General features: G+C 42.3%; 7 protein-coding genes across 12 annotated transcripts; 2 read left to right on the forward strand and 5 right to left on the reverse strand.

The window, feature by feature from the left end:
- The first annotated feature begins 10,743 nt into the window (after window positions 1-10,743).
- Window positions 10,744-21,436, forward strand: ACTA2 (actin alpha 2, smooth muscle). Its single transcript, XM_085065299.1, has 9 exons — window positions 10,744-10,869; window positions 13,426-13,597; window positions 15,276-15,404; window positions 16,748-16,858; window positions 17,341-17,425; window positions 17,509-17,670; window positions 17,915-18,106; window positions 19,025-19,206; window positions 19,997-21,436. The coding sequence occupies exons 2-9, from the start codon at window positions 13,469-13,471 to the stop codon at window positions 20,138-20,140; spliced, it is 1,134 nt and encodes a 377-aa protein (XP_084921425.1). The 5' UTR covers window positions 10,744-10,869; window positions 13,426-13,468; the 3' UTR covers window positions 20,141-21,436.
- Window positions 21,437-21,903: 467 nt separating this feature from the next.
- STAMBPL1 (STAM binding protein like 1) lies at window positions 21,904-42,639 on the reverse strand. 4 transcript variants are annotated; one of them, XM_085065296.1, is made up of 12 exons: window positions 42,497-42,634; window positions 34,759-34,853; window positions 32,337-32,531; window positions 31,229-31,446; window positions 29,753-29,828; window positions 28,230-28,325; window positions 27,250-27,604; window positions 26,558-26,682; window positions 25,533-25,670; window positions 24,804-24,916; window positions 23,168-23,267; window positions 21,904-22,210 (listed from the first exon to the last, which is right to left on the reverse strand). In XM_085065296.1, exons 3-12 carry the CDS (start codon window positions 32,418-32,420, stop codon window positions 22,154-22,156), a joined length of 1,362 nt encoding a protein of 453 aa, XP_084921422.1. In that variant the 5' UTR covers window positions 32,421-32,531; window positions 34,759-34,853; window positions 42,497-42,634; the 3' UTR covers window positions 21,904-22,153. The 4 variants fall into 4 exon arrangements, with proteins under 4 accessions (XP_084921422.1, XP_084921424.1, XP_084921421.1 ...); XM_085065298.1 differs by lacking the exon at window positions 34,759-34,853 and having other exon boundaries at window positions 26,600-26,682; window positions 42,497-42,639; XM_085065295.1 differs by lacking the exon at window positions 34,759-34,853 and having other exon boundaries at window positions 42,497-42,639.
- A 3,324-nt stretch (window positions 42,640-45,963) lies between these two features.
- Window positions 45,964-55,465, reverse strand: LOC146435349 (lysosomal acid lipase/cholesteryl ester hydrolase-like). Its single transcript, XM_085064520.1, has 9 exons — window positions 55,328-55,465; window positions 53,049-53,163; window positions 52,598-52,796; window positions 51,826-51,935; window positions 50,599-50,735; window positions 49,488-49,628; window positions 48,686-48,757; window positions 47,349-47,417; window positions 45,964-46,197 (listed from the first exon to the last, which is right to left on the reverse strand). The coding sequence occupies exons 1-9, from the start codon at window positions 55,457-55,459 to the stop codon at window positions 45,964-45,966; spliced, it is 1,209 nt and encodes a 402-aa protein (XP_084920646.1). The 5' UTR covers window positions 55,460-55,465.
- A 5,421-nt stretch (window positions 55,466-60,886) lies between these two features.
- Window positions 60,887-71,445, forward strand: ANKRD22 (ankyrin repeat domain 22). 3 transcript variants are annotated; one of them, XM_085065303.1, is made up of 6 exons: window positions 60,887-61,125; window positions 67,182-67,373; window positions 68,167-68,274; window positions 68,589-68,666; window positions 69,503-69,601; window positions 70,347-71,445. In XM_085065303.1, exons 1-6 carry the CDS (start codon window positions 61,105-61,107, stop codon window positions 70,422-70,424), a joined length of 576 nt encoding a protein of 191 aa, XP_084921429.1. In that variant the 5' UTR covers window positions 60,887-61,104; the 3' UTR covers window positions 70,425-71,445. The 3 variants fall into 3 exon arrangements, with proteins under 3 accessions (XP_084921429.1, XP_084921430.1, XP_084921428.1); XM_085065304.1 differs by having other exon boundaries at window positions 68,170-68,274; XM_085065302.1 differs by lacking the exon at window positions 60,887-61,125 and having other exon boundaries at window positions 66,867-67,373.
- A 596-nt stretch (window positions 71,446-72,041) lies between these two features.
- LOC146435351 (lysosomal acid lipase/cholesteryl ester hydrolase-like) lies at window positions 72,042-85,305 on the reverse strand. The gene is made up of 10 exons (XM_085065301.1): window positions 85,198-85,305; window positions 81,579-81,717; window positions 80,192-80,306; window positions 78,948-79,146; window positions 78,230-78,339; window positions 76,588-76,724; window positions 75,869-76,009; window positions 74,659-74,730; window positions 73,703-73,771; window positions 72,042-72,727 (listed from the first exon to the last, which is right to left on the reverse strand). Exons 2-10 carry the CDS (start codon window positions 81,708-81,710, stop codon window positions 72,494-72,496), a joined length of 1,209 nt encoding a protein of 402 aa, XP_084921427.1. The 5' UTR covers window positions 81,711-81,717; window positions 85,198-85,305; the 3' UTR covers window positions 72,042-72,493.
- Window positions 85,306-90,281: 4,976 nt separating this feature from the next.
- Window positions 90,282-100,823, reverse strand: LOC146435352 (lipase member M-like). Its single transcript, XM_085065305.1, has 10 exons — window positions 100,612-100,823; window positions 99,064-99,175; window positions 97,837-97,954; window positions 96,931-97,129; window positions 96,247-96,356; window positions 95,378-95,514; window positions 94,725-94,871; window positions 93,920-93,991; window positions 92,471-92,539; window positions 90,282-91,328 (listed from the first exon to the last, which is right to left on the reverse strand). Exons 1-10 carry the CDS (start codon window positions 100,626-100,628, stop codon window positions 91,095-91,097), a joined length of 1,215 nt encoding a protein of 404 aa, XP_084921431.1. The 5' UTR covers window positions 100,629-100,823; the 3' UTR covers window positions 90,282-91,094.
- A 14,933-nt stretch (window positions 100,824-115,756) lies between these two features.
- TMEM72 (transmembrane protein 72) lies at window positions 115,757-122,944 on the reverse strand. Its single transcript, XM_085065306.1, has 5 exons — window positions 122,465-122,944; window positions 118,547-118,613; window positions 118,061-118,132; window positions 117,233-117,372; window positions 115,757-117,048 (listed from the first exon to the last, which is right to left on the reverse strand). Exons 1-5 carry the CDS (start codon window positions 122,532-122,534, stop codon window positions 116,588-116,590), a joined length of 810 nt encoding a protein of 269 aa, XP_084921432.1. The 5' UTR covers window positions 122,535-122,944; the 3' UTR covers window positions 115,757-116,587.
- Between the last annotated feature and the right edge of the window lie 18,040 nt (window positions 122,945-140,984).

Raw genomic sequence — 140,984 nt, forward strand, 5'->3', positions numbered from 1 at the left:
TATTTTGCCCATTACATGGGGTCACTTAAAATTTGATTTTGTGACTTGATAGATTGTAAATGCGTCTGTTTTAGTTGTTTTGCATAGTTCTGCCTCCATCAAGATCTTGCAGCAGGCAGCTTTTCTTCAGAGGTTGTCTTGTGACCTTTTCTCTTTTTTTCAAGCTAATTGGTCTTAGCTGTTTTTTGAAGATGCTATTACTAAGATTATGCTTTATACTTTCAAAGCTTGGTTTACAGCAAATGCTAACTGTCAAATGTGTAACAGATCAACTGTAAAAGCTTTTAAGATAATGTGCTAGGGATGCTAGGTGTTCTCCAGACCTGAGTGAGAAAGTGTTCAAATGTTTTCCCTTCAGGTACTGCCTGGACAGAGCACTGCTGATTAATTTATGAAGCTCTTGCATTTGTGAGATAAATCCAAGGCTGAATCCTTGTACTAAGGATGAGAGAGGAAAGATCTGTAGAGAAATGACTGGATTTAAAAGGAAGATGTGAGTAAAAGAAGATCTTTAGTTTTGCTTTTAATGTTTAATCTGAAGATGGCCGTAAAAGGTACACCAGATGACTTCATTTCCCACAGTGAGAATGTGATGATCAAAGAGCCACCCTGCAAGGAAAACAGCTTTCATTTTAATTTTAAAGTGAACTAAGACAAACATTATTAAACGTGGTGGTGAGGAGGAGAAGCTAAAGGAAACATTTTAAAGGATCTTAGCATTCTGTAGTTTCCAATATTGTAAGAAATACTACATCTTTGGAATTCAGTTCCACTGTTTTGCTTTGCTCTGTCATGCTTCTCTTTCTGGGGTATCATCTGACAAATGAGTGTAGCTTGCTTAGATAAAAGCAGTGCCTTGTGGCTGAGACTCCAAACGCTCTTGTTTTGGTTTCTTTTGATATCATTTAACCTTTGAAATTCTTTGGGGGTGGGGAAGACATGACAGTGATGTGAAGTCTTATCTCTCCCACTAACATCTCAGATACAGTTTGGCATCCGCTGTGACATCAAACACTCTTCAGAGCCAAAACAGGATGCAGTCATCTTGCTCTGAATGTTTGTCTCCTGGGCACTGCTGTGTGCTTGTAAGCAGCATTTGTGCTTCAGGTAGATGTTCAGCAGCTAAACCCTGGTAGAGAGGGGCTGTTGTGGTAGGAACAAAATTTTCAGGTCAGGGAGCTATAACTCTTCCCTACCTTCACCTACTCCCCCACTTCTACCACACATATGCACAAGCAGAAGGGAGGCCTGGGTAGCTCATGAAGCTACAGGAGTGAGTCATATTTTCTCTATTCAGCTGCACAGCCCACTGCATAGTAAGGTTTTATGAGCTGTAGCAAATGAATTGAATATGTAGTACAGACTGATTTATATTTCTGTCAATATGCAGTTGATTGTTTTCTGTCGGTGGTTCTCATCAGCAATTAAATGGTGTGCTTAGACAGCTGTGCATCTCTAAAAGTGGTTATAACAAGAAGGGATACAGTGATGTTAGCTGTCTGAAGCAGTTTGTTAAATTCTCAGATAAGATATCAGTCTTATTTTTCAGCTGAATAATTTCTCAAGTACTCAGTGGAAGCCATTATTTTGAAAGAGGCTTTCCACACTGCACAGTAACTACCTCTTCTGCTGTCAGCCAGCTCAAATGCAGGAATGGGAGACTGGATGAGGGACTGAAGAGGGATGGACAGCAGAACATGCATTTCTGGTTCCCTGGGATGGGCAGGAGAGTCTAGTGCTAATGCAGACCATGGCTTTAAAAGCCAGGTTTCCTGTTCATTTCTCCCAGCCTGGGGATGCGCAGAAACCTCCCAGCCTCAAGATAGCCACCTGAGAGAGCAGTTTCTCAGTTTTGTGTGAGAAATGAAGAGGAACTCACATGACTTTGCCGTAAGTGTAGGGAAATAGGCTTACCTTCTGGAAGTAGGGGTTTTGGACTGAATTCTCACCTTTCATTTATGCACTTCAGTGAGCCGTGATTTTACTTGAGACCAATGGTAGTTTTGATATTGCTATTGGTAGTTTTGATTGAAGCTAAGATTTCACTGCATATGCCTAAAGCATATATAAAGATATGTCAATATCTAGGGACTTCCCTCTCTCTGGGAGGCAGGGCTGGCCACCAACCCCTTTTCCATCAGCTCCCTGAAGGGACAGCCTGGGCTGCCCTGCACTAGGCACATGGCAGAGACTGGATTGTCACAGCTTGGTGCTGTGAACGGCTTTTGATCCATGGAGCTTATTCCTTGCCCTACCAGCCATTCCTGAGTGACCTGGTACAAACCCCACATTTTCTTCTCAGGAGCCCACCTGAAAGACAGGATCTGACAAAAAAAAAGGTTACAAAAGAATAACTATGAATTATTGAAAGCAAGGTGATAGGGAAGGTTTAGGCCTCATGAAAACAGTAGCTTGTATTGTGTATGCAGAGTAAAAGAACACAGATGTTAGCCCTTTTTCCCAAGTGTAGGTGTCCCCTGTTTCTTCCAGCCCCTTTTCCTGAGAAGGCCAGGCCATTTGCAGTGTGAGTGGTGTTCAGTTTCTAATGCCATAAAATACTATGGCAACACTGTTTTATTTAAATGTGATTCAGAAAGGGGGATGTGTTTGTGCTGAAGATCTGCTAATTGCATCATTTTCTCCTTGTATTAAACCATGTGTTCATGCTGTGCAGTGCAGAGTAATCAGTGTGCAGGGAAATGATTTATATTGTATTGAAGAGGTCTGAGCATTTGACCTTGTAAATGAATTCCCAGACACAGCTAAATACAATGCAGTAAGTAACAGGCTCTAATTAGGAAGCTGGAAGAGTTGAGCATAGTTCTGGTATCCTGGTGTGGAAACCATCCAGGCATTCTCAGGATCCTTGTACAGCAGTGTTCTGCAGCAGTGAAAGGATTTACTGTGTCTTCAACAAGTTACTAGCAAGGAACTGATAGAAAGAGAAACTCGGGAAGTACTTACAGGACTGACTACGACTATAGAAAACTATAGAAACTGTAATTCTGAGACTTGGTCTTTTTTTTTAGTGCTGTTACTGGCTTGCAAGAAGAATAGAAAAGGATCAAAAAGTAGTGGTGTTTGCAGAAGTCACCCACTGGTAGGTTAAACCTGAGTCCCAACTGTTTTCATCCCCCATGAGACCACTGGTACAATAATTGGTTCTGAAATGGGCTGGAATGAGGGAAAACTTTACAGAATTCTGCAGTATTTGATCTTTAAGGAAGATGGTTATGTCAGTTTCAGAATTATGTATCTAAGTCTTCCTTACGGTCATAATAGGAAAATAACAAAACTTTGGCCTGAAAGAGAATTTGAGCAATCAGTTAAAGCTGGGTGTGTAAAACAGATATAGTGGAAGAGGAAAAGAAAACCCTAAGTTTGATTGGAAAATGCTTTTACACTTTCAGAAAACCATCCACATTTTTTTTAAAAATAGCATGTTTTCTGTACTTTTCCATAGTTCTCATGACTGCCTGAAAGAAAGAGGAAGAAGAAACTACCTTATGTAACTAAGATGTGTCTGCAAAGCAAGGACCAAAAGCCTGACTGTTTCATTTGTCTTATGAGGCTTTAGCATCGTTTGGGGAGCAGTTTATAAATGGAATATGCTAGAGCATGAGAAATGACCAACCATCATCAGCTGTCAGTCTCCTGGGGCACCTCACAGATAACAGGAGGATCTTCCAGGCACAAGCAGCAGCCAGAATGAGTGCAAGAAGGTGTGGCAGAGCAGGCTGATGCTGCACATGGGACAGAGAGCACCAGTGAGGTTCTGTCCTTCCTGCAAGCTGCAGTGAGTTAGGCACCGCCTAACTAAGGTTTGTCTGTACCTTGTTTTCATCAACCAAAATGGCATTCAGCATAAGTGCTATGGATGGATGGGGTAGGAATCCTTTTGCACAGGTCACTGATGCAAAGAGCTTTCTCAAAGCTTTGTATTATGAACAGGATTCTGTTGGAGAGGACTCTGCTTTATCTTAGATCTATACTGTAGGTTGTAACAAGTTATAAAAATACATACACGCTCACACACATTTCATCTGTGACATTTTTCTGTAACTTATGTTATTGTTCAGATCACTGATAAAGGCATTAAGGTGTTTAGCTGGTGGTGGGTCCCCCGGAATCCCACCCACTCAGCAGTGATTTCCCTGCCCTGCTGTGCCATAAGGCTTCAGCTTCAGAGGTAGTTCTCATGCTGCTCTGCATATGTCAGATCTGCATTTACTTTTTTTCATATTTTTGAATGTAAAAGGGCTTTTACAACTATGTTTTTATATCTCAAAAAAATTACAAGCCATTTTTATACACCCTTATTCTCAATGTTTATTATATTATCTCCTTTTATTTTTTATTATTGGCAGCTGTGATGGGTGGACTTAGAGCAGTGTGTTCATCTGGCAAGTTTGTAATTAACTACTTCTTGTCATTGCATGCTTGAAATTTTTGTTAAACTGCCTTTCTTCCTGGGGAAAACCCCTCAAGCATTTTTAAGGGCTAATGAAAGTAAGTGTTGATTTTTCTGGAGGCACTTTGGAACACCTGTGTGGATGCAGGCTATTCTTGCCTGCTGCAATGTCCATGCCCAACTTTATTGATGGCTCTTTTAGCATCTTATTGCAGTGGAGTTGAAATCAAAAAAGACCCAAACAGTTTTGCAAACTTTTGAATTGACTTCTGACTTTTTTCTGGTACAGAAAATGCACAAAATGCATGGTACAGAAACGTTTTAAATATGTTTGCATTTGCCACATTATTTTTTACTTTTGTGTATAACAGCATACATTTCATATAAGGACATGCCAATTCCAAAAGGATATTTCCTTTTTATCCTAAGGTATTTTTAAAAGTATGTGCTCACTTTGGTCACAAAGGTGGTAGAATTTCCCCTTGTGTATTTTGTACATTCTTTGGTTTGTTGCCATGTAACACTCATTCCTTCACTGTTATTCAGTGGTTCTTGTATAGATTAAAAAAAAAAAAAAAGTTCAGCTGTGCTCTCAGCTGTTTGTAGGTTGTGCTGAGTGACTCATACAAAAGACAAGGAAGTTGCAGTGGGGCCACATCTCCTTGTCCTGCCCAGCAGTGACACTTAAACTCTGAGTGCACCAAGCTCAGGAAAAAGGTCCTGGAGACCAGAGCTGGGACCTTGGCAGAGGCAGGCACTGGCTTGGTGACATTTGTGGTGAGAGTGATTCCATAGGTTGCCACCATCCAGAGCCGGTGGGCAAAAAAGCTCTGTTGATCACAAAAAGTTAAACTCTGGCACTATAGCAAATTATTGAATTTGCTGGTGAAAGAAATTACCTTGTAGAAGTCCTTTTCCTCATGATTTGCTGGAGAGCAAATTGGCTCATACAGGTGTTGAGCTGTGATATATCCAGGCATTCAGAGTCCTCAGGTTTAATCTGTAGGTAATAGCTCCATGGAACTCACTTCCAGAAGTTTCTCTCACGGGAACTGTCTGATTTCCTGTAATGTGCAAACTCACCTTGAAATCTTGCTCTTGGTGAGATAATAACAGGACAACCACTTGCAAAAGTGTGGTGGGAACTGGTGTTCTTGTTGCCGTCAGTCTGGGAATGTGTTGGCTGGGGAGCTCGGCAGTTGTTGTGGAGGAAGGACCCCTGTGCTCTGCACATCCCACACACATGCTGTGCAGGTCTGACTCCCTTACAGGACTTCATTTTCCACAGCGCTGTGGTGGGAAGATGGCATTTGCATTCTGACAAGTTTGGATAGCATGTTACTGCGGAGGTTCTAATCGTCCAGGGGAATCTGGCTCTGCAGAGAAGTTCCAATGTAACATTATTGTGAAACCTTATCTACAATGTAATTTTGGACAGGTAAGTCAGCAGGAGCTGTGCACAAGCTACTGAGGTGCTGCTGTGGGTTTGCACACAGTGGGTCAGAGCTCGGCCCTGGCCTGAGGGCTTATTCAGGATCTCTGCTGGATTTGCAGCTCTTGGTATGGACAGTGTTCCTTTGACTGTGCTCCTGATATAGTTGATGTTTTCTTTGTAACATTAGGCGTGTCTACACCAGCTGAAGTGTGAGCTACGGGTGATGCCTTGCAGACAAAATGTAGAGCTTATTTCTACAAAAAACAAAAAAACCATTGTGCTGGGCATTCAAAACTAGGTGTTTAAAATATTTTAACTATTAAGGAAAATTTATGGAGGAAAAATATGAAATATATCTGCATCTATTATGCATGAGGATATGGGTACATACTCCTGTCTCAAGACATCTTTCTCCTGCATGAAAGGATATAGGAAGAAAATTACCACTATAGGCATCCTGTTTCATTCCAAGCATCTGCTATCAGGAAATCTGAGAGACAGGATGCTAAGCTATATGGATATCAGCCTGACCCAGCAGGACTTGTGTTTATGTTCTGTTTATTTATCTAAGAAGGATGATGAGGGAAACATTATCTCATTTTTATTTTGAATGTGTTCCTTTGATTTTAAATGAAGGATAATTTTACTGCATTACCATGGAGGAAGATACCTTGTTAAGAAGATGGAGGAAGGTTGTGAATTAATATTCTTCATCAGCCTGCTTAAATGGTACAGATGGCAAACACTGTCTCCTCTAGTTCTTGCAAAGCACTGGCAAAACTATTTTCCAAACTTTTTAGGTTGAAAATTGACATAGTTGAAGATGATTAGAGCAATTTTGCCTTAGTTGTTAGAGAGAGACCAGTGCGAGAGCCTGACAATCACAGAGAAAGCTAATCTATGGGTCTGACAGTTTATGGTTAATCTGACACTTTACAGATGCTTACTGTGTGACAGCTGCAATGAATCAGGTTATTAGAGTGACTTTCTGCTCCCTAAAGCTTATTTATTCCTGTCTTTCTCAAAATAGGGGGTGGGGATGTGTAAAGCCTATCAATGAGATAGAGGAGAGGGCCTGAAGCCAGACAAACCAAAACATTTAGAGATTCTGCTAATGTTACGAAGATGAAAGGAATCCCCAAATAAAAATGAGCCAGAGACATATTTAGCAGAGCCTCATTCCTAAACAGCCAATTGGAGGGAGGCAGGAAGGTCTCCACACACATCTCAGAAGTTGTTTTCCCTTATAAAGTAAAGCAAAGGGGTTACTTTATTCACAGTCTTCTATAGACTGGGATAAGCCTGCAGCTTCTGTCCCCCTTTACCAAAAAAGTATGGCATCAACATGTTGGTGCTGGGCCTCTGAGCTGGCATTCTTCAGGCCAGCTGGAGCCCATTTCCTGGGCATGGCTGGCTCTACAGCTCCTGCTGCTGTGGAGTCCCAGGCACATTTTGTGTCCACATGGCAATCACAAGTTACTGAAAAAAAAATAGAACTTAAGGAAGGTGTAGCTAAGAATTTCCACTGATATACTGAAAGATGCTTGAAGTCAATAGGAGTTTCCAATGTGCATGGAGCTTTGCTAGTATCTCTATTAAGAGATCAGGGGGAAAGATACTAAAGTGAGAGACAAAATTAATTTTTCCTCTTCTTTTTCTTTCTGTGATTGTACTCCAGACATACTCCTGTGAGGCAGACTGCAAAAGGGTTTAGCATGGAAAACCAAAGAGGTTCTCAGGAGAAGTTAAATGAAAACTATAGGTTTTGGCTATAGATACAAAGAAAGAACAAGAACCTTGGGGTACAGACACACCAGACAAATTGTGCTGTTGTTTCTGTACAAATGAGTGGGATAAGGACTGAAAGATAGGCAGCAGAAACTGGTGATGGAAATTTTGGAAATGGACTCCAGAGGGAAAGCTAAACTACTTTCAGGAATGGTGTTGCATTCTTTTTCTTGAAAAAGAAACACACAAAAAAACCCAAAGAGAAAACCCAAAGCCCCTCATCATATATATGTGTGTGTATATATATGTGTATTTATATACACATACATATTAGGTTTAAGCTCTAATTTGTCCATAGCTGCAGAGGAGGGTTCAGAGATTTGAACCCCAGCATTTAGGCTTGATTATCAGTAGACCTTTTCTATTCAGTTCTCTTTATGTTCTCATTCTGTCACATGCCAAGTACATTCTCCCCTCACCCCCTGCCCCTCTGGCAATGACCTCAGTTGCTGAGAAGAAAGGTATAAACTTCCAATGCCATTTTTTTCACATGAACATTTATGTATAGAAATATCTGTGTGATCATGACTTCCGCATGGAGTCGCTAAATAGAAAAGAAATTCTTTTATTCTGTAATGTCCCTCAAGCTGGACTGACCTAATTTCCTTGCATAGTTTCACCTGTTTGCCTTCCTTCCTTCCTGCCCTGGCACTTTCCATAAGGTCCCACTGCAGAGATGAGCTGCCTGCTGAGCACTGCTCTGGAGCTGTGGTTGGGCAGCACCTCTGCATTTTCCCTGTGCTGTTTCTGAGTATCCATTCCCTACTGCTCAGTCAACCTCTGGGCTTACCTCTTCCTTCTAGTCTGCCTATTCCTGTCTGTAACAAATATCCTTCATACAGCTGGTCCTTCCAAAAAGCCAGTGCTTACTCTGCATCACTGTATCATCAACTGCCTTCTCTGAGTGAGACATTATTTGTTTCACTTTCAGATTGTTTTCATGAGCACCCTGAATTCTTGGGTGCCCATGACAGGGAAGGTGATGTGTGATCCCCACCCAAATGGCCATTCCTCAGAGCAGGTTTCCTTTTCCCAAGAGGCTGCTGCTGCCATCATTGCTACCAGCAGGAATTGTGGTATGCACCAGGATAAGGTTACAGGTATCACAATGAAGCTTAACAGAGGTGCAAGTCTCTTGTGTCAGTGTGGCCACTGTCTCTGTAATGTTCACAGAGGCCTCTTGTAGAAAATGGCATTGCCTATATTTCTAGCTATGCTGAGGAGCAGTGTGGATAAAGTTCTGCTGAAGGGTTGCTTACTTGGCTCTGCAATCCAACTTGTGCTGTACCTGCCACAGCACAAACAGCATTAAGTTTTTTTGGGAGTGTGAACTTCTGCTCAGTAAGGCAGAAAGTTTGGATTTTTTTGAATCTTTGTCCCAGTCTTGGTATTTTCCAGGTATTTCAAGGATGATGCTTCTGAAAACCTTGGATTGTGTTACTTCTGATCTAGAAAGTAATTGATGTTTGTATCAAAATCAGACATGAGACTGCATTGAAGGGTTCTGCTGTGTGAAATTCTTCTTCCCCTTGACCAAGGGTCCCTGATCTGATACCATATGTTCTACATGAGATATGCAAGTTTTCTCAGCTATGTTATTGAGTGTTGTTTGAAAACAAAGAATTTGGCTTTGGCTATCCTTTGAATGTTAGTTGGAGATATGTAAAAAGGTGCCTGTTTAGATCCTCAGCTTTAGGTTGCTTACCTTGGTGGGTTTTTTCTTTTTTCCCCCTTTTTCTTTTCCTTTTTAAAAAAATATCTCTGTCTTTCACCCTGATGATGGAAGTAGAATAATAAATAGCTTTTGCATAGCTCATGTTCCAACACTTGTTAGCTTCTGTTTCTGACTCTCCAAAGCAGTTACATTCCTTAAAAGTTCCTTTCCTTAAAAGTTAAATTCCTTCTAGTGTTCCATCCATAATTCTGCCTATTTGCTATCTCCTCTAGTAGCTTATTCCTTAAATTTTCACATCAGAAAAACTTCCACTGTGGTTTTATGGGAGGTTTTCTTGTACCAAAGCTACTCAATTAGGCAGGAAGCACTCCATAAACAAATGCACAATGCCTCTCCCTTGTAACAAAACTCACAAAGCAAGGATCTCACTTGGATTCCCACATCTCTCTGGTCTTGTGTGCTTGGAGAACTTTTGAATTTGTAAGGTTTAGTACTGGAGTTAAGACATGATGTTTCTGGTCTTTTGTACAAACTTAATGACACAATACTGTTGGCTATGAAAGAGCTGCTTCACTAGAATTTGTCTGTTCAGAGAACAGTTGGCTACAGCTGTAGAAATCCAGGCCTGTGCTGAAAATAACTTGTACAGTGAGAACTGTTCCTTTATTTTCTAAAAATGTGTTCAGTGGAAAAGCTAGCTGGGGTTATAAAATACAACAACTTTATTATGAAAACTTTGAGTTTATGACAGTCCAGAGTTGTGGCCATCAGTGGAGAAGCACTAGGACAAAAGTGGCCTGCAGGTAGTAGGGCTGGAAAACAAGCTTTCAGAGAAAAAAATGGATTCTAACCCATCACAGTACAAAGGGGATCATAACGATCTTTTAACTGAACATTTTCACAACCTTCAAAGACTTCTCTGTGAACCTTATACAACTGCAGGTACCTTTTTTACTACCCTTAAGCCTGTGGGCAACACTTACTATACAAGCAAAATGACAAGCTATTAAAGAGACTTTGTAGAAAAGCTGAGCAGCTGTTTAGCTAGCCAGAAATATTTATTCATTGTTTTTATCAAAATCTTTAATGACAGCAAAGTGTTTCTTTAAAAACACTTTCCCTGTTATAAATGACTGCTCTTCCAATTTCTCATTCTGCTTCTTGGATGTTACTGTGAAGTCCTGGACCTCTCCTGTTTGAACACATTATCATCCTGCCAGAGGATGTCTATTGTGGGCACACTCTCTCTGTGTTTTAGCAACTCTCCTGAAGTTTTAAAGTGTTTATCTTACACAGCTGAAAGCCTCCTCCTGTTTCATGAGCTCTACGCTGGAATGCAGTGGAAGAGACCCAGGGCCTGTGGCCACCCAGATTAGAGTTTTTTGTATTAAGGTCCCTATATGGTTCTGTTAGAGACTTCGGGTCTGTCTCTGTCTGTCTTTGCTCCTTGTTTGGGAGGCTAGTGGGAGGAGAAGAGCTGAAGGGGCTATATAACCTCTGAGGTTTCAGATACAGAGTGTACCACCCCAGAGCAGCCATCCCCAGCCAAGCGCTGTCAGGGTAAGTGGCACGGAACCAATGGCATGATTTACACATTGCTGGAGGACTTCAATTAAATAATGTCACATGGAAGCTATTCAGGAAGATGTACTGCTGTGCTCTAGTTTGCTTAAGAAACTTACTTATTAGAATTGAGTTGATAAAATACTTGTAGTATCTATACTGAATATTTGTTTTATATTCTGAAAGGGAAAGTTCTACCCTAATAATTTTGCTGATTCTACCAGCAGTTCAGCAATTGTATAAAGAAATGGTTTGTGTAATGCCACTGTTGGAATTACAGCTATATTCTAGTTTAAATGAGCCTGTGTGACATTGGGGTGTTAGTTTGGGACAGAATGAAGTTCCTGATGGGGGATGTAGCAGTGTTTCTTAGCAGATTTGTTTCAGTGCTTTTAATCCAGTGTAAGGTGAAAGAGTGTTTCGGGGAATGTGACTGCAAGAAGAGCTAGAAATATGCAAATTAGCAGTGTCTAATAGGATAAAATGAGGATGCATGTCTATTCATCCTTGTCTCTATGTATATGAAACTACTGTTCTGTAAAATGCCACACATTTCATTAAGGAAGAGGCTACACACAGTACTTCTTGTGGAGCTGGAGTTCTCTCAGTAATTTGTTGTGGAGATTGGTGAGGTGATTGATTATATTTACATGTAAAGCAGGGAGAAGAAAGAGGTTAAAGACTGTACTGTTTACTTGGAAGAAAAATTTCCTTTCTTCCACAGTACTCAGTGGCATTTGCTGCTCTAAGATCTTGCTACTGCCTGCCATGGCAGTCCTGAGCTGTAACTCATTGGTTGGTAGCAGAGCCCTCTGTCTGATTTTTCAACTTTTTGTGCTTTATTACTAAATATGGTTTTCATTTAGAATCCACTAAGCTCAGAAATGTAGCCTTTCCTGCCCCCTTCTTTCCCCTCCCCCAAGTGATTTTTGGCATTGCATTAGCTGCATTGGTTTGAGCAACCCCCCTGACCTCGAACGCTGTTCGAAAAACAGACGGCTGAAAAGCCTATTTCCTAATTAGGAAATGGTTTGTCCAAACCAGTCTGTTCATTCATGTTAGATAATAGTTGTACTCCATTCAGTAAATATTTTAATATAAAGAGCCTTTTTCCCCTGGAGTTTAAAAAATGAAAAAATTGCAACCTACTTTCTGTCCCCAATTATAATGATAAAATATCTGGAATACAAAGTTAGGATTTCCCTACCCTTGTCTTCTCCTGGGAGCTCTGCCCACGCAGCCTGCAGGAGCAGGGATGCAGCCATGTCTCGTGGCTGCCTGGCTGGGGAGAGACAGAGGATCTCAAATGAAGGATTTGGGAGAACTCCCCATGCTTGTTCCACCCATTGCAGAGACTAAACAGATTGTGGCCTCCCTTGCTCACTGGCCATGGCTCTTGCTGACCCCATTCTCATTTCTGCCTGCACTTCCAATACTCCTGCAGCAGAAGGTTTTGGAGGCTGCATGCGGAGCCAGCTGGTCCATGGATGACAGCTGTCTCCTTTAGCTGTTAACACACTGCAATTTGTTGAACTCTGCATGGAAGCCCAAGCTTGGAGAGGGCCAAGTGATTCCCTACCACGCTATAAATTGTGAGCAAATAGTTCTTCTTGAGTCCTGGTATTCAGTGCTTGTTTCTGTAATTGACTTTAATACAAAGCCTTCAAAGCATTTTTATTACCCATATTATCTTCCTGTTGCCAGAGGAAGAAAACAGTTTCTTTTTACTGTCCAAGGAGCCAACATAAATTGTTCTGTCACTCTACAAATGTAGTTTATTAGCTACTTTGGAATGATGATAAAGCAGACATTATGGCCTGTTTTAAAGCACATACTGTCTCTGGCTTAATTTTAAAGGTGGGTTTATTTTTCTGAATGATTAGGGGAGAACTGGAAAAGGCTTGCTCTTTTATTTTTTCCCTTTTTAATTGGGAAAAATTCTACTTTTATAAAAGTTTAAATGCAAACTTAATTGGCCCTCTTCACCCCATAGGTTAATATCAGCATTAGGAAAACACCCCTGGTACATGCATAGCATTTCATGTAGTTAAGTTTTGGGAAGCCCAAGAATAGAAGGGGAAGTTGAAGTGCTCTTACCTTTACCAGCTATCCACATGTGACAAGATTTTGTCAGGTTGATAGAAAAGCAGGAGAACTTGTGCTGAATTCAATTCAAATGGATCTTTGTTTTTGCAGCTGTCAGTCCAGAGTTCTCTTTTATTTCCCTCCCCCAGCCGTGGATTTCTGTGACCAAATTTAGATAAACATTTGCTGCTCCCTGATCTCTCAGCCCGTGCCGCAGGGCTGGAAGTCTCCTCTGGAATTCCCTGGATAATCTCTAGTGCACACAGCCCTTTGGCAGACATGGTTGAAACCTCTCAGGCTTTCAGAAGGAAGCCCTTTCCCTCCCAAAATCCTGCAGTTTTCACCAATTCCTGGTGATTCCCAGACTGGGGCCATACCTTGCAGGTTCTGGTTGCTTCCATAGAGCCAGGGTGGCTCTGCTCCTGGAGTGTGATTTTTGGTTTTAATTCTTCCCTGCTGTTTTCACAGGGCTGTTTTCTGTCTGGAAGGCCAGCAGACGCTGAGGTAGAAGATGTGTGAGGAAGAGGACAGCACTGCCCTTGTTTGTGACAATGGGTCAGGGCTCTGTAAAGCCGGCTTCGCTGGAGATGATGCTCCAAGAGCAGTTTTCCCATCCATTGTGGGTCGTCCCAGGCACCAGGTGATGAACCACTTCAGTTATTCCTTACTGGGCTAGAAGTCTTTGCTGCCCTGTCCCCAGCTCTTCACCCCAGGGCTGTCTGTGTCTGGGGCTAGTCCAGCCTGGGGTGATCTGCGTAACACAGTATTTCCAGGCAAAATGAATTCAACAGTGCACTCACCTTTGTCAAAGGAGGGCTCTTGCCTTGTGAGAGGAATCCTTTTAAAATTTTTCACTCCCTTCTATGCCATCTTTTCCCTACCCTTTAATTTTGAATCACCCAGAGAACCTGGTGAGTAAAACCAGTTTAAAGAAACCTAACCCAAAACCCAAATAAGCCCAACACAGGAACATCTGGAAATCCTGACTGCCCTTAAAGATCATAATAGGTAATGTGTGGAACACTAAAGGAGGAAATAGAAGTTTTCCATCGGCTTGCTCCTAACCTTTCTGACTTTATTAATTTAGCTGTATCAGAAATAGGCACCTGTTTAGGGTTGAGCTTCTTTAGCTTCAAGGTTTACATTTGAGTATATGATGCATTCCATTATATTTTAATAGTTTGTAAAATACATTTGTTCAAGCTTTTAAATAAAGAGAGTTTATGAGAGAGATCATCATTAACATGAACTAGACTAGCTTGTCTAAGTCACAACAAATGAGTCAAAGTAATTAGCAGATCCACCGAATTGCTTCTATGTCAGAGGCAAGCTCTTTGTAAGATGTGGTGCTTTATACGCCCAGCAAATGCAGTTTAAGCTCTCCAAGACTGGAGAAATAACTGCCTTTCAGTATAGAAACTAGGACTGGAGGGCTAATTGAGGCCTCTGGGAATTACCATAATTTAAAAGATGTATTTAAATACTATAATCTGTTGCTAGTGTGAATGATACTAATTGCTCAAAACCAAGCCATCTAGTTACAGCAGAAACAAATACAGATTTCAAGAACCTTTCTTTCCTGATCATGTAGGACAGAGCATCCCATCAAAAATTGCAGATCTGTTTTTAAGACATAGAATTAGAGATGCCAAGGTTTGGAGTCTGTAATGACTAAGTTCTGACAGGAGTATTATGCACTCAAAGGATCGTATTATATGCTATTTTTTTCATTATTTCTGACTTTAACATAGAGACTAGTGTACATCCAGAGTAGTTTCCAGCTTCTGGTCCTTTATCCATTTCTACAGCATCCATGAAAATACCTGTAAAGAAGCCCATACCAGTAGATTTAAATTGTCCACCCCTAATTACAATATTATAGCATTCAAAAAGAGGATTAAAAAATGTTGAAACTTAAGCTTTGGGAAATGTAAAGTGTGTATCACTCTCTCTTGACCCTTAGATGGCACAATATCACTTTCTGCTTTTACTCCCCTTTATTATACTTTAGCAGACAGTTCATCCCTAAACAATAACAAAAATTAAAACAACTCAATTTTTCCACTTTGTCTTGATGCATTTAGTATTGTACTTGTTATGTTTACTTAAAATCTAGTGGAAACATGAACTCCAGAAATTTAATAACCAAACATTTAATGCTGACAATTTAAGAGCAACACATAATTCTCCATTTGTTAGCATTGATAAACAATGTTGTAATTAGTATAACACAACTGGATTTATTTCACAGCTAATGTTTTGTCTACTTTGTGTCTACTTCTCCCTGGGAGACTAACACAGTTTGTATTATTTTATAGGGTGTGATGGTTGGTATGGGTCAGAAAGACAGCTATGTGGGTGACGAGGCTCAAAGCAAAAGAGGAATCCTGACCCTGAAATACCCCATAGAGCACGGCATCATTACAAACTGGGATGACATGGAGAAGGTATTCCAGCTTTGCAAAGTTGATGTGTATCATTGTAAAACAGAGCTGCTTGAACCAAATGCTTACAGAATATCCACTAAATTTAAGATGAAAGTGTTGTGCTATCCAGTCTGGTTCAATGAGAAGTTTGTTAACAGCCAAGGTTAACATGCACTTAAAACTTGAGTATCACTAGGAGCACATCAAAATTATGATTGGGAGCTCTTTTACTTCACCCAGATCTTTGCCATTTACTAAGAAAGGGGTGGGGGGAGAGAGAGGGGAAGAAAGAAAGAAAAGGAATATATCAATTTGCTAGTAAAAAAATGGAACTTAAGAAGGTATCTGTTTCTGCAAAAATGCAAAGCATGTATGTGATTCTGATGTGAAGGGCACTGTTTATACACATACTTTTTAATGCTTGAAGGATTATCAATATTGCAGTGCTACGCATCCATTTCAGAGCCAGTCTTTGGATGAAAGGCTTCCAGAACCATGTTTATAGTCATAATCTGTACAGATGATACAATTTCTAAGATTCTAAAATGGTATCTTCATTTAATGTTGTTCTGTGAAAATAGGGCTATTTGGGACAGTCAGGACGTCACAACACACCATAAGTGTGTGAAGTCACACAGTACTGAATGACTCTGTATTGTAGATTTTACCTGAAAGCAAAATCTATTATATGCCAAACATATTAACCAGTCCCTAATCACCACCAGCTTGAAAACAAGCTTAGCAAAAACTTCTTGGCCTTCAGACTAAAGTCTCTGGTTGTTTCACTTATCAGTAATTTTCTCCTATTAATAATTTCCTCCCTGCAGTGCACTTGGCCTCAGATTTTTACAGCTTGTAGGAACAAGTCATGTGGAGGTGATAAACACAAGTTGACTTTCAACCTCCCAAACCATTTATCTTCATTTCTTTTTAAGAATTCTTGGGCTGGCCTGTACAAACCAAAAGATGAAGCTGTCAAGAGACCCATTATCTGTTGAACTGTGTGTATGTACTCTGAGTTGTTCTGGAACTGTTTCACTTTCAGTCAATATTGAAACAGCATTGCCAGAACTGAGTGTGTCCTGTTCTGTCTCTTCTACTGTAATAACATATTCATTTTCATTAACTTACGTGTCCTTAAAGTAAGTCATATATTACTGGTAGTAAAATCTGAGGATAGTGCTTTTCTTTCACAGTTATTCTGGTAGGGTCTTTGAAGGCTGTAAGAACAACTGCATGAGAAACATCACCAGCCTCTATCCTGAGTTGTAAGCAGAGTGCTGGAGATCAATATGTGTTTGGAAGTGATGCTGAGCTGCTGATTGATGGTGTTTCTTTCCCTTGGCTTCTCTCATTATCCTCAGATCTGGCATCATTCTTTCTATAATGAGCTCCGGGTTGCACCTGAAGAACACCCGACTCTGCTGACTGAAGCACCACTGAATCCCAAAGCCAACCGCGAGAAAATGACCCAGGTAAGCTCACACAAAAGCTATGGAATAATCCAGCCTTGTCATTCAACAGGACGTGAACATCATCATTTCAGTCAGTCATGCTGCCCAGCAGTCTGTCTCTCTCAGTTATGGAAGATGGAAAGTACACAGTGACCACCTGTCATATTTACATATTATTACATATAGTTTAGAAAATCATTGTATCTACTTTGAATGTGAGTACTTCAGTCTGTCCAAACTTTATGTCGTCTTAATCTGTTTTTCTGCCCAGGCTCACCACAAAATTATCTTTAATACTTGCATGTGGCTATATTAATATGATAAAGATATAAACCAAGTACAGGGAGATACAGGACAAATATTTTTGGATTTAGATTTTGTATTTTCTTGTTTTTACCAATGATTGAGAAATATGGAAATCTTGTATTCTACCTCTCTTCCAGTAAATTGCTTCAACTAAGCTAAACCCCCATGTTAAGACAATTATTTTAATTGCATTTCAGATTATGTTTGAGACATTCAATGTGCCAGCCATGTATGTAGCTATCCAAGCCGTTCTGTCCCTCTATGCCTCTGGACGCACCACAGGTAAGCCTCAGGGGAACATGGCATGGATGTGTGAAATAATTTCATGGGTATGAGGGGATGAATTTTCTGTTATCTCCTCAAAGGGATCGTGCTTGACTCGGGGGATGGTGTCACCCACAACGTGCCCATCTACGAAGGCTACGCCCTGCCTCATGCCATCATGCGCCTGGACCTGGCTGGCCGCGACCTCACCGACTACCTCATGAAAATCCTGACAGAGCGCGGATACTCCTTCGTGACCACTGGTAAGGACATGCTGCTGGCCAAGAGGGAGAGCTGCTCATGTGCAGAGTCCCTACTGCCTTAGGACCATCTGTGGCTCTGCAGTAGAATAGGCACGAGAAGGTCTCCAGCATGGAAATCCCTTGAAAGAATAGCAGAGGATTTATTTAAAATATGGTGAGGGAGTTGCAGGATGAAAGGGAACAACCAGTCAGCGTGTCTGGGTCCTTCCTGAGTGCCATTCTAAAGATTGAATCTCCTTTACAGCGGAGCGTGAAATTGTCCGTGACATCAAGGAAAAGCTGTGTTACGTGGCCCTGGACTTTGAAAATGAGATGGCCACTGCAGCATCTTCTTCCTCTCTGGAAAAAAGCTATGAGCTGCCTGATGGTCAGGTGATCACCATTGGAAACGAACGCTTTCGGTGCCCGGAGACTCTCTTCCAGCCATCTTTCATTGGTAGGTTCAGCGGCTGTTCTGCCTTGGTAAACTGCACTTAAATGCCAAGTCCCTATTTCCCTTTGCTTGTGCTCCATTACTAACTGACCCAGACCAACACACAAGTGCGTCCTAGCACCCATTATAAAATAATCTTTCAGAACAGGACTATTAATATGGTGTGAAGAACTTCATGTTAAACAATTAGGCAAAGTGCTTTCCCAAAATAAACCCTCAATGTTTATTCCTGCCTTCTGGCATTGGACCTGTGCCATTTTTTATGTTTGAACTTGCTTGCCAGGAGTGGGAAGAGCTGGGAGGGGCAGGCAGGCAGCAAGACCTACTTTTATTTTTCCAAAAGACTGCTCCAAATCCTGAATCCACGGTTCATCGCATTTTCAGAGCAAAGCCAAGACGGTGCCATGCTAATCAACATCTATGAAGGCAGATTTGCAACTAGGTCACACAGAAATCCAGTGTCAGTTCTGCCAATAGGCAGAATTACAGCTCAGAAATAAAGTACTTGCATACCTAGAGGTATTAGGCCATATTTTGACTGTTCTGTCTCTGAGTTGACTTCATTTAAAAAGAAAAAAAAAAAGAAAAAAGAAAAAAGAAAACAAATTATTTCAAGACCATATAAGGAATTCTTAGGACAACTGAGATTGCCTGCAAAAACCTAGCGGAAACTTTACTGTTCTACACCTTAAATTTCTTTTTAAGGAGGAGGTGTGTATGTAAGAGGGAGAGGAGGGCTGTACACCAAGGAACTCTTAAGCAAATAATTTAGGCAACTGCAGAATGACTTCCCAGATTTTCAAAGCTCTGAGACTGATGTCTTCCAAAGAGTCACTAAACTTCATGTCACCAGTTCTGTGTTAACAATATTAATTCTTTGTATGGAGTTGCTTCCTCAGTGTTCTTTTGCATCTTCCCCAGGCATGGAGTCTGCTGGCATTCATGAAACTACTTATAACAGCATCATGAAATGTGACATAGACATCAGAAAGGATCTTTATGCCAACAATGTGCTGTCTGGAGGCACCACAATGTACCCGGGTATTGCAGACAGGATGCAGAAGGAAATAACTGCTCTTGCTCCTAGCACCATGAAGATCAAGGTATGTATGGTGCAATCATTTGTAGACTATATGAATTGGCATTTACAAAGTCCTCAAAGATCTAGTGAAACATGCAACACTTTACAAAGTAAGTGCTTTTAACCTATTTTGAACCATGTCTGGATTATCTAACAATCACCACCTGGTAACTTTGGTGCTGGAACATGAGACCTTCTCTTCTTTCCTTGTTCCTGTTGAATTTTGTCAAATGCCCTAATGTGCCCAAAGAACAAGCAGCATAAACGGACCCAGAAGCATAAATTTTCCTCTGGGGCTGTATGTGAGCTTCTTCAGCCCTTCTAGTCTGATGGACATGGGAGAGAGGAAATGCTGGTTTTGTCTTCAGATTACAAGTTCAAAAAAGAAAGAGAGAGACAAACCAGTCTTTATTCTGCCGCTTCAAATCTTCCATTCTTTGCTTTACAAACATTTTATCAGCTATACCAATAGGAGCACTCCATAGGTCACTCATTTTTCAAGACATTGTGGACTGTCATTATATGTTTCCAGAACAATTATCTCACCTTTTCTCATATGTAGCCGTGAGTACATGAATGCACCAGGGATAGGGGTCATTGAGAAGGCTGACTCAGGCAGACAATTTGAGGGTATAGATTAATATAACAAATTGTAAACTTTCCTTCTTGCAGCAAGGGATAGCTGTAATAGCACTAGCACATCTATGCAGTGTCTTTGTTAATATCACATATCACTGCTTTAGTATTTTTGTATAAAAATCTATTTTATTCACAGTAGACAGTTGTACTTAATGCTTTTATTTCTTAAACAGATCATTGCTCCTCCTGAGCGCAAGTACTCGGTCTGGATTGGAGGTTCTATTCTTGCCTCCCTCTCTACTTTCCAGCAGATGTGGATCAGCAAACAGGAATATGATGAAGCTGGCCCATCCATTGTTCACCGCAAATGCTTTTAAATTGCTTTATCTTTATGTCTCCTCAGTGCGAATGTATTCAGGGAAATACATTCTTACAATTTCATTCCGTAAATTCTTCATCGTAATTAATCTAATTAATTGGATACTGTGTATTTCTTAAAATAAATTTTAACTATGCTATGAAATTGCTGCTCCTATTTAAAACAAAAACAAAAGCCAAGCTGTTCATGTGTGGAGATGCCATCACAGCTGGCTTGAAGCTCCATCTTGTGACATGAATTTATTATTACACTGTACTGGCCTTAACAGAAACAGTGGTACCTTCAGCTCAATGATAGCAATGACAGAGAATGCTCACCTATCAGGCTGCATGTTCTTGATGTTTAGCCTCAGAAAACATTTTAATCTGCAAACAGAACCAGCTGTGATTTTTACAAAGTTCTGGGCAGTACCAAAAGAGCACAGCATCTGTTCAATATCAGGATGAGCATAGGCATGCTGCTTTGCATCTGCTCTATCTGGAAGTATTATCTATCCACATCACTCCTTACTTCACAGCTGTCATGCTGGAAAAGCTAATTTCTTACAGTGCATGGCCCAGAGGTGGACAATGTGTACCACAACATTTCTCTGTTTGTTTAGATATGCTTCCTTTGGGAGCATATCTAAACACTAATGATAGGTCAAACATATGACTTCCCTATTGTATGCCCTCAGGATGAGTGTGGACTATTATTTTTATTTTGTGATTTCTAGCAAGATCTAAAGGGTAATTAAGCTGGCTTAATACACTTTCTCTTCAGAACTTTTTTTTTTAGGGGGGGAGTTATGTATTCAAAGTAGCTAAAATAACTTAGACAATTTTCTTTTTCTGTGACTTTCTGATTCCATTTATAATCTTAAATACATCAAAACTGATACTCAGCTAGACATATATGCACAGAAGCTGAAGCCAGTAATACTGTCTTAGAACTATATATATATGAATAAAGAATTCACTGAGACAGACCTGGAAAGGTCACTTCTAAGGAACTTGCTGCAATCTGTATTCATTAGAGTTCAGGACAAAGCATGCTATTTATTTTTGTTAAGCTATTTTCCTCTCTAAACTCCATAGTTTACCTGACTTGCCTGTTACTTGTTATCTTTCAAACTGTAAGCTCTTTGCAACAGCACCTGTTATTTACCATGTCTGCATAACCCCAGGGCTCCAGACCTTGTCCAGCTTCTGACTGTTAGCACATGTTGCAGACCTCTTTGTACTAACCTTATTATTTAAAGTATAGGTCATCTGGGTTCTTGGAACAGTTACTAAATAAACTCTTGTAAAATCAAGTAACTTTGTATGGTTCTTCCTTCTAACTCTGTCTAGATCTTTTTATCTAACTCTAGATAGATCCAGGGAATCCTTTCCAGGATACGAAGGGTCTTTCAATTTAAAGTTTCTACTGGTGGGTTGCTGGAGGAGACATTTCTCCAAGGGACTCTGATGCGTCTCTGCTATCCCAGATTGGTGAGGGTCAGCTCTCAGGTAAAGGACTTGTGTTTTCCTAAGTATTTGCTGCTTAATAGCTTAGCTGAAACTTGAGCTAAAGAAGTTAGAATGGAGAAAAGGATGAAAAAAACCACCTAAACTGATGGATTTGCTTCTACCACATCTAACCTAAATTTAGTGAAGCTGTAAGAGATGTACGTAGCTGGAAATCACAAAAAGCCAACAACTGTTAAAAATTTCCAATTCTTGGAAGGCAATGAATGCCAACAAATGACAAAAGAAACATTACTTACTTCAACACAGTTACTGCAGTTTGAAGTTAATTTTATTGTTGTGTTTTATAGGTGAGATTTGTTTACAGATTCAGGGGTAATGCCACTGAACTCCATCTTGACAGAGCAACAAAATAACTCCAAAACAGGCTAGAGCAATAAATATCAAACCATTCAATCTAAAATGTATAAATATAAAAGTAATTTCTGAAAATGTAGGAAAAACAGGAATCCATTTTTCTGTTTTGGCCTTTTGTAGAGTAACATCGATATGGTCCATCCGTATCACCTCAGATCCAGCACAATTATCTTTATGTCTTTCCCAACCACATGGGTACATGGCTGCAGAAGAAGTCAACCCATTACTCTCAGAAACTCCCAGAAACTCTCAGTATCAGTAAAATAGCCAGTAACTTCATCCACGAACTAAGTCTGGAAATGACCACTGAAAAGAGCCTACCTGGAACAAAAAATCTTAACTTTTTTCAGAGTTGGACTACCTTCTCATTATCCCTACACTCAACAATGAAAGAACAGAACAAAACAAAAACTCTGACCTCTCCTTCTTTTGAGGACTAATACAGACAATTCAGAGAGTCTGACAACACAGTAATTTCTAGTGTCTCTCAGCAGTGCTTCTCTGTATTGGATCATTTTATTTTAAGCTATATGAGATGCTTCTGTATTTGAAGTGAACCCCATTGAAAAAACCCAAACCCTTAATTATTCAAAGGTGAAGGCTCTTATCAGAAATGTCACTGCTAGCTGGAAACAGAAGACAATTCTCACTGACTGTACTGCTCAGCCATACACACACCATTAGGCTATTAAAATATCAAAAGATATGGTAGTTACAGAGAAATGCTTAGAGAAGCCAGGGCAAAATTATGGGCAATGAAGGAAATAGGGCTTAACCTACCTATAGCTGCACTTTTTAGCAGCTGGCATGTTCTGTTGGGACACTACAACTGGAGATAAGAACTGATTCATTGCTTAAAAACTGAAGAGCTCAGGAGTAACTCCCATTTGAAAATGTGGCTTTTGCTCCTTCTGAAAGCAGGTAAAAGGGGTGACCGATGGTAACTACCTCTGGTTAACCACCATTTGAATGGCAGCTTGTAACACTCACCTCATGGCTGCTTAAGCTGTCTCCTGATGTCTACCTTGGTCAGTAAACTAAGGGTAATGAATTTGTAAAATGGGGAAAATTATTAAGAAATCTAATCTCAAGTTTCTGTTTGCAGCAGAACCAGAGTCAAGAATTTGAAGAGTCAAAATTGTGTTGAGTTATATACTTACATTAAATAACCTAGGGTCCTTTGTATGTGGATGGAATCCCTTCTTCTTACAGGCAGAAACCTCTAGCATGCCAGCATTAGTAAGTCTGAAGATGCCAGTGCTGAAAAGCAAAACATGAAATTCCTGTTACCCACTGCTCCCATAATAAATACCTAGGGTTTCACAAACAAATTGCTTAGCCTAAAAGAAGGACAACAGAAAGGTGCTTGGTGACCTTTGACACACAGGAGCCCAGGCTGAGTTGGATTTTTAAAGGTATTTTAAATCAAGGGAGTTGTAATCCTGCAAAGGAATAGATGATGAGAGCAAGGGGACAAAAAGGATCAGAGTACTGGTGCTGCTCCCATGAGGCAGGTTAGGGCACTGAGGGATAAGGCTGGTTCACACAGGAACAGATGCAAACCAGAAACTTACGTGTTCTGGGTTGCATTTCACCCAGGGCAACTTGAAGAGAACAGCCTTTAAAACCAACTGTGTAAATGACTAGTAGGAGTACATCCTCCCCCCTCTTTCAGGTAATCAGAAAACGCAAAGCATTAGAAAATGCACTGCTGCAACACTTTGGGTATTGACTGAAACCTTACAAAGCCATCCTTCTGTTAAGAATATTGATACATAATAATCAATAGGTTGTCAGGTGCTGAAAATATAAATGTGACAGGATAGAGTTGGTTACAGGGCATCAGCGTAAACTGTGAGAGAAGTTTGTATGATCAGAAGCTTGGAAAGGCATACAGGCATGTTCATGGTTAGAAAGCCTGGTGCTTGTGCCCTTGCCACTGAGTATGTGCTCACAGCTCTGACACCCAGATGGCCCATTTAGGAAGTTAGGCAAACAGGACAGGATTCATAGAAGCCATCTACAGAGGCAGAAGGCCAGAAAGGAAAGCTTAAGAAATGCACAGTGTAAACAGTGGAGTTAGTCCTGGCACCCTGAAATGCTAGGCACACCAAAGGAGAATCACAAATTTGTTGAGGTTGGAAAGAATCTGTGAATCTGGTCCAATCCCCCTGCTCTGGCAGCATCACCTTGAGCAGGTTGCCAGGACCATGTCCAGTCAGGTTTTGCACCTCTCCAAGGATGAAGACTTCACAACCTCTCTGGGAAATATGTCCCATTACAAACCTTCACGTTAATATTTACACTGTTCCAGTCTTTTTCCAGATACATAGCTTGTATTTAATGAAATATGAAAATAGATCATTATTAGCAAAAAAAGTGATTTTTATCCTTCTGCTTCACAAACTGCAATTTTGATATCATTCTAGAAAAATATGCCTAACCTCCCTGTGTCTCCTTAAGCAGACAGAACGAAGACACATTTGTAGTAGGGCATTGGCAATGAATACTTCAGAAGAATAGCTCCTGTAATTACTGCTTTGTTGAACAGAATATTAAAAAAAAAAATAAAACCTGGGTCTGCAAAGGGAGGGGGAGAGAGAAGCCAGAAACAATACTGTGGATAGAGACTCACTGAAATGAAAGTCTAGGCAACTTAGAAAACAAAGTCACAACACAATGTTCATGCCCTTTGTCAGAGGTAACATGTACCCTTTGCATTTGATCAAATTTTATGAAAAGAAGCAGGGAAAAAGATTATCTAAGTATTTCTTAAAAAAAATAATCAGAACTCACTCATTATGCTTTGGTGAACAAACAATTGCAATGGCCTCTGGCAACATTAGCTGATAAGAACAATGAGTATGAAGATCAACACTGGATAAAAATGCAGTTTGTGTTGGATGTGTCTACAAAAAGAAAGGGAAAATACAACATCATGAAATATTTCTTAAAGATCAAGGTCAACATACATTCAAGAAGAAAAAAAAATTGTTACAAGAGAAAGCATCAGTATTTCCCCAGGTTGGTTTCTTAAGTTCTTACTAACCCATATTCTATAATGTTAGGGTGACTTTTCAGGATGATATTCATGGAGGTACATTCCCAATCATATATACAAGCATTTTTTGAGCATGGGGGGAAAAGGTGGAATGAAGAAGCACAAGACAAATGGAAATGACTTAATTGTCCAAAATCTCTAAGAGTGAAATTAATATAAAGTGTAAACAACACAATACTCCCCTTCCCGACTTTTTAATATGGCATTAGAAAGTAATAAAATACCCCTAAATCAACATACACAAAAGTTGCACCAGCAAAAGAAGGCCCATTGTGTCAACAGGATGCCTCAATTGCATTAAGGAGTTCTCTGTGGAGAACAAGTATTTATTTAGATCACTACAACTTGAATTAAGTAAGCAAATCAATTTGTATTTCTCCAGTTGCTTCCTTAGTTTATTTCTTTTTTTTTCTACGTAGTATGTAGAGCCAATATAGAAGAGCCAGATTCTGAGTCATACGTACATGGATCCAACCCAAAGTGAGGAGATCATACTGATCCTGAATACCAAATAACTCTTCCACGTTCTCCATGTCACAGTAGTCTGGTCCCGCAGTTTGCTTTGGCACTATTACATGTGTAATAGTAAATTCGTTATGTGTCTGCAAAACAAACATTGACTTAGGCTGGAAGAGGCTAAGGAATAAATGCCTAATCAAAATCTGAAAGACGTCAGCCTATCAGCTAAAACAAAACAGTACAGCTCCACTGATTCCAGTGCAGCTCTACTGACATACTGCACCTAAAAATATGCTTTAGCATTTTATCATGGAAACATACAGGGTAGTATTAGTCACAACCAAAGATTGCTGTATTGAAATGTTTTCAGAAACCAGTGTGAAAAGACTGTCCTTTAAAATAATTAAAAACATTTTTATAAAAGAGCTTTGAGAAAACTATAATGATTTTCTGTGAAACTTGGAATATGACTATTCCTGCTATTCTTCCTCTTCATGCAATTCAAATACACTTGGCATCATCTTTAAAATTCTTTGTATGCCAGCATCAGCCACGACATCTTTCCCTGCTCTCAAAGGACATTAATTGTTATCTAGGTCAAAGGAAAAAAACAGCCTGAAAATCATATGTTCTACAGCTTGATGGGGGGAATTTTCTTCTTCTGTTTTGTCGTGCCATTATTAATTTGATGACTCCAGTGGATTCCAGCAGTCTCTATATCTCATTGTCCTGTAACTAAACCTCACTTACCTTAGATGAATGCCAGAGAAAGTACTCGAAAAAGCCTGTATTGTACAGCATGCTGAAAAACTTGCTAGGCTTTATAACAACAGCAGAGTACTTTGAGCAGATGTTTCCCTAGTAAAGCAAACCCACAATGCTGAAGTGACCACTCAGGTTATAACATGAAGTTCATTACATGAAAGACTAACCATTTATATCTGCTTTTGCTCTGAAATCAATACATCACAGGACAATACAGCACTATCAAATATGTCTTCCCCATACAAATGTGAGGGTTAAACTGTACCAGTTTTCCACAGAGAATTCCACATGTCTCTATTCCTCTTACTGTATTTGCCTCTGCCAGCAGCAGAAATTTGTGACAGAGATCCCTGGGCAAAATGACACCTCTGAGTGCTTCGGCCAATTGAGCTAACCAAGAATAAAAAAAAAAAAAGAAAAAAAAGAGAGAAAGAGAGATAAAAAGGCATTTACAGCTAAAACAATGAAGATCCCTAAAATGAGGAAATATACACAGTATATTATCCTATATTACTAAAAGTGAAAGAATTATACTTACCACATCATAGACTTCTAATGAGAATAAATCTAAAGCACAAGCCTTTCATCTAAATCAAAGTCACCAGCCCATCTCTAGCCTGTCTCTGAGGTGACAGTGAACTGGTACTATCTGCCAGGCCAAGGCTTTCCAGGGTGAACCTCTGCAGGTTCTGTTTCTGTTCCCTTGAAGTCCATGGCAAGATTCAGACCTCATTCCACAGGATCACTAAATCTCAACCTCTACATCCCTCCATTGGTACTCAACCAGACAATGTGAAACTGTGCAACTCTCCCTCTTAAAATGAAAGAGCCATAAGGAATAGCTGTGTTTGCACAAACCTGCTTATGGTTATTTCAGTATGAACATCCTCCCAGAGTATAAAGACATATGCAGGTAGATTAAATAAAGCAGAGAAAGAAAGAAATCTCTGCACTTACTCTGAACAGCACCTAGAGTTGCTGCTGGCTTTAAGACTTGATCTACTGCTGGTGAATGTCCAGCACAGCCAGATGTGCTGCTCCTCTCCTTTTTCTCCAGCAGCGCCGCAGATAACGAGCTGTTCTCTGGTACAGAAATACAAGACAGCATACTTCCATCTATCTGTTCAGACATAACCACACTCTCTTTGATTTTCTGATCTCGAGCTAGTTCTTGCTTCTTAAGTTGATCCTCAAAGAATTGAAACTGCTCTGATTCGAGCTGCTGCTGCCGCATATGTGCGATTCGTTTCTTCTCTGCCTCTATTAGCTTTTGATGCTCTAATTTCTTCAGAAATTCAGTTTTACATTTGTTCTGAAACATACACAACACAGTGACATTCTCAGAACACCAAAAATGCTACAAAAAAGGGAAAGAAAGGAGCAATCTAACAGTTCAATAAAGCTGTAAAATCCTGTCATTAAAAATGAAGTCTTTTGGAACCTGGTTACTGAGCTGGAAAATACAATTATACGCCCAAAGGTAGTATGGAAAACATAGTATTTATGGAGGGAACTCAAAAAGATGTTTCTCAGATACTTTTTCCAAGATAAGTTTTTAAACCATAATCCTGTTTTCAGTGACTTCAATCTCAATTCAAATCGGAGCACATTTGCAGCCAAGGAATCTTTTCCACAGATTGATACAAATATCAATTGCATTGTCTTTATAAGGCAGAATCAGATCATATAAAAAACCTATCTGGATCCTTGTAGACAGTTATTAAGTAAATATGGCAGCACATGTATTTCCTAGCACACACATGCACTATTTGTTTTTAAATGATCACCTGATTCTAAAGACAAAGTGAAAAGTCATTCCTAAGCAGCTCAGGAAATTATTAGGTTCTTGTAGAACTGGCATTTTACTGCTTAATTTTAAAGTTTTATATGACAGAAAAAATATTCATGTCAACATTCAATAATCATATAAAACTTACTTTGTGTTGCATGTATTCTTGATATTCTAAGTTATACTTTTTTAAAAGATCTCTTTTCAGTTCGTCTGTCCGTGGAAATGCAACCTCCTTCAATTTCTTTGAGGTGAGATGGGGGAAAAAAGAGAGGTAAGTTTAGTTTTCACTTTCTAAAAAAGCCACCTGGAAAACGAACTCAGCTGTAACACAGATTTTTAAAAAATACAAAATAGAAATAAAACCTGCTCTTCTCCCAGGGGGAAAAAAGCAAACAAAAGAGGAAACACACACTAAATCATTAGCTTGTGAAACTTCTATAGTACATTGGTTTCAATAAAGATATATTTATTTATATTAGTGAAGGGTGTGACATGGCTACTTCTTATCTCAAGTAAATATTAGTCCTTTTACTAGCAGGCTGTTATCTCTGTTTTGTTTAATAGGTGTATGATGACTAACGTTTTTGTTGTAGGTGTAATTCATTAAAAAATACTAAGGCAAACTTATAGTTTCAGGTAGGACCATTGCATTTTTTCCTCTGGAACTTCCCAGTCAGAAATATGTCTGAATATGCCTATTTCCAAGTGGGAAAAAAAGAAGTTTCTTTGAAGAGATAGCTATACATGTAACTTTCTGTCACAGACCTGGCAAAACAACACTGTTTGTAAAACAAGCCCAATGCCCAGTATTTTTTATTGATGTGTAGGCTACAACAAAATAATTCAGAGGCTGCAGGCAAGGGAGGGAACGAGATTACGTGCTTAATCCTCCTGAGTGTCATAGGAGGAAGCAATGTTAGATGCCCTTTCCCAACAGGGACATTGTCCTACACTGTGGACCACAGCTGGAACTTTGGCATGAAGTGTTTTGGTTTTGCCTAAAACATTCAGGTTAACAGCAGAGAAAGCATGCAGATATGGGAGCATGGAGCAAGAGACACTCATGGGCCTACTAACAATTCTCACTGGGCAATTCCAGATGTTTTAAGTTCAGTATAAAGTTATATTTAAAATTTATTTTACATTTATTTTCTAGAGGGGAAAAAAACCAGGTAAAATTACTTTTTATAGAAGTGGAGGAAAAGAATCTGGTAAACACTAAGTAAATACATATTTTGTAATAAAGAAAGCAAAAATATACTTTACTTATTTAGCAGAGTAAGCAATGCTGCACAGACATCAGTAATGCCACACATTTCTCTTTCTGTTTGGACTTGGCTTGGACCATTATTCATTCACATAATTGGGACCAAAATCAAACTAAGTATTTGTAACATAGTGCATTTTTAATATGTAAATTTTCAGAAATAGATGTACCTGAGCTTCCAACAACCTACCAACTGACTCAGAGACCATTCTCATTCACCTTTTAGACTGATAATTTAATTTCCAAAATAAAACATGAATGAGTGCTGGAGAAAGGTATCAGAAATTCACGCTGTGGTGGCTTTTATGGGCTATGTGTGCTCTGGGGAAAAAGAAATGCTGGGCAAAATGGAGAGATTCTGTGAAAATTATTTCCTAAAGACCAGGAAACCATAACCCTACCTTAATAATATCTTGTTTTTCTGGTACTGCACATTGGTGATAGTCTCGGTGACTGGGCAGCTTTTCCACAAATAATCTAGAAAATTAAACACACATGTGTTTGCCTTAGTAGTCAGAGGAATATCTATAATAGCTTTTATGTTGGCAGAAAAAATCTGTTGGCAGAGAATAACTGTTAAATGCTGAATTCCAGATGACTTGGACCAGGGTTCTACACACGTTTAAACTAACACATTATGGTATGGACCTGTATGGGACACAGAGAACAAGGACAGGAAAGTATTTTCCACATCTGATATATTTTGATTTTTATTAGTACTGGGTTAGGTTAAAAAAAAAGGACTAATTAGCAGCCAGCATCTAAAAATATTCCTCAGAAACACCCTCCACTCTAGTCAGTGTTAATAAATCCTATTTCTGTTCTCTTTATCTGTCCTTAGCCAAAATGCTGACTCTCAAATTGAAGACAAGAATGCAGCACTGACTATCATTAAAGCAGGTATTTTTACTAGACCAAGCTGCACAGCTAACTGCAGTATTATTAACCTAGCCAACAGATAAATTACAGCACCACTCAGCTGCAAAGAGTTTGGAATATACACCTGCTGCATTTCTGTCAGCAATTTGCACAATATTCACCTCCAGACCCTCTTTTTATAGAGAGAGATACATTTAAAATCAAGCCTGCTAAGAAAGGTTTGGTCTAGTTTTCAGAGTATGAGGAAAATAAGGGAGGAAGGATGTCTCCTTTTATAAAAATTTTGAAATATGCATGTTAAAAAAAACTCTTCCAGAAGTAATAAAACAAACAAATCAATCCTACAGCAAAACTAGCTAGGTTAAATCTGCCAATTATATATTTTTCCAGCTGTCTATTTTGAGAGTTGTAAGGAAACCTGGCCAGATCTGGTTTTTTGGGGTAAGGAGAATAATCACACAACGAACATACATAGTAGATTTTGCATTTATTCCTGTAAGAAACAATAAATTATACTTGATCCTTCTGGGGAAAAGTAAAAGGAAGCAAGAAAACATTTTTCTCATGCTTTTAAGTGCTGTGCAATACTACCATCTTAAGGAGCTGCATATGCTCATAGGGCATAACTGCTAAAGGCTCAAAAATCTTATTTAAACATTGCTTTTAAGTCAGATACTGTATTTAACCATCATGCTGACATATACAGAATAATCTGTGGGCTACAGTGCTCATGGTGTGGCCTGGCAGAATAAACTCAAATCTCTGTATATTAGGTTAACTCACACCTGGCAGCTCATACATAGATAAGATACCATATGAAAAGGGGAGATGAAATTTTAACAAAGCCCACGCTTAGCATAAAGGATCTCCAGAGAACAAAGCTGTTCTGCAAGGACACACTAAACAATTCTCTCCTTATCTAAAGGCTTTCTCACTGCAGCTCTCCATGTCAGTTTGCTCAGAATTATAAGCTGTAATGACTGCAGCTGGTTTCTTACGTTATGAACTTATTGTAGAACACGAAAGCGTTCTCCAGGTTGCCCTCCTCCATGTACACCGAGGCCATGCGCTCCATCTCCACCCCTGACCTGAAGTAGCGCCGGGGAGTGATGTCCTCATTGATGGTGATATTGCTGCCAAGCTTGCTTAAGGCACGTACTCTCTCTTCTGGGGTCACAGAGATGTCTGTGTGGTCAGGGATTGCTACCAGCTTTTTCTGAAGAAGAACAGACTGATCAGCAAAGAGAAGAGTCCGTTTCACTTTCAGTAAGTGGTCTCAGTCAAGAAGCTCAAGGGAAATCTTCAGCTTGTTTTTTTCTCAAAATAGGCATTGGTTTCCCCACCTCTAGCCACAGCTGAGACATTCCAACGTGTTTCTCAATTGCAAGCAAATTGCGATCAAAAAGAAAAAGTGATCTTATTTCCCCTCAGCTACAACAACAAGATAAAATTAGGAAAATCCCTGTGAGGGGGAAAAATTAAGTAAATCACTGTAGAAATTAGCAAAGGCAATATAAAGTGTGTCCTCTTTAGAAGCCCACACACATGAATTTTACAAGGTTCTGCCTTAAGTTACTGAAACAATTTGATGGATGTTCTGAATACTCAGACTCCTACTACATGATGTACAGCCTTTGACTGCTAGGAAAAGTTCACATAACAAAGAGCAATAAGTTCCTCTGGTCAGTAAACAGCTAATTTCAAAACTTCATTTCCAGTTTTAAATGAGGCAGTTAAAGTTCGAGAAGTTCAAACTAATTACAGAAGAACCATAGCTGCTAATTATAGTCATTACCTTCCTGTTAAGTAATAAATAAATAAATAGCTACTGCAAGTTGTTTCCTCTTACTTTGAGGAAACTTTTTACTCTTTCTATTCAAAAGGCTCATTTCAACATCTCAAAAACCTGATTGCTGAGACCACATAAATCCCATATATAGAAACATAATAAATTCCAACAAAACTATCCAGCAGAACATGGGAGGAAAGTGGCACAGGCAGGAAGAGAGCCATGGAGCTGAGAGCCAACACTGCTCAACAGCTCTCCTGAACTGTTTCCTAACTGAGAGTTGCTCAGCCACCAAAGGATTCCTTTGCCATACATACCAACGAGCTGACAGTGAATGGTTGCTCCATGTTGTTGTCTGCCTGCAAACCCAGGAGATTGCTCTTTTCCTCCAAAGTCTCCATCTGACTGAAAAGGGCAGTATCAATCCAGAGCTCAATGTTTGCCACCAGATGTCTCAGGGTTTAGTAGACCAAGGGAAACTGGAATATAGATATGTTGATCGTGGTCGTGTGCTGGAAAAAATAAGTCATTCAGATTAGAAATATATTCAAATGTCATGTAACTTTGCATGTCAGCACCCACTCATTACTTTGGTGGCACAGTACTTACATATTTAATAATAATTTAAAATTTACCAGGTGTCTAGAATTTAAATTGGGAATGCATGAGGGCTTATGGTGCAGTTGTGGACTAGCTGACCTGTACTAATATCATTACAGTGGATTTGAACACAATAAATTACTTTTACAATTCTTACAGCAACTTAAAAACACCTAACTTTCAAGCATTAAGTGAAAAACTCAGAAGTTTGAGGACTAATCATAGAATCTGTGCTTCCTTGAACATATGTTTTGACAAACATATTTATAAACAGTATGAGTCTGGTATCTTCATTTCCTGCTAAGCCTATAATTAAAAATAAAACTGTACAGACAAACTTGTATCAGTAATATTGTGGCAGGAAAAATCCTTCAAACACCATGTGTTCCACCTGCACAGCTTGCTGACTTCAACACCCAAAATACAATGAACTCTGATGAGTCAACTGATAAAAATTCCTCCTTGCACAGCGTTGAGCAAGTAAAGACAAAAATGAAGATGTTGTGGTCATAAAAAAACCCCAAATGAAAATTAAACCAAAACAAGAAAACCCAACTCTGAGAGAGGAATGAAATATTTAAACTACACAGGAAATGTGAAAATTAAGTTTCTAATGTGTTTTTTCACTTTGGTTCACTCAATCTAAACAGATTTGATCCTGCATGTCAAAGGCACTTTATATGTTGCAATAAACATGCTTATGCTTTTGTAAAAGCATGGAGAGGGTTCAGCACAGATAATCTCTCAGCACACCTCTCTCTAGAGGCCAGAGGACTCTGGGTTAGAGAAAACAACCCTCATGCATTTTTAGCTGGCTGTATTTCTCATGTATTGATTTTTGTCTTTGTGTCTTCCTCATTTTTCTTCCAAAAAACAACACTATCTATTAGGTCAGTGCTTAATTTTAACCATTAGTGCAATTCAATTTCAAGACCTGCTTTTTGCAAATTAAGGTATTCGAGCTGCTTTCACTATTTGTAACCAAAAAAATGAGTGTAGCTTATACATCCAAGAAATCAACCTTAGTTGTGGTTCCAGTGCTAATGAAAACAGTTCTCTAAACAATTTAATTTTATGTATATGGAGCTCTGGTGTAAATGATCAGCTTGGCAGGAGAGCCTATTCCTTGCCTATTCACAAACTGTAGAAAGGCCCCATGGGACAACAATAATGAAGTATTTCTGCTTTAGCCTACTCCAAGAAACATTCTGCTTTAGAGCTAGTTCCACCTGAAAAACCCTTCTTCAGCTGAAGTATTGTGCATGTGGGAGACTGTGAAAGGAGGAGCTACAAGCTTGGCCAGTGCACAGCTTGTGTCAGCCTGGTGCCCATGCAGCTCAGATTCTAAGCAGAAATAAAATCTTCAATGACAGACTCTGCATTCATACACTTTGTGGAACTCAGGAACAAAAAAAGAAACCCCAAACCAAACGACCAAAATAAAATAAAAAAAAAAGGAGCTAAAAAGCGTGTATCCATCACATGTGAATTCTTTTTATTTCCCCTAGAAGCATCTGGGACATCTACAATACCTGAATGGAAGAATGGATTTGGTTTAAAGTATGCATCCAAGCATAACAAACTGCAAAATTTTCTACTCACTCAGTGTACATAAAAAAAATTTGTTCAAAAGTAAAGGTGCAGAAATGTATTTCCCTTCAATTCCTTATTTCAGTTACCAGCTTCTGGCAAAGAAAACTGCTTTTCAAGGCTTTCTTCCTCAACAGACCTTCTCCAAAGCCTAGAGAGTAAATGGACATTTAGAAGAATGCTCCTTGAAGACCTTTCAACCTGGCTGGTTCCCAAGCACAAAAAAGTTAAAGCAGCAAGTGGCAAATACAAGAGCCACAAGTTAGTGGTTTGGTTTTGTTTGGGTTTTTGGGGCCAGTATTCCCAAAGAGGTCTTTGTTAATGAAGCCTGTGGTATTCCCCAGTAAAAATCCCTTTGGAAATGGCACAGGAAGATGTCATGGGATCCTTTACTTGCAAATATTTCTCAACTGGATTTGCTTTAAGAATAAAGTTATAAACATAAGTTAATTCAGTGAACTTTTAACCTAAAGAAGCATTGGTAATAATTTTTAAAAGCCTAATACCAGGTGTTTAAAGCTGAGACATCTGGTAATAGCAGAAACTCACACTTCCTCAAAATTGTGTCAGAGCCTGGAAAGGATGAAGAAGCTCTGCAGAGAACTCAAGGCATGTCACAGTGCAAGAGTTCAGCAGAAGAATGCCTGCAAATAGAAGAAGAAACTGACTTTTTAAATTTAGATTCAGGAACACACTAAAAACGAGCCACTGTAAATCAAGAAGAAAGACTAAGATGAATTTGTATCCCTTTTACAAAAATGTCAAATAAGATTCAAATATATTCACTATTACAGGTGAATTCTATAAAGAACATGGGCTGTCTTATGACTGCAGTCCAATATATTATCCTTAACACGTGGGCACCCTGGCAGAATTATGAATGATTAAAATGCAGAAAGTTAAGCTTTACTAAAAACACCACCAGAGGCATTTCTGCCAGCTGCCTGGAATGCCTCTGTGCATAATGTTCCTCATGGCACAGCTTCAGTCACCTTCAGCTGCTCGAAGGGCACCACTCTGCCCAGGGCTCTCCTCACCCTCGCCAGCCTTCCCTGTACTCTCACTTTGCTGGCTCTGCTGACTGCAAGGTGAGCTGGTGCTGATCCAAATTAAAATTAAATGGACTTTTAAAATTAAATACTTCCTTCTCAAAATCAAAATGCAAAGGAGCAGGCAGAATGATGAAGCTAGCAATACAGATTTGTCCCTTTCTGAGGCAGCACTGTCCTAGATTTATATGAGATGGCTTTCAAAAGGCAACCTAAGAGCTTGCATAGTGCCTACAAAAATTGCCCAGTTCTGTCAAGTGACTCTGATTTCTGGAAATAAACTTATATTTCACTTTACATGAGCAAAGATAAACTCAAATATCAAGTCTCTCTGTATAGCTGAAACTAATTATACTTAAATTTACGAAACAGTTATGCTAATACAATGAACTACCCTCCAACCTCAACCAAAAGGGATAAATAGCAATGTCAGCTTGGAGCTGTCTTATTCTATTAGACTGTAAAGTGGTCTAAATTCTAAGAGTAAAGATGCATTTTTCTACTTTACTATTTCAGGCATTCCAATTAAATTAGATGGACTTAGGTGATATTTGTTTGAGAAGAAATGTTAAGACATTCAGCATTCAACTCAAGTTTCTTTTCTAATTATGAGTTTTCTGATAGTTATTACCAGAATATAATAATCAAACATCTATTCAACAGTGAAGAAACTTCTCTTGATTTCATTGGGAATAGCACTCCTCACCAAATCCCATTTCCTCTTCAAAAAGCATTTGTTTTCCTATATGTTCCATCTTATTATGCTATGTGTTAATCCTTGAAAAATCCAGGTTTATTAAATCAAAACCCTTCAGCCACAGGAAACAGAGCAAACAGGGAAAATCAGCATTTTAAATGGCACTGAAAATCATTCTTTCTGTTCAGGCTAACAAGCATGGTACCAAGTACCAGGAAAGTGAAAAGCAGAGAGAGCTGCTCCAACCCTCTGGAGAGGACAGAGACACAAAGAGGAGCTCAGGATGTCAGGGTCTCCCAGAAACTGACTGCAGAGCATGAGGACTGAATTTCAACTCCTTATCATCTGGAGGCTGCTTTTCCCTCTTCAGTCCTTCACAAAGGTTTTTAAATGCTGAATGAGCTTTTTAGATTTTTAAATAAGTAGTTAAATTCAATAAATATTAGTTAAATATATAGTTTTCACTTTGTAGCATTAGTTACTTTGAAACACATTTTTAAATTCCAAGGGAATTAATCATAACACTGACTTCACTGCTGTCAGCAACATTTATCAATATTTTGACTATTGGTCTTACTAAAAAAGCTTAATTCAATAAATGCCTGGTAAAATTTTCCAAGGCACTTTTTTATTCAAAGATTAGGTTCTGTTAAGATTAATTTATGCAATGATTCATTCTCTGCATATTTTTAATAGTGGATTATTTCAGAAATACTCATCCTTTTGCTTGATATTTTCATGGAATGTAAAGCCCAGATGAGGTTCCTCCCAAAATCATTCCCTTCAGCCCATTGGGATCAGGATTCTTATGATATATCTAGAAATATTTGCTAATACAGAAGTTAAACGTGGCACAGTTCTATTTTTTGCAAAATGCTCTTGAGAGAACTATTCTGCAACCATCCCATGGCAAGAAAAAGCTTACTTTAATATTGCCATGAGAAGTTAGCAGTCATGCTTCATGTTACTATACTAGGAAGTGTGATGATTACAGAATCCTAGAATAAAGATGCATCTCAAACCATAAGGAGGTCAGTTCTCATTAAAATAGCCAAATTAGCAAGTGCAAATAACACCTTTCAATTACCCACAATGGAACTAAGTTGTCTCAGCAAACTTTAAATAGGGCACACCAGGGATTGCCAGATGAAGGTAAAGGACTGTTTCATGCCAGTAAGTCAGCCATGGAGCAGATACCAAAAATTCTGCACTTGGAAGTGGATATTCAAGTGAGTTTGATGAAAAATAGGTTAGAAATACAGGGACCTATCCCATTCAGCTCTTTTTGAAATGCCAGGCCATGTATTGGCACAGCATATAATCATTTATACACACACACCACTTGGATTTGATATACAAATATGCTAAATACCAGCCTAAATAGCAAACTGCCTTCTGTTGGTTCTTTCCAAAAACAAACAGCATGTTCATCTGTCAACATGCTTTTTGTAACAAGCATTCATCATCACAGCAAGGGATTCAGCTGGTATAGTAAGTAGTCTCTTCTTGAAAAAAAACGGCAACAACAAAGCACTGAATGTCATGGCAAGATCATTCTCTTGTGCAGAGGAAATACCCCACCAACAAAACCCCCCAGAATGGCCTTTCAATGAAAGGAGGCACTGCCAGGAGCCAGTTCCTGAAAACCCTGTGTCTTTCAAAGGAGTTGCTCTTTACAGTAGGAGCTACTGAGCTCAGCTCTAGAAAAGCCCATCTCAGTAACAGCTCATAATTTATTATCACTCCTCCTCAGCTCCATGGCTCCATTTATACAGCACTGCCAAGACCTCCTCCCAAGCTCCACTCACTCCCAGAAGCAGCTGCTGAGCTATACAATCCTCTCTCCAAGAACTGGGTCAAGAACATTTCCTCTTTTTCACTGATGAAGGACCAGTGCCCCCCACATCCCAGCACACTGCCTAGAGCTCTCTGCAAACTGTGTCAGGTGGACAGAGAGCAGCACCTTCACCTGCTTGGGGGCTGAGAGGCAGAAATCACACTCAGGGAATATCCTCCACGCACAGATCTGCCAAACCCAAGCCTTGCTCATATGCTTAGGCCACTCAGTGCTGTATCTTACATGACAAAACTGAGCTTTATTTTCATCTAAAAAAAGAGTGGGTGGCACAAGGGTGTGTTTTCCCACAGTTAAGAAAAGTTTGAATAATTATCTGAAGACTGTTATAGCTGTTCTGCAAATATTTGGACTGCTGCAATTAGTCAGTGTAGTTACTTGAATATCATTGACTACCTGTTTTCTAGGGACAGCATTCCTCCTGGCACAGATACAAACACTACTGCATCAAGAAGCAAAGTTAATAAAATTAGATTGCTACTGGGTCTGCTAAGACTGATAAACCACCACAACATGCAGATAGTGTCCAATATGGCACATGCAAGAGCCTGACTTTTACTCCCTACAGAGTATGTGAATGCAGAACCTACAGGCTTCTCTCTGCTATTGCATCAAAGCACACAGGGAACCTCTGACTGTCAACTATTTTCTCATTCATTTTTATGCAGGCTGTTTTGAAATCAACATCTAGTATAGTTGTGCTACTATAACATAATCCTATGCATTTGAGCTGTACACATAGATGATGGCTTGCTACCAGATTTATTAACATGCTCTGTCTACAAAAATATTAGTGACTTTTCAGAGAATGTCCTGAAAAATGGACTGGAAATATTGAACACTCAAATGTGCATTTGTGAAGTGACAGCTCTTTCTCTTGTGGTTCCTTGTGTGAAAACAACACAATCCCTCCTCCCCCCTCCTTTCTTTAGTGACACCATTCAGTTTCAGCAAGAAAGCATTTTTAACATAATGGAAATATCACAAATATCACCCATGGTAGAATGTGTTGGATTACAAGCAAAAGCCTTTTGAGGCAGTCAGTGAAATAGACTTATGCAACACAGAACAGCATCTTTCCAGTGACCCACTAAAAGGATGTTCTAGACATAGTGCAGCAAAACAGTGCCATTTCCTTCCTTTGGGAAATCACAACAATCCCCCAGTGAAATTGCACCAGGGCACAGTGACCCTGGAGAGGAGAGAAATACAAGAAAGAGCTGCTGCTATACAATTTGTTCTTAGATGATTCAACTGAAATACTGAAAAAAAGGAGAATTTCCAATACATAACATCATTGATAAAACTAACTTCCGCCCTGAAGACAAGAAGCTGTGTTGCTATGGGAAACAACTGAGAGGCTAAAATCAGCACAGAGGCCTGCAACTTCACAGACTTACAAGAAACAAAGCAAACAGGATTCCTTGCAAAGCCTTAGGTTCCATGCATTTTTCTGCCTGTATCCCTATTTCTCTCAGGGACAAGGTCCTGGTTCTTCCTATAAAATGCAATGTTTTTTTCTGGCAAAATATATCCTACCTAATTTTAGAACACTTTCAGACTCCATAACATCTAATAAGGACACTTACTAATTGGGTAACTGGTTGTGACAATCAATTTCTGTTTCTACCTGATGACAAACTCTTATGCTGTCTTACTTTCTATGGCTCAAAATATAGGGGACAAAATAAAGGGGAATCAAATTTATTTAACAGTTCTGACATACTAATTCACAGTTTATTTGAATTGCCTATAAAGAATGAAGCTTGTCTTTTGGCCTCAAATCTAGAAAAAATAATATGGGGCATTAGTTCAAAGGATTCTGACTGTTTTGTACACGAATGGTTAAGTAAGTAAAGGTCAGGTAAGAAATGGATAATGAGATTACTTACAGGATGAAATGTGATCAATCAGTATGAATAACTACCATTTAATCTGGCATGTTTCTGTAGTACAGTGCTTCTATTAAAATAATACAGTTAGCTGATTTCATAAGGAAATCTTTGACCTCCTGCCCTGTTCTAGATTATTCAGGATGTAGCATGCTATGAGGAAAAAAAAAAAAAACCAAGAAAAACAACAGGAATGCCTGGCTCTATCAGAAGAATTCCGTGTGCTTTAGACTGCTTGTTCTACTTGGATAGTTACAATATTTAATTTCTCTTACATAAGTTTCCAAGATTGACAGTGGTAAGCACATGTTTTATAGCAGCACTGGCTGTAACACAGTCAGCTCACAGGGCTGCCTGACAGTCAGCTGAATTATCCAGAATATCAAAGCTGAGCACGATGATTTCTGGTTAACATTTTGTACCCTTGCAGGCCAACAGGCTATTCATCCCAGTGAAGCTATGCACAGACTTTGAGCTTACTTTCAAATTATTGGCTTTTCCCCTCAGGATGAGTCCATTGATCTCTGCAGCCTGTACAAGCTCCTTTTCTATCGACACAGAGCAGCAGCTATCTCTGAAGGCCTTTTGACAGATGCTAAAAGAGGAAGATACTTCCCACGTTGATTATGTGGAGAGCCCACAGCTTCCATAACGCAATTCCGTATGTTGTGTGCCGAGCTGTGACTCACCCAGAGCTGCCAGTAGGAAGTGGTAGGCACCAGGTTGTGTCTGAGGAGCTCACTGACTCACAGCATCACTGAGAGGCAGCAGCAGCCAGGCAACATCAAAAACATTGCATTTTTACAAAAGGAACTTCTTTGCAATAACAGTACTAAGCCACTGCATGCGGATTGTTCAGGAACTGCACAAGCAAGATAATTTGCTTTTATGGACTGATAATTCTCTTTAAAATGGAGAGCATGACCAGAAAATATGTTTCCTAGCATGACAATCTAAATGTTCTAATTTTATTAAAATTGTATAGAAAAAGTCTCCCTTTACATGGCAGCAAACTAGTTTTCAGAACACAAACAGAAAGTGTAACCTTTGATGCAGAAATAAAATATCAGGAGTCTGATAAAACCAGAAAAAAAGTCATTCATACACGTCCACCAAATAGAGATCACATATTTAGTTTTATACATTATTTTTTCAGCATCTTCATGAACAAGTCACCTTGTCATTCCCTCAGCAGTTGAAGATTTCACAACACCCTTCACCTTGAGCTACACTCTTCCTGATCTTGGTGATTAACTTCCAGGAAAAGCCTTAAGGCCTAACCTTGAGCATATTTCATGCACATAAAGAAAACCACATGAGAAATGCCTTCACAGTGTCTGCAGAGCAATATCAAGCAACACAAATGATTGCAGGATTGATCAAGACAGTGACCCCTATTTCTAAACATAATGCTACAAAATCCCACCCTGCACTTACAGCCATTTAAAATAGTATAACTCACACGCATACGAAGACCTTCAACCATGAAATTTGTACCTATAGTACAATGTTCCCTGCATTCCTACAGTATCCCTATTCCTGTGATCTTTGAAACTCCCAACTTGTCAACAGTGGCCTTTGGTTTAGTTATCCAAACAATTAGCACTTAGACATGCAATATACCAGATTAAATGCATTTAGTACAACAGAAAACTCAGCTGTTTCAGAGTATATTGCCTGAGCAGCACCCACAACAACAAACCTGGAGTCCAGTCTCCTGGGAATATTTAATGAAGTTCTGGGTCTATATCCTATTTTCTAGGACTTGGTTGTCTAAGGTAATTCATCAATATATGCTAACTATAGTTATTATAGATAGTGATCCACTTTAGCCTGCAATAAGGAGAAACCCCATTTCTGTGAAGACAGAACTTTTTCCAAGCTGCTCTTCACCTGGGGAATGAGCTCCCTGAGAAGAACAGTCTATCCAAGATCTCATAATCTCACCACTTCCCATTCTCAGTAGAAGGTGGGGGTTTTCCTGCCCATGACTTCTCAGAGCATTCAGAACCATCTGCATACTAAATAAAAATAATTCCAGACCAAGAGGAATTCCCCCAGAAGAGACTTTTTGGCGTCTTTCTGAAACAGAGCAGCATGCGCAAGAGTGAATTACATTCCTCAGTGCACTTCAGAAGGACACCTGAGATCCTACAGAGGTCAAACGGAGGCAGGTACAAAACCAAGTACATGAGCAGAAAAAGCTCATCAGAGCCACAGATGCTCAGCGAACCGAATTTCTACTGTTTTAGGTTCTTTCACTTTCTGTTCCGATTATCATCTTTCAACGTATATGGAAATCATTTAGGAGCAGACTATGGTTATCAGTTCGATTTGCCTCTGGCACACGGTGACATCCCGGACTCCCCAGCCAGCACACCGTCACCACCTCCTCGCAGTGCAGCAGCAGGTCCTGCCTGCCGGGCTCGCTGCCCGCTGCTCGCTGCCCTTCGCCCCGAGCCCCCCGAGCCCCCCGAGCCCGCCGCTCCCCGTCCCCGCAGCCGCTGCCTGCCCCGCGCTCCCGCCCGCAGTTCCGCCCTGCCCGGAGGAGGGCTGTTTCCAGAGGCCTCGGCCGCCCGCCGCACCTGACACCGGGGCGGGGACGGGTCTCTGGCCGGGCCGGGAGCGGATGGAGCTGGTACCGAGCCGGCCCGCTCGGCTACCGGCCCCGGAAGGGTACGGCCCCCGGTCGCTGTGCCCGCAGGGGCCGCCGGCGCAGGGCGGGAGGGATGGAGGCGGAGGCAGCGCCTCGCCCGCTCCGCGCTCCCCGCCCCGGCAAGGCGATGCTGCTTACCGGCTCCGCATCCGTGCGAGCGGCGGCGCGGCGGCTGCCGAGGACAAAGCGCGGGGCGGGGGGAGGCGGGAGCGCCGGGGCGGCCTGGGCCTCCTCCCGCTTCTCTTTCTCTTCCTCCTTCTCCTGGCGGCCTCGCCTCGCCCCGCCGGGACGCGGAGCCGCGGGCGCCCTGCGCGGAGCGGCCCCGGGCGGGCAGGTGCCGCGGGACCGAGCGCCCTGCGCCGCCGCAGCCGGGCCGTGGCTCCGTGCGGGCGAAGGGAGGAGCCTGCGCCGCGCCGGCCGAGCGCCGCGGCCGCGTCCCGCTCTGCTGTGCTGCGGGGTCTGGCCCTGCCGGGGGGCGAGGGGCAGCGGGGGTGCCGTGGTGGGGAGGGCAGAGGGTGCTGGGGGTGCAGCATGGTCCGTGCGCACCTGGCGGGTGTCCCCTCCGCATTTCCCGCGGTCCCGGTGTCAGCCCGGCCGTGGTTCAGTCAGGCCTTACCTGCTTGGGTACCGGGGTACATGCACACCTCACCTGCACCCTCCTTATCTTTGGAAAGGGCTAACTGGGGCAAAACAACGTCAGCGCCGTTGTTGAGGAAGCTGTCTGTGGGTGAGGAGGAAAAGGACAAAGGTTAAAACGGTGTGGTTGTCAGTGCGGGGCTGTGGTACCTGGGAAGAGGAAGGCTGGACAGGAGGAATGTCATCCTCTAACGCAGAGCAGGGAGCCTGGGTTTCTGAGGCAGGGCAGTACTCTGGGCTGGCCTAGATCTCTGCTGGGAAGGTTCAGCCAACGCAGCAGTTAGTCACTCCATGATAAGTTTGAATGACCTTGTTGTCTTTCTGCTGAACTTGCTCAGCAGGTATTGATCATATTGATGTCTTTCCTGTGGCCCAAAGCTGGACATGGAAGTCTAGACATCATCTAAGATACTTGTGTTCAGCTCACCCTACACCTCCCAACACAGTAATGTCATTTCCCTTTCTTTCATTGTATGTGAGGCTGTTCAAGGCTGGGACACCAAGCAGCCAGAAGTCCCACTCTTCATGCTGTTGACTGTGGAGTGAGACAGCAAGTCTTGGTCCTGGTTTTAAGAACAAGTGGGACTGATTTGGGCAAGTAATAAAAATCTGTAAGTTCAACCACTTACCTTGTTATCTTGGATTTGGCTGAGGGATTTATGAAATTAGAGCTCCAGTCTGTGCCATGGAGGGTTTTCAGTGGAACTGTTGAGCTAATCCTATCCTGACGCAGACATGAACTTTTAGTCTGCTTTCAGTTACTTCCAGTCCTGCAAGGATTTTGTCTGGGTGGCTAACAGTTTTCCAAGGGGAAGTGTAAAGAGTGAGTATTCCTGTTGTCCAGACCCTGGGCATTCCAGGACTGCATTTCTGATGGATGGCAATAAGAAGATAAAGTTTGGTTGCAGGAAAGTTGGGTAAGTGGAGAGCCTATCTGATGAGTAAAGGGAAATTTTCATCTGTTAGAACAACTGGCAATCCTTTGTAAAACTCAGGTCAGAGGTGATGTTAGGTTGCACATTAGGCTGATTTAGGTGTTCTGTATTGAAGACACTGCACATGGTGTTCTTTCCTAAGCAGCTGGTCACTGACCTGAATGTTTCCCTGTAACCTCTTGCAGGGTGTGTCTGTGCCTGGTTCTTGTACAGCAAGGGAAGATGCTCTAGAAAAGTTTGAACTTGATGTCCTGGAGCAGCCCTTGCTGACTGCCTCCAGGATGAGTAAACTTTTAATTTCAGACCTGTGCCCACGCAACCAGATTTTGAGGAACTGCTAGATTCACCTTCCTTCACCTCCCTGGAAGGGCAGTCCCCAGTTTGTGCCCACTGCTTTCTTTAGTTGGGCAGAGACATGGGCTCTGGTTCATGGAGAATCTGAGTTCTAGTTAGCCCTGATTCTCCAGCAGGGAAAAGACATCTGTGGTGAGTGTGGAAGGTGTTTGGTGTTGTGATTCTCTTTTGTTCCCTCCCTTCCATCATATGTTTGTGAGAGGTTCAAGCTGTGCACCTTGTCAGAATGCTGGGTGCTGCTGCAGCACTGTGAATGGGAGCAGAGGTGAAGGACTTTGCTGCCAGACACATCAAACAGGCACTCTCTTCCTCTTGACCTGAGCTGGAACTGTGGATCCCACTTGCCCTCCCTCCAGAGCTGAGCTCATGTCTGTGTTGGTGCAGTGTTGGTTGTGCCTGTGCTGGGTCTGCCCTGCTGCACTGTGGAGGTGAGCCAGCTGTGCTGGGAGTTCCCTGGGACAGGAAAGGACACTGGGATTTATAAATGATATGGTGAGGGCAGGAGTAACCACTCAGTGTCTAGGACTGCAAACCTCTCCTCCAGAAGTTGAGAACTCAGTTCCCAGTGGTACCACAGGCTGCTATATGAGGTGTGTCATTTGCATGTGTTTGCACGAAGGTGTCCTTTGCATGTGTTTTCTGTGTTACAAGACACAAACATGTTTTGTTTATATTTCTCTCTATCTCACAGATTACCATCAAACGGGTTTCACTTTCCATAAGTCTTGACTGAGGAATTTGGGTTTATGCCCCCACCCAGAAACACCCACAGCTATCCTGACTTGCCCTGTTATGATGAACCCTTTGTGTGATCTTTACCTCCTGGAATAGTCTTTTAGGTGAGCACTGACATGGTGAGAACCTAGAGGAACTTTAAACAACTTCTTCACTAATAGTGGAAGGAATATTTCTTGAGGAGGATGTAGTTGTCTTTCGTGTGCAAAAGGTTGCTGCTGTGCCTGCACCTTCTCCATCCCCAGTTGCCAGGTTATGAAGACAGTTGTGCTCTTTGTAGTAGGAGGGTTAACAAACCATTTCTTAGTGGAAGGTAAGACAGTATCTGCATCTATCCAACAATCAAGTGTTTTCTCCCTGACGTATATTTTCTGGTGTTGAATTTCTTGGCATTTGGGCCATTATAGCCAACTCCTGTCTGCTTAGATGCCAGGTTAGTCTTGCAAGGGAAAATCTTTTGCATCTGCCTTGCTGCTGTTGTAATGTGAGGAGAGGAAAACAGGTGAAACACTATAAAGGTGACAGATGATTCGATTTCAGCAAAGTTCAGTAAACAGAGACATTATCTACCATTTTGGGTTTTCAGAGGATAACACTTTTGTCTCAAGTGAAATATGTAGTACTGATCTACAAGGAAACAGAAAATAAAATCTTAGTTTTAGCAAAATCAGTCATATAAAAGCTGAAATTTTCAAAAGTAAGTGATCCCTGAAGTGTTCCATCTAATATATTTGTATTTTCAGTGGTCATTCACATGTACCTCAGCTTCTTCGGAAAGACTGCAGTCACCAAAAGAATGTAACACCGTAGGAAGCAATGTAAAAAAATAGCAAACCAATTGACAGTGGTTTGTAAACCTCCATACCTATTTCTATACCAATATTCAACTGCTAAATAGAAATTTCTGGCATTTCTACTGAATGAATTGATTCCTTCTGTGGCTCTTTAAGCATATTTTTTTAGTAGTTCAATGATTTTCACATACATTTTCTCAGTTGCATCAAGGCCCCAGATGAAATCAAGATGTCCCCATGCAGGAAAATTCTCATGGTAAATGAGATTAGTAATCCGAGGAAGTAGCCTTGCCATGTCTTTGGGATCTGCAAATGTGTCCTGTCCACCACTCCAAACAGCAGTTGGTATCTTTATCTCCTCTATCTTGTACACAGGAGGAGCAGTCTGTAAGGCAGGGAGGAGAGCTGAGTGAATGCTGTGTTATCAGAAGATGTGTTCAGAGAAAGGGTTCTGTGCATCTCTCTTTGTCTTTCCTTTCTGCACTGCTTACAGTCAAACCATAAGGAGGAAGGCCACCATCTTATTGTTCATGGCCCTAACCCCATTCCCTGCCTTATCATCACAGAAGAAATTAAAGAAACACAGAAAATTAAAATGGGGATTATCTGAGATCTGAGCCAAATGACTTAATGCAGGATGGTTATTTGTCAGTGTGGTAAGGGACCATACACAGGATGTTTTTAAACTGACCCCCTATTATCAAAGGGCAGTTCTGTTCTCTTCTTGACTGCTTTTTGGGCAGTTTCCTAACCTTCCACAGTATTGGGAATAAAACATTGCCCATTTATAATTGAAATTTCAGGTATTTTAAGACCATGTGTGTGTATGAAAGGTGTCTGAGAAGTCTTTGGAATCTTTCTCACTTGTATAATAGTGTGCCACCCATGAAATAACCTGCCCTGACTAACAAAGCTCACTACAAGTCAACTGATCTGATCAAACCTCAAAAAATAGTCAGGCAAGCTATAAGTGTTGTAAGAGGAGCACAGCATTTCTGAGTGTTGACTAGGCAGTAACTAAACCTCTTAGGGACCAAGTTTTGCCTGTTTCCTTTTTTCCATACAAGATATTTTTGTTCACCCCAGCAGTCTCCATGGTGCCTTACTGAGTCATCCCTTACGTTTAATTTTCACAGCAAGTACCTTCTGAAAACTAAGGAATGCATTTCCACCTTTTTTTTCCCCTCCCTGTTTTAATGTTTGATTGAAAGGCAGACCTTGAGGATTTTTGGTTAAGTGAAGAGTTCTGAACTCATGCAGTCCTACAACCTGAATGTGGCTTGTAGCTTTTTGGCAATGGCAGGTAAGTTGACATGTTGTTGGACACATCCCTGCATCAGTAGGGGAGGCTGCAAGAATCTGTCTACACTGTGCTTGTGAATAGACATTGACAAATAAGTATTAAATTCAGGTGAAACTTTACCTAAGACCACTCTCCCCCTCTCTGTAGTGCTCAAAGTGAAAAAATATGGATTTTTCTATTCTTAGTTTTGCCAGGACCCAAGGATGAGTTCTCAGAAAAATGTATTGCCTTACCTGGTTGTATTTCTTCATGTTTTCCTTAGAGCCATAGTCATAAGCTTGAAATTGGTCTGCACGTAATACCTGTTAATATTGTAACAGGACAGATAAAATGAAAGTGTTAAGAGACAGAGTGCAGAAGTTGTTTCCTTGCATGTGATTGAAGTCAAGTCCCAGGCAGTAGACAGGATTTAGGGATACTGAGGAGGGATACGTGGTTTCACCAGCTTTCCCCTTGTTAACATTCTCTCCTGATCTTCCACCGCCACCTTTGGTATGTTTAGTTATTAAAATCTTGCTGCCCTATCTTAATTGGCTCTTTGGTTAGCTAAGGTAGCTCTCTGTGATGCAGGAGTGTGTCAGGGCTCTCACTAACCCAGGGTACCTCTTCACACACCTTGCATTTGTATGCCTGTTCTGTGTGGTCTGCTCTGCTCTGAGTAGTGGCAACAATTTCAGAGGCTCTGTACTGATTATGAGAGTCTTGGGAATTGGCTGATTATGTGATTACCTTAACACTAAACTTTTGTCTTCTGTGATTTCTCTAAGAGGAAAATCAAAATAATAAAAGATTAACCTGTCTTGCTGATAATGTGTGTGCATTTTTTTTTTTTAATCCAAACCTCTAAGTAGCTGAGGATATGATAGAAATCTGCTAGCGTGTCTCTGCTGGCTCTGGATGCTGGCTTTCTGGTCTGTAACCAGGAATTTTAGGCAGGGGGTGTACAGCAGCACAGGTGTGTTTAGGTGCTGGTTTAAGTGGCACAGTTCTGTGCACATACAGTGATGTGTTTCTGAGCCAATGCTCTCTTGCCCTGGTCTGATTTGGAGCCTAGGCAGAGCAAGCCTAGGTCTGAAAGTGGTATGAGGTACCATCAGAAGAGGCAGTTCCCCACCCTGCCATTGTGCCAGTAGAAGCATTTGGGCAGTTAGCTGGCTTTTCAAGGTAATCCAGGTTGCAGTTAAACTTCTGGGAGACAAGCTTTAACCTAGATGACTTCTTTGTCTGGTTCATCCCTGACTGCTGAAGTTCTCACCATCCTACCTGCCAAGTGCCCAGACCATGCTTGCATTCACTTCTGCAGCTTTCAAGGCATATGTCTTCATAAATAAAGATAAAGGCTGGAAGCCATTAGAGCCTAACATGGAGAGGTGTGATGTGTCCTGGGGAAATCTCAGAGCCTGGTACCAAGGGGGAATGATCTGGTGAGCCATGGGAAACAGTGCTCCCTCTGCAACAGGTGAGAAGATGTGATGGGCAGATTCCCAGATCTGTCGCCTGTGGACTTTCCTGTGGGCTGTCAATTGCATAAAAAGCTGTAGTGAGTGTTCAGATGTCAGTACAGTTGTACCTGATGCCAATGAATAACATTCTGCACTGATGTTCCAGCAGGGTAATGTCCAATGTATGCATCTGTTCGACTCTGGAGACAAAGCAAAAGTGTTATTAAGGCAGGGATCCAGTGCTGTGACAGAATGAAGCTGTGAAGGCCCTGAGTAACATGCTGCTGCTCTGGTAAAACCCCATTTTTATAGGATATTCTTCAGATATAAAAAAGGAAGTTGAGGAAAAACTCACAAATATGTTAGTTTACAGTAGGAATGATTACGTGGGATTTTATACCTTTGGGATAGCCTTTTCAACATTAGTCCTTAGCCATATAGAAAACATCACTTGGGAAGTGTGTAAGGCCTTTGTTTTCCCAGTTTCTATGGTTTGTATGATGCTTTTAAATAGTGCTGTGCATAATCAGTAGAGAAAGATTGTTAATACACAGTTCTCTCAAGCATAACAAAGCTGCATGTGTGAGAGCTTTTTATGGGCACACTTGCCCATAAAATAGTCTGAGAGATGAAAGGTGACTAGAGAACATGAAAGGTCTGTAGGAAACACAGGTAGCAGCCAGAGTAAAGGAATGCAATCTTTCTGTTGGGAGAAGTGTGAAGAAACAGCTTTGAGTTTTGGCTGGAAATGTTCTGATGTGTAGCAAGCAAAAAGAAACCATGTCTTATGTTCAGATGACTCAGATGTCTTCTTATTTAAGGAGGAAAGTATATGAATTGTGCAAAAGAGAAAAAGATCTTTCTCCATCCAGTTGCCCTTCAAAACCACTTCAGATATACTTGTATTCAGCTTTTCTTGGATGTGCTTACCGTGTTCATATTTTGTAACCTTCCCCCGGCTAAGAAGCGGAAAATACCACCACAAAATTTTCCCATACATGCACAGAACTGTGTTGCAGGTCCTTTCAGCAGTTCACTGTGCTCAAGAACTCCTTTGCAGCCCAATAGTAACTGCGGGGAGGAAAAGTGCAAAATATTTTTAGCTGTTGCAGGATTATTTCATGCAGAACACTCCGTCTTCTTTAAATCACTTCTTCTTCTTTAATAGCTATGCCTCTTCACTAGAGGCAAGATTGCTGAAACTGCTTGCCATCCCACTATCCTTTATAGTGTGTTCTTCCCAAGGGCAGACTGCATGTTCTTCCCTCTTCTTGAGATGTGAGTGCTGGAGGTCACTATCTGTCTGTTTTCAGTGTGCTGATCTCAGTGAGAAAGAAAGTTGGCTGAACTGACAACTGCAGAATGTAGGAAGTCACTTTTTGCCCTAATATTTTTTCCAGGCAGGTGCAAGCTGTACTGTGAATATTACTACTAAGTAAAGAGGGATCAGACAAATGAGACAAATGAAAAGGATGTTGAGCTGAATGCTCTACAGTCACATCATAGGTACAGCTTGGACAGAAAGAGGATGTGCTCCTGTGGTTTGACATAAAGTATAGCATGCATGATTTCCTCATTCCTAGTAAATTCTATTAAACTGACACCTTCTGGTGTTTAAGTTTCATTTATCACTTTACAAGTCAATATTTCACAAGCATAAATGAGCTGCATGTCTGATAAAATTAGGATGTGAAATAATCTTATTTGTGGGTTTGGGTTTTTTTAAGTGCTTAAGGCTAGATTTAGTATCCTAAATTAGATTTCTTTTATTCTGGTATTTGAAAGTTTTCTTCAGAAATATTTGACTTACATAAAAAATAGTGAAAGTATGCCTGCTACCTTAAAACAATTGCAGAAAAGATGCCATGTGAAACCTTGCAGCTTAGCTCTCTGGAAATTCCGAAGTCTACAGGCACTGTCATCAGTCTGATACACTGAATTCAATTCTAACTCATCACCCCTTAAAAGTTCAGGTTGAGTGAGTCTGGTGGAGACAAAGCACATGATTATGTCCTTCTCTTTAGAAGGAGAAATTACTTACCCTGATCAGTGACTGGGGAAGCTGTGCAAATGTTACCAGAGGACTGGTGGCATGTGTGATGGTGAGTACTGGTGCCAAAGCAAAGAATGCTTTTATCCTCTGAGACAAATCAGGATAACTAGAAAATGCTATGAAGCCTGCAAGCCCAGAGAAAGAAGTCAAGTTAATGAAGAAATCTCCACAGACCAAATAAATAAAAAGAGTAGGCAGCAAAGAATTGAGACTAGATTAGCTTCCCATTGGCTGTTTTTCATTTCTGTGCTTCAGATCTAATGAGAATGTTTGATTTTTGCTTGAAACTTTTATTTGGAAGATAAAGTTCATTCTGAGGATACAAGCTCATTAGAGCATGTCCTGATATTGATTTTCTCAGAACTGACAATTTTGTGTTAAGGTCAGTTTTGGTTGAAAAGGTCTATTAATCAGATTTTTGAAGATCAAATTCTCTCTGAAGTTCCCTAAACTCTAATAAAATAGTTTCTCATCTTGCAGTATCTAAAAGGCTGTGTATGTTTATGCTGGCATTCAGCAACACAATAATTATCTGAAGGTTTTTCCTTGTAATTAAGCACATACTTTGGTGAAAGTGAATTCACACATAAAGGAAGAGTGTAAGGAAGGAATTAAAAGTAAAAAGGGTTTGTCCCTTGTGACTAGCACAGGTCTTTCTCGTGAGAACATTTTGCTGTGTTTTATAAACAAAGATAAAGTTTGGATGTTTTTGCAAACAGGGTCTCAAGATTTGGGCAGTTCAGGCCTGGCCAATTAGGCCTAGGGGGAGGTTTTTGACTGACCAATCTGGGTGACCTGTGAAAAGTCTATATATATGGAAATCAAAATAATAAAGTCTCTCTTTTCTTGCCTGAGAACCTGGGTTTCTACTTCTCTGCTAGCGGCTCAACAGCGACAGTCCCTTCCTGTTTTCTGAATGTGTTTAAATTTGTCCACGGATGGATACTGGTTGACAAAATTATCTAAAGACAAAGAAGGTGGTAACTTAGTCTGAACTATTCATTCTGCAAGAAGACTCTTAGAATGTATATTTGGGGAGAAAGGAAAATAATTGTCTAAGAATGCCACTTCCCCCCCCTTTTCTCCTCTGTTTCTGTTTTTGTAGAAAGACAATGGTATACCATGACTTAAACCCCAGTGTCTGTTCACAGATCTTATATATAAATCATAAACCCTAACAATGACTGTTTTGTACCCAGACAGTTCTAACATTACCTGCAGCTGCCCCTTCAGAGTGACCAAAGTAGTAAACCTCCTTCTGTCCAGTTTTGTTCATGATGAAGTACAGCTCTGCTGGAATATCGTATTTACCTATCTCATCAAAGCTGCAGGGAGAAACACAAAAAGCTGGCAGACAGTTTGACTATCACAGTATGAATTACTGATTGTCATTTTTTTGATTGCACCAAGCAGGACCCGTGGAAGGAGGAGGTTGCCCACTGTGTCTGCATCCTTGCTTGAGCTGGGGGAGTGGGGAACTGAATTTGATTAGTGCTTTCACCCTTGTGGGTTACAACAGATACTTTTCTTTCAGTTAACATCCGCTGTGGTAGATCAGATTTCTAGACTGAGCTGAGCAGTCTCCTCTGCTTTCTGCACTTGGGACACAGTATCTGGTGGGAGACTTCAAGGTTACAGATGCCTTCCAGTTTTGGAAGCCTTTTACCAAAGCAAACAGCATGGTGACTTGCAGCTTTGCTTCTGTGTGTGCTGATTCCAGAAGAGTCTGTCCAGATCATGCAGCCAATTCCTTTTTATAACCTCTCTGACATACACAGGAGTGCCTGCATCTGTGGAAAAGTTTGTCTAGTCTCCTTAGATGTTGCATGTCCCACTTGAAATGAAAACCTGTAGTGTTTTCATATAATTTAGAAGGGAATTTTTTTCGTATAACCAGAAGGGGAAAGGTTCTGCATTCTAGTAGCAACTCCCTAATCTGACGAATTCCCTGAAAGTTGCTTTCAGGGATTCTTTCTCCACAGAGTACCTGTACTGCCAGAACTCTTTCTGGCAGGGCTTAAGGGTCTTGTGTTTTAAAGACCAGGTGTTTCCTCTGCTGTTTCCCATCCAGACATCATAGCCAGCATCTGCAAGGATGTAACCTAGGCTGTTGTTGGGCAGGTTGGAAATCCAGTGAATAGAATCTGATAAAATACCAGGATGTAGCAAGACTGCAGGCTTCTTGCCTGAAACAGAAGAGATTTTCTTAGGCTGTAGTAGTAGTAGGTAATGTGCAGTTAAAACTGGGGTGCAGAATTTGGTTTTATGGGAGTTTTTTAACCAATATACAGAATTCAGGCCACATTCCATGCTGAATGACTGGGTGCCCTTGCTGACATGAAAAGGTATGGAACTTGCTATTGCATATACAAAGGGGAAAGAAGGGGATACATGGAAGAGCTGTCTCTCAGATCTTTCTTATGTCCTATATGTCATACCTGTATTTTGGCTTTTCCTTCCAGCAGGAATTCTGTAAACACCAAGAATGTATCCATCCTCTGTTGTAACTTCATATTCCTCGCTGGGGTATCCATGATATCTGATAATTTCACTCTGTGGAAAACCAGAGGGAAGTTTGTTATCATGCTTTTACAGTCTAGATATTGGTGTAGGAAGTGTTCAGAGGCTTCTTCTGTCCAGGAATGTGAAGCTAGCCAAGAACATGCCAGGAAGATAAATGTGATAATATATGCCTAGCTTTTCTGTACTGCTCTGTGTTGTACTGACAGGGAGGGACACCCAAGGGATTCCTGCAGGAAAACAAACCCCAGGTCTCTCTCATTTGCAGATGATCCGATATTTGCCTTGCCATAACCATGGAGGCCAGAGGATGCAAACAGCAGTGAGAGGAGTTGGGATGTGTTTGTGATGTGGTTGTGTCATCTGTTTAATGCTGTATCACTCAAATTGTAGTAATTGCTGCAGCTGTGGTACTCAGCCGCTACACGGACTTATAAGAGGAGCAGGATGCAGCAAAATCCTCTTTAGGTCTGCTTGGATAGTGGTTGTCTGGTGTTTGATTCCCTATTATGGGACAAAGCAAGTGACAAACCTTTTGGGAGATAGTTTGTCACGTTTTGCAAGGCTGATATGTGTCTGTGGCATGATGTTCTGCCTTGGGATGTGGTGAAATCACTCAAATAATGCCCTATTTTGCAAGCCATCAGTGGTGGGCTGAGGGGGAGCACCATATGCTCCTTTTGGTGTTGAATTATGCTAAAATCAGTCTGACCCATTAACCCCAAATTAACATCCTGATAATGAGGCAAAGATCTGGCAGATAAACTGCTAAGCCAACCTGGAGACATATGATTGGTAGGCAGTCACTTTACACTATTAAAGTCCAGACTATTTTCATGCAGTTATGTTCTTCTAACATATCTCTTCTTGGAGTGTGTGTGAGGATTACTCCTTTGGGTGGGGATTCCCCTCAAAGTTACTCCTCAAGGCTGAGCAAAAGAGATTTTGCCCACAGTTGTTGGTATGGGTGAGGGTGAGTTACATCAATCTCTACTTCAATAATTGTTTCTTTTTGCTAGCTTTAATACAGTTGTTCTAATATGATTGCTTTGATACAATGCACTGTCATAGCCTATCTTATCCTATCCTATCCTATCCTATCCTATCCTATCCTGTCCTGTCCTGTCCTGTCCTGTCCTGTTCTGTCCTGTCCTGTCCTATCCTATCCTATCCTGTCCTGTCCTGTCCGGTCCTATCCTATCCTATCATCTTTACTATACTATACTATACTATGCTATGCTATGCTATGCCATGCTATACTATGCTATGCCATGCTATACTATACTATACTATACTATACTATACTATACTATACTATATTATACTATACTACACTACACTACACTACACTACACTACACTAGTCGTTTTAGCTACTGTACTGTGTAGTAAAAAATTCTGATTAGGATATTTTTGTCTGATCATTTATTAAAATAAATCATGCATGTTTATATAAATAAAATGATAGTTTGCCATAGTTAGTCCTGCAGGACAAAACTGTAGAACGGTTCAATCACACCTTTATAGTTCCTTAGACTTAAACAGTTGACTGTCTGAGGCTAAGACTGGAATCAGCCACCCCCAGGCTCCTTTCTGAGAAGGAGTTTAGAAATCAAGGGGGTCCTTTCTGCACCTTGCAACTCAATGGAAGGGGTTCTCTAATGAACCTTGTCTGAAGCTCCCACTCTCCCTCACAAGGTTGTATCTTTCCAGAGAGTAAACATGCAGCAGTATCTCTATCTGGTCCACAGGGAGTCCTTTCTTGCCAAAGTGTGGTTAGGCAAGCCATGGAGGGTGGATCTCCTATTACAGCCTCGCTCACAGCACCACCTACTACACTCCTGGCACAGTGAGGAAATCTTGGGTGATTCAGATCAAAAGGTTTTTGTTGTGACAATCTGCTGTTTGAAGAAGGGGTTCAAGCACCCTTACCACTGTACCAGGTTGTTAGAGAAGGGCAGGCCTTGAGTCTAGAAGCCAGCCTTTGTTTCCACCTCAAAGGAATTCTACTCTCTGGCTCAGAATGTTTGGATAGGAGCAGCAATGTTTCCTCCAGGTCTCTCCGGGTGCTCACAGTACTGGAAAGACCCCTTTGAAGGGAATTTACTTTTAGGCTCCTGACAGGCACTGTTAGTCAGTGGTAATGGAAGTGGAAGAGGAGCTATAGAAAGAAAGAGGGAGAAAATGACCCAACTTACAGTGTTCATGAAGCATTCAGGGTTGCGAGCCTTCTTGCACCGGTTTGTGTCTGCAGTCAGAGGGGAGGCTGTTGTGAATCCTGCTGAAAAGGCAATTCCTTGGGAGCAGAGCAGCACCAGGAGGCACCACATCTTGGGGCTGTGGAAAGAGCACATGCAGGGGTATGTGTGTTAGGAAGAGAGCTGTGGAATTCCACAGGAAGGCCCAAGAGGAGAGTCTGCTGAAGGTTTCCCAAGGTCTGTTCCCCAAGGGCTGCCAGAACAAGTAACTGTGTGAGGAGGGACTGTCTCCAGCTTATCCTGTTTGATATGGGCCAGGAATGAGCCAAAGGCTCCAGGATGATAAGGAACCAACCAGAGGACTTGTGTGTATATGATATCGATGCTATTTTGTGCTGAGTACCTTCCTTTCTCTCTCATATATGGTCTTCCCTATTGTAAATTTGTCTTTCTTGGAGAAAAGGCTGAATTTTGATGGAGTTTATGTGTTGTCTTGTGGTCACAGAAAAGTTTATCTGATTAGAAGTTGTAGTACTCTCTATGTAGTTAATACCTTGCTTTTTGGCTGTAGTCACCTTTGTAATTAACATGGAGGAAACAGGTCATAAACCCAGAGCGTCTTAACTGAAACACCATGGGGAAAATCATTAAAATTTGGATAGTGTAGAGAGGATAGGTAAAATATTTATTTGCCCTGAATTTCTTCGTGGGGAGGGAGTTGTTGATTATTTTCCTTTTTATTAAATCTATCGTATCCCTTGAGTCACTAGAACATTTGAATTAAACCAAAACTGGAATATAATATAATTTATATTATATTATATTATGTTATGTTATGTTATGTTATGTTATGTTATATATATTGTTATATAATATTATATATTATTATATAATATTATTTTAATGTTGACATCTGAACTCACTGTAGTCTATCCACTTTGTAGGAGAGCACTCCAATTCTTCTGTGAATAGAACAGAAATCCTCCCACCTGTGTGCCCTGGAAGCACAATTTTAAAGTACATGTTCCACTGCTTTCTGCTGCTTTATTCAGTTCAAACAAAAGTAAAAAGCCACGTTCCTCTCTTTCTACATGTGGAGCAGTGTTTGGGAACAAAATTGAAAAGTTTCACATAAGTCACGGTTTGCACTAAAGGTGAAGCAATGAGGTAGCCAAATATGCAATTTTCTGGTATGCAATTTTCTATATACTGTATTGAATATTAAAGCCTTGTAAATCAGATATAATGCACCAATAAACTCCAAGGCTTAACGCACACCCTGTCTCATTAATTTCAATGGCCAAGTCTTGACTGTAAGAGCCTTGAATAATAATCTAGTCTATTGCATAAAAAATGCCAAAGGGTGGCATTTACCACGGCAAACGGGAAATAACTGAAATATTTTAAAAAGGAGATAAAAAGATAGAGGAAAGTGGCTGAAAGATATACATTCAGAATGCCATTCCTGGAGGATTTAGCTATTAATGAAAATAAACCTTAAATCTTCCACAAATAATTCAATGTACTCTTGAGGAAGTCATAATGCTTGTTTTCACATACACTGTAAACAGGACAGAAAGACAACAGGATAGCTGACATCAGAATCTCTGGGTTAACATACCAGGAAAACTTAAATGCTTTTGGAATTAAGAGCAAGATTTATTCAATTTATGTACATGCTTTCATTGCAGAGATTTTCATACATCCACAGTGACATCCCTGGGGAGAAAAAAACAACAAGGAGAACAAAATGAAACCATCAGTTACCCCTTTTCCCCATTTGCATGGGTCAAAGGCTTCTCCCTCTCTGCCCGTGGCAAACATGCACTTTGACGCACAGTGATCAGAAAGGATGGCAGGCTGGCTGCTCTGAGAGCCAGCTGCACATATTTATGGAGACAGGCAACAGAGAAAAGAGGCCATGGATGAATATGTACAAGCAGCTTACCTCTGTTCTCACACCTTTCCTGGCACCTTCTGTTGTAGATCCTGGTCTGTCTCCTGACTGATTCACTGCCAGAAGCCTATGCTGATAAAAGGAGCAGCAGTAGAGCTCTGTGTGATATCTGCATTTATAGGAGAGCATGTTTAGTGCTGTTTGTGCAGCAGTATTTAAGGAGTGGAGTTGTTCTATGATAAATAGTGTCATTGCATGACATTCTGAAAGACCAAATTGCGCCATGGATCTGTTGATGTAAAGAGGCATCTAACCTGTCATTAGGATATTAAGTAGTAACTTAGTTATTCTTGTTCCCTGAGGCTGTGACAGATCTTCATCTGCACTGCTACCTGTCGCAGTAAGTGCTGTAGCTACTGTGTTGTGGGATAAAGAAGAAGAATCCAGCTTCTTTCAAAACTTTCTAGCTATGAACATGATCCCTGCTGCTGTGGGAAGTACAAAAGCTGATGTGGTCTCCAGTTCCACACCTGTTGCTTGTTTTCTGAATTGCTGTTTGCAATTTTTTGCTAGATAATCCTTCTTTGTTAGATAGTCTTAGAATAAAAGTACAAGTGATCTGAAAGGTGTGTGTTTAGCATCACACACACATTCCTATATGTGCTGTTCAGTGAACATCACAACATGCAAAAAAGAGTTTGCTCTGAACTAGCCTGCTTCTGTAGGGATTCTCAGGAATTGAATTCAGCTTGAAAACATTGTGGAAACTTTGAGTCAACAGAGGATGCTAATACTACTTCTTATTATTTCCAAGCCATCCGCATGAACTCTGTGAAAACACAATGTGTTGGGGATCCCTGCCTAACCACTGAATTAATTGTAATCAGCCTGGGGGGGGCTTGATCCTCACTTAAACTAGCCTGGTTTCTTGATGCAGCAAATTCTTTGAAACATGGGTGCTAATGATCTGCTGCCTTGCCTGGGAAAATGAATGAAGTAAGTACCTGTTAGGAAACAAAACCTGAGAGTCACCACAGAAACAATTTGACTTGATGAAGTAGGGCACAGTCTGTGGAAAAGCCAAAAGGTGATTTCTCAGTGAAAAACATCACAGCTCAGCAGGTCTGTAGCTATAGATACCCCTGCTTAGTGAGAAATATCAAAGACTTTTCTCTGCTCTATTCCCAGCTAACACCATCCTAAATTTTTTGTTTTATAAAATTGTCAGCCTGGAATGACCTGCACCAATTTGCCTATTTCACCTCGTGGTGGCATATAGGATGTATGGAATTTTTTCCAATATTGTTGGTGGGAATGAAGTGGAGAGCAAAAGTTATGTTAGTCCATCTGAACAGGAAAGAGAGAATGAGAGAATGAAAGTAATGCATATGAAAAGAGAATAGAAAACGCAAATTCTAGAAGGTATACAGAAACTTCTCACGATGTACTGTCCTTACTTAGAGAACCAGGACAGCTGAGATTGTTAGTATTCTGTTTTAAAATGCTGTGGCCAAACTGAAGCCCAGGCGGTCTGGCCTAGAGCTGGACATAGCATGAGCTCAGTTGAGTGTTATAAACCACAGGCTCTGGTCCATGCCATGGAGGGGTTTCTCTGTGCTTGCTGGTTCTGTTGAGTTAATCCTGTCCTGAAGCAGAGGTGCAAGGGACCCTTGCAGTGCTACAAGGATGTTGTACAAGTAGTTAAGAGTTTTCTGAGGGAAGGTGTAAGGCATGAGTGTCCCTCTTGTCCAGACACTGGCCATTCCAGGACTGCGTTTCTTGGCAATATTCATTTCTGAGGACTGTTCTGCACACATGACTCCAACAGGCTGCAGATTGTTTTCCTGAGAGCAGTGTAACCATTGCCATTTGTAACAATACAATCTCTAGTGCTTGGAATTTGAAGAGACAAATGAACTTCTGTGACTTTTATTGCATCTGCTGTTCTTAAATTTAACTAACATCTAGTTTAGACAATGAGTTTACCTTATTACTGCCCTGGTGAAGGCCTTTCTGACAAACATTTAGTTCTCTTCTGGCTCACATGAAACTTTTGAACTGTAAAAATCTGTCAGGAAGTAAGAATCATGTTTCCTACACAGACAGTAGGTGACAGTTTGCCCATGCATTGAGTCTTGGCACACCCTGGAGAAAAAAAATAGTCATAAAAAAAAATCAGGATTTTAATCTTCATTTACAGGCATGGCAAATGAAGCAATATGGGAAGCAGAAGTGAACCTGTGACTATATACATTGGCATGAGTCTCATACCTCTTCATGGTTGGGCTACTTAACTGTTCTTCAGCTGAAGCTCTGAACAAAGTAGACTTTGTGCTTTTCAAGAGGAGCTGAAATGTGATGCTGGATTAAATGGAAATTTACACAATCTTGGGAAAAGTGTTGCCTGAAGCTATTGCTCTGCTTTGTAGAGGATGAGCTTTTTTTTCTTCTTTCATTGGTTTGTTTGCTGTTTTTTTAAATACTTTTTCAGATTACCATACATTTATTTATTTATGTTAGGAAAGGATTAATTTAACTACTAAGTTATTTTATGTAGCAGCTTAGTGATTCAATATTTCTTTCAACAAGCTGTAGTTTATAAATTCCAGCAAGCTGGTCAGTAGATGGAGGCGGATGTGAATATCTTAGAATCTGGATGTGAAGAAATATTGGTGACGAATACCTTTTCACCATTGAGGTGTTACTCTTCCATGCCCAACAGCATATTCCCCATGTGCTGAAAGATCAGTGTGTTGTGAGGATCCCAGTGAGTTTGTCACAGGTAGGTGTTATGTCTGTTTCTGTTCCGTGCCAGCCTAATTTTCTTCAGATAAACAGCCATTGCAAGGGCTAGAAATGGTGCCAGCAAATGAACACCACAGCCAGTGGTGCTCACTACTTTAATTACAGAAGTCTGGAGATAGAATAAGTAGTTTTATATGGTACTCCATCTCACTGGGGAATAAATATGAAAATTATTTGGAAATAGAAGTTCTCAAATGTAAGGCAAAGGGCTTGGATTTAGATGCCTGCTTACATGCATTTTTAAAGCTTGTTTTAAAATTTGCTTGAAATACAGGAAATGTGATTTAAAGTACAAAGGGAAAAGATATTTTGAGATGAATGCATATACTTGAAATATACATGCCTTAATGGGAAAGGCTGAGTGTAGTACAGAAATGCTATGAACATCTTATCCTCAGGGCCATCGACAATAATTTCCAATTAGCATAGAAAATGATCAGGTTAAACATTAATTACATTCATTGTTTGGGCTGGGCTAGGAAGAGAAGATAGCAAAACTAATAAAAGTGGCCGGCCTGTTTAATTAGAGAGTGAGAGGCTAATTATACTGGGAGGTCTCATTAGTGTGTGGGTTCTAGTTGCTTCCCTTGTCCTGGCAGGCATTTTGAGGTGTTCTTGCAGAGGGTTTGGAATGTGTTTTAGTCAGAACTAGCTTGAGTGGCAAACTACCAGTTATAAGTTTCAAGCTCTTTTTACTTTTCGCTCCTCAGTTTCTTTACTTGTGAAACTTTGTTCCTCTCTCTCCCTCCTCTCCTCGACCTGTTTTGCTACTTTCCTTTTTCGGTAACTGGAGGATGTTATTGCAAAAAATGACAAAGGAAAATGCTTCTGTGTTGTAACTTGTTTCGTCAGTCTGCCACAAGCTGCTGTTCTCAGGTTTACCTCCCTGGGTGGGGTTTCTGAAGACAATTGTTTTATGCTACTAAGTAGAAAGCACAGAAAAGGAGCATTGCTTTAGAAAAAGTGTTATTTTAAGTTAAATATTAACCAGATTCAAACAAGCTGAAGCGCATTTCAAGTGAGGCTAACTTGTTGGGCTGTTGAACAAGAAGGAACCCAAGAGTGAAGAATAGGCATGGGGATTCTCTATTCAGAGGTACGTGACCATTTTCTGCAGTTACTGACGCTCTCAAAGGTATGGATATTCAGCTGTTGAACATACGGAAGGGCTTGGTTTGTTCCCTTCGCAGCCTCCCAGACACAGGCTTGTACAGATCTGGAAGTTTTTCCCCTTTGGAAATGTTTGTCTTCGTCTATTACAAGTTGTCAGTAGCACTGTTTATTGGAGCGAAGAAAACGCCATCATCTGTGTAATTATTGTGCTTTTACAAAGTACGCGTCCGGCATTTTTTGGTGTTCTGTGTTGACATCAGAATGGTTCTGAACATGATGCAAGCAACAAGCAACTTTGCAAAAAGCAGACAACTCCTTGGCTTACGCTGAATACCAACAAAAAAGCTCATGCCTAAACAACCCTCCTGCTCTCTCTATATTGTTTAAGGAAGGTAATCTTTTTCTTTTTTGTCTTACCTTTAGGGGTTTGTCCCCAGATTATGGTTCATTTAACTTTTACCATGTACTTTAGCATAAATTCTACCTAAACATATTCTTTTCTAAATTTCCCACTTGTATGTGTGGGAACAAATGAGAACTTTGATCCTTTGTGATCATGAAAAAGCGTGTTGCGCTGGTGTTTCTTTTTCTGCAGACAGTATTACATAGCTGTTTCTTTAAAAGGTTACATTTCTATGCTGAAAGCCACCCTTTTATTGTATAAAAGCTCTTCAACGAAATCAAGTATCTTCTTCTCTTTCAGTATTACAAGGAGCTTGAATCTGTTCATTCATAAGGTGATGGGCTGAATAGATTATAGCTTATTCTGAAAGGATTTCTTGCCTCTCTCCAGATCTACTCTGAGATAGTGTTGCAGTGGAAACCAGTGTCATCCAGGTCAATTACACAGGTTTTTAAAGAATGATCAAATGCTGTCTATATTTTTCATTCTTATTAGTTAATATTTTCATATACATTCATTTTCTTTCTTTAAAAATATTGAGATGGAGTTTTCTGGGTAAACTATGATTCATTTACAGAGGATGGAAATCTAGAGAACTAAAAGTTAAAATTGTAAGTTGCCTTTTCTGAGAAGTGTGTATTTGATATTAGTGTATTCCTCAGCATTCGAAACATAATTTAGACTTTCCTGTTCAGTTCACAGCATGCTTTTGGAATAATTTTTTGTTCACAGGAAGAGGCTATGGATTGGTTCGGAATATTTTGACATTATGAAGTGTCTTCTTCTTGTCTAAACGACTGCAAAGAATAGATGCAATTTAGGCAATCCCCTGTGGTTCTAAAGGAGGAAGCAATTACAAACTGAAATTGCTCTCCAAGTTGCAGGACAGGCTTTACCTTCACCTCCTCCTCTCTATTGGTTGAGTGCTTTGTCCGTCATGCTATACCTTTAACCTTTACTTCATGTGTGGTAGAACTTGCTAAGCAGCTCGATGTTTATCCCTAGCTCAGCAAAGCTAAGCAGAGAGAGGTACAATAAACTCTAGAAACAAGCAGACAACTTCAGATGCAGCAGTTCATCTGGATCTGAGTAAACTACTGGCACCTGACATTAGTCATGTTCCACAATTGGTTAAAAAAAAAATCAGTTCTATATTTGTTCTTCCTGACAGTGAAAGTTTTATTGCTTTTCTTGACCCCTTATTTGGTGACCTTGTACTGAGTGATCTCAGCCATGAAAAACCCTTACATGTTCTATCAGTACTTTTCACCTTTCTTGAAGTCTTAGATACTGAACTATTAAATCCTGGTCTGAAAGGCTTGCAGAAGAAGAAGTATTGTAGAAAGAGAGATTTTAAACACTCAATCATTGGCATATCTAATCTTCAAACTCTACTTTCCAGTCTCCAGTGTCTGCCCACTGCTTTTCTTCAGCTGGGCAGACTATGCTCTAATTCACATTTAGCCCTGATGCTAAAGCTGGGAAAAGACATCTCTGGTGAGTGTGGAAGGAGTGTTTGGTGCTGTGATTCTCTTCTTTCACTCCCTTCCATCGTACATTATGTGCAAGGTCACACTGTCAGGTTCAAGTTGTGCACCTTGTCAGAATGCTGGGTGCTGCTGCAGCAATGAGAATGGGAGCAGAGGTGAAGGACTTTGCTGCCAGACACATCAAACAGGCACTCTCTTCCTCTTGACCTGAGCTGGAACTGTGGATCCCACTCACCCTCCCTCCAGAGCTGAGCTCATGTCTGTGTTGGTGCAGTGTTGGTTGTGCCTGTGCTGGGTCTGCCCTGCTGCACTGTGGAGGTGAGCCAGCTGTGCTGGGAGTTCCCTGGGACAGGAAAGGACACTGGGATTTATAAACGATGTGGTGAGGGCGGGAGTAGCCTCTCAGTGTCTAGGACTGCAAACCTCTCCTCCAGAAGTTGAGAACTCAGTTCCCAGTTATTCTTTCTTCAGAATTTTTTGTTGTGGGGGCACTGGCCTTTTCTCCCCACACATCCCTAAAGGAGATGCCATAGACATTATATCTGTGCTCCAGCTGCCAGTGCATCTCTCCCAAGGGAAGCTGCAGGGATTCTCCTGGCTGTTCTCCACTGCCATGAGACTTCTGCTCTCATAGCCCTGCTCCTCTCCACACCTGAGCATAAGTCTGAGATACGAACTTTGGCTTCTTTGCATATGGATTGCACCTTGCATGCAAAGCCCAGGTATTCCGAGTACTATCCCACAGGTTTATTTCTCTCTTGTGTATGATGGGTGGATAACAATAACATAGCAACAGTAATAACCATAACATGGATCTGAAGCTGATAAGCTGTATCATTACTGCGGCAATCTTCTGACACTGTAGAAAACTGAGATTTTTCAGTCTTTTATCCGTCAGGCTTTTATACAGACTTAAAGGAAAAATGTTTTCTTGGGTTTTGCATGCAATCTGCTGCTTGTACCTAACATTGTTGTAACGCCGTACTTGGCCTTCCTGCTGATGCTCCAGATAGGTGCCATCTAATGGTCTGTTTGTAAGAAATTCTATTAATGTTTTTTGAGCAAAGTTTGGAGAATTATTTGAAAAAATCTTAAGCACAGTTAGCCCTCCTTTCAATAGGGCTGCCAAAGTGACAACCCAAAAAAGTGAGAGGTGGAAGAGAGATTTGTGGCTGAGGCGTCACAACCACAGAAATCCTGGCAGCTGCTCAAACCCCAGCCTGGGTGAGGCAGGTGTTGTGTTCATTCTGTTGCTACTGGAAGCCTGTTTTGTTACTTTACCTTGCTTATGAATGGAAATCTCTTTCTAATTTTCATGCTAAATTTCTTGATCAGATATATCACCTTGTTCCTTGAAATTAATTGGTTCTTCTCTAACACTTACCCTTTATTTTATTTTGGAACACCTACAATGCTGTCTCTCCCCAGCCCAACGAAGCAAATCAGTCTTTCTTCAGGCTCTTCCTATTCCTCAGTTGTAGAGATGTTTCATGCTCCTGCCATAGTCTGATGTCATTTTTGGACTCAGCTGACAAGAACTTTACACATTATCCCAGTTAAGTGTCTTCTAAAACATCGCTTTCTGTGAGAGAGGCTGTCTAACACAGCATTTGTCTTTCTTAGATAAGTGACTAATTGCCACCTATTTGTAATTTTTCTTATCTTTATACTTTACTAAAACATTTTTTTCTGAATCCTTATTATTGTTGATATCAATATCATGAACTTACAGTTGTTTGTATTGCTTTGTTCCTTTGTTTAAATATTCTGTTTCTATGTGTGCTCTTCCAGCCATGGAGTAATGTTTGCCAGTTTGGGAGGTATATTAGAAGTTTGGTCTGTGGGACTCTTCGCTTTTCTTTGACTTAAACTTGTTTTAGAGAATACAAACCAGTAGAGTGAGCCTCAAAAAAATCCCATAAAAACAGGGAAAAAAGTTTGTGTTTCTTTGTTGTTTTTCTCTTTAAACATGAATGGAATATGTTAATGCAGAAATATAATTTCTACAAAGAACCCCCACTGCAGTGGAATAATAATGACTAAAAAATGCTTTAAAAACATCAGTTACCCAGGTGTTAGTTGTTGGAATTGATGAGAATTGCTTCCTTACATTCTCTGTGCCCTGGATGTTTTCTGAGGACGGCTGGTTTCAGTAGGTGAAAGAGCATGTGTGACTTGTGTGTGCTGGTCTTTCCATGACTTCAGTCCTAAATAATGTGGTCTCTTAGGAGTGGTCTGTGTGCCATCACTGCTCATGGCTCTAGAACTGAGTTCAACAGAAGTGTAAGGTTTAGAAAAAGATCCCATGGGTCAATGAGAGTATCAGTCAGAAATGCCTTGGGTTCAATGGCCTGGCAAGTAAAAGGCAATACAGAAAGAAAAGCAAAAAAGCACATCCTTTGGTGCCATGAGCTGCTGAATTAGCAAGAATCAGTCTAGAAAGGAGTAAATTTATATGGTAATGACTGGGATTTGAGCAGGTGTTCAACCAAGCAGCAAATCTCCTGCATCTTTAAATAAGAAAAGCAATATCTAAAAACAGGAATGGTAGGGAAATCAGAGGTGCAGACAGCCCCCACATGATCTTCTCTTTTCTGGACATGAAGATACAGTACTAGACACCAACATGACAGAGAGTAAGGTTCTAGAGTTTACATGGCACCTGTGTGCAAGTCACACCAAAAGGGATTTAAAAGAGGTTTTTATCCTTAGACTTATTAAAACAGTTTGGGTTCTGGGGAAGTGAAAAATAGCAAATGGTGTATATATGCTTCTATAATAATACAGACAGATGTGCAGATTTAAAATATGGCATGTGTTCTTCTTAGATTTTTGTCTGTCATAATAAAAACAAAACAAGAAGTGGTGCAAGGTCTGGTAAGCATGTAAATATTTTCTTTGGAAACAAATCACTTCTCTTATGCAGCTGTCCAGAAAACGAAACAATAATGATGCTGGAGATAAATCCCTGTTTTAGATCAAAGTATGGCCAAAAAAGTGTAAATAAGATTAATATTTTTAAGGCAGGAAGGTGGGGTGGGGAGGAGGGAGGGGAGGGAACTCACTGCAGGAGTGAGGGAAGAGCTCAGAGTTCAGAACTAGATCTTTTCCATGTAGAGTATTTAGGATGTAGAAAAAGGGAGAATGGAAAGGAAAAACTGCAGATAATATTAAAAGAAAATTCCTATTCTGGAAAATGTAGGTCAAAATTCTTAGTATCAAAGAAAAGAAACAGACTTACTCTGTTTTTGACTGGACAACTCAAATGCTACCAGTCTGCCCCACCTCTAAATTTTGTTTTCTGCCTGTATTAAGCTGTTAGAAATTTGTTATATTCCTACCATTCCCAGCTTCTCCTTAGTCGGAATTCTTGCTGCTGGAGAGGGAAGGAATTGCAGTTTAGGTTGAGGATATGTAGAAATACTGAGCAGAGCTAACCAGCAAGCAGTTCTCAAAAGCCAAGAAGGACCTGGCCTGTGGGCACACAGGCATGTATCTTAGGCACTACAAGGTCTAGAACAGAAACATTGGTGAGGGCTTGATTTTTCACCTTTCACCTGAAGTATGGCTGTGTTCTGAGAATGGATGAGTCAGGAGTGGTTCCTTCAGCTCAGCAGTGTTCAGCCAAAGAAAAAGCCTGTTGTGAACTCAGAGATGTGGGCTTGTCCCTGCTTGCTCCTTAGTACAGTGACCAATTCCTGTGAGAGTGGAAGCTGGTTTGTTTTTTGGTTTTTTTGTTTGTTTTTTGGGGTTTTTTTTGTTTGTTTGTGTGTGCGGGGGGGGTTGTGGTTTTGTTTTTGGTTTGGTTTTTGGGGTTTTTTTTTTGGTTGGTTGGTTCTCTTGGGTTTTTTTTTCCTTAATTTTTTTTCCTAATGGTTACAATCAAACAGGATTTATTTATTGGATCATAGAAATAGCTTCCAAAAGGAACAGGAAACCCATTCTGCAGTGCAAAGGCTGTGACTGGGGCTGAGGGCTGAGAGCTGTGTGGCAGCTGCAGGCGTGTCTCCTACCACCATCTTCTGGAAAGTATCAAGAACTACAGCCTCTCTCAAGGGTTTCAGGATGTGCAAACAGTAAGCCAGAATGGGAAGCATGGATGCCTTACTGAAGCACGTGCTGATACATATTTTTTTCTCACTTCAGCCCATCTGTCAGGCAGCTTATAACAACGATTTCAACAAAGTTCATCTCCTTTTGGAACGCGACAGCAACTGCCTGAACATCCAGGACAGCTTCAGTGGAGACACACCTTTAATTTGTGCATGTAAACAAGGACACAACAGGATAGTTAACTATCTTCTTAGAAGACATGCTGATGTCAACCTCAGAAATAAGGTAAGTGGCCACTGGACTCTTCCTTTGCAGTGACTGTGCTTTCGGATTCTTGGAGTGCCAGTGGGGACACTGGCAAGGACACCTAAACCCCAAGGTTGTTTCCTACTGAGGCATATACAGGGAAACAAGTGGCACAAAATAGCATCTCTGCTTATTTTGGGGCCCTGTGTAACCCTGTAACTTAGTTTATCCAACTCCGTTTTGACAACAAGTTTAACACCTTAGCACAAAATTTTACAGCCCTGCCCTTTTGTTTCGGTATATTCGATATTCAAAGGTTTGATATATTCAGTATTCAAAGGTTTTTTCAAACTGTTCCCAACAGGAATCTGTGGCAGCTGTTGCTACTTTCCTGTGTTTCTCCAATGTCCCAGAGGAGATGTCCTAAGGTCTCACATGTCCTTGCTTCAGTAACCAGCACTGTAAGCAGGGGTTGTGGTGATTCCTCCTGCTGATTTAACTTGCTGTGAGCAGCAGTAGCACATGACATACCCACTCTCTCCTTTCAGTCTCTCCAGCCAGGTCCAAGTTTGCCGACATACACATGGAATCCTTTGGATCCCACATCCTCCTTGCACCTGTAGTCCAATTTCCATGCCCCTCTGTGTGATAAATGTGCTTCTACTTGAAGGAAGCAAAATGCATGTGTCTATTTCTGCTTGAAAACCACAGGAGTATTTCTAGCAGACAATCTAAAAGGAAGCTTGTGGAATTTAAAATGGTCTTCTTTTGAGAATATTAAACAAAGTCAGATCACTGAATCTAGCAGTAATCAGAGCTGTTTTGTGTTTAGAAGGACCGCACTTGCCTTCATTATGCTGTGAGAAAACGGTTTACCTTCCTTGACTATGTGCTCATCATAATCCTCATGCCAGTTATGCTTATTGGATATCTTCTCATGGTGAGTCTGGATGAAAGCAGGAATGACCCTGTATCTTCCCTTTTCCCTTGATGGCAGTGTTTCAGGCCAGGAACGTGTATGGAATATGGACTGCTTTCTTAAAGCAAGGACTGAATGAGTACAACAGAAGAAGCAGGGATTTTGCTGTGACTGTAGCTGGTGAAGGAATAGAATTGTATTACTGCATTAGTCTGACATTTCCAGAGACCACTCCTCTTTTTGGAAAAAAACCCCCGCTGTTTGGCACAAATGTAGTTAAAACTCTGTGTGGGTGAGCTGTTTTACTGTGTTCCTCTTTCTCTTGCACCCAACAGGTCTCAAAGACAAAACAGAATGAACACCTGGTCAAGATGTTGCTTAGAGCTGGAGTCGATGTGAATGCTACAGACTCTGTAAGTTGGTTTATACAAACACAAATGTGGTTCACATGGAGGAAATGATACTAAAAGCAGAATACAGAACTTCTAGCAACATAACTGGAGTGGGAGCATCAGGGACTGAACCGACCAGGAGGACTCAGTGCTTGCCCTTGACACTTAGACAATAGTTTTATAATGTGGACAGAAGTAATTCCCCAGTGATCAACTAATTCTCCCTTTCTGACCAATGCCCTCATAAGAGAATCCAGGAAAGCCAAGCTGAGATACTTATGTATTAAATATCTGATTCTGTAAAGATTCTAGTGATAAAAGCATCTGGGTTTATCAGCATTTATATGTTTTTGTACTGGAAAGATCTGTGGGCTACAGGGCAAGACCCTGTGTCTTCTCTTGGTCTTCAGAGTTTGCTGATCTGCCATATACATAGTTATGTATCTACTAGCATACTTGGTGTGATAAAGAGCTCTACTACTCTGAGGTAGAAAAGGAGAAACCTCAATTTTATCAGCAATCAAATTCTAAAACACTAAAGTGTAAGCAAACAACATTGTTTAAGATGTAGTTTCTGGGATCAAGATAATGTAATCCTCTGAAATTATTGGCTTCCTGCTGCAGGTATCAAACCTGTTTTAGCAATTTCATACCAAGGAATGAATGACTTTTTTCCCCTGTTGTTCTCATAATAATGCATTTGTTTTACTGTGTAGTGTATTGTGACAGGAAATGGTATGTGTGTTTTGCATCTAGCTGCTAGGGGGAAACTGATAAGGCTACAGGTAGTCCTATTTACCTAAGGTCTGCTGAAGGAACCATAGAAATAAAATACATCTGCTTCTGTTTCCCTTCAGTCTGGTAGCACAGCCCTTCACTATGCCTGTGAAATGAAAAACCAGACAGTCATTCCTCTGCTGCTTGAAGCTCATGCAGACACTTCTGTAAAGAATCAGGTAAGAAGGGGAGGTTGATAACTCTATGTGCTTATCATGGTGCTGAGGCAAGTAAGTACGTTGTAGGCCTTAGCTGGTGCACAGCAGTTTAAAGAAAAGGGTGCACAGCTTCCTGGCAGCCAATTTGGTTTCTGTTTGCAATGAAACATTTGCCCCATTGCCTTTGTTGACAAGAGCAACTTCAAAGTATGAATCCTTCCCTGCTGGATTTCTACCAATAAACACTACCTGCATGTCCCCTGGCTTGGCACATCTCTTAGCTCTCTTTATGGTGCCTCTTCTTAGATCAGAGCTACTCTGTACTTGTTCCTAAGATGTAGAGGAGGGATAAAATTCTTCCATGGGGCTTTTTGTCCTGCTGAGCACCCTTCTGAGAGGGTAAGTCAAGCTGCTTCTGTCACCAGAATAGCTCAAGAGTTGCCCAAATCAATATTGACCTGGGAGTATCTGCATTACTGCATTGAGGTGAGCAGTGTATTACCTATGTTGCTCTTGAAAGCAAATCTTAGTTGAGCTCTGTACTTTTGGATGTCACTCCCAGGAAACAGAGGAAAGGCTGTCCCTGCTGGAGGGGTGGTCTCTGTTCCTGTCTTCAGCCAGGGTAGTGTTAGACCCAGCGTGTCCTGAAACCTTTGTTGGAGAGTAGAAGTGACAGGGAAACTTACACAGGTGGCAAAGTCGGGAAATCTCTTTGTACTTGACCCATATTTATCGTATTGCAATGTATTTCATGTGTTTCTTTCAGGATGGTGAGACTCCCTTAGATATAGCAAGAAGATTACAGTTCCACAACATTGAAAGCATGATAAGAAAAGATTCTTAGCCATCAACGACTCTCAAACATGCAGAAAACTGCCTCATCTGACAATCCACCTTTCACAACAGCCAAAGTCCTGCAGAGGATGAAGGCTGATACTTGATAAAGACTCCGTCCACATCCACCCATGCCTTGCTGCAGACTTGGACAACTTTGTGTGAGATTTGTCAGTACCCCAAGGCCATGTGTGGGCTGAAAGAAGTTAATTTTATTTTACTAAGCCATGAATGATTACAATAGTGTTCCAAATATTTCCCTTCCCATCTGCTTCACCAGTTTTATTACTTGACTTTTGCAGACTGTGGATTTTGAAATCTAGCTATAAAATATCTGGGAGCCTAAACATTGCATATGATGGTTGGCAGCCAGTGAAAAAATAAATTATGCTTTAGAGTGTGTTACTTGTTCCGTAGGGGAGCTAAACAATATGCTACAGCAGTTATAAAAAGTCTGGTACCCTTCCTCTTTATATTTCTCTTCCTACAATAGGAGTGGCTGGGAAAACAGATCCCTCAGTTGAGCATTTCCTCCTTCCGTCCTTACTGCAAGTTTCACTCACCCTGATTCTCACTGTGTTGCTACCAGGGTAGTATTATCTTCTTTTTATATATATATGAAACAGCAAAAAGAGATTCAATGCCCTGCTGGAGACCATAAAGAAAGTCAATTCCCAGATCACTTTAATGCATTAAGAAATAGTAATGAAAATATGGTTGGCTCAGTAGAGAAACAGGTCTCTTGACTACCTTTCCAATACAAACAGTGTACTAAAGAAAAAGAGTCAATAAATGAAATTCAGTTGATGGAAACCAGATGTGTCCTTCCCACAGGACTAGAGAGGATAGCATGCTCTACAGAGTGGTGCATGTAGCAGGGGATAATACCAGTCATAATAATAATATATCCATGAGTCTTGTCTTGCATGGGTGAAGGTAGAAGAAAACCTGTAGTAGTAAGCAATGTATTAAAGTGGTCCAGTGCTTTCTGATTTGATAATGCAGCAATAAAAGGGAAACTCCTTTCATAAGCTGCTGTGTTGTGCCTCCTTGGTCTAATGGATCTATATATTTGTAGACAATTTTGGCCTTTTCCTGTAAACTGTCAGAAGGGCAGAACACAGATGCTGTGATCAGCATTGCTAATGGGTGCTGCACTAGGTGAATGGACATGCTAGAGTATTTTTCCTGTGTTATTATCTGTGAAAAGACAGATATATTTTCCAACGTAACTATTCTATGGGATGCCAACTCCAGCTACAAAGGGTTTTGGCTGGACAAGATGAGCTTGAGGCTGCAGCCAGAAAGACCCTGTGAAACAAAGCTGTATTGCCTGGAGTGCACCTTGCTGGATGGATCTACATCTCTTTATTCCACAGCTGCCATCTGTGGTCATTGAAACTGTGAGGGGTCCAGAGTGTGAGAAGAAACATTTGGGTGATTTGTAGGTCTGGAGGGCAGAGGAATATATCCTCTGCATACTTCTATGAATTTTTTGAGTCTGGATTCCTTGATGTTTGGTAGTCATCTATTGTCTGCTCATTTTCTTGTACTTGAAGATCTCTTGGTTGTGTTGACATTATAGGGTAATTTGAGGAGGGAAAAAAATAATAATAAAAAAGCCAGGTTCTCTGTGAAGGGGATCAATAATTTAATTTAAACAAATATGTCCATTTCAACAGAGAAATTATCAAATCACACGTTTGAGTCTCCATGGGAAGACAAAAATTTGGCATGAGAATGCCTTGATGGGTTACAACAGAATTTAGGCATAGGAAAATTAGTCTTGTAGAAATAAAAACTGTTGAAATTCAGTGATCCCTGCAGTATGTACTCAAATGTATTCATGTTCTCAGCTTTCATTCCTATATACCTCAAACTTCTCAGGAAGACAGCAGTCACAGTAGCACCATGGAAAACCTCAAATTATGAGCAAGAAATAAATAAGAGCAGATAAATACCTATACAGGTGTACACTATGTGTGTCTGTGTGTTTAACTCTTCCCCAGGTATCACCCTTATTGCCAAATAGAAATTTTGGAGGTTTTTACCGAGTGAATCAACACTGTGCTTGTGGTTTCAAAAATATTTTCTTAGTAGTTCAACAATTTTCACATACATTTTCTCAGTTGCATCAAGGCCCCAGATGAAATCAAGATGTCCCCATGCAGGAAAATTCTCATGGTAAATGAGATTAGTAATCCGAGGAAGTAGCCTTGCCATGTCTTTAGGATCTGCAAATGTGTCCTGTCCACCACTCCAAACAGCAGTTGGTATCTTTATCTCCTCTATCTTGTACTCAGGAGGAGCAGTCTGTAAGGCAGGGAGGAGAGCTGAGTGAATGCTGTGTTATCAGAAGATGTGTTCAGAGAAAGGGTTCTGTGTATCTCTCTTTGTGCTTCCTTTCTGCACTGCCTACAGTCAAACCATAAGGAGGAAGGCCACCATCTTATTGTTCATGGCCCTAACCCCATTCCCTGTCTTTGGAATGACCCATCCTTTTCCTGTGTCTTCCTGTAAAGCATGGCTAAGAGCTGTCTTGCAGTTTGACCCTGGCTTGTGCTCTTCAGAGGTATGGGCATGTAAACAGCAGTGACCGTATTCATCAGTCATGGACTGTGGAGGTTTTTCCTGTGTGTATTCAGGGTGAGAAGATCTATAAGTTTTTTGGGGGCATGGAGTGCACCTTTTGGTCTTAGCTTTTATGCTTGCAACTTCAGTGGAAAGGAAATCATTTGGCCATTTATAATTTCACTGTGGAAAATTTCTGAGGCAATGTGCGAGATAGAAGTGATTGATAGTAGCTCTGGAGCCTTTCTGTCTGTGAAAAGCAGTATTTTGGTACAGCACAGGACACTGCAATATGCTGGTTAACAGTGAAATGATTGCCAGTCTATTGGAGAGGTCACTGCAGCTATGAAATTAATTTCCTCCCTTAAATGAAAGGCAGACTCTGAGGATTTTTGGGGAAGTGAAGAGCTCTGTACTCATCCAGTCCTAGGACTTGGATGTGGTTCTTAGCCTTTTTGGAATGATATGTAAGTTGACATGTGGTTGGGCACATCCCTGCATCAGGAAGGAAGGCAAAATGAGTTTCTGTTAATTGTCTGCAAGGGTCTTTGCCTTGTTTTTGAATAGACTTTTACACTTCTGTGTGATTCGGTTTTTACATTATTTGAGACCACTCTATCTCTTGTTAGTACTCCTACTTTCCAAAATTTGAATTTTTCTGTTCCTAGTGTTTCCAAGACCCAAGGATGAGTTCTTAGGGAAGGCATTTTGCCTTACCTGGTTGTATTTCTTCATGTTTTCCTTAGAGCCATAGTCATAAGCTTGAAACCGGCTTGTATATGCTAGCTTTTAAAAGAACAGAAAAAATAAAAGTGATGAGAGAGGAAGAAGTAGAGTGCAGGAGGCATATTCCTTCCTGGGAGTGAAGTCAAGGCTCTGGTAGCAGACTGTGAGTTTCTCCCAGACCTGCCTCTGGTTGCAGTCTTCCAGGGTACTGAGGACAGACCATAGGGTAAGTGGATTCATTGCCTTTTCTCTTGCTAACTTTCTGTCCTGATCCTTATATTCCACCTTCAATATGTTTTGCTACTTAAAATTTTGGTTTACTATCTTAGGTAACTAAGGTTGGGTTCCCTGTTTGTCATTCAGAGTTGGGTTCAATTGTCACATGGAAAAAACCTGAATGTCTATAATGTGTCAGGGCTATTACTAGTCTAGTGTAATATGGCTTGCAGGACTGGTGAGTGAATACCTGGAGTTTTCTGTTTGTTTTTGTAATTTAATTTTTTTCACAAACATGGCAAGTAATTTAATTTGTGAGTGGTGTGTAATAAAGGGTGGGAGAAAGCTGTCAGATTAGAAAACCTTTACTTGAAGGACTTAAGTATCTGGGTATGTGCTAAATGTCTGCATGCTGTATTGTCTTTTCTAGTCTATCTTGCTGTATCTGTATTTGCTTTGTATCCACTTGACTTTGTCAGAGACTGGTGAAATGGACTGCAGGGTCACCAGCTGTCCTTGGTTTGTCCATTTCCAGGCTAGTTGTATCCTGTGGGACTGACTGCTCTTCAGGAGCACATCTATGTTCTAGGCCATATTGAATGTGCAGGTGTTCATGGCACTAGGTGAGAACCCAGTTTCTCAAATCCATAGCCTCTGGATTTTCCTGTAGGCTGTCAGTTGCATAAAAAGCAGTAGTAAGAGATTGTTTACATGTCAGTGCACAGTTATACCTGTCGCCAATGAATAATGTTCTGTACTGATGTTCCAGCTGGGGAATGTCCTACGTACACATCTACTCGACTCTGGAGAGAAAGCAGAAATTTTATAAGACAGAGATACAGTTCTGTGGCAGAATAAGTCTGTGAAGAAACTGAGTTCTTAATATTAAAGGAGTCAGCTTACAAAACATTTTTTATAGCTATGTTAAGGAGCTGTTCCAATTCCATCTCCCTGGACTCTTCCTCAGCTATGTTATCTTTCTCTGAAAACCACATTAGTGACTTAGGCAAGGCAGGAAATACCCTTAATGGTTTAGCTCTGCAACTCAAAAGCTGCAATGCCTTTAATTGCTTTTGCGTTGAACCTCTGATTCTAACTGCTTTCCCATATGTGCTTTTAAAAAGGGTTACAGATGAAAAAAATGGGCTCTGTTGTTACAGATACTGCAGTAATAAACATTATACAAGCCAGCTTCTAAATATTTTGGCCACTGTAAGGGAGACTGACACCACAGCATTCCTATGTTAGCAAGCAGAGGGAAAACTCTGCTGTCCCTCCTGTCCCTTCTGGCTGATGCACAAGTGGTTGTGAATCCCACTGTGGGTGTGCTGCACTCTTCAGCACAAAGGAAGGGCTTTCTGTAGCTCTATACCTCATGGATGGAACTGCTGGGCCAGTTGTGAGCTCAACAAAACCAGGAAAATGCCCCTTACAATAGTACTTTTGGACCAAGTTTTGGTGCAAATAGTTTGAAAATTGTGAAGAAAAATGTTTTTTCCTGTTTTTCAGCTATTTCAGTGTTCAGAGGACCCCAGTGTCTGTATGCTAAGGAAAGAAACTGGCAACTGTATTGCCAGGAAGTCTGTCTCCATTATTTATTGTCTTTCTTTAAAGAACATCATTGTGTAACCAAAATTTCGTTGGTTTAGCCCCAAAAGAGGGTACATCTTGATACAGGCAACATAGCTCCAGTTTGAACTCAGTCCTTTCCTTCTGGAATTGGAATGTGTCTAGTTTTTGGTCCCACCCATCGCTAGCCCTAGTCATGTTTCTGCTGTTGACAGTACATGATGTCCTGGCATTCCCTGAGCCTGCTGAGAGCTGTGTTGTGGTTCATCTACATTTACATGTGTGATGGCAGCTAGACAAGGATAGGGTGCACAAGTGTAACTCTCTGAATCCCTTTAGTTTTACCAGGAGTAGGTGTTCTTGCATACTTACAGAGTTGATATTTTTTACGCTGCCTCCAGCTATGTAGCAGAGAACATGGGTACAAAACTTATCCAGGCTTGTACAGAACTGTGTCACAGGTCCTTTCAGAAACTCGATCTGGTGCGCAGCTCCTTTGCAGCCAAATACTAACTGAGGGGAAGGAAAAGTGCAACAAGTTTTTTTCTTGTAACAGAAGAATTTTATGTGAGAGATTGTTGCTAATAGCCTAGCCTTCATAACACAGTATTCAAAGAGTGCTGGAAAAGCTTAGCCCACAGTACCCCTTAAAACACTCTCTTCTTCATAGTGCATCATTTACTCTTCCTTCTTCATATTGGTCTCACCAATCCTCCAGGAAGCCATCCTTCCATTTCCAGTAGACCTTAATGCCTACTCATTTTTAAAGTCCTAGAGATTGTCATGACTGTTACCGCAGTTCTGGTTTAGTTCCTCCTGCATGGGGCCAGCAAAATTTTAGTTAAACAGTAAGAGTCCTAAAACAGGAGAGAGTTTCACAAGTCTCCTATTTCACTGGGAGCTGCTGCTACAAGCTCTATATCCTGACTGCTTTCCCCACAAGGTTTGGGAACAGATTTTTTGAGAGGACTCAATTCATCCCAAACTCAGTATCAGCATATCACTTGTTTGGGAACACTTTGTCTCAGGCTGAGTGAGGCCTGTGAAGCTTAGTCAGGCATTCTACCTCTCAGAAGAAAAAAATAACATACCCTGAGCAGTGGTTCAGGAAGCCTTGCTAACTTCACCAGAGGGCTTGTGGCATGTGGGCATGCAATGACTGGGCCCAGAGCAAAGAATGCTTTCACCCGTTTAGCCAGCTCAGGGTATGTAGAAAATGCTATGAAGCCTGCAAACATAGAAGGGACAGCCTGAGTTAGTGAAGATATCCTAAACAGACTAATTAAATACATAAACAGTAGCTAGCAAACAAGGAATTACAGTAGATTTGCAGTCCATTGTCTGTTGTTCATGTTTGTGCTGCATGTTTTACTTAAGGAAAGTGTTGAAGCTAAGTTCTGAAACTAATTTTATTTGGGAGGCAAAGTTCATTTTGAAGTGTAGAGCATGTCTGGGCATTGCCTTTATCAGAACAGTTTTGTAGGCAACAATGTCAGTCAGGTTTTGAAGATAACATCAATCGCCTCTAAAGTTCAAGAAAATCTCATAAAAAATGAGGTTTTCAACTAGAGTCTCTAAAGGTCTATGCATGTTTATGCTTTCGTGAAACTAGAGTAATTAGCTGGATACTGGGAACTTTGAGTGTTTTCAACTGATTATTTGCATCATAGGCAGATGAAAAAAGCCTAGATGGTTGGCTTGTTTTGCCTTGAGGGTCTTAAATACTCTTGTGAGAGGCAAAGAAAGAAATGGTTGGAATTTGCAACAATATATGACTATTCCTCATTTCCTTCTCTTTTTTTCTGGCTGTTTACACAAATGAACTGGCAGTTGCTCCTTTCTAATCAATGTCCATTCATGGCTCTTACATATAAACCATAAATATCAAGAACTTTCAACTGTTGTAAGTTAGCTGCATTTAGAGGCCATGAAATGAGTAATGATAAAGACTGGACCCAAAAGAAAAGAAACTATTAATTTTTTTTCTTTCCTAATTTTCAGTCTGTGGCACTATGTTTTCAAACAGTAATGTGGCCAGTAATAGCCACTCATGAACTACAATTTAAACTGTAATATTGACACTAAGTAATTACTTAGTTATGTTGAAGTTATTTTTCCTTGCCTTCAAGCAATTTAATTTAAATTATTGTAATAATATAAATTATGTATTATATGGGCTGGTTTATCTTCTTATTTTTTCCATCCTTTTCACAGCAACAGTGTCCCCAGGGAATTGGTCACCGCACCAAACCTGCCAGAGTTCAAGATGCATTTAGACAATGCTCTTAGGCACATGGTGTGAGTGTTGGGGCTGGTCTGGGCAGAGCCAGGAGTTGGACTTCAATGATCCTTGTATGTCCCATCCAACTCAGGATATTCTGTAATTCTATGATTCTAATTGTCTGTCTTAATGCAAAAGAAGAACTTAATGAAAATTCCTGTTGCTGAGAAAAATACCCAATGCCAGTACTTGAAGTACCCAGTAAATGAACACTTCTATGTCTGTAATTATTTTAAAAGTTGGACTATCACTGCATCTTCTATTATTTGCTTATTAAGGGTAACCAAAGCTGATTTTAGAAAAGTTTTGCATGTTTTCCAAACCTAAACCCAGAAAAACTTCTATGCTTTTCTAGCTCTCTAGAAACAAGAAAAACAAGAGAATCAGCGGGGAGACTCACCTATTGATGAAATAGGAACACAAATGGTAGTAAATAAGTGTCCTGACATTACCTGAAGTTGTCCCTTCAGAGTGACCAATATAGTAAACCTCCTTCTGTCCAGTTTTGTTCATGATGAAGTACAGCTCTGCTGGAATATCGTATTTACCCATTTCATCGAAGCTGCAGGGAGAAACACAAAAAGCTGGCAGAGAGTTTGACTATCACAGTGTGAATTACTGATTGTCAGTTTTGTTCATTGCACCAAGCAGGACCCATGGAAGGAGGAGGTTGCCCACTGTGTCTGCGTCCTTGCTTGAGCTGGGGGAGTGGGCAGAGGGATGCAGCAGTGCAGCCTGGCTGCCCGATGCCTTGGGCTCTCTGTGGAGGAGGTGCCAGTCTCACCTGACAGCTGCAGCCGTTAGGGAACTGAATTTGATCAGTGCTTTCACCCTCATGGGCTACAAAACACATTTCTCTCTCAGCTGAAGTCAACTGTGAGAGATCAGATTTCTAGACAAGGTGCTCAGCGTGCTCCAGCTGAGATTCTTACTCTCCCTCTCGCAGTACTGTCCCCCTTTTCCTCAGCTATTTCATTTCCCATTCTCTGAAATCTCTTCCCCAGCCATGCTCCCAACTCTGAGCAGTAGTGAGCATCCCTCTTTGGTTCTTTACTCTCCTGGCTTGGTGTATATCCTGTTCTGATGCTGCTTTAGGTAAAAGCCACCAGGCTGAAGCTATCTAGTCCCCTTGGAGTTTCTATGTTGAGTCATTCTCTCACTACAGAGTACCTGAACTGCCAGAACTCTTTCTGGCAGGGCTTAAGGGTCTTGTGCTTTAAAGACCAGGTGTTCCCTCTGCTGTTTCCAATCCAGACATCATAGCCAGCATCCGCGAGGATGAAACCTAGGCTGTTGTTGGGCAGGTTGGAAATCCAGTGAGTAGCATCTCCTAGAAAAGCATGTTGCAAGAACACTGCAGGCCTTTGCCCTGAAAAATATTTAAATATTCTTATATTGTAGCAGTAATTAATGTGTATTTAATACTGGTGTGCAGAGTTCAGTTTGCGAGAGGTTCCCTTCTTCAAGAATCTCTCAGGAGAACTATACATAGATATTGGTTTGAGAAACCTGAAGGGTTTTTCCATGCAAGCAAGAAGCATTTTATCCTATTTCATAATCATTTTATAACAGGTCTGGCAAATAAAGAATTTGCTGAGCACATCTGTCCTACCTCCTCTTGCACTGGAAACAAACTTACAGGCCCCTATGCTGAAACCATCTACCCAAAGCTGAAAACTGCTGAAGGCATAACAGTGTATGGAAGACAAAGAAAAATTAACCCAAAGAAGGAAATCCACCCTTAGGAACCAACAGAGCAGGGCTGAGAGGCCCCTGATATAACTTGGTTAGTCTTGCTTTGAGAGTCAGGCTGGTCCAAGTGATCTCCAAAGGAGATCCAGTTAGGGGAAGACATCCAAATAAATCATTCCATAATACTAAGAAGGACTAATAATCAAAGTAGCAGTACCCAGGGGACCTCAAATTCTATCTAGAAATTTTTATTCAATTCAAAAAGTAGATGAAACTGATAAAATGCATTTGCTTTTCACTGATGGCCTGATTTCTTACCTCCTTCCTTAAGAATATCTCTGTCCTTCAGAAACCTGGGAATTAATATTCATATGCCTAACCTCAGAGGCTTTATTGTAAGACTGCTATTTTACATGTATATTACTTCGGTTGTTAATGCAAAGCCTCGCCAAATCCAGTTTACCAGCCCAACCCCAGGCCATTTGAGGGAAAAAGTCCCAACCCTTGGATATAACAAAATTATTAGGATCTGAAATAAGGACTGAGATAATGAATGTGTGGACTTCAGATGGATTCAGTATTCAAATCATATTTCTGACTAGGTGCTCTTGTGGAGATGGAAAGGTGTGGAATATGCCCTTGTATGTGCAAAGGGGAAAGATGAGAAATCCATGTAAGAGCTGACTTTCAGACCTTCCTTTTGTCCTATAACTGTGTCACACCTGTATTTTGGCTTTTCCTTCCAGCAGGAATTCTGTTAGCAGTAAGAATGTATCCATCCTCTGTTGTAACTTCATATTCCTCACTGGGGTATCCATGATATCTGATAATTTCACTCTGTGGAAAACCAAAGGAGAGTTCGTTAACATGCCAGTTGCTCTGTTCTGGAGCGTTACCAAGACGAACAGTGTGGATGTGGGATGTGCTGTGATGGTAGTGCAAGGCCCTGGCCACACAGACCATGGATGAGAAAAAAGAGAAAGCAAAGTCCTCTTCAGACCTGTTTAGATGGTGGTTGTCTGGTATTTGGCCCCCTATTAAGGGACAAAGCAGAATGGTACTGGGTGACCAACTCCCTTCTGGGAGATAGTTTGTCATATTGTGCAAGGCTAATAGAGACTGTACCTTTCTGCAGATTAAATATGCAGCCATATCTGTATAAGACAATGCCAAAAGCTCTGGGGATGGTCCATAATGAATTCTTTCTTGCCAAAGTGTGGTTAGGTAAGCCATGCAGGGAAGGCAAACAAGGGTGGAGATCTTGTCAAAAGAACAAATTAGACCACCTACACCTAATTTTGCATGTACTCTGAGGAAATCCTTGGTGACTCAGGGCAAGGCATCTTGGGTTAATTTGCATTGTGAGAATCTCAAGAAGGAGTTCAACCTCCCTTACCACTGTTCTGAGAAACAGTTTCTTATGGAAGGGCAGCCCTTTGCTTCACTTGAGATTAGAAACCAGCCTTTGCCTCCACTGCAAAGGAATTCTTTGTGGCAGCCCAGACTGTTTGGATAGGGGAATTAAGGCTTCTTACAGGCTAGTGCTGGAGGGTTCTTTGTTCTCTTGCCAGGTTCTCACTCCTCCCCTTGTGCAGTAGCCTGAAATACCAACACGTGTTGAGAAATCTGACTGCAAACAGGTATGATGAGGCATGACACAGCTCCACATTTATCGTATCAGGGTTCACCCTAAATGCTTGCAGCAGAAGTCTGTTGTTTGGTTTGGTATGGACTGGAGCATGTAGTTTGTGCTCTGTCCACAGTCCAGGGCTGAGTCTGGCTGCTGGGATCAAAATTCCGTAATCTGGACCTCCAGTGCCCCTCAGGAGGTTCTGGGGAGTTGCCTAGCCTTGGAGCCAAAAGTAGCAGACAGCAGTCCCCATTGCAGTGCTGCATGTCTGTCCTCATGCAATGTGCCAGAGGCACATCTGTCCCTGGCATGTTCAGAGCCATCCCTCATTGTGGCACTGACTCTAAGGCAGGGGTTTTGGAAACAGCAGCCCAGGAAAACAGGAAATGTGGAGGGGGCTCTTAGCTTCCTGACAAGGACTGTTATGTAACTGGGAGAGGAGCTCTAGAAAGAAAGGGAGAGAAAATGACCCAACTTACAACGTTCATGAAGCATTCAGGGTCTCGAGCCTTCTTGCACCGGTTTGTGTCTGCAGTCAGAGGGGAGGCTGCTGTGAATCCTGCTGAAAAGGCAATTCCTTGGGAGCAGAGCAGCACCAGGAGGCACCACATCTTGGGGCTGTGGAAAAAGCACATGCAGGGGTGTGTGTGTTAGGAAGAGAGGTGTGGAATTCCACAGGGAGGCCCAAGAGGCGAGTGTGCTGAAGGTTTCCCAAGGTCTGTTCCCCAAGGGCTGCCAGAACAAGTAGCTGTGTGAGGAAGGGCTGTCTGCAGCTCTCTCTGTTTAACAGGTAGGGTTGCAGAGCAGGAGAGGAAAACGCCCAGGTGTACCATGCAAGAAAATGCCTGAGCACTCTGTAGATTACAAGGGAAAATGGTAGCACAGTTCCTGGCACGAGCCTAATAGAAGCTTGAGAAAGAAGTGTGAGCACCTGACATGACTCTGGTGAGCTCCTGGCATGAAGGGCCACTCCTGGCACCAGCCTAATAGAAGCTTGAGAATGAAGCATGAGCACCTGAGATGACCATCACCTAGCTTCTCTGCCTTTATATCTCTCCACCCTTCTGCCAGCAGGAGAGGTGAAAGGAGAAGAGCACACTGTTTGTTTCCTGTCTCCTCAGGAATGAGGTGAGAGATGTTCAGGATGGGCTCTCTCTAAACCTGCCCTCTCCTCCTCTGGGGCCAAATGCTATTCTTGTGTCTGTCACTGGTGTGCTGGGGTGACAGATCAGATAATGAGGCTCATGAAGGGGCCAGGAATAATTCAGGTGCTCTGTGAGGAGATGTAATGGACTTGGGGCAACACCAGTTCAGTGCCAGTTTGTGCTTTTCTCAGAGGGTGATGTGCCCCAGACTGTGATCAAGTTGTGTTTGAAATCATTTCTTCTGAGAATGTGAAGCAAACAAGGTGTCCATGCGTGGCTCCCCAAAATCCCCATGAGTCAGTTCCTAGTCAGCCTTACCTTGCAGCAGCCAGCCAAGCAGCCATGAGGAGTGAGCAATGGATCCCGAGACTGACTTTGTGTTACCAAAGGCCTGTTTACTTTTTCTCTTAGAAATGGTTGTCCATAGTGCAAATCTTGTATTGGTCATGGGGAAGTGAGACCTTGCCTTTTCCTGGGATGACTGATGGTCCCAGATTATCTTTTCTGAAACTGTGGAGTGCTGTCAATCTAGCACCAGTTTATGCCAACTCCACCTACAGCAGATATTCTTCCAGGTTTTAGTCTTTATTTTCCAGAACACATGCCAGTGAGTGCAGGAACACTGCTCTCTCTGAGCTTCCTGAACCATTTCTTTCAACAAGATAATTTTGACTCAAACACCCCTTAGAAAAGTGAAGAACAGATTCTGTGACCCAGAAAGTTACTGAGTGTGGGATTATAGGTTAAAACTGTTTCGATAGCAAGAGCTCACAAGTTCAGTGCTCCTTGCTCCTTTCGGAAGAACTGTACAAAAGAGATTCCTCCATGAAGCTCAGTACTATGCTTACATATTCAGGAAAAGCCACATCAGACATCACACACCAAATTTTTGTTTTATGCTGTGCTTTAATGTGTGAGGAGAGAATGACACCTGTGAGAAGAAGTGTAGCAGTCATTCTGCATGTGTATAAAGACCGTAAAGATCAGGAAGGAGACCTAAATGTTCAACCGTAGAATCCATGGGATTTAATGCAGTGTAAGGCTTCAGATTCTCACTGTGTCTTGTAGGATGGCTTCACCAGAAATAACTGGGGACACCACTGCTCTTGTAGGCTTAGCTTCCTCAGAATGAGAGGACACACTTCTACGACTGTGACGTGTTTTTGTTATTTCACCTTCCTGTCCATCCTGTAATTAACTTTTGATTTAATTGTCAAATCTCTGCCAAGTCCAGCACTGAGATACAAGCCTGTAGGGTGATGGGGTTAGCAGCAGCTCCTGAGGACTGTTTGTCAGGAAAGGACTGCTCAGGAGGGTTCAGCCTTGCTGGGGGGGAGGTAGGTAAAAGCAGCTGGGGTATGTTCAGCAGCAGTTAGCAAGAGTGAGCTTGCCAACATTTCAGTGCCCATGTAGCTTCAAAGTAGCCACAGCATGCAGGCTTGGGAGTGAATTTCAGAGGAGGACTGTCTGTCTTACAGTTTTCTTTAGGAAACTCAGGAGATAAGTCTGCAACCAGGCATTAGACACGGAGAATGCAGTTTTTAGTGATGAACAGAGGTTCTCATGTAGCCACAGGTTTCTTTAGTCTGTTTCTAGCAAAAGACATCTGCTATGATGAGATATGGTGCTCTGTGAAGTTGTTAGTACTCAGGAATGTTCAGTGTGAAGATCAAGAGAAAATAAAATATTTCCCATCAAGTAATGGCGAAGAAGCACAGAATTTGTGGGATGAGGGAGAGGTAAACAAGGAAAATACATTTTGCCTTTTAGTGACCTTCAATTTAACCTTTAAATTTGACTGAACAAATTTAAAGAAGTCAAACCTCATGAGTCATCAAACAGCTGAAATGAAGCATCATCTGGAAACACCCAAAACTTTAAACTTGGCATCAAAACACACTTCATTAGACGCCCTTTGAAAATCAAATATTTCTTCATTTTTGTTGTAAAACCAGGAAGCCTCACAACTACATACTCAGGCAGTGCAACACTATTTTGCTTTCTGCTGTTTTTCTCTGTTCTAGTGGGAGTGAAATATGCCTCCCTCTCCCAACACTGGCAATCTCTATTTGACAAGAAAAAGTTCTGCTAATATCTCTGCTTGTTTTCAAATCACCACCAAGATTAGTGAAGGCAATGCAGAGCCTAAATTATTCCTCTTGTTAAGGTAAACTTCAGTGCACTCTGTGATCACCTGGCTTTGCTGGCATGGCTTATGGACTTCCAGGTATTCACCTTTTACTCAGATACAGTGGGCCAAGGAGCATCAATCTTGGCAGGCCACTGCTTCCTTAAACTCTAGGAGTAAAGACAGGAGACGTGAACAGCTGTTTTCATCTAGTGAGATGAAGTCAAAAGTAACTATTGAGCATAGTAAACTATCATAAAAAAACATGTGTAGATGGAAAAAAGGGCAGAGAGAAAAATGCCCTTGAAAGTTCCTTACGTACTTTTAAGATGCAGTGAAGCTAAGATGCAATCCATTCTGAAATTTGTCCTTCTATCCTTGTGCCTTAAGCAATCTGGAATCTATTTCATAGAAGCTGTAAGGCATACACACACCAACCAGAAGAGCAACTGTGACTAAACATGGATGAGAATTTGCTGCCTTACTCACTAATAAAACATACATGTGCATTATACGGAAGGAACAGGAGATCCAGATTACACATTGTTGCAATACTTGCACATTCATTCCCTTGTTCTCAGACTGAAGAAAACAAGTAGAAAAAAATTAAATAGTTGCTCTTTTTCTTCCTTTTGTGCAGGTAAAACTTCTTTGCCTTCTAGCTTAAGCAAAGAAAAACTTCTGTGCATAGCAATAGGCTTACAGATGAGAGAGGCAAAACACAGCTTATTTTTACAACCAACTGCACAAAAGCAAGACAGCACATCTTTATGGAGACAGGAAACAGAGAAAGAGACCATGAACATGTATGTACAAGCAACTTACCTCTGCTTTGACTGCCTTGCTTCTGTTTTCTGCCACAGTCCCTGGTCTGACTCCACAGCAGACTGATTCACTGGCAGAAACCTGCGCCGATAAAAGGAAGTCAAAACAAAATGAGCACTTCAGGGAAGCAGCTGTGAGTGTCATGAGCTGGCAGCATGTATTGTAGAGCGTGTTTAAGTGCTGATTTGGCAGTATTTCAGAAGTGGGGAAATCCTTGTGATGAAAAAGATGATCTCGTTTCATTCACAACCCCAAAATGCACCAGGGAACAGGGAGAGGATACAGAGTACCTACAAATCAGTGGTTAGGATGTTTAGCTGGGACCTGGGTGTTGCAGTTCACTGGGGCTGTGGCAGACCTTGATCAGTACTGTTGCCCAGCTGAGGGGCAGCTTCAAATGTAATCTTTTCAGATGGAAAGGAGGAACTATCCAGGTTTTCTCAACATAGTTTCTCAAGAACACTGTCTCTGCTATTGCTATTCATTTGGTTTATATTAAATTTAACATTGCAGACTGACCCAAGTATTTTTTTCAGTAAGCAGGACAGCCCATGAAACCCACCTTATTCTGTATTAATCCCACTCCAGTGCCAAAGAATGCTTGAACACATGTAACCTTTCTCCCACTGAGGGAACAAACAAGGGTTCTTGTTTATCATAAGCCATTTTCATCACCTCTGAAAACACAGTATCTGCAGATCTTTGCTTAACGGCTGAATTAGCTGGAGTCAGCCTGAGGGCTCAGTCCTCACTGAGATTGGCTCAATGACCATGGGCAGAAGGACTTGTTTTGTGTCCTTGGGCACCTGGGCTATAAACTAAGTAGAATCCTCCTACGTGAGGATCAGCCTGTTCAGCCAATTAACTCACAAGTGTCTTGAGAAGAACTTGAGTTTCATCATGGACTTATGAGCTTTTAGAACACCAGATAAGAGGGATGTGTTCTTGGGAACACCATTGCAAATAATATGATGCCTTTGACTGGTGAAGGAAGGAAAGGAGTGAAGTAACAGGATGTCAGTGACAGCACAGTAACAGTTCTGCTTTACATACAAAGTAAAGAACATTACTTGGGATAGTGAAAAAAAGTAGTTTGATAATTTCTCAGTGGAAATCATTGTAACTTGACTCCTCTGATATCTGTAAATGACAATAACTATCATCAAACCATCAATTAATCACTCAGAAGTACTTCTGCAAAATGATGTCTCATCCCTTCTCATGTCTCAAGATGGGATCAACAATCCCCATGATGTGTCCAATGCTGTTTATTCAACCTGCTTTTACTGATTTTCCAGAAAATTTAACTCCCTTCGTCATCTATGGTGTCCCAGGTTGCAAGATAGCTGCACAATTGCAATCTCTTTTCTAGATGACTTTAGGGAATGTTCTGCCTACTTTCAGGTATGATGTTACTGCCTTTAGCATGGAAAGCATTGAAAACTTATAAAGTAGGTCCCAAGTCCTCATACATTTTCCCTACAAGCAGTGAGTTAGTTGAAAGATTGACTTTCGGAAGGTTATTTGTCTCCAGGAATTTGTATTTGGTGGAAGGAACGTCCTTGTCTGGAGGGGAGCTGTTTTGTTTGGATCAAACTCTAGTCACATTTGTGAATCAGAAGGAAGTAGGACAGGCTTCAGGAGCGGGCTCAGGAGATGAAACAGGCCAGTTGTTTGTCTTGGAAGGGAAAGGTGCAGAAGTGGAAACAGCCGTGGTTAATTCATTTGGCTGATGAACCATCAGGCAGAGTGAGGTAACTGGTCCTTTGGTGGTACAGTGCCACCAGTGAACTGTCCTAGTGTAACAGCTGCACTCCGGTGGGAGATGGCTGTTAGCTCCACCCAAATGCCTCCTGCCAGAGTCTGGGGTCAGTCAGCGAGGCAGGTGGACACTGCATGGTGACTGCATGGGAAAGCATGTGATTGACAGCTGCACTGCCAAGCCACAGCTAGCCCGTGAACACGATGGGATAAAAAGCCTTGCTCTCTTGCTAATAAAACAGACATACCATCTCAAGGAGCATACCGTCTCAAGGAGGTCTCATGCTTTTGCTCCCCAATGCTACATATGGCACCCAAACACAGGCTTATGAAATGCAGTGGAAAGAAGTAAGACTGCACCCTTAGCATCACCCTGCTAGACTAAGGTTTTAAATGAAATTCTCGGAAAGGAACCAACCCACACCGATCAGATTTTGCAGGGTCCAGCGGAACAATTTGTGGAGTTCCTCGACAGATTGCAAGCTGCACTTTTACAGCAAGCTGATAAGGATGAAGCCAGGACTATTTTGTTATTGAAGCTTGCTTTTGCAAATGCAAAGAACAAGTGTAGGAAAGCATTGCTCACTGTTCGCAATCCGTATACTTGTGATATTGCAGACATGGTCAGGGCATGTCTAAGTGTGGGTTCTGCTGCCTTCAACACAGATTCTCTGGCCACAGCTATAGCTGCACACCTCCAGGTTCTGGGGGTGGAAGTGGGAAGTTGCTTTAAATGCAGGTCATGTGGTCACTTTTAAAGAGATTGTTCTCAGCAAAAAGGGGGTGCAAAAGGACCTACTTGGGATTGTTCCTGATGTGGAAAAGGGAGACATTGGACTCCTGAGTGTTGCCAATGGAGGACAGGTCTGTATGCCCCGCAGAATCAAAACAGGCAGCCCCTAAAACTCTGTGCCTGACCAGTGGCACAGGCCGGCAAGGGTGTGCATTCCATGCAAACACTCTGCACCATGGCAGACAGAAACTGCTGGCACTGCCCGACCTCTTGTTGGTGGTGCAGGACATGGAAGAGATGGCTCTGGCTGTGACATCGTCAGAGCTGCCATGGTGGAAGTGATGGGTGAGCATCAAGCACAGTGACTGAGCTGCACAACGTCTGTGGCATTGCTACATGGACCTGCACTTACAGACTTTTCTCAAGTCATAACCAGGTTGTTTTGTGTTAAAGTTTTGTGTAAGGATACCTAGGTTCTTTCTATAGTAGCTAATACCACTTCAGTGCATTTAATTCCTACAGGACTGTGGGGACCACTTGCAAATAATATGCATGCTTTATTAATTGGACGTTCTTCCACCACTAGATTAGTGCATTTGTGTTACAGATAACGTTGTGGACCCCCATGACACCTTGCTTGTACCTGCAGGTCAGTGTTTAGCATCACAAAAGCTCAGCCAACCCTGGTACATAGCATAGATGGCAGAAAATTTAAAGGCATACTAGAGCAGATGTGTCCATTATAAACAGCAATGAATGGCCTATTGATTGGCCCACAATCAACCTCACCTCGACCCTAAGTCCGGGTAGGAGGAATGCAGCACCCTAAACAGAGTACACACCTCTGGCTTGTTATCGGCCCCAGTGGGGAAACTGCTCACATTGCACCATTTACTGCTAACATGCCATGTATTTTATGGGGAGGAGATGTTTTAGGCTAATTTGGAACCACCATAAAGATAGAGTCAGCCTAACACACCTGTATTATGCATCCTGGACTTCCATCACTTACATTGGTTCTGCTCAATCAGCTCTAGTAGTTACAGATCTGAAAGACTGTTTTTCTTTACCATACCTTTGCATCCTGAAGTTTCAACCTTTGCTGCTTTATCCTTTGCAAGTATTAGCATGGTTGTTTCTAAAAGGCAGGGAGTGGCTGCCGACGCTCCAGAGCCAAGCAAGGGATCTGGCCAGGGGACGCCTTGGTACAGATTTTAATTGGATAATACAGAAACCACTAATACTGTAAATGATTTTGCATTTGTTTAGGAAGCTCTCTTATCCCCTTTTTGTTTTTACAGAGTTATTGTTAATGGCAACCACACACACCGGAGAGAAGGCCCGTGATGTCACTTGACACTGGCTAACTTGCTTTAGCATTTGAGGTCTCCCAGACACTGTTAAAACTGACAGTAGTCCAGCTTACACCTCAGAATGTACTCATCAATTCTTACAACAGTGGGGTATCTCCCAAAACACAGGAATTCCCCACTCTCGCACTGGGCAAATGATAGTTGAATATGCCCACAGTATGCTTGAAAAACAAAAGAAGGGAGAGTAGGGGGGCCCACATGACAGATTGGCAAAGGCCTTGTATGTTCTTAATTTTCTACATTGAGATGCGGTTGGCCAAACAGCATGTGAGAGTCAGTATCCTTTTGATACAAGGGCTCATCCCAGACCACCGGTGAAAACCTATTAACAACGTAATGGGAAGGATGTCTAGATCTACTAACATGGGGCAGAGGTTATCCTTACATCTCCACAGGTCACCATGTGAAATGGGTTCCTTTGTGAGTGTGTGACTGTTTGTTGCCCCATCCTGATTGGTGCCATGTGCATATTGTTCATGTCAATGTTTTTAAAAGATTGTTGCCTTATTACTTGTTCATATTTTTCTAAATAACCTCACTTTCAGGATACGGTTTGTGTTTTCATGGAATAAACAAAAAGGGGGATGGGATTGGCCAGCGAGACACGTGTGCATGGTGATTGGATGAGAAAGTGCATGATTGACAGCTGCACAGACAATCCATGGCTAGCCCGAGAAATGGAAGCTATAAAAGACTTGCTCTCTTCCTAATAAAACAGATCCCTGTATACCACCTCAAGGAGGTCTCATGCTCTTGCTCCCCAGTGCTACACTGCCCTGGTTAGCATCCCAGACTTGGCCCATATTAACATTTCATTGAAATGGAGAATGAGGATGTCACGCTGAAAGGAAACCCCTAAATGTGCTGTGTTTCTTTTCACGGTGAAACTAATGGCATTTGGTTTGGTTTTTTTTGGAAGGATGGTGACCTATAATGCTCTAACCTAATAACCACAAAGGTTACCCTTCAACTGAGTGGTTTTGTACAGTAAGTACCTATTTGAAACAAGATTGCTAGAGTCATAGTTACCACAGGAAATTAATGGGATGAATAATTCTTCATCACTGTCTTGAAAGCAGCACTTTTCAGTAGTGGTCAAAGTGCTCTAAATATACATGGGATGAATAGAATAGATTCTTTCTAGTGATGTTTGGGTAATTTTCATTTTCATGTTTAAACTCCAAAGAGGCTGCTCAGAGCCATGCCAAAGTTAGAACATCTCAGCTCTGTGATAGCCAGTAGCTTACACGTGAAATAGTAGGAGGTATGAGGTTTCTGCTGGTTTCAGGGTGTAACTTTGAACTAAACTGTCCCATAGAAGTGCTGCCATTGCCAAAACGATTAAGCTTGAGTCAGCAAGGATTTCTCTGTCTCAGGGTGGATCCTGAAGCCAAGTTTCTCAGCTTCCAGGTGCTTGAGCCATGAGACTGGCACATCTTTTCTGTTGGGTCTACCCTGTGTCCCTTGCTCTTCCTCATGAAAACAGTGAGCAGTCCAGTTTCCAACAAAGACAAACCATCTTCTTTTCAGGAGAGAGGTGGGGTTTTTTTGGTATGAGTTCAGTTTCTGCTTTCTATTCATCATCTTGTTTAATAATAAAATTATACAATACCACAACTGTTATAATAATTTTTGATTACACTGTGCCTTTAAATAACTGTCAGCCCAATAAACTGAGAAATAATATGAAGAATGGAAAACATCTAGAGAGCACAGAACGTATCCAGAGAAAGGAAGTGCTTTCATTACTGCTATAGTCTAGAGAAAAGAGTAAGCTGCAAGCAAGCCCTGTCTTCTCTTTGCAAAGTATACTTATTGCAGAATCAAAGTTGTATCAATTGAAAAAGTAGTATAGATCACACAGTTTTCAGAAAATATGAAGTGCACTATAAGGATGCAAAAGGCCTTGGAATGATATGTAGTGTGCAGGAGGAACCCTTTCGCTGACTCCAGATGCAACAGAAGGGACTTTTTGTACCCAGTGAATCTAAATGTTGTTGAATGAGTCAGGTAAGGCTTTTGGTTATGGGTTAAGGATACTTCTGCATCAGGTCAATAATTTCCCTGTACACGTGGAAAGGTGCATCCAATCCCCAGATGAAATCCAGGTGTGCCCATTCAGGAATGTTTTTGTGATAGACAAGCTTCTTAATTTTAGACAATAAAATGGCTGCATCCTTGGGATCTGCAAGCAGGTCTTGCCCCCCAGTCCATACTGCAGTTGGTACAGTCATCTCTTCTATCTTGTAGAGAGGAGGAGTAGTCTGGAAAACATGAAGCAGTACAGAAATTAATGTCCAGGAGAGCACAGCAAACTTTAAACATTCATTTTGGGTTTTCTTCTATTACTGTTCAGAGTAGAGGTGTCTAAACCAAAGAGGAAAGTTCCCTTGTTTGTCTTTTCTGTCTGTGCTCACGGGGATTACTCAACTGATAGCAAAGACAAAAGTAAAACACATCCTGAGCTGACAGAGTTATGGTTGTGTCTTTGCCCTCTCAAGCAGGAATATTAGGGCAGGAATCTTAGGGCAGGAGTCTGAAACAAGACAGAGATGTCAGGATGCCACTGGATAAATCCCCATCATGATCCTTTTGAAGTACTGGTCAGCCCTTGAAGACATGGGCTAGAGAGAAAACATAACATGAGATAAGGATGAAAAACATAATGGAATGACTTCTGTAGGAGGAGAGGGAAAGTAGCTTAGGACTGTGTCTGGAAAATAGAGGCCAGAGCAAGGGTAGGAGATAGGTTTATACAATGACAAACAGTGTGAAGGAAAATCACAAGAAGTAATTATCCCAAAACCTAGAAGGCATCCAGTGACTTTCTAGGAGCAAGTAAATTCAAGGCAAAGCAAAGGAAGTTGTGTTTCATGCAAGTCATCATTAAAACATGTAACTCGTAATGACAGGCTGTTGTGAAGCCTAAAGGGTAGGAGGGTCAAGGATGGAAATAGAGTCTTGAATGGAAAAGGTGTTCCTCAGGGTCTGCTTGAGGACAAAGTCCTTTTGGCTCTGGCTGCCAGAATCTAGGGGTGGCTTTTAGTTTTCCAGTTTTCCTATTCCTAATGTTGTCATTTATTTCAGTGCCACTAGTAAGCAAGATGTTTTTGTTCTTTTCTCTGTACTCTTCTTTTTCAAAATTCATTTTCTGTCTTTTCTGCCCTTACTTCCTCTTATTCCTGTTGATCATTGAAAAGTTTTGCTATTTCCCTCTCTCTCTTTCTTTTAAAATGTATTAAGTTTATTACTGTCACTAGTGCTTACATGCTTTCTCTGTTGACTTTTAAACTGGAAAGCAGTAACAGTTTCATCTACTTATGTTCTGAAATTATGTCTCCTACTACATCCTTGCTGTTTTCCTGTGCGTTTCTGTGCTGTCCAAGGATGCTTCACCAACACATACCTGTTGATATTTTTCCATGTTCTTTGAACTGCCCCAGTCATAAGCTTGGAACTTCCCCGAGCGGGCCTCCTAAAAGGATGAACAAGAGGATGAACAAGAGGAAGGAAGAAGAGAAGTTATATATATAAAACTATATAGTTGTAAAGCCATAATTTGGGAAGTTTTGTGTTCTTTCCCTGATGAACCTCTGACTCCAATCTAAAGCCCCAACAGAAGCTCTTGTAAGAGCTATGAATGAGCCTACAGTAAATTAATTAGAAGTGTCAAATGGTGAAAAGAAGTCAAGTTTTTTTGGCATGATGAAAAAAAATCATATCTTCTGCAGAAAAACCCAAGGATGTCCTCACAGGCAATTTGTTCATGTTTGTAAAACTGCTCTTAGCAACTGCTGTCAGTAAGTTTGCCTCAGTGCTACTGCCTTGTCCTCTTCTTCCAGTCATGTTGCCAACACTCAGCTCTGTGAGTGGCTCCATCTTATTTCATCTCTTCCCGCTCTATTTTGAATGCAGAAAATACTATTTCTAGTTCTTCCCCTTCTTGGCTTTACCTACAGCATGGGTTGTTACTACTCTGTTACTACACTCTCACCAGAATCTTAGTATTGAAAGTCCATTTGTTCCTTTAATTGTAATAACAGCAAAGACAAGGAAGACTTAGGAGTATTACTTCTGCACGTTTGTGCTTGCAGTCTGTGGTTAGATGCTGACTGACATCTGAGTCAATATCAATCGGCAGAGCACCCCCCACTCTGCTTTTGTAACCCTTTTTCTTTACAGGTCTGGGTCATGGTTAAAAAAGCAACTTAATCCAAACTACTATCTAACGTGAACTCGCAGCCAAAAGTATAATTTGATTTTGAGTAAGTGCCATGTGCAGATGTCACTCAAACATATCTGAGTGTTTGCTGTGCTGGGAAGTGTATAATAGTCTACTAAATAAAGTGTTTATTATTTATGGTTCTATTGCTGTCTAGACACTGACAGCCTTGAAAGCGAGAGAAGAAACTACAAGGGTTTTAACACTAAAATTTGATAATTTACATGGCAGCCTAAATCCTGATCATTTCTCAATGTCACATTGGAAACATGACTAATTTCTTAAGGTAAACTCCTTACTGAACTGTGAATATCATTTATCAAAGGTACTGGATACACAACAAGAAGAGTGATATGTGCACCTGCACACACAGCTTTCAGCATACATGTTTTTACACAAATGTAGCACTTCATTGTTGGCTTCAAATGTACCTGTGTTACACAGGGCATTTCTATGCTGCTGGCAAAAGAAGAAGCAATGAAAAATAGTGTTCTGAACTGAAATTTCAATTGCAAACCACAAGTTGCTTGTGTTTCCAAGAAGCTAGCAATGGCTTCACAGCTGGTTATCTCTGTACCTCTCTGTTCTGCTCGAGGTGAGTAGCTATTTTGTCTGCCAGGGCTTTGCTCGTACCTGACTCCAGTGGATTATATTCTGCACAGAAGTTCCAGCAGACGTTTGGGCGATATACACATTGATTCGGTTCTGAAAGAAAATATTCAGTGAGCATTCTCTTCTTCCCTTCTATGCAGCTGTACATCAAAACATCGGTTTCAGCAGTGTCATGTATCAATAAAACCAGCAGAAATTAGAGAGGCGTGATTAGAGGGTCCGTTGGATTTACTCCACATGTGAAAATGTGTTAGGACTCGGAGTGGCACTGAAAGAATAATATCTAACAGAACATTTTTCATGTTGAACAGTTTTCATGTTCATCTCAGGATGACTGAGAATCTAAAAGAATCCACAGGTGAAAAGGATATAATAGAAGGCCAGAAATTTATACCCCAACTGGGTTTTTTTTTCAGAATTCTGCATCAGGTTCCGTGTGAGAGACCATCACCTTTGGACAGAACAGCAAAGGGAAATGCAACTGCCTGGGGAATGCACAACTATTAGAAATAAAACACACCCTAGCACTGCAGGGGTTACTTAACAAGCTGCTGTGTGATCCCTCCTCAGTGAACACACTCTGAGGCACTTTTTGAAAAGTGCTGGAGCAAAATTTTGACACCCAGGTGATCTGACTTACAGCTGGATGTATCAGTGATTCCCTGCTAATGATAGGGCAATCAACAGATACTGCTGTCCAGTTAGTGGGGACTGTTCCCTGCAATGTGATACTAACAGAAATTCAAGATCCACACTGCAGGATAGAAGGTGAGTTTGGGGAGCATAACCTCAAACTCCCAGTAGAGCTGGTAAGACTTATACCTACCACATCAATGTTTTTCAGGTTACAGCCACCCAGATTGAAGAAGATGCTTCTACAAAGCCTGGCAAAAGCTCGGTGGCTGCAGACTGGGGCTATTATCCTGGTTAGACACTCAGTCTTGGGAAGGAATTCTCTGTTGCCAAGCATACGCTGTGAAACACAAAGAGAACATTTATTTAGGAATGTACACACTTCTCCAGCACTTTCAGTGGTTCTTACTTGCCTTTTCTCCATATGTCAGATGATGTTCCCACAAACGAGAAAAGATTACTTGGTTTTCCATTGCATCAACCTGCTTAGGTATTACTCAGTTTGGGTTACATCACTTTTAATGAAGAGATATATTAAATGTTAACTCCAATTCATAGTTTAAGCTTGTATATCAGCTGTGGCTTTGCCTGGAGGAATCTTGGAAACCTTTGAGGATCTGCATCTCTGTACCCCTCTGGGTGACCTGTCCCTGTGCTGTGCTGTTGCCTTGGATTGAAAGCTTTTCTTAATGCCCACTCTGAACTTTGGAAGGCCTCAGCCACAAGGTAAACCCACCCACATGCAAATGAGTCGACTTCACAAACCCCTATACTTTCTGTTTATCCATTTGCAGAGCTGAGCAAACTAGTGTATGGTTAAACAGAGGAAACCAAGATATCACATACCCTGAGCACTTTTTCAGGAAGGTAGAGGAGTTTTGTTGCTGGGCCTTTGGCATACTTAATAGCAGTGACTGGTGCCAATGCAAAGTAGAGTTTGATTTTTTCAGCCAGCTCTGGCATTGTTGAAAATGCAATGAAAGCTGAGAAAACAAAAGAGAGGAGTTTAAAAAAAAAAATCATCCTTCGTACTTTGACTGTTTTCAGGATTAATATATGATATACTGCATTTTCAAATTTATAAGCAACCTTGTTATTTGTTCAGAGACTATGGTCCAGCCTAGATTTACACGAAATTCCTCTTCTCCATAAGTTACCATCTTGTATGTTTTTTCCCTATTCAGAGAAATTTCTTTCTGTATTTTGCCTTTGCAGCTTTCTTCCAGACTTGATTAAAAATAAATGTACACTTCTGATGTACATTCATGCATGTCTTATACTATTGGGAGGAGAAGTTGTTTTTCTTCCGGTCAATCCAATTTCATATTTTCTTTTTTCATGTGAACATCTGGCTCAACCTCGCCAACTTCTCTTTCTGTATTCTCATCTTCCTGTTTTGTTTATTTTGGTAAACTGACCAGCTGCTGCTGGGCACACCCTTGCATCTTGGATGGAAACAATTTGCATAGCCCACACACAATAATTTCCAGTATAATTACTAGTCAACAGATTTCCAGCAGCAGTGCTTTGTATACATTAGGTTTTATTATCTTTATAATAAAATTAAAATGCCTACATGTTGAAAATTGCTTATGCTGTGTTTTTCACATCTACAAAGAGTTAATGAGAACCTCGGGTACATTCAATAACTCAGTATTTCAAATCACATTTTACTCCTGTTTTCATGAAGAATTCCTCTCTTGTGTGTAACTTACCAGTGGTAGTACCTTGTGAATAGCCAATATAGTACAACTTTTCCTGTCCTGTTTTCTCCAAAATGAAATTAATTGCTGCTGGAAGATCAAACTTTGCCATCTCATCAAAACTGCAGGCAGGAGATTGAAAGAGAGGCATGCATAAATTAAAAATCAATTTTAAATTGAATCCACATTTTTATTAATGGCTTGTCAGCAAAGAAACAGTCTGAATGATTTAGTGAATCCTTCAATTATTCCAAGTTCTGTGTTTTTCTGGCACTGGATATGGAAGATACTACTCAAGATTTTTCTGTTATTGTATTACACAGACTAGTGTTTCTAAGTAGCTGCCAAAACTGTCTCCGGGGCTGAAGAATGGCTTGGAGAGGAATGGCTTGGAGAGGAATGGCTTGCAGAGGAATGGCTTGGAGAGGAATGGTTTGGAGAGAAATGGCTTGGACATGGCCTGTGCATCTTCTCTGAGTCGTTCTGCTATGGCTCTAGTTGGAAGAACCTGTTCAAGCAGTAATTAAAATAGCCTCCATTACTATTACAGTTCACATGCATTTATAGGGGCACCTCAGCAAAAGTGAATGTAAAAAGTGCTTATTATAAAGCAGCATATGTAAATCCCTGATTTAGGCAGCTGAAATAAACATGTAAGGATGGGCAGTGAATATGCCCTCCAGTGGTTCTGCCTACCTGAAAGCCCAGAATTCATCTTGATCAATGGAGTACTGCTGATGTTTTCTTGACCAGCGATTCCCTCTGCTATTTCCCATCCAAACATCAAATCCAGCATCAGCTAGCAGGAAGCCCAAGCTGTTGTTGGGCATGTTTGTGACCCAGTTACTAGCATCTCCCAATAATCCATGCTGGAGAAACACAACAGGTCTTGAAGCTGAAAAAGTAAAGCAAAACCAAAACACCAGTTTATAATTGCTTTTATCTTTTCATTTCCTGGTAGTTCAGGGACATTTCTGTTTCATATTCAATACTGTCTCATATTCAATACTGGGATTTTTCCTGCATCAACTAATTATAAGAAAAAATACCTCTTTCTGTAAGAGACATCTTCTAAGCTTCTGTAAGGATTTATGGAAAAAGCTGTCTGACACCAGAGAAAACTAACTTGGCAGCCTGTGGTCATTTTTTTGTATAGCTCAGCCGCATCAGCCTGAGATTCTCAACATTGATACAGAGAGGAAGGTGTGGGGTTGTTGTCAGAGGGCTCCTTTACCCAAAAGATGAATCAGACACTGATACTAACCAGGTGTAAGCAAAAGCAAAGCAAAACTAGAAGCTGGAACAGCTTTCTCAGAACAAGCTGATTAGGCAACCTTTATCCTATTCTTGACTTTTTAAAGAAGTTTTACTCATAAACTCTTACTAGGAATCATATGCTTCATATTATAGTGGATTTTTACTATAAATAGGTGTGCTTGACATTAATTCTGTAGATCTTGCAGGTTGTTCAGGACAGACAGAACTCTGCTAAAATTTCACTCATGAATACAAGCTTTGGTGGCTGTTTTACAAACACAAGGTAACTCCTGAGAATGTGCCCAATCTAGGCTGGTTTTGTGTCAGAGCTGTAAAGAGCTGTACCTGGGCTTCCTGGATTCTGAGTACCATGAGGGATTCTGTTAATGGTAATGGTATAACCATCTTCTGTCATCACTTCATACTCCTCGCTGGGGTACCCTTTGTAAGTAATGAGCTCATTCTAGGAGAGAAGGTTCAAATGCATTTGCTTGCACAAGTCCATTTCCTATGTTATAGTCACAATGAAGTAATGTTAGAAAGAAGCTATAGCTGGGGATTTAACCTACATGCATTAGACATCTGAAAGTATGTAATGTTAAAGCAACAACAGATTTCCTTTTTTCTTTATGTTATATCTAGGGGTTTACTATCCAGGTAAAATATGTCATATAAAACCATATTACACTCCTGCCATACAGTCATCACAAGCCCATGCATTCTGGTGAATCACTATAAGCTCATTGCAGGAGTTTATGAGCTGAGATGAGGTGTGTGGCTGAGGAGCTGCCCAGGTGCAATGCTTCTGATTTGCTTTGGCACAGCCTGGAACCAGCTTATTGAAACTATCTTCAGAGAAGTCCAGCTGTGGTATTGTGAACAGCAGGGATGCAAAGAGCACTGCTGAAAAGCTGACTGCAGTATGGGAAAAAGCAAAATCAGGAAGCTGCATAACTGCAAGGGAAATCCCTAGCACAGCCCATCTTAAGCTCTGAAGTAGATATTACTTTTGACCTGTAACACCCAACCTGTTTTGCTACAAAAGGGGATTGGTTTTTATAACTTGTACTCAGAGGATTTTGTCATGCAGGACAGAAACTCCAAGATTTTAACACGCAATTTGGGCCTAAGCAAGCTTGCTTGGCAAGAGGTGTTCTTCTGAAAAGCTGGCCATTTCTGGTCTCTGCTGGTCACCACTAGTTATTTATAGACTTCACTGCTGATGAAATCCTGACATTCCAGGTAGTCATTCTTTCAGATAGGCAGGTAGTGCCAGCAATAGCAAGCTGGAAACTCATATTTAAAGGGAAATTAAGTCTGGAGATTTGCTATTTGCTTTAATTTCTATCAGACAGAAGCTGATTGATTGAGGCTATTGACAGCTGATTGACAGAAGCTATCCAGCGACTGTTGCACCTGCAGATAGAAGAGAATAGAAGAGAAAGTAGCAGTATATACAGTGACCAGAGAGGATAGGCAGCTCATCTACCCTGTTACTTCTAACACTTAGAAATCCTCTGCTGTAAGACGTGTGTAACCTCCATACTCAGGTCACTCTACCAAGAAACTTACAATACTCATAAAGGCTTCAGGATCCACAGCTCTCTCCATTCTTCTGAGATCTTCTGAACAAGCAATTCCCTGAAACAAACATGTCACAGCAACAAACAGCCATATCTTCTCTCTGCAAAAACCAATATATTCATCTGTCAGTAGCCCTGCTCTGCACTTGCAATCCAGACAGGTTCTGTACTTTTCTGATGAGTAAAGTGCTGTCTAATACAACAAAACCAGTCTGGTACTCCCTGCTTGTTAATTAAATGGGACAAAGGTGACTTCAAACACTTATCTGAGAGAGTTTGGCAGCAACCTGGACTCTCTGCTAAGGCTTGGACTAGGATGTTGCTCTTGATCAAGGCAAAAGTTTCAATGAATCCAGCAAAAGTAGCAAAGCCTCTGGAGAAATGTATTTCACTCATTTGTCTGAGAAGTAGGTCACTTGCATTACCATGACAAGTATTTGATCTGTAGGTGAATTTGGATACATTTCAGACTAACTCTGGGAAGCACAGGGTTATTGGGTAACTTGTAAGTAAATCCATCACTGTCACAGTGAAGCTTTCAAAGTGGAGAAAACCAAGTTGTTGGATAGTTAGTGGAAAAAAGCAAAACCAATTGAAAATAAGAAAATGTAAATATAATTTAATTAAGAACTTAGGAACCTAAATAAAGCAGTCCTTTATAGTTGCCTAGCAAAATATATAGAAACCTGCTCAATGACAAAATTTATCCACTCTATGGGATGAGGATGAAGAAAGGAAAAGAAAGCTTTGCTAAATGTAATGCTAGATAGAGACTGAGTGCAGGGACATCCAGTTTTGCTCAGCAAATAAGGAACAAAAAAAACCAAAAGGTAGCTATCCTGCTTAGATGCACACATAGCATCTCCACTGTCTGTGAACACCTACATACTGCTAGCTCAAAGAAAATGCAGTGTTTGTATTAGCATCTTCTCTACAAAATACAACGCCCCAGAGGCCACATCTAAACTTCTGTTGTCCCAGTGATAGATCTTTCAGTCAGACTGATTCACCCAGAAAAACTGTTGCATTTATTGTTTTCCTCGTCAAGAAGACTTTTAAATTTTTTTTCCCAAATAATATGAATAGCATTTTCTTTTGTTATCACACACCAACAGTTGATATACTAACTTCCTAGCACTGCATTCTGGTACAATCTCTGTGTTGAAAATACTTGGCTCCTTTTCTAGAAAAAAAGGGACATTTAGAAACCTTTGTTTTATTGAATGAGCACCCTTTCTTTTGGTTTAAAGCCACCACTTTCTTATTCCTTTCTTCTACATACCATCTTCCCATACCTTTTCAGCTATCCCAAAGTTCAGGCCAGGTGAGCCAGGCCTGAATCTCTTTAGCTGAAAGGAATCTCTCAAGAAATAGCCATACTTTCAACCACATGCCTTACAAGCAAAACAACACAACGAAATACATTTCTTCCCAAATAATAAAGCAACTCCTCAAGCTCAGGTTTGATACCATCTTTTGCAGCTCCCATGAAGCTTTCACCAGTTTTGGATCATAAATAAATGAAAGCATTACTGACCTTGTGCCCGAAGTCATGTGTTTGGCTGAGCAGCTGCAGCTGCAGAAGAATGAAAACTCAATTCCCGGCTGTTTGGAAGCAGTGCTGGCAGTGAAAGGATGGTCATGCACTGTTTTTTTCCCCAATCATGCAGCAACTTGACAATAAGCCTCTGTTTCTTTCCCACTCCTCATTCCTTCTACTATCACTTCAGCTTTCCCCTAATGCAGCACCAGAGAGAGGTGGCTCCTTTTATTCTCCAAGCTAGTGCTTTTCAGCTCCTTAGCCACCAACACTATAACAAGGCTCTTCTGCTATCACAGATAGCTGGATTTTTAAGGAGAATACCATACCCTGGAGAGTGGCAGAGCAGGATCAGGAATTTTGAAAACAAATATATTCATAGATATACCTTATCATATCTAATGAAATCGTCAATAGACCTGCAACAATTTTTCTTTTACTAACAACCTACCAATTCCAGCTTCTCATGCTATCTGGAAAGGATGGAAGGAACTCTGACTCTTTGGTACTTCTACAGATGTTACTGCATATATTTTTCTTTTATTTTTTTAAATGCTTTTGTTGCTGTTCCATAATTCTACATTGTTGCTGGAGTGGTTTCAGGAGATTTTCCTGCATTTATATTTCACCTCTTAAAGGTCCATAGAATTGAATGGATGTTCCCTAAATGAATAGTTGCAAAACTAGAAGGCTTTTCTATAATCTTTATGGTCTCAGAAAGCATTGCCAAGACAGGCACACGTGTCAGTGGTCTCAAGCATATATTGAGTGGGCCAGTACTGTCCAGCAGTGGGAATTAGATAGGTCTGAATAGTTCAGACAGATCCTTTCTAAGGCATTCAGGACAGTGACCTTTTTAAGTCTTTTCTTTTTGTGGAGTACAAGCCTAGTGCAGCTGTGTTCTACCATTTGTGATGTCCTCACTGCAACAATACAAACTGCAGAAGTATGATTGAAGCTCTTTTCCTTTTTCACTTGTATACTCTGGTAACAAAGCTGGTGGGTTTGACATTCTGCATGTTCCAGGTATTTTTAAATCTTGAAACTAATTATTCTTTCTTGTTCAGCTCTCCATTTTTGTTCCTCCAAATATCCTTTCTCACAGATACTGCTCATCCCCATAGAACAGATCAGCTTAAACACTGAGATGAACATTGACCAAGGTTTTGAGCAGGTTTACTATTTCTATTTACAACTTGCATGCTTTCTTCTTGCAGTACTGCCTGTGGTTAGGATCAGAAATGTTTAATGTATCCTCAGAAGATATTTTCTTTAATATTTACAGATCAGAAAGAAATATGAAAGAAAATCTCAGGAGAAGCCCTGTTCCTACAAGACTTGTTATCAGGCCTTCAAAGAGAAATAGAAATGTCTGAGTTCAGTTTCTGGCAGGGAATTAGGAGAGGAAATGGTTTTCAAAGAGCTGGTTTAGAACATGGAGTGTTTTCAAATATTGATTCTGCATGTGGGATGGGATGTTTTTTTGAATCTTCTCATTATTTCCTTTCATACACTCCAAGTTCTTCCATCTTTTCTGTAAGAAAAGCAGGTTTCTGCCTTTTTGAAGTCTCAGAGTCCTTTGAAGCTCTACATGAATTCATGAGTGAACTGTTTAAATGTGTAGTTGCCTTTGAGTACCTCATGCTATTCTAAGTCATTAAAACGTGCTATTAACTCTCTGTGAACAAAGCCAGCTTCAGTCTTTAGAGCAAAGCGATGCTCCAATGACAAAAAAATCTCACTAAAACATTGCATAAACATGGCATAATACCATAAATAGCAAATGACTGGATAAAGACATTGCAGGATATTGGCAGTATGTGTTTCAAGTGAATATTTGTGGTGAGCAAAGAAGGTGAACTAGGGTGAGTGGTGGGCTGGGTTTTTTTTTAACCAAACATTTACACTATTGTAAAATGTCAGGTTTCAGTGGAAGTTACACTATAATCAGGTATGGAATTCAGTGGAAATGCTTAAAGGTTGAGATGTTGCTGTCAGAGTTGTGGCTGCACCTTCACAAATGTGGTCATATGTAAATGAACTTTAAACTGGTCAGTCTAGGTGTCCTTATATAAATAAGTGCATTTATATAAATTATTCACTACATGCTCTGTTAATGAAGCCTCAATTCTTTCCAGTGCTTTTTATGGATAAAATCCCCATCATTGTACAGCATATAATCCCTAACATTTTGATGTTTTCTATTAAATCTTTGCTCTCCCCATTCCCTCCTGCTGCAGGAATTAGACCTGGGTCTGGAAATGACTTAGGAATGGAAGATATTTTTATACAGCTGAATATAGCAATTCATCATGGATCAAATATGTCCTTTTGGCTTCTTCATCCAGCTAGCAATCGTAGTTATCAGAAATGTTTGGCTATTTTAGGTATGCTAAGGAGGGCCTTTAAGCGGAGGTATGCTTTCCTGAGAGACAGACTTGTTTTTGTGGAAGTTGCCATCCAGGAGTCTCCAAGGGAACACAGAGCAGCAAAAACAGAAGGAACCCCTTGTGCACTCATATGGCTTTAAAAACATTTCATGCCATAATGGTGTAAACAGTTGTTTCCTGAGACTGAGAAAAACACTGAGAACTAAGCCCAGCAGTCCAACACTGTGCTCTGCACTGAATCCCTGGATAATATATGGTTCCCAGCAGCATGCAGCAACTGCCCTGAGCCACCCATGCCATGCTGCTGCCTTGGCTGGAGTGCTGCTGGCCTCCAGCACAGGCATGTTTGGGGGGCAAAGACAGACCCTCCCCATTCAGCAGTGGACCCTACATCTCCAATCAGCTAGGGAAGTGCTCTCAGGGAGTCCATGCATACACAGACAGAGGTGCAGAAGCACAAAGCACTAGTGAGAATAGGTGCTGTTTGGGTGAGAGATTCTTCTCAGCACTGTCAGGCCTGAAAAATATTTCTCATGGTCATCATCAAGGTTAATGGCCTTGCCTGAGGATTACCAGGAACTGGGCTGAGTGGCACAGTATTCGTAAGTGATGAGTGAGGTAGCTGTGCTGGTACTTGGATAATTATGACTCTTTTGCATGACAAAATAAGAAGTGTCAAGAGGAAGTGCCCATGAGGGACAGAGAAGGCTGCATGTCTGTATGTGCTCCTCACATTGCTGATACCTCATCTGGAAATGTCCCAGGCAGTGTTGCCCTCCTGCTCAAGCGCCAGTCACCCATAGAAGGGGCAGCTTGGACACGAAAACCTCAGCACCAGCCTCTCTGTTAACTTACCCAACGGTAAGTTTTCTTTTCACAGCCTGTGAAAAGAGCAATTATTTCCACAATACTTTCTGGCTGATGCTGAAGTTTGTGAAATACATGCAAGCCAGGATTTCTTCACATCCAAGGGTGGATGAAGATGAAGTCTGTGTTGCAATTTATGAGCTTTGCATTGTTCAAATTGTTTTGCCTCACAATGTGCTGGCAATTATTTTTAATCTTTGTGCTCATTTTGTAGTAATGTATAGAGCAGTATTTTGTCACCCCCATTAATCAAATGTAATTAGAGAAAAAAGAATTCACACATCTGCCTACGCGTGTGGAAAGCTGAAAATGACGTATGCTTTATATCTCTTGCACTTGTTGCTGAATGAAAGCCTTGGGAGTGTGAATTGAAACCCTGTAGCAGAAGAAGGAGCAGTAGGAATGCTTTGCAGGCCTTGCACTCAGTGTGCAGCAGTGCCCTGGTGCGTGTGTGCCTCTGAGCACTGCCAGCACAGAATAAAGCAGTCTCTGCTCAGCTTCGTGCTGCCATCAGCAGGACCTGCCCAGCTGCTTTTGAGGGTCAGGGAGACTGTGGGCAGGGTGGCCTGGGCTTTTCTTAATCCTAAGAATTAAAGTTAGTGGTTTGCTCTGGGACAGAAGAAGGGTGCTGGGGGGTTAGAGACAGCATCCAAAATCTCCATTCAAGCTGGGATTTTTGCATACCTGTAACTGGGTTGAGGGAGAGCTGAACTAGCAGCAGCCTGGAGTGGGCTGGGACCACTGTCTCTCTTCCCATGAACACCTATCTCCTTGCCTTCTTTCTGCTGGAAAATTCTCATCAAATATGAATTCCATTACTAATCATCTCCATCATGGTTTGTTAATATTTTTCACTCATAAAAACCAACCTCCCCCTAACTTTTCCTATGGCAGCAGGTTAGATAATCATAGACCTGTCTTTCCAAATTGTAAAATGTTTACTTTTTAACTTGTATCTTTGTACAGAGTAGGAATTTCTTTTGAAACAGCAAGGGTCTTGCTGAGTCATACATCTGATCCTTTTTCTTTAAAAATTGAAGGCACAGTTACCAATATAAATTGTTGTCTTGCTCTGAGCATTAACATTAATTTTCCCACATGAAATAGTCTACTGTAAATAAGGAAAAATGAAATATAAAGTAATTATAAAATTAAGATGATTACTCTGTACTTAAGACATAGAATATTGTTTTGATCTTTTTAAGGGAAATGGAACGTGATCAAAGTATTTTAACCTTAGCTATAGAAACGCACTTTAAATAGCAAAGCTGCTTATCAAATATAGTCGGTGTTTTCAATAGAAGCTTTCCCTTATAAAGACAAAATTTGCCTCCTGACCCCAAAGTGATACTTTTCCAAACCAAATGAAGAACCTACATGTTCTATTTTACTTATGTCAACAAAATGTTTCATACTCTTGCTACGTGAAGGAAGTTAACTTCTAAATTGTTAGTGCCAACACATAGTTCCACAACACTGCACAGAGGACAAATGACACTTATGGACCACTTTCAAACTCTGCTCCACTGAAAGTTGCACTAGGCATCGAAAGTTTTCATTAAACAAGGGAATATTCTTTCATTAAGACAAACAATATCAGACAAGGGCATAATTCTTACCATCACAAAAGAAATCCATGCCTTTTTGATGATCATGATGACTTCTTTGCTTTGGAAGCATTTTCTGAAGGGTCTTGAGGCAGGAAGATCCCTTTGCAGAGGGGTCCCATGGCTATTTCCCTCCCCTGCAGCAGGCAGTAATGACCATCTGAAAAGCAGTGAGTTCCCACAGTCTGTGTGCTTCAGAGGACTTCATGTGCTTCAGCAGGGGTGATGCCTCATGGCTCCATGCTCTCTGCTAGTGGGAATGTCAATCTGCAGTGGAGAGGCTCCAACATTAGAGGAGAACAGGTCTGGTTCTCCTGCTGAAAAGCTGGTAATTTGTAGTGTGCCCTCTCCCTCAGCTGGCAAAGCTAGGCTGACATCTCTCTGCTGCTGCATTCCCTGGTGCCACTGCAGAACTGCCCAGGCAAATCAGTCAGCACTTGTATCCTCAGTCTGGCTCAGGTCATCCTGACATCTTGAAATAACTGGTGTCCATGTCAAACACTGGGGCATTGGGCCACTCATTGCTGTTATTCAATCTTCTCAAGTAATTCTGATCTCCAGGGCTTTTGTTTCCTTCCTGTGCTCCAGCTGGCACCTCCAATTAGGAGGATTTTGTGCACAAACTGTCCCTGCTACTTGTCTGAACAGCTTCTGAGCTTCAATTTTGTTAATCTGGATGAATATTCAAATAAGTAAATGAAAATCGTGGCTGAAATCCTTCCTTTTGTGCCCTAAGGGATGTCAGATTTTATTCATATAAATCATAAAGACAGGCATGTCCTAATTACAAATTGTACTGTGAGAGACTTAAGAGAATGGATTACTGGCAATAAAAATGTCTTCTTTTTTTTTTTGCCTTGAAAAAAGAACATAGCTGAAAAAAAATGGAAAAAAAAATTAACAGGCAGGTAAATTCTTGGAGTCAACAACACTGACAAAATTTTAATTTGATCCTATCAGAATTCTTTTTTGTTTAATAAATTGTTCCCTGAGCAAGACGAAGCAACCCTGGTTTCCTGTCAGTTTGTACCTTACAGTTGACTGCAGGCTGCAGTTAAATATTTCCAATGTTTAGGGTGTCTCTCTTGCTCTTCTTCCTCTTCTAATTTCCTAATCAAGCTGCAGTCTTTATTGGTCAGGACACTTGCAATCTTTCTCTTCTAGTAGGTTGACTTTTTGTGAAACACAAAAAGACTTAATTATTTTGTGGAAGACTATGCTGAAAACCGGGAAACATGCACACAAACACACAGGCTTAAGACTTTGAATAAAATGACTGTATGCTTCTATACTGCTGCCGGATTGCTCATCTTCATGTTTTGAAAAGGGATTGTGCCATTGCAAAACAGAAATATTTTTTAGATTAATATAATTTTCAAATAATAAAGACATGGAGAAATACTTTTGAAAAATGAGTTTTTCTGATGTTATGGACCCTCTGTAATCAGACTTACCCTTAACCTTATGGGCAATGTGCAGTGCCAGATTCATATGCAATGCATGTATTGGGTAGCTGCCTTTTTATTTTCATAAGGAAGCATTTGTTTCCACAGAAGGCATTGGATTAGGAGGCATCCTGAAGTTAGTGCCACTGTTTTCTGCATGGCTGTGCATGGTTCAATTTTAACAAAGGAGGAACTGAAATTAGACCAGTTCAGAGAAAATGGGATCCACCCAAAAATAGATGGGAGTTCCCAGTCTCCAAGGAATTTGGAACATATGTGGAAAGAATCATTAATATTTTGCATATGGTGAATTCTCACCTGGCATGTTCAGCACCCTGCAGGTTGTTCCAGATTGCACAGAAGTGAACCACATCTCCATATGGTGTCCTTTGCACACCCTCATGTCTCAGCAAGGGGCACTGAGGAGAGCCATTGGGATGATCTGTGGAAGGAGACAGCCTTGCCTTCCCCCTGAAGGATTGTCCAGCTCAGCAGATCTCCCACATGATGCCTTCCCCATGTCTGATGCTGCCGCTGGCGCCAGGGAGGGGGAGCAGCATGAGGGGCAGGTCAGCTCTGGGATGGTTTCTGTGACCACTGGTCTGTAATTTTCACTTGGGATAGCACAGAATTACAGCCTTGGAATTTATTTATTAGAAATTTCAATCAAAGCCAGGGTTAGATTATTGCTTATGGCAAATTGACTCCTCTGCATGGTACACCAGCCGTCAGCTACCAGTGGGTAAAATCATAAATACAGGTTGTTCATGCACACAGGGTGTGCTCTTGAAGTCTTCTACTCACAACAGCTATTTTTCCCTTACATGGCAATTCGCCTCAGAAGGAATTTTGGGGGAAATGTTTTTCCACAGAATCACAGAATTTCAGGCACTAATCACTCTGCTTTTTCCTATTTCTTTAATCCTTGTCCACTGCTACCTGTGGGACACTGGACAAAGAGTGGAGTGTTGCATAAGAAGAGGCTACTCAACACGCCAGTAATCAGATCCTGGATCCATCAGCAAGAAGTAACCAAACATGGCCTTTAGTCCATTTCAGATGCACTTGAGAACCTTGCCTGCCTCTGGGAATTGTCTCAGGCTTTGTATGTAGTAATTTTGGCTGAACCAGTTTCTTGTTGGATCATGTTTGGACTGTGTGGAGTGTTTCATGCTTATCTGCTAAAGATTGTTTTATTTACAAAACTATAAGTAAATATTGAAGACTGGATTTTCAGGTAACCTTCACTTGGTTTTTGCAAAGCAACAGCCAGATTTTCAGGTGAAGAAGATATTTCCCATCTGTGATGACTGATGGGTACAAGTTGGTTAAATTTGTGAACATCTGAATTCTGCAAAATTTGTACTGTATGTAGCTGAATATTTTAGGGGTAAAAAAAATGAAAGAAGTGGTCATTCATGAGAAGAATTCTAAACATTTTCCCTTTCCCAGGTGATGCAAACTAGCCAGTTCTGTGCATGCAAAGCCACAAACAAACTCTCCAGGATCAGCAGGTGCTCACAGTTTTCAGGATTTTTCTCTGTGGCTGAGGAATCCCTTTGAATAGGTGCTCTGTGTCTGATAGCCTGACTTGACTCCAGGAGTAGCAATCTTTATGGAAAGCACCCTACCTTTCACTAAAATCTGAGTAAATTCATTAATTTATAACATCTTTGTAATTTAAATTGTGGGTTTTCATGTGTGGCTGTGACAAGCATGGGAATTATTAGCATGATCATATCTGGTTTGATATTATCTTTGAACTTAAGACTACTTGATAGATAATCTCAGTTTTTTATCCAGTTCTTTGATGTTGTGCAGGTTAGAGGGTTTTAGTTGGTTGGTTTGTTTGTTTTTCCTGTTACTGATATATTTGTTTTTGTAATTAACTCTGTTTGTGAGTCTGCTTTACACCACCATGACTTTTCTAGCCATGGTGTATTTTCTTACTTGAACAGATTTTGGCTTGCAGAAATCTGTCCAACATAGAGTATGTGTAGATGTGCTGCAGAGGTCAGCTCTGTTAGCATCTGAATCCCAGAGGGTTTGCTGCCTTTGAAACATCAAATGCACGACACATCAGATACCCAATGTGCACACATGCAGCTCTGTCTGAGAAATCACAGTCAGAACAGTGTCACTGCACCTAAGTGGAGACAATCACCCTGGTATTTCCCATCAAAGCACCGTGGATTTACTGAAATTGCATGAAATGAGATAGCAGGCTCTTATTATGCAATGGACATTTTCTTGTTTATTAGTAATAGATAGGGGTGGTCATTTGAGATTAACCTAGTTTGCCAAACACAATCTTAGTGTGGAAAGGTGTGCTATCTCCTGTAAGAGTTGAGGAAAATCTGGTTAGCTGCAGTTGTGGTGCTAAAGAACAGGCCATTCCCACACACACCCTGGTGTGCCATGGCTCGCTGTCCCATCCACTGACCTCCATCTGCACTGGGAGTGATGCACATTGCCCTGCTGCTCCTGCCACAAAACCACACAGCGATGCTGCAACAGCAGAGCATTGCATGGTGCTCAAGCCACCTCAGAGTTAAAAAGCTGATGGAAAAGTTGTACAGGACAACTAACCATCATGGATCCATGTTTGCTTATGTTTGCTGTATATTTGCTTTTTTTAATCTGCCCTCTGGTCTTTGAAAGGGAAAGAGACACTCCAAAATACATGTGACAATTTCAGTTCCAAATTCAACTGTATGTATTGCCATATTTCTGCTCAGGGTAAAAGAAAAAAATCTCCATTTACCCTCTCCTGCTTTTCCTATACCTCCATTTATGAGTGATTCATCCAGGGCAGAATAAGTTTATAGACTTGTGAACTCAGAGGTCTATTAAAGTTTCTCATTACTACTTTGAATAAATCAGATTTTAAACATGATTAAATAGATCAAATGAAATATAAACCACAGTACAGTAAAACAGAAATTCTACTTGGCTCCAGTTCTTCTTAGCAGCTGTTCTGCACAGGTATTGAGCCATGTACACACCTACTCAGCTTCACAAGAAATATTTTCAAAGACTTCAGACTTTTCCCCAAAAGGATAGAACAAAGGCAAAATGCTAATATTAAAATTATCTTTCATCTTACTAATAACAGCATTAAAATCATTGTAAAACAGATGAATGTTTTCAGAAATATGATTTAACTTGTAATTTCTAATTACTGTTAAGAGAAAGCTCTGTAAAACTTGATTAACAATTATCATTGCTGGTTTTCTAATTGAGATTAGCTTTGATTGAATTCCATTCAACTTGCAATTTTCACTGTGCTTGCCTGAGATACACAATCTTTTAATAAGAAAAATGCCCATCTGAATGGCTGATCTGAATGCCAGTAATATGTGAGTTACAGTCCTATAAAAAAGGTTCATGACATTGCTCAACCTGATTTTCCTTACACTTTTGCTCTCAATTGTTTTACAGACTTAGCTTGTTGTGGGGCAGTTACTTGAATTATTACTTCTTCAATAAAAGTATAGAGGAACAAAGCTTAGCTTTTGCATGGCAGTGCTGTGCAGTCCAGAGTGGCTGCAAGAACATTTCACAGGTGACACAAGAGCTTTCACAGCTATAAGCAAGTAACAAGAAAGGAGAGTCTGTCCAGAATGGCACACAGGACACTGTTTTGGGGCAGAACCAGCACAGTGGCTTGCAATAGCATTTCCACGACAATAACATTTCCATGGCAATATAATTCCATGTGGTATTTTTCACTTTGCCTTGTGTGGTAGTTTGTCTCACATGACCTGTCATGGTACCCTGTCTAGATACAACATTGATAGAGTAATTCACACCTGAGGCACAGTTTCAGGAAGAGCAGCGCTGAAATTAATGGGTTTGGGGCATTCTTATTTGTAGCTGCAGGACATAAAATAAAAAATATTTTGCCATTTTTGCCAGCTTTTCCATGGTTTAAAGCGCTATGTAAATGGAAAACAGAAAGAGATGGAATTTTGATTTAGAAGGAATCAGCTTGAATAAGGAAATGTTTGTGTCTGTGATTACTAGTTGGAAGTGAAGAAAACATGAAACAATGAGGTTGATAAAATGATCATAGCATAAATGCAGTATTTTTGTACTGGATAAGAGCCAGGGAAAGTAATGACAAAAGCAGAGCCTTCTCCATTTCCAAACCAGTCAGCAGGAATTTGTTTGCAATTTCCTTCTCAGGGCACTTCCATGAGAGATGTTGACAGTAAGATTGTCATATTTTTACACTGTCACAACATGTAGTCCCAATATGAAACACAGAACACGTCCATGCTGGAGAAGACACTGAATTTCCATTTCTGCAGCTGATGATTTCTTCTGAGCTTGCAGATGCTTGCATGAGAAACAGATGCTGAAATGGAAAAAAAAATAATTGGAGAGGAATAAGATGGAGTTCATTTTCATGCCAGGGCCTGGGTTTTTGAGGGGAAGGTGCTGCTGAAGGGTGCAATTCCCTTCTCAAGTCCAACCCTCCAAGGACCTCTCAGATCAAGCTTCCTTGCCATGCTAGTGCAAATTTATATGCCCAGAAAAAGGCTGGGGACTGTCTCCCCAATAGGCACAAAAGTAAAGGAAGTAATAAAGAGCCCAGAGCAAGTCTCCTCACCTTGAAAGGGAGAAGTGTAGTGCTATTATGTCAAATTCAGAACTCCTGTCTCTATAGCAAATTCCCCTAGAGAATTCTACTTGAGTGTGACAAGCAAGGTTGGGCATCTGAGTGAGTACCAAACACAGCTACCCTTACAGAGGAGTTTTGAAGAGGGAGAGGCAGAAGAGAACTGTGCAATCATGTCACAGTGCACATAATTTTGTTAGTGTGACTTGATCATGTCAGTATTTCCTTTTATATAGTGCTCTGGGGTGGAAAAGTTTGGGATGAAGAAGTGGCTGGGCAGAAGGAAGAGATGAGATTGGGATGGGGTTTACTGTTAAAATGCTGTTCACAACTTCCTCCTGAGCTGTACATAGTCCAGGATGTGATGAGAAGGAGCTGCCAATAAACATTACTCTTCCCTTGTTTTTTTCCTTTTTATTTACCTTTTTTTCCTGTCTGGAATATGTATTCCCTCTTTAGTCTCTGACCCAAGCACCTGGGTTTATTCTTCATGTTTTGCCTAGAGCTTTGAAACAAGATGCAATAAAGTCATATGCTGAGTGAATAATTGCCTAGAATTAGAATCCAAATGTACCTCAATCATTCATTAGGATTTAACCTATGCAGTCAATCCACTAGTGGTATGCCAGCTGCTTTATGGTGGCTGGAAGTCATGCTCCTGCTTTTGCATCATGCCAAGCAGACAAGGGAGATGACAGCTCCAAGCAATCCCAGGCAGGTTTTGGATCCAGTTTCGGCTCCTGTAACTTCCCACACAGCACAAAATGCAGGAGGCCAGCCAAAACAGAAACTGCATTTCTGGCCCAGCACACAGGAGAATCTCCTGACTGGGATAAGAGAAGGTGCAGGGCTGAAGATAGGTAGGGTTGCAGGTGTGTGAGCATGCAGCATTTGGAATCAAGTGGAGACAGGTCCTCTCCTGCATGTGGATATGACTCAATACTGAATTAGAAGCCACCAGTGCCACTGATGCTGACACTAGTGTTTGCTGACATGAGTGTTGCAGTTACAGGTTCAAGCAAGGGCAGTCTGATTTCAAGTACTGATGCTGCAGACACTGAACACTTTTCTCTCCAAGTGTGCCTAATTTTTCTAACACTGCTGTTTGGATAAATTTCCGTGTTTCAAATATGAAGCAGTGTTCAGAGAACCTGGGGACCTGAGTCCTGGTGGGGACTTAGGTGGTTCAGAGGGTGACTATCCAAGTCACTGGTGTGAGGGGGAAGCACTGTGGTGGGGCAGTTAGAGTGCCTGTAGAGGGCTCTGCAACAACTACTAGTGCACTGGAAGAAGGGAAGAATTGTAACTGAAGCTTGGACCAAAATCTGGTTTTCCTGAATATAAAACTTAAAATGGAGTAACTGCTTGCAATGTGTCAGTTCACTAAGTTTTGATAGGGGCTGTCAAGTAGCATTGTGGAGTGTTTCCACTTCACATGTACATGTAAAGCAAGCAAATTTTTCCTGATGCAGGGGAATCTTTGGTGGAAATTTTGAAGGAAACAATTTCTGCCAGGATTACCTCACAGAGTTTTACCTTACACATGTATTTCTTTTGGATGATTCATCTCATTTCCTTTCAATATGTGAATCCACAGGAGTTTATAGCTTTATGCACTCTAACTCAGTGGATTAATCTCAATGGACCAGCTGAGTAATGAATTTTTGCAATGCAGGCAAAAATTACATAGCAGAGTTCATGTAGTGCTGTGTGGACTTCCAGTTCAGGCAGCTCAAATTCAGAGCCTATGCACTGCAAAGTTAATAGAATCAAGTTCTTCCTCTTTTTCTTTCCCTGCAATTACCATGCATAGATGAGAGCTTTTCTCATACGGACCCCCCACAGTCCTCTACAGCATCTCTGGTGCTTTCAGTAGCCCCTGGGATGACTCTCACAGCTAGATGTAGGGAGAGGGGCCAACAGAGAAGTGCACACTTGAGTGAATAATCTCTGAGGCCTCTGCAAAGTCATCTGACACCCCCTGAGGTTCAACATTTCCTCTGCACTGGGTTTTAAAAAAAGCCCGAGGCTTTGTTTCTCTAAGCAGTTGAGCTGCTCTAACAGCCTGCTGCCTCTGAAAGAACTTCTTTTATCCCCCATCCCCTTCATTTGTGGCTGGCCCTCTCTGAACTTCTTTGGCTCATTACCCAAGAAGATAGCCACCTGCTTTCTTTTCCCTAATTATTGTTCCTCTGGGCTAACAGGTCTGTGTGCTGATGGAGCTGCAAGATGGCACCAGGGGTGGGATGGGCGGTGAGGAGCAGAGCGGGTGATGTACAGATGGAGCCCTTGGCAGGGACACCCTGGGAAGCAGCTCAGGTGCTGTTTGAGGTGCAGCTTCTCTGCCTCTGGAGGAGCATGCACTTCCCTAGCATGGTTGGAGGCTCTTGGCGGGCTCCAGGGTGAGTCAGCCATGAACCTTAACCAAACAGCCAATTTAATACCACAGAAAAGACAAGCGGCTTTTTTCACCAGTCTTTATCTCCTGAGCCAACTACTCTGTGGGGCTGGAGAAGAGCCAGGCCAGCACAAGGGAGCAGGCAAGGAAAGCAACCAGGTCCAATGCTGGCTCCATGAAGGCTGAAAAAACACTTCACCAGTAGGTTCCTCCAGTCTTGATTCTGAAGGGAAACCTACAACACTTTTGAAAGATGAGCCTAAAAATGGAAACCTAATCCTGCAGACTCTAACAATGCCAAACTCATTTTCAGCACTTCCCAGAATGATGAAATTTGCTCCCTACACTCTACAGGGTGCCAGAGGTGCTGTCACCACACTGCTTCAGCCCTTGCCAGCTGGCCCTGCTGCCCCACAGGTACAAATCGTGGGGCTGGCTGATCGAGTAAGGGCTGAAGAATGAAATTTGTAGCAGATCAGATGCTCCCACCCAGGCTGCCCAGGAGCTTTGCTGAGGGCTAGAGAAATAAGGACTTTCTCTCATCAGCAGATTGCTTGATGTATCGGGAGCAGTGCCTTTTCAATGAAGCTTATCTCCCTGTGTGCAATTAATTATGCAATGTTCAAAGAAGAGCTTTGGATGATGCAGAAAGCTGACTTTGCTAATGAGAGTGGCTCTAATTGCAGAGCAGATGTGTGGTCGAGCTGGGTAGCCAGCTCCAAGCACAGCCTTTTTGGGTAGAGCTGGCAGAGGTGGGTATCCTCTTAGTGTGGCTGGGCCAGGACCTTGGTTGGTGCAGGTATGTTTGTCACCAGCTTTACAGGAAAATAGCTTTATTTTTTTTATTTCCTAGTATGATGAATACATCAGGTTAAGGGGGAAGGTGTGGCTGGATCCTGGGCTTGCTGCTATCAGTTGTGCAGCATTAGGCTGTAACCAGGTGCAGTTTTCTGAGGACATTTTTACAGATGCAAATCCACCCTAAAGGCACATGTGTACGTGACTCTTCCCCAGCACACCATGACAGGGTGGAAGATTAATTTCTGCAGTTAGAAACAGGAGGTCTGTAATCCATGTATCATGTTGAGAGCAGATTGATACCAGCTATCAAATGTTGGTGATGATAATGATACCAGCTATCATTTAATGTTGCAACAAAAAGTTTTTTGTCTCTGTCTCATTGTAGGACTGACAAGTGTGTGAAACCATTCATAAACTGCTCTCGTCAACAGCTTCATTATTAAACACAGGCAGTCAAATATTGTGAGTCAATATCTTTCATCTTCTTTGTCATCCATATCACAAATTAGAAGTAATTTAAAATTAGTTTATTAAAAAGTTGCACTGGTTTCTTATCTCAATTGCCTTCTGATTATACTTGGACCTACACTGCTTCCCTAAATGAGCATGGTGATTGCCACTTGGAGATCTGAGATCTTAAGCAGAAGAAATAATGTATTTTCAAGAAAAACAGCCAGCTTAACTGGTTTTTACCTTATAAATAGTCTAGCAGGTCTCATGAACCTTCCCTAATTACCATCACTTTCCCCCAGTGCTGTGTCTGGGCTCAGAGCAGTTACGGCTTTTCATCTCAACAATGGTGACAGTGTGGCTTCATGTACCATGTCCAAGGGAACCCAGCTACCTGAGCTCTTCCCACATGTCCTCAGGTGGGAGGGAGCCAAAGGGATAAGTTAAGTTGAACAGGAGGGAAATGCCTGATTGTAACTGAATGATTTTCAAAAGGCAAATACTACACTAGGATTAAGCCAGAGTTAAGGAGTTCAGGGAAGAGCTGGCATGGAAGAAACTGGTGGGACAGTATGGTAATTTTATTATTGCCTTTGCCCTCTGGGGGCCATAATTACACACATTGGAGTTACACAGAGTCTGCTGTACCAGCGTGGTGCTGAACCTCAAGGCCTGGGCTGCCATATCGTCCCAAAGCTTTTCTAATTCAAGGAGTTGTCCAAGCAGGGGACACCCAGAAGGCCTCTGCTCCTGCTTAGGTGTCCCCAAAGCCAGAGGTATTCCCCTGCTGGGCTCAGAGAGTGCCTGGGGAGGTACTGAGCAGGTGCCAGTGCCTGGGGTGTGCTTGGTCTCAGCCCACTGAAATAATGTTTTGGGTGTCTGAAGCTGCTGCAGCAGGTGCAGGTGCTGTGAAGGACCCTGCAGGCAGCAGTGCCCTGTACTGAATGTGACCCATCCCTGCGCTCTCCAACATGCAGTGAGGGCCAGAGGGACACTAGTGCCCCAGCAGAGGCTGCTCTGGGGCACAGTAGTGTCCCCTCCTCCTGCCTGTTGCTGCCAGAAGGGAGCACAGGCCACATCTGTGGTGTCAGCAGGAAAACCGCAGTGATGTGTAGTGCTGAACAGGAGGTGACACACGTGAGGCCGTAGGAGCAGAAACCTCGCTGTGCTGGGCCTGCCCTGGCTGAACCACTGCCTGTCCCTGTCCCCTGGCCCTGCCACAACGCGTGGGGCCAGTTAGTGCAGGCAGCCCCTTGAAGAGGGGGTGGCACAGTTGTCACCCTGAAAGTGAGGGGTCGAAGGCAGAAAGGGCCATTTCCTGGGGCCCTTTGGCTCCTGGAGCGTCTGTTCCAGGGTAGCAGGTCTCTCCTGTCCTCATTCCTGCTGAGGGCTCAAAAGAGGCTGGCAGAGCCTAGTGGAGCAAGGATGATGGGGGCATCAGGTGGGGTGAGGATGGGTGTTGTGTCTGATGTGGTCTCCTCAGCCTCACTCTCCACATCCTCCAAGCTCTCACTGACAGAGGGGATGATCTGCACCACCTTCTCCTGGAAGTGCACTTGCTTGCGAAGGACTGGCACAGCTGCCGGCTGGGCAGGAGTTTCTGGGGCCGAGCTCCTGTCCTTGCTGCCCTTCAGGATGCTCTTCATATGGCCCAGAAGTGAGCGGTGCTGCTCCCTCTGGGCCCCGTGGAAGGTGTATGTCTGCTCAGTGTCACCAATGATGGTCGGGGCTGCCACGGTGGCTGAAGGGTCCACGTACTGGCCCGCCTGGGGATGCATCTCTTTGTGCCCCGGGCTCTTCCTCCTCTTGCTCAGCAGGAAGTAGGCCAGGGCAGTGAGCACCAGCATGGAGCCTGGGGAGAAAATGTGTTGGCTGAGGGCTGGGGCAAGTGGGAAGAGCTAGCCAAGCAGTGCTTGGTCTGGCTAGCTCAGTGCCACCTGCCACTGGCCCAGCTCCCTGCCCATCCCCACCCTCACTGACCCTTGACAGACCATGCTCCTCTTCCATCTGCACTACTCCCCACCCAAGCTTCTCACCAGGGATGGTGACGTGCCAGACCAGGACGGGGTGCAGGAAGCAAGCCACTGAGAGCAGTGTGTATCCCAGGAATTTCTGGAAGCTCCCTGGGCGTCTGGCTTGTTTCCAGCAGGATTGTGCTGGGGATTCAGGCTTGTGACTGGGGAGAGAAAGAGAGGTCCTTGTGGGATGGGAAATCAAGTATACACCAAGAAGATTTGGACCTAACCGTCACCCATCTAGATGTGCAGATCCTCACTCTGGTTTGCCAGGAGATGGGTGTGTTTGTCAGAGAAGTTAAGCAAAGCCTCAGCATCTCCTGTTGGGAGAAGAGCATTTGCCAGAGGCTAACATCTCAGCAACTCACTAATCAAGTGCCTATTAGCTGGAGTAAGGTGTTGCCTCTAAGCTGCGAGGACTTTTGGGTTTATGCTAGAAGACAGCAGCAGTGCTCAGCCTCTGAAAAGGTTATAAGGATTGTCTACATTTTAACTTCAACTTTTGTGCTGTCTCTGGGAGGAGCTGAAGCTCAGCCAGGGGATCTGACTCCTCCCTCAACCCTGGTACCTTGTGGCCACACCCTGTGTTAAGTGGATGCTGGAGACCAGGGTTTGTTGCGCTGATGCTCAGCAAATGAAGGCACCACCTGTGTTAAAACACAGATTTGAAGGGCGGTGAACATGGACCCATTTACCTCCCCCCCGTGTGAGTGCACTTGCCTTGGCAGTAGGGGCAGGGCCTTTGGTGTGGCACTTGCAGCTGCCCCAGGTCTGGTGCTGCCTGTGAGGGGCAAGGTGCCCTAGGGAAGTCCCACCGTGGCTGCAGAGTAGTGGGCAGGGTCTACTCACGTGAAGCACATCTCCAGGAACAAACTGATAAAGAAGGAGCCTTCACAGACAGTAACTGCAACTCCTGAAAAACTGAAAGGTGGAGCTGTCAGGGGAGCAGGGCTGTGCTTGAGTATGTTCTCCAGGTGTGCAAAAAGGGCACAGGGGGCCAGAATTTACTGTCCAGTTCCCAACACAGTCTGTGTGCAGGGGTCTGAACACCCTCTGCTCATCTGGTTTGGGGAGGAAAGCTCACAGCCCTTCTGTCCCTGGGGATTCAACTTGCAGCCAGTGTCACCTGTGGTCTGCCTGAGTCCACAGTAGCATCACCTTTTCTAACAGAAATAGCTTATTTTTCGGAAACCTCAGTATGGAGATCTGAAATCCCCAAAGCCTCAGACACAACAGTTCCCTGCTGCTGTTGCAGCCTAGTCTGGTGCTACTTATGGTGGAGGGGTTGACCTTGTCACCCCTGCCAGCTCTGATTTCAAGGACAAAAATACTCACAGCAGGTAGAAAGCCAGGCTTTTGAACTGTCCTCGCTGCAGAGTTTCTACGCCCACACCGATCAGCACTAGAAAGAGAAGGCAGGAAAGATGCTGATGCAGGGTTCATTCCCAGTTCCCTCAGGTTAGTTCCCAGCTCCCAGGAGAGATTCTCCCATTCCCCCAGGGGCTAGTGAGGCTGCTTCTTTCATGCAGGGCAGCATGTTGGGGCTGCCAGCACCAGTGATTCATGCTGACACACCAGTCCACTCAGAGCTGAGTGCTGCCCTTGACACACAGCCCTGAAACCCATCCCTGCTGCATTCCTATTATTGCAGCCTTGTTGCTGCGTGGGCTGGGGAAAGGTGCTCTGGGAATACCAGCTGGCCTTGAACAGCTCGGGGAGGTGAGCAGCAGTGTCCTGGGACCCTTCCACCCTATGCCATGCCACCACATCTCAGTTGCCACAGGACCCACTGCCCCATTCATCTCTGCCCAGGTCCCCCCAGTGCCTACCAGCCCCACTTCCTGCTTGCCCAGGTCTGCTGCTCCCAGCCCTGCAGAGCAGGGCAACTGTGCCAGCTGCCTTCCCAAAGGGCTGTAGCCATAGCATCAAAACCCTTTGCTAGCCAAACAGAAAAACATATAATGGGAGCAGGCAGATTAAAACCAGAGAATGAACATTCTCTCAGTGCCCCAGCCAGTAGAGCACACCAGGGAGTCAGTTTAAGGGGGATTAAGAGTATTAGCAAGGCTAAAATCTTTGATGGATTGGCCAATAGATTCAGGGGACAGAAAACTTCCTTCAACATCCTTCAGTTCCCTTCAAGACTATATCAAAAGTGGACTAGAAAAAGACACCAGCTGCAGCAAGTTGGTCAGCACATGCCAATTCACAGGGCACAAGTGTCAGCAGCATGCAGCTGAATGGAGCCCAGGTTTCATGACCAGAGCATCACCTGGACAGTCTCCTGTCTGCACCTGATGTTTCCACCCTTCACTGAGGAGTCCCCACCCATCCTCAGGTGCTCAGGAACTTCACCACTGGTCCCGCTCAATGCACACTGGTCAAGGTTTGAGGTGCAGGTTGGATCCATTTCTCTGAGCTGTGGTTTGCCCCATCTGGAAGAGGGTACCAGCCTCCCAAACAAGGACACTGATCAGTGTCCATCAAGGCTGCAGTGTAGGTCAATGCCAAAGGTCAGCTTTCCCATCTGGGCTGAAAGAAAGCCTTCTGTGTTTTCTCTGTGTCACCTGCAGCTGCTGGCCCTTGTCAGCCAAGGGAACACATGGGGCCACCCTCCTACACTGCCTTTCCAGCCCTGAGCAGAGCACAGGGCAATCAGTCACATCAGGGGGCTGTGAAGCTGCAAGAACTGTGTAATCCTACATGCAAAGTACTGTCTTTTACTGTCTTGTGACTGAGGACCATTCTTTATAATCTCCCCTACAAATGTGAAGTTCATTCATTCTCATTCATTCATCCATTCATTCATTCCCTGTGGATGAATGCAGAATTCTACAGCTTGGCTGTTAGCTCAAGCCTCTGCTCTGGATGGGGAGATTTCCTCCTTTTGCACAGCTTCTGCTTTATCCACAAAGCTGTTTGGATGAAGAATCTGCAAGAAAAGAGCTGTTTCCGAGGTGTTTGTTTGGACTAGTCACTGCCTTGATTTGGATCTTGTCCAAACCATGTGGCTAAAGGCACATGATTAGGAATTAAATGGTTGAAAGCATGAGAATTAAGAAATAAGTAGGAACTCTTTCCTAGATGCAGAAATCACAAGGCCTAAAATCGCTGAACTAGAGGTGCTGCAAACACTGCAGCAAATCACAGGGCTGTTTGACCACTCTGCTAACTTGCCATAAGACATGTTAGCCATTTTCTGATACAAAGCAAACCCTGTAGCCACACCATTGCAGAGAACCATTACACTCCAAGATCCTGGGGGAAGGGGAGGTTTATGTTATGTGGGTAACCTGGATTTACAAGCAGCATAAGGAACTGGCCAGGCCTTCTCAGAATCAATTAGTGAGGCTGATGCACTCTCATAGTTTTTTCAAACAAAACCCATGGGAATCTCTTCTGCATGGTTTCCATTTCATGCAAAAACCTCACACACCTCATCAGGCACTAAACACTGCATCAAGCAGATTTCTTACTCCATTGAGACGCACAGAGGAATAAAACACAGGCACATCCCATTCTTCACTGGCCTTTTGGGAAAGTCAGGTGATACCGGGAATGCACCAGAGCTATGGAAAACTACAGTGAGTTGAGTGCAGTTCTCTATGCTCTGTGATGCTCAGCAGACAGATAACTGCACTGCCCATTTAAAGAAAAACTAAAGAAAGAGGTGCATATGCTGCAAAATAATGAAAAGAAAACATGTAGAAGAGAAAGACGATATTCCACTAACACACTTCTGCATTGTAAATTACTTTCAATTCTGTTGTTCTAGCTTTAGTTTTCTCATGGCCAACAAGCTCACTCACATTTGCTCCCAGAAGGGTCTCTATAAGTTTTCTTGGAGTTTTAAGTGAGAATATGACCAGCACAAGGTTCATGTGGACCCAAGGGGATGGGGATGAAGAAATGAAGAGGTCTGCATTTTCTGATTAAAGCTGTGTCCCATCTCCCACTGCTGCAGTATCATCATGACATGCACTTATCTACTGGGAGTTTGTATAAACCCAGAGACTCAGATCTCTGCCTGTTATCACTATCAGTTCTTTAAAGCACATTCCAGAGCCCTCATCATCCCAGCTGGGCTTTGTGTGTCCTTGGGAACCTGGTCACCCTTTAGCTGACCTGTGTGCTTTCTACTTTGTCCCCAACTTGAGCAAAGTGTCTCTTCGTGAATGTTTGCAGCTGATAAAGGAAATACAAAGGTAGGAGGGCCTGCTGTGACTTACTCTGCAGTGTCTGACTCTGAAATCCCTGTGGGTCTGAAACAAGAACCACAGGCACCACCTCAAGTCACCTCTCACCAGGAACCTCTGGTTCACAGCTCCAGCCTTTAGACAAACCAGGCACTTTGATCTCTGCTTTACTGGTGGGGAAACTGAGGCAGGGAGTGCTGTCTGTCCTGTCCTGTAACAGCTAGTCAGCAACAGTGCCAGAGGCAACCCCCGAGCCCTCTGCTTTAGCTGATTCCCCAAGTCCCATCTGCAAATGCTCCATGTGAGATGGTGCTCAGTCCTCCCAGGTGAGATGCTGTGTCTGACACCTGACACCTCAAAACACTTGCATTTGACCTGAAACCAAGCACTTGGGTGTGTCACGAAACCCAGAACACCCTGCTCCAAAGCAGCCCTGGCAGTGGGTGAGAGGATGCAACTCACCAGGTGGGTGAATTTATGGTGTTTGTACTGCAGCTATAACCTGAACTGCTCTGAGCTGCTCCCCAACAGGTTGCTAGAGAGGCAGAGCAGTGCTTCTGTAGTAACTATGCCATGATGGCTGGGATGGACCTCTCCATCCTGGCTGGCACAGGACATCTCACTGTGCACAGCACAAGGAGCTCCTCCTTCATCTTCACATCCCACAGAGTAGCCTGGCAGTTTTGCACAGCCATGAGTATTTTGCTTTTCAGTCTCATTCACATCTTGCCCATACCTATGTCTGTTTTAGAAGAACACACTTTAGTTTTCTCTCTCTTTTTTTTTATTTTTATTTTTCATGCTTTATCTTGTGCTCTGAATGTTGGCTCTTCCTTTCAGATGTCTCACTGTGCCTCCCACAGCATTTGGAAAGAGCCTGGCCAGGCACCCAGCACTCTCCCACCCAGGGTCCCAAAGCAAAAGTGAGCAAGTTCCCTTGTCCCCCTTATAGGATGAGGCAGTGGCTGCACCTGGCCAAAGGCAGGGAGGCAGCCTGGGAGTCCCAACACCCACTCAGTGCATCTTAGTGCCAAAGAAAAAGAGAATTTGCTCTTACCTGCTGCGGTGGAGATGCCCAGCAATCGGCAGGTATACTCCAGGGCAATCCAAAATGCCTTGTGCTGCATGGTGGAGATGAAGGCTGCGGTACAGCCAGGCACAAACTCTTCTTCAGAGCCCCCACCAAATGTGTAGCCCAGCAGCTCCCAGAAACAGGCAGAGCCTCTCGCTCCCTGGACCGAGTGACCTTCCTGAAGCAAAGGGCAGTGCGTGCAGGACTGGCCACCTCCACGGGGCCTCCCAGGGGAGGGTGGTCGGAGAATGAGCTGCCACCCCAGGGAACCGGTCAGCGCTGCTTCCTGCTGCTCCCGTAGGGGCTGTGGACACCTGGCCTTTTCCTGCTTGCCGCTTGCTCCTTGCTGGCTCAGGGTGATTAATGATTGGTAAGGCAGGGGTGAGGCTTTGGGAGCGTTTGTACCCCCAGTGCATGGGTGCACGGCCTTCCCTGTTCCCGAGGTGGAGGCTCTGGAAGCCCAAGCTGATTAAATGAATGTGAAGTCATTAGTGCTGTGCAGCTCCCGGCAGGTTAACCATTTGTGAGGATGACGATGTTTGCTCTTGGCAAGAGAGCAGCACGTTGCTGGCAAGTCACGAGGGGCACCCCAGCCCCACTGCCTCCTGCAGCTGAGCCCCCAGCCATGGCTGCTGCTCCCCATCCAGGTTCCAGCTAGTATGGCTTGGGAAGTGTCTGTGCTGCTGTGCAATCTCGGGAACAAGGAGATCAAATGTATTCACAGGGGTCCTACAGACTTGGGAAACCATAGCAAGGGAGATCTGTATTTCTTTCCTTGGGAGCCCCAGTGAAATATATTTTTGTTTTGTAGCTACCAAAGCCATCTGAACACCACAGGTTCAGGGTCTCACAAGTGTCCTAACATGGGAATGGGCTGCACAGGTGCTCTGACCTCTTTGCCTTGGATTTGGTAGACAGTCTGGAGGTCCTTGGCTTGTCTCTGCAGGACACATTGCCTCAGGGGTGGGGCAGCCCTAAGTATACCTGAAGGACAAGACAAGAAACCACTGCCTGTTCTGGACCCCAGCCCCACACTCCTGTGTGCTTGAACAGGACACATCTTGCTGGAAGTCACCATCAATCCCCACCTGCTGCACTCAGGGAAGAGGTGGTGTGGGCAGCAGCATCTGGCATGGCAGACCCGGCAGGAGGGGCATGTGATATGAGCACAGCACAGTCCCAGGGGGCAGCACGGACATGTGGTGCCTGCAGGGCTGTGGGCTCACAGGTCAGTGAGCTCACCTTGTGCTGCAGCCGGCGTCTGGAGAGTCATTGCAGCCCCTGCTCCCTGCACTGCCTGGGAAGCTGCTGTGGGCAAGGGACTGGATGAATCATGCTCAACTCACACGCAGACAGCTCTTCCGGGAAGGAGCAACCAGGTGAACCTGTCCCCTGTGATCCCTTCTCACCTGCCTGACACCACGAAGCTGAGCCTGGCCAGTATATGTGGTAATGACTTGTCCTGGGAATACAGATGACTTGTTCCAAGGGCATAGTAACAGCTTCTCTTCCACAGGTTCTTCGTCTGTATTTCAGACTGGGATTTTCCCAGGGCAGCCAAGTGCCTGAGCTTATGAAATGGGTCCATGATTCCTGTAAATAGCTGCTGATACTGGTTTTTTGAACATTCACAAGGTTGTGAGTGGCATGGATTTTGCAGCAGGCAATCCTGACAAGATTTGGGCACAGTGCACATTTTCCATGTGGGAAATGGAAAAGCCCACTGGAGAAGCATTTCCAGAGCATCCTGAAGGGTAATGCTGAATGTTGCAAACCCAAATTCTGTTTTTGCCTTGCAGCACTGGCACTGCCTTTGGGTGTTCCCATTTCCTCTTGTCCTCCTGCACCACCTTGGGTGTTTGATGGAACTACCTGTTTTCCACAGCTGCTGACTCAGTGGTGTGCCTTCCTTTTCAAGAAAGTGGAAAACAGAGGCAGCCAACAGGGAAGGTCACATGAAGGCTGAGGAAAAGCCCAGCTGGGGTACCTATAGCCCTGCTTGGGCATTGCCTGGGTGATCCCCATGCCCTCTCATGGTGCATTGCTGGAGGCTCCAGGAGCACCCTCTGCCTCCAGAAATCACCAAAACAGCTTCAGAGCCCTGGAGTTTACAGAATACAGATTCACAGAATATTCTGAGCTGGAAGGGATCCACAATGGTCATCGAGTCCAACTCTTAAGTAAATGGCCCATATGTGGATTGATCCCACAAGCTTGGTGTTATTAGCACCATGTAACTGAGCTAATCTTGGGGATTCGCAGGTTGTACAGGTTGTGCAGGCTCTTTCAGGCTGTGCAAACAGTTTGGATGCTTTTTTCCTTGCAGTCATGTTTGTTCTTTAACATTGATGTATTGAATTGAAAGTGTCTCTGTGCAAATGTGGAAAGTAGAAAACTACTTTCAAAGCAAATGGAGGAAAGGAAGATGTAAGAGTCTTTTAGGATCACCTCGAGCCATGAGCTTAGGCTTGAAGAGATGCAGAAAAGACCACAGTGCAACCCTGAGCTATAAGCACCCATCCTTCAGCAGCACCCGGCAGCACTCAAGGCAGCAAGCTGCTGCCTCCTCCCATGATGGGGGTCCCTTTAGCCAACATGGGCAGTGCAGCGTGCTGGGCTCTTACTCTAGCACTCTCATTAAACTTCACTGAGCTCTCACCCACACGGTAAATGACTTTGTCTAAGTGCCCTTGACAGCAATGTTTCCTTTCTGGAGAGCAACATGCCCTGGGGTTTTAAATAAATGTAAATGTATGGGTGGCAGTGGTGGTCATCATGGAGGAACAGAATCTATTTGGAAAAAGTAGATTAATACGTAAACGATTTAAACCTTCCATCTCCTTCCCATGTTCCTATGGCTACTGCCCAACCTCCATCCTCTGAGTAGGCCTATATTAGCCTTCCTGAGGGTCCTTGTCCCTCATGTGGGGACACCCTTAGCCTGGGGCAACATAATGTCTTTCCTCGCTCTTCCTGGGTGCACTAGGTGTTTCTCTCACTCCAGTGCCCAGCACGGTAACATGGAGTCAGCTGGTATCCTCAGACTTCATTTGCATCAACACCCATTTAGCAGGTCCTTCCTTCCATTTAGGATTTTTTTGGCTAGTGCTCCTAGAAAGCAACCTCACATGAACTTGATTTTTCTTGGTAGAAGGGTCCTGCCTCTGTTCAAGTGGAGAGATGATATCCCTCTAACACCTCTGAGGGTGTGTTTTGGTGAGGTTTTTAGGAATGAGTTTATGCAGTCAGAAGAGGACTGACAATTTCTGAGCTTAGAGGAGTTTAATAGCCTGTAACCAACACTGCAAAACCTATGCACCAGCACAAGCTGTTCCAGGACACGTAACAGCAGTGGTCTCCACTGCACATTAAGGCACTACTCTTGCACAGAGGCTTGCATTTTCCACTTTGGCTGCCAGCCAGGATTCACATTTAGAGTCTGCTTCCCTTGATATACAGGTTGATTGGAGAGGATTTTATTTCAGGGTTACAATTTCATGGTGGTGTTGGTCTCTGTCTTCATCTCTCCCTCCTCACCCTTTGCTCGAGTCAGTTTTGCTGTGGCACAACCACCGGGGCCATTCTTCTGGGACCAAGGCTGCAGGGCAGCATCTGTATGGAGTGACTGCCCTTGTAAGGATGTGGGAGACCAGCACATTTACCTCATGCTGGTCTCTGCAAAATGGTCATGCTGCAAGAGCACTGTAGACAGTGGAGATTCCATCCTGGGGCATAGGGTGCCACAAGCCATACTCTGGAAGAAACCCATATGAACATGCTTAACTTAGCTTACCCAATGTACAAAAACAGCTCCCAAACTGCCTTGTGCAATGTTCTGGAAATCTGTTTCTGATATTTCTCCTCCTCCTGTCTCCTCACCCCTCAGCTATAGCCACCATGTCAAGCAGCCTTGCTCAGCAGCCTGGGTCCCCTCTCTGAGCAGCAGCAGCTGTTGGGCTCCCACCAGAGTGTTCAGCTGAGACAGACTGATACTGATGCTCTCCCTTGCCCACCAGAGGACAGGGAACCAGCCAGCAGCTGCCCAGAGCCTTTGCAGTGGTGCCAACTGCCACCTCCCTGCACCCTCCTTCCACCACGCCACCTGCCATGGAGAGGAAATGGACTGTGCCAGCAGCTGGCTGATGGAAGATGGACCCAGTGGATTGGAAGCACCAATGAACTGCAGCTTAGGGTTCACTGGGTTTGAACATCTCCTTGCAGTCAGCGAGAGTTTCACTCTGCCTTGCATCCTCAGAGGTCCACAGTTTTCCAAACCAGTCTGAATGAACTGACAGCATCCTGAGGCGAGCTTGGCAGACCTCACTCCTCTCCTGAGCCAGGGGAAAGCATGGCAGAGGGTTGCCTGAAGTCACATAACCCGCTAAAGAGAAAATCTGAAGTGTGTCCCCTCTTTGCTGTAACAGGAAATCTTGCCCTCTGGAGTCTCCAAAGCTGGGGCAGCACTGCAGGCCGTGCTGGGGATGCCCGGCAGGGGACAGCAGGACCCCACCAGTGCACAGAGAGCCCAGCTGATCCATGTGAAAGGCAGGCTGCAGCCAGCCCCCTGCAAGGTGGGGATGAAAGGGCACCATTAAGTTTTACTGTTTGAACAAGAAAAGTGTGATAGACACCACATGGATCTGAAGGGGACCAGGGAGAGCCCAGAGCTGCAGCAAACACAGATCAATAACTGGCCTATTTTGCTTTATGCTCTGCAATCAAAGGGATCCACGTGCTGCCGAACACTCGTCTGCTCCTCTGGGAATTTCCCACCCCACCAGAAATGCCAAGGCTCAGCAATACACTGCCCCAGTTGTCCCACATCAGACCAGCCAGCCCCAGAGGGCTTTGGTGCACAGCTCCAGTGCTGTATGCTGAAACAGCAGAGAGGGTGAGCTGGAGGGGCTGGTGAAGAGCCTTTGTACTCATAGCCCCTCCTGGGGACCCTCTTACTGCTGGCCCAATTGGAGAGACACTACATTTATCCTGGGCCAGGCCTAACACTTGCACAGGCTGTGCTGAGTGCCTGGCAGTGGTTGGGGCTGAGCTCTCATCCAGGCATCCAGCAAAGCTCATGACACACGGTGGTGTGGGGTGATGTGGGGGTGATGCCAGGGAAAGGTGGCTGAGGTTGGTGCCTCTGTGACAAAGGCAATCTTAAGCAGAAAATGGACGTAGGGACACATCTGATGCACTTGTGGGGACCTTAGAGACCTCTACAGCACCTGTATCACTGAATTGCTGGCAATTCATGCTTCACTGTGAAACCTGCAAGCCTCCTCACCCCAGCTCCAGGCTAACACCCCTCACTGAGGAAAGTGACCTCCCAGCTAGTCAGTGTGAACTTCTCTTCTCTTATTTGCTCACCTGTTTGTCACCAACCTTAGAGGTTTTCCAAAAAGTGGACTAACACTGGTTCTCTGTGGCAGCATGTGTGAGGGGTTCCTGGCTGGCCATCCCCCAGGTCTCAGCTCTGCTCAGCTGGGATCAATCCCCATCCCAGTGCTGCTCTGTTCTCTAAGGGGATGGGCTGAGCAGTCTGTGCTGAGCTTGTGACATTTTGCATAGTATTTGGCAGAGAGATGTGTGATCAGCATGTATGCATACATAGGCAAGTGTATGTATATATGTGTTGAAAACCCACGTGTTTTTCTTAAACTAAGCTGTAATAACAAGAACTACCAAAATTACATTTATTTATTATGCATTTGCTCTCCAACTCCACAGTGGGGCTCCCAGAGATTAGTGTCCAGCTCCCAGAACCACATGATTATGCAAGACTCTCCATGAAAACATATTTCTAGCTCACAAAATTGCAGAGAAAAACTGCAGAAAGAGACTCAAAATCCAGGGGGAAGAAAGCTCCAAAGTTAAATCTTTCTTTGCTACTATTAGTCATGCATTGACAGGCAGCTGATTACTTACTAGTAATCAGTAAGGCACACATGGGCAGGCAGAGCAGATGGAAAAGGCTGTGCTTAGGATCACTTGCTGCAATGTAGGCATAGCTTGTGATCTGGATGTGAAGGCCATGGATTTCACCTCACATGGATCCAGGTAAGCACACATCCACTTTTCCCACTGACACTGAAAAATTCTTCACTCCACAAGAAGCCCCATGGGACTGGAGTAATCAAACAGGAAGGTAATTGAAGATTGAAAGACTCATCCCTACCTTTAAGAATAGCATGTTGTTTCTAGCAGTGGACTTGAAAGACCCACTCCCACCTTTAATAATATCATGTTGTTTCTAGCAGTGGACTATAGTAAAAGAAGCCCTGCCCCACACCACAGGTCACAAAAAAGCAGCATCCAGAGAGCACCAAAGCAGCAGTGCAGGGGCAGAAAAATTACCCATGAGATACTCCAGAGCAGCCTCAGCCTATTTGTATGGAGCCAAAGAGATGAAATCAATCACATATCTGTCTGAATCTGCCATTCAGCTGCTGCTGGAACCCCTGAATAAAGATTGTAGCTTGCTCCCAAAGCCATCCAATTCCTTCCTTGATAGCTTGTCAGTGGATATGAGCCATGGGCTGTCATAAGAAGTGTTTAAGCTTCTGGCCAAGCTGCTTTAAGGTTCCAGCAACCTGCCCCCTTCAACTTCCACTCCACAAAAAAAATTCTATTATCAGCTGTCGCTCTGGTTGACAGCAACTTGCAGCAGCAGTGCAGGAGCTACAGGTAAGTGTGAGAGGGTGTTCACAGGGGCCTTACCTGGAGTAGTGTGACATGTCACAATGTTCTGCATATGCAGGATGACTCTCATCAGTGAGACCCAACAGTGAGGCCAACAGGAGTGCTGTGTCAACATAAAGTAAATGCTCTCAGTTTTTCTATTGCACTGATTCATTTTCATTTTGAATGGGGAAACTGAGGCAGGGCGATGCCTTGTTCCAGATGGTATCACACTGCATGTCAGCAGCACAGCTTACTCAGCGATGGTGAATCTCCCCTGCCTGTCTGTAAGTCCTCATTTCCCTTGTGAAATACAATGCTAGCTCTCAGTCGAGGAAGTTACTTGGCTAAACTTTAATCTAAATTCATTATTTATTCCCTGAACTAAAATTTGTGCTATAACGATGAAGAGTGAGATCCACCTCTGTGTGGAGCAGGACTGTAACGAGACTAAAATTCCACCTTAATACCACAAAATAAGGCTGATGTTTTACTTATTCCTGTAGAGAAAAAAACTGCCACCATGGGAGGAAATGCAGTAGTGTAAAAGGAGCTTACAAAGAGATCAAATATTCATGCACAGGCTCTTGGTCTGGAGAATATTTCATAAGGAAGGCTGGTGGAGCAGTGTTTTATCAGTTAGTGGGAGGAGGGAGTGCTAGTAACTCAGTATAAACAATCTCTGTGCATAAGCTTTAGCTCACAGACATTTATCCATCCATCAAAACCATTTGACTCTTTGCCCTCTTTTCTGGCAAAGGGGACTGGTAACTTCTCCCTGCATGGGAGCAAACAAGGTGTGCGCAGCAGTGATTGATGCACCTGGTGGTTGAGACACATCAAAGAGCCTGCTTGGTGCATTTCGAGTCCCAGTGGGCAATTTATAGAAGGGTTTATGTAGATAAATAACCAGGGAGATTTATGTGAAGCAATACAGAACATATGTTTTTGGCTGCAGAGATGTAGAAATGCTCAAGGACTTGGAAGCTGTGTAGCTGAGGTTATTTGTAAAAGTATTCCTGTTATAGGATTTATTCTGGGGCTTCATTTTACTTGGCATTGCCTCCAAAAGGCTGCAAAGCAAACAAGCATAGCAGGATCCATCACCTCTTTTACTATGTTGTCTGAAAGAGTTTCAAGAATATACAGCTTTATAACCAGAAGTTTGGTCATGTCACCTGTACTTGGGGCTGGAAATACGAAGTGGCTGACAGCAAGGAGAAGCAGCAACAAAGGAAACAGACCTGGAGATGGAGGCTAGGTGAGGTCAGATGAGTTCCTGGAGAGACCCCAAATGCCCACTTGGTCTCCCAGCCTAGGCACCGGGCACTGGTCACAAAAAATGGTTGCTTACCACTGAAAACCTTGTGATCCTGCCATGGCTAGTGTGATATGGAGGGAGGAGATGGTCCTGGCCTGAGGTGGAAAGATGGCATGTAAATTTGATTTTGTCCATCACATCAGGTGAGTCTGTGGTAATGAAAATAAGTTTCTGCCATGTATTATATTTTCCTGGCTTGGGCATCCCCTGCAATCCTGCGACCCGCTGGCTGCTTTGCATTCCCTCTGCACTAAGATCCAGTCCCTGAACCTGTCATGAGCTCATTTGTGCCTGCTGAAGGTTAGGAGCAGGCTGAGTGCTGTGTTAGTGTGACAGTGAGCCAGAGCCTGGGTGTGCTCTCACTGCTGTTCCACCCTGAGAACTCGCCCTCTTAGGAAGCTGTGTGCCCTGGACCACCTTCCTCCTGCTCCTTTGCACAGAGGACTGCCAGAGTGGGTAGCTGGATGAAACCCTCTTGAGTCAGAAGAGACTCTCTGTGGGGCAGGCAGCAAAGTCCCCCTCTGACTATCAGAGGGTGTGCCCCAGGGAGAGCTCACAGTCCTCACAGCCAGTCCCACCACCCTACCTGCAGACCCTGACACATCCCCTCACCTGACAGAAGGCAGACCACTGACCACCATGGGGCACTGCACAGGAAATGGAGGCACAGCTCTCTGCCAGCCTGAACTGCCCCATCACTTATTTTTCAAGTCTGAGCTGCTTCTGTTTCAGGAAGGAACAAAGGAGTCACTCAAACAAATTATCCCCAACTGTCCCCATAAGCTGTGCACCCTGATGAACACTGATGTGCACATATACCAGCAACACAACAGTAAGACTAGTAATCCCTTCTGGTTGCATGCCACTTATACATAAAATTCCTCCCTACATATCTCCCTGTCCCCTAAACCTCTCTCCTTCATGTCTCCATCTTCTGGTGATGGAGGCAGATTTTGATGTGCCAGTACTTGTCATTTTCTACCCTAGGCAGAAGAAAAATATCAGCTGTTTTAAGAAAAGTTGTGACTGCTCCTAAATCTCAGGCTCCCTTTCTCTGTGCAGGAGTGCAGAACTTGGGATTTGCTTGGCAATCAGCCCTCCCATCGATGGGAAAGGCCCCCTGCTCTCATGTGTGCTCACCACATGGACCACTTTATTGACATAGCTGGGTCCACACATTTATATTTAGTATGTTTGAGAGGCCACCATGGAATTAGAAAGCTAAAAATGAGGATGGAATAAAATGTATGGAAGTTAAGGGGGAGATATGAGTGAAAACTGAGGAGGCTGGAGGTAACTTCGGGGCTTGCTTGGCTGTGTGGCCATGAATGCCTGAATCTCCTGCTGTGAGCAAAAAATGGACCAGAAGTTGAGGTCACCTTTGGATATGAACCCGGGTCAGATTCAGGGCCTTCTTCAAACATTCTCACTAGAATTCAACTTGAAACTGCAAAACCAACCCAGTCTTCGAGACTATAAAACATCTGTATGTCTGTCTACATTTATACTGATTTGAAAAATTTTAGTTACCATGTAAGCCTGACCAGAGTTAGGCCTGAGCTTTCTCGATGCAGTGCTTTAACTCAGGTCTCTCAAATGGGCACCCAGGAGATTTGCTGCCATTCCCTCAGTGAACAACCCCCCAAAAATAAGAAGCCATTCAACAACAGCTGGGAGCCAATTATGCACTCATCTTCCTCCCACACCATACACACATGGAGGGAATGGGGTGGATCTGCTTCTGCCAGCATCTCCAGTAGCACACAGCCTGCTGCAGCTCTAGTGATCTCTCACCTGAAAGGTCTGCTGAGGGGGGTCTGTGATCACAAATAGTTTTGGTTCCAGCTGAAAGGTTTTTTCTTATCTTAAATGTATTTGGTAGGAATGTTGCATTCAGTGCAACTCCTTTCTTCCTTTAACAACTAGAAGCCGAGTAAATGAAATTTTCATGAGTCTGAAGTACATAACTCTCCTTCAAGCTCCAAGGTCTGTTTCCCTGGTCACCCTGGGGTTTTGCCTTCCACATTGGGGTATGCTGAGCCCTGAGAGAAGCTGAGGCTTAGTTTGCCTTTTTTGATGCTAAGGCTACCTCTCAGGAGTGCAAGAAGATACAAATTTCACTTACTGTCACTATTCAGTGGCTTAACATCTTTATGGAATAGCTGTGGCAGCATTTTTAGTTGATGGATATGAAATTTCTATGATTTGGAAACACAAGATTGTGAATCCCCTATAGCCTATGACAAAACTTGTTTCAACTCTGGCATGAAATTCAAAGGAAATTTTTAAGCCTTTTTTCAAAAAGTCAGAAAACAGGAGTTTTGACCAGCGGCAAAATTCTCTTTTAATGACTCCAAGCTCTCTTACTCTGATATTTCCATTTCTAGCAGAAGTTATCCTTGATTTCGATTTATGACTGCTTGCGAAACTCTCACCTTGAATCCAGCAACATTTTCTTATGAGTGAATGTTGCATCATTTAGCTTGAGTCAGAAGCCACCCACTTTTACTCTTCAGAGTGAGAACAGTGAACTGAAGGCAGATAATACCTTATTTTGAGTTCATATTATCTGTGCTGGTGAGAGAGTTTCTGGGGGATTAGCTTTGCCCTTGGCATGAGGAGAGACAGAAGTGAAGGCAAGATTTTGCCTTGGCGCTCTATGGTCTTGATAAATAAGGCACCACAAATCACTGCTGTTTTAGATACAGAACTTAAAAATTTCACATCCCTTAATGGGTGGGAGGCGGAAGTGCCCTATCTTTTGAGAAGATCCTCCTGTTTCTTACTTGTCTATTAATTTAGTAGCTCCCAAAATAGCAACCTATAGTATCTAGATTCATAATTCATAATTAAAACTCCTAACAGCATTCAGGCTCCACTGTTGGTTTGACCTCTATGCCTCTCCATTGAGCATACATCTCAAGGGATTTTTGCCCTCTTCTCAGGGAGGGCCCTGTGACTTATCCCATTAAGTTAAGCGAAGGTCATATAATAGTCATAAAAATATTATGGATCCCTCCCACATTCCTCACCCATGGCAAAATACGGCAACAGGGAACAATCAGTGCTTTTTAGTTGGGCATCCAATAAATCTGCAGAGGTATTAGGCAGAACTGAAGCTCTACAGCTGTTGGGGTGGAGAGTGAGCGCAGATGGATAACTTGGGAAATGGGGTCCTTTTTTGCCTCTGTTAGTATTTGGAAGCAAACCTGTATTTCAGAAATGTCCTTAAGAGGTGTAAATATTCTATTTGTTAAAAGATCTTGTTTTCTGTTTATTTGTCAGCTGTGTTATGTAGGGAAGTAAATTCAACAAAATTGAAGTAGTTTTGCAGAGGTCCTGTTCTGCTTGGTTGCTTTCTCAGTAGTGGTTAAGAGGTTTATTCTGTATATGATCTACACAAAAGCAATTTTTCTCCAAACTCCCTGCTCCTTGCTGAAGTCTCCCTGCTGCCAGATGAACAGCTTTTAGCTTTGTCCCTTGGATCCCAGCAGCAGTGTGTAATTCAGGCTTTCTGTAGAGGGGAATTGCAATATTTCCTACAGGCTATCCTTCTCCGCAGCTCCAGCCCACCGAGTGCTCTCCATCTGGCTGCTCTGGCTTGGGCTCTGCTTGCAGCTGGGGACTGAGTCATGCTGGCATTGTCAGCCCAGCAGGCAGCCAGGGCATTTCTTCTTCCTGTATTCCTGAACTTGTCTCATAGACTCTTTCATTACTCTTTCCTAAGCCCCTCTGAAAGACCTGCGGGAACACGGCTCTTTCTGTGCATTTGTTGTTTGGTCTGCACTGGGTCTGAGCTGCTGTGTATTCATAACCTCTGGGTGGGGTATTTGGGGTGAGAGTTGTGCTATGTGCAGTGGGATGATAATGGTTGCTGCTGCTTAGGCTAACACAGGGTCACTAAGTTTTTATGCCACTTGGGCTGCTTCAGAGAAAACTTGTCTGACATACACGTGCAAACTTTCCTCCATCACGCTCCCCAATATTTTCTGAAACCCCTTGGTTTTCTAGTGCCTTGTCTTGGCATGTACAGAGACTGTGCCTTTCCTGAGGATTCTGCCACCATCCCAGCTCTGCCTGGAATTTGGATTCCACAGCCTTGCTGAGTGCTGCATGTCTTACCCCAAGCTCAGCTTTAGCAGAACCTTTATCTATGAAATGCATTACATTTTTTTCAAAACGTCACAAGGACCGGGAATGAAAGGATGCTGCTGTCATGTGACTGAAGTCCATGTTCTGAACCCTTTGCATGCTTTCATCTCCTTGCTGTCAAATGTTTGTTGTGCTGTGTGCTTAAGAGAGCAGCAAAACAAACCTTGCCTGGCCTCTCTGGAGCCAGTTCTGTGACAGTAAAGAGACTCAGCCAGTAGTCAATATAGCTGTCACTAACTCCTGCAATGACAAAACCTTTCAAGATGAACATTGACCATAGGCTTAAGTGTGTTTCTCCCAATAAAGTGTTGCCATGGCTATATTCCCAAATGATTTCTCTGTGGATGGCAAGTAGCTGGAAGATTAAGGATATCAGAAGTGTCTACAGACAGAATTAACAATTTTAAGAAACTGATGTATTCTCCTGTTGTTGACTTTCTTGAAAAGTTCACACAAGCATTGCATGAGCAAAACAGCAGGCTACCAGGCTATGTGGCCGTTGGGGAACGTCTTCCTGATGCTGGAGGTCAGAATCTATTAGAACTTTATCCAGAAGTGAATTAATCTGTTGACAATGTGCTGCAGGGGTAAGGTCACATGCTATCACTAGATTTCTCTCAAGGACTTATTTTGCTGCTCACACAGTTTTCAGGCTGAAATGATGTACATGGAGAGAACAGAATGAGAGACAACTCCACCTCCTTGCCCATTAGACTTTTGGATAAACCTCAGATTTTAGCATGGGGGTGCCAGCCACACTGTCTAGGAGGAAAGGAGTCTGATTTGCTACATCTGCAGACTCATGGGCACCCTGTGTCACTACTTTAGGGCATGGTGTCTGAATAAGGAGTCTCAGCCTTGCAGGGACTCTCTGTCCAGGCTGGCACCTCTGGGATGCACATGCTCACTGCCTCACAAGGATGCACTGGGGACACCTCTTTGGGTATTCTTCTCCATAGGGAGTGGAATAAGCAACTTCAGGTAAGCTACTGTGCAATTGCCCTTCCTTCGAGGGTGTCTGTCAGTGAGATGCTGCCTGATGCAGAGTGAGGCTGGTCTCTGCAGGGATCCTGGCCAGCCTCAGCCTTGGAGACCTCCTGAGGATCAGGCTGGGGGCCCTCTGTAACCCTTGCTCAGGCAAAGGCCAGGAAGAAGGAGAAAGTAGAGCTCAAGAAAATAGTTTCCCCAGGGAAGCTCCTGCAGGAACAAAAAGCCAAAGCCTCTGTAACAGGGCCAAACATCAATGAAGGAAAAATCTAATTACCCCTTCTTGTGGGGTTTGCAGTACAGGAAATGTAGCCCTCTGGGACAGATGTAAATATAGCATAATTTAATGCCATACTTGCCTGAACTCCCTGAATTCAGGATCTTACTGTTAAGTAGTCAGTTGCTTCTAACAAGAGTTGTTGAGCTGGAGGTGGTGTCTGTTTTTTCCACTCTCTCCCCATCAGTCTGTGCACAGTGCCGTAGGTGAGGGCCAGGGACATTGTAAAATAATTTGCATGAGTTACTTCACTTGATTCCTTTAGCTTTCCACATAATGTGCTGATGTCTGGAACCTCCTGGCTGTTTCTACAACTGGAAAGGGCTGTAAAAAGGAAGTCCTTCAGGTGTGGGAAACTGCGCTGAACAGCAGCCCGTGTGTCTGCCCATGCTCCCTTCTGGCAGCACTGCAGCCTATCTTCAGTAGAGATCTGCCTCAATTTGGGTGGACTTGAGAGCTGCAAGTCTTGGGTCTATTGCCAGTCCTAGAGATTTTGCTTGGGATCAGGTGGTTTGTTGCTGAAGTCTTGAGAGCTGACAGGTCTGGATTTACTTTCCAGTCCTGCCTTTGTAAGCAGGTGGTAGTCCTGGGATGGTCAGTTTCCACAAAAATGTCCAAGGACTGTTGCTTCAAATTGCTGAGAGGTGCATCAGTATGGCCACGTGAGGAAACATGCTGGAGTGCACCAGACTAAGGGCCAAAGAGTGTTCATCGGCTGCAATCCCCACAAGAGTTGCTCCAGTACACACGTAGTCACTTGGCAAAGGCTTGTCAGCACGGGAACCTGCCACTGAGCAGAAACTGCTTGAAGGACCCATACTGCTGGCTCAGGCTCAATTTGTCTATCCCAGCCAGGGGGCTCTGTCTTTAGGAAGATGTGTGCTGCCTGAGGTGTGCCAAGAAGAGAACAGGTAAGTTTCCCTTGCATGAAGAAAATGCACGTGGTAGAAACCCAGAAGACTGGCTGGCGGGCTAGCATTTAGCTTGTAAAGAACTACTTCAAGTGTCTTTTTTTGTGTTAATTGACTGATATCCAAGTGTGTTTTCTCACCATGCTTTCGAGGACTGATCTAGCCAGATGCAAAACACTCTCCTGTGAAGAAGCAGCTGTGTGTGCTATCTGGGTTTGCTTGGCTTTCAGTCCCAGGGAAAGGGCAATCTGAGTGTTCAGCTGTTCTTAAAAAAATGCTGGTGAGGAAAACAAACTAACAGACACAGCAGGGGTTTTGTAGCAGACAACTGAGGAGCTGAGATCTTTTTCCCCAGCAGAGCTCAGCACCCGTGTGCTCCCACACACGCCCAGCCCCAGGGAGCTGCCTTCCCCCTCGGGCAGAGCCTGCAGAGCAGAGGGGCTGTGGGCACTCAGCCCTGGGCAGAGGCTAGGCTGTAAGGGCAAAGAAGGGCAGAGCCCAGCCAGGACTGGCAGAGTGTGTTAATGTGGAGGTTTGGTTTACTGACCATAGAATTCAGGACCGAAAATCAAGACGTTTTTTTCTGTAAGGTCTGTGCAGGTTAGACAAGAACTCATTATGCCTTGGTCCATCTTACACCACTGTCTTCTTCCTGCAACAAGCAGTGAAACAGCAAACTACTGCTGATGGCAGAAGAGGGTAAAAAAGTGAGTAATGACCATTTGTAAAGGCTGATTTCATTCACTGCTGAAAAATTGCCAGCCTGCCTTCATAACCTTGTATCCCCTAGGGAGCACTAATGCCAGTTTATGCAGTTGTGTGAGTACTGACCAGCTTCTTCAGGCTGGAGCTCAATTGCTCTGTCATGTTTAGCAAAGGGAGAGCAGGAGTGGCTGAGGTGATGTTACCCAGAGCCCTCTTGTTTTGGGAATCACCCAGCAATGCAGGCAGCTCTCTGTGCTTAAATGAAGCTCTTGGTAGCAGACTGATTATATCAAACACTCAGTGCCCTGGCAGCACTTCTGAAAGCCAAACTCTGAAGTGAATGACAAACTGTTTTTCCGTTCCTTGGAAAGTACAAACTGCTTTTCTTTTTGCTTCTCCACCACTCACTGCATGTGGGGGATTTGTTTATGTTAGGCTGTGTAAAGAAAAAAAACCCCTACATGTTATCTCAGAGCTGTGCAGATTAATCCAGGGGAAGATTTACTTGAGTGCAAATCAAAGGCTTAATTTTCTTGGACAGTTCTTCAGTGTCTTGAATCTAAATCCATCATGCTATCCCTGCAGCACTCCAATATTTCAAAAGTATTTGGAAAGTTTGCTGCAGTTTGTAACTAGACTGGAAGTACTGGGTGTATTGCTGTCTTTTTTTTTTTTTCCCTGTTCTTAGGGTTTCTGCTCTGTTATCTTTTAGCTAACTTATTTTTGTTATGTTTACTATGGAAGATCTCTGAAGCCCTAAGGAAGGCTGTAAAAATTAAAGGTACAATCCAATTCCAGGACAGGTACTCCTAGTTCTGTAAACAGATTTTAAGCTGAGCCTGTATAACTGATGAGTCCAGGATTTAATTAATCTCTCACTTCCCAGAAGCAGGAAAATATCCCCATGGTTGCTACACTTGTCTAGTTTTCCTAAGTGTTCCAGGCAGGCATTATAGGACTCTGATTAAAAATGCATGTGTATTCCTTGTATTCCTTGCTTTGGGTGTTAATTTATTTCCTGCATTATAATCTCAGGTTGCTGTTGTCCCATAGATACCAGCCTACCTGGGGTGCTCTGCTGCCATGTCTGCATCAAGCACATTAGGAAGTTGTTGGAAGCACAAACTCTCCTCCTAATCAATTATTTTCTTCATTTGAGTAATGGGAATGGCAATGGGCTGCTGTTTGTTCTGACACTTCTGTTCAGGGAGGGCTTTAGAAGTGGGTAACACTTTCATTCACAGCTTCTGCCTTTAAAAGATGAGTGTACAGAGAATATGGGTCTCAATGTATTGACAGCTGGAGATGGACAGTCCAAGAAATGCTGGCAGAGCTCTGAGATTCAACAGAATGATATTGTGGGTCTGGGTTATTTAGAAAGTTGGGCAGGATCAGTTCTGGGTGTTGACAGATAGTTTACAGTTTGTGTAGAGCAGCTTGGTTTTCTGGACTGATTCTTATATCCAGTGTGATCTGGAGGTACTCTTACTGAGAAGTTGAATCCTGGCTCCTCTGTTGCATCCATGGGACAAGCTGGACACTCTGTCTGCTCTTTCCAGCAGTTGTGAGCACTGTTCAGTTGATCACACATGTGCAAGTTAAAATGATTTTTAAAAAAGGTATAACCAAATAGATGTCAGTTGCTGAAGCAGGTCTTTAGTCTGAGTGAAAAAGAAAACAGAATGGCCCTGAGGCTGAGCTCCACATCTGGCTGTCAGGCTGCAGGAACACTGAATGCAAGGGGATGGCCTGGAGGAGATGGGGAATTCAGACTCTGAGCCAAAGGCACTGGGATCAGAGGGAAGGATGGAAAACCAGGTGCAGGAGTAAGAGTGGTGTTTCCATGGTGTTATTCCAGCAGAAGGGCAGAGAGCTTAAGAGATAAAAGGTTAATTAGCCAGAGCTTGGGGTGTTGTTTGGTATGTGTCTTGTGTTGGGAACGAGCATGTTTAATGAAGCCTCTTCCTTAGGGATTTAAATGCTGGGTTCAAGCAGCAGTCAGGACAAGAAGTTTTGTTTCCCATGTCACATCAAACTGGAAATGGCAAGATATCCAAACCAATTGGCAGCTCTTATTGTCAGGTGCAGAAGGCTGAGAACTGCCAGCCAAGTCTTTCCTGGGCTCTTCCTTTAATTTCTTCAAGTTGTTAGTGTGTGTAAAAGTTCTGTCTCAATCATTTCTGCTCTGGGCCCCTATGGACCAGCTTGTCTTCCTTTTGGCTCAGGGAGCACTGAAGCAGATCTCAAGTGAGAAGCCTTTTTGTCCAGCAGCCTTGAAGCAAGGCAGCTTTCTCCTGCAAGTTTTGTGCAGCTGTGGGCAGTCATGCACACTCCCAATTTTTTTGATTCTTTATTCTGTCCATATTTCTGGCTCAGGCAGCATAACTGAGAGCTGGGTAGAGTATTTTGTGCTGCTGCTACAGATTTCTGTTTTGATGCTGACACTAATAAGGTTGCACTTCCATGTTGGCATGATACTCCAGTAATTAGTGTTTGCCTTTGCCTCACCAAACATTACATTGGTGGGTTTCCAGTGCTAATAAAATGTGTTTCCTACAAAGGTGAACTCATGAGCATTTTTAAGGTACCTTTTTCTACTATAATGGGATTGCCCATGGATTTAATGTCTTTTAAAATATTTATCAACAAGATGATGGATTTTCTGCTGCATTTGTTATCAATTGCACATGAGCATATTTGGGAGACACACTGTTAGTATGTTCAAAACTATGAGGAAGTTCTCCCACTGATTTCCCTTTTCTTTTTGGTGCAAATCTGTCCCGCTGAAGTTCATGGCAATTCTCATGAGTGTGAACAAGATTAAATCAATTCATTTCTGTTCAGACTACAATCTTTTTTGACAACTTTCTGAAAAGCCCAGATAATTAAGAAACCTTCTTTTCCTAAGAAACGTAGAAAAATGAGAATCCTCTGCTATGGAGGTAGTGCCCACTTTGCCAAAGGTTTCCTGGAAGCAAGTTGTCTGGACAAGAGGCATATCTGAGCTATTCAATTTTTTCACCAGCGTTGTTGAACAGGGTAAAAATATTGGCTATTCCAGAGGGAGCAGATTAGTTTGATTTTACACATAATTAGCTGTTAGGTCACATAATGTTACTTGGGTAATAACATGTCAATTGTCTTTTAATTTTTCAGGGTTTTCTCCTTTTCCATGATTTCTGAAAATGAGAAGTTCTGAGCCTCGCATTCTGCTTTTCATGTTATCTTTCAGATCCATTTCATCTCTGCTCAGATCTTGTAGGTATAGTTCTCTGGGCCCAAGTGTCAAGGTTTTTTTATACCTGGCCCAGATAAATATTTTATTTTAGTGGACATCAGGTAAAAAACAATTCTTTCTATGATATCTGCCTTATTTGGAAAGGCCCTTCTATTCCAGTCTGACTTAAAATTCCTGTCTCTCACGACTGACTGAGCCTTTCCTTCCCCAGGCTGTATCCTCTATTTCCGAAGCAA

The sequence above is a fragment of the Lichenostomus cassidix genome, chromosome 6 (assembly GCF_008360975.1).
Source record: "Lichenostomus cassidix isolate B80296 chromosome 6, HeHo_3.0, whole genome shotgun sequence".
In the NCBI taxonomy this organism is placed as follows: Eukaryota; Metazoa; Chordata; class Aves; order Passeriformes; family Meliphagidae; genus Lichenostomus; species Lichenostomus cassidix.

What these genes read in the sequence shown, in the direction of transcription:
- TMEM72 (XM_085065306.1), bottom strand. Translation starts at nt 122,534, where the DNA reads ATGCAGCACAAGGCATTTTGGATTGCCCTGGAGTATACCTGCCGATTG. An exon ending in TTCCTGGAGATGTGCTTCAC is followed by an intron (nt 117,373 to 118,060) that starts GTGAGTAGACCC and finishes TTCTCTCCCCAG; the next exon opens with TCACAAGCCTGAATCCCCAG. An exon ending in CTGGCACGTCACCATCCCTG is followed by an intron (nt 117,049 to 117,232) that starts GTGAGAAGCTTG and finishes TTTTCTCCCCAG; the next exon opens with GCTCCATGCTGGTGCTCACT.
- LOC146435349 (XM_085064520.1), bottom strand. Translation starts at nt 55,459, where the DNA reads ATGTGGTGCCTCCTGGTGCTGCTCTGCTCCCAAGGAATTGCCTTTTCA. An exon ending in AAGGAAAAGCCAAAATACAG is followed by an intron (nt 52,797 to 53,048) that starts GTATGACATATA and finishes CTTCTGTTTCAG; the next exon opens with GCAAGAAGCCTGCAGTCTTG. An exon ending in GGTTACAAAATATGAACACG is followed by an intron (nt 48,758 to 49,487) that starts GTAAGCACATCC and finishes CTTTGTCTCCAG; the next exon opens with AGTCGAACAGATGCATACAT.
- ANKRD22 (XM_085065302.1), top strand. Translation starts at nt 67,122, where the DNA reads ATGGGAAGCATGGATGCCTTACTGAAGCACGTGCTGATACATATTTTT. An exon ending in ATGTCAACCTCAGAAATAAG is followed by an intron (nt 67,374 to 68,166) that starts GTAAGTGGCCAC and finishes TTTTGTGTTTAG; the next exon opens with AAGGACCGCACTTGCCTTCA. An exon ending in ATGTGAATGCTACAGACTCT is followed by an intron (nt 68,667 to 69,502) that starts GTAAGTTGGTTT and finishes GTTTCCCTTCAG; the next exon opens with TCTGGTAGCACAGCCCTTCA.
- LOC146435352 (XM_085065305.1), bottom strand. An exon ending in CTGAAGCCTTTATGAGTATT is followed by an intron (nt 97,955 to 99,063) that starts GTAAGTTTCTTG and finishes CTTCTCTCCTAG; the next exon opens with AATGAGCTCATTACTTACAA. An exon ending in ATATAATCCACTGGAGTCAG is followed by an intron (nt 92,540 to 93,919) that starts GTACGAGCAAAG and finishes TCATCCTTTTAG; the next exon opens with GAGGCCCGCTCGGGGAAGTT.
- STAMBPL1 (XM_085065295.1), bottom strand. Translation starts at nt 32,420, where the DNA reads ATGGAGACTTTGGAGGAAAAGAGCAATCTCCTGGGTTTGCAGGCAGAC. An exon ending in AAAAACAAGATATTATTAAG is followed by an intron (nt 28,326 to 29,752) that starts GTAGGGTTATGG and finishes CTCACCTCAAAG; the next exon opens with AAATTGAAGGAGGTTGCATT. An exon ending in TCACTTTGGGTTGGATCCAT is followed by an intron (nt 24,917 to 25,532) that starts GTACGTATGACT and finishes TTCTTTTTGTAG; the next exon opens with ACACATCCAACACAAACTGC.
- LOC146435351 (XM_085065301.1), bottom strand. Translation starts at nt 81,710, where the DNA reads ATGTGGTGCCTCCTGGTGCTGCTCTGCTCCCAAGGAATTGCCTTTTCA. An exon ending in CTCTGAAGGGACAACTTCAG is followed by an intron (nt 76,725 to 78,229) that starts GTAATGTCAGGA and finishes CTATGTTTGCAG; the next exon opens with GCTTCATAGCATTTTCTACA. An exon ending in ACATGAAGAAATACAACCAG is followed by an intron (nt 72,728 to 73,702) that starts GTAAGGCAAAAT and finishes CCTGCCTTACAG; the next exon opens with ACTGCTCCTCCTGAGTACAA.
- ACTA2 (XM_085065299.1), top strand. Translation starts at nt 13,469, where the DNA reads ATGTGTGAGGAAGAGGACAGCACTGCCCTTGTTTGTGACAATGGGTCA. An exon ending in ACTGGGATGACATGGAGAAG is followed by an intron (nt 15,405 to 16,747) that starts GTATTCCAGCTT and finishes CATTATCCTCAG; the next exon opens with ATCTGGCATCATTCTTTCTA. An exon ending in ATACTCCTTCGTGACCACTG is followed by an intron (nt 17,671 to 17,914) that starts GTAAGGACATGC and finishes TCTCCTTTACAG; the next exon opens with CGGAGCGTGAAATTGTCCGT.